The 137272-nt window shown below is 44.0% G+C and overlaps 1 protein-coding gene across 2 annotated transcripts; it reads left to right on the top strand.

Annotated features, from left to right (window-relative positions):
- Positions 1 to 32207: 32207 nt before the first annotated feature.
- On the top strand, positions 32208 to 112914 carry RCAN1 (regulator of calcineurin 1). Of its 2 annotated transcripts, none has more exons than XM_045002408.1 (4): positions 32208 to 32617; positions 104087 to 104260; positions 107044 to 107203; positions 109952 to 112914. In XM_045002408.1, exons 1-4 carry the CDS (start codon positions 32387 to 32389, stop codon positions 110122 to 110124), a joined length of 738 nt encoding a protein of 245 aa, XP_044858343.1. In that variant the 5' UTR covers positions 32208 to 32386; the 3' UTR covers positions 110125 to 112914. The 2 variants fall into 2 exon arrangements, with proteins under 2 accessions (XP_044858343.1, XP_044858344.1); XM_045002409.1 differs by lacking the exon at positions 32208 to 32617 and adding an exon at positions 101494 to 101631.
- The last annotated feature ends 24358 nt before the right edge of the window (positions 112915 to 137272 follow it).

Raw genomic sequence — 137272 nt, 5'->3', positions numbered from 1 at the left:
TAAGAGTTCTGACTTTACAGACTGAATTGAAATGGATATAAAAATGTAATAAGGAGGGATTACCAGTAACTTTAAATTATGATAGGGATCTGGGGCAGCTCTATGTATTTTGCCGCCCCAAGCATGGAAGGCAGGTGGCTTTCGGGGGCGCTCCTGTGAGAGGTCCACCGGTCCCGCGCCTTTGGCGTATCCGCCGCCAAATTGCCGCCGAAACCACGGGACCGCAGACCTCCTGCAGGTGCACCGCCGAAAGCCGCCTGCCTGCTGCCCTCACAGTGACCAGCAGGCTGCCCCCCGTGGCTTGCCGCCCCAGGCATGCGCTTGCTGTGCTGGTTCCTGGAGCCACCCCTGCTAGGGATACCAAAAATTCAAGGTGCCTAAATTCGGTTATATAGCACTGAATTAGGGTAGCCCAGCGGTTTTCTGGTTTTTGTTGGGGAACTGTTTGTTTTTTGTACTTCTCTTGCTCTTGGCATAATTTAAACTTTTTACAAAATTTTTAGCTGATTTTTGTTATAAAGATAACCTTCCAATTAATGTGAATTGATGTGAACATTTGTTTGTAGATGGTCTGAAATTATGGATCTCAGAGAGTTGCGACCAGAGAGAGAGGTGTGACCAGAAGTCTAGTGATGACAGTTTAAATGCCAACGTTAACTATTTCATGGCTGATCAGTTTAGCAGAAACATCCTTTCATCTTCTTATATACACGGCTGGATTCATTAGGAAGAAAGTTCTCCAGGAATGAGATGCCAGATTTTAAAGATGAGAGTAACTGAGTTTAAAAATAAGAGTAACAGTGTTTTGGGGGTGGAGGAGGAGATAGATTCTCAACATAAGACTCTGGGAGAGATGGGAAGAGAGAACATCTGGAGACATAGTAAGATCTGGGAAAGAGTGGAAGATCTGGAGGAATAAATCATAGGATGAAATGAAAGCTCAGCTCTATTTAAAACTATTGAGTAATGATTCAAATAAATTACCATATAATTTATTAGTGGTTTCCATATGTGTTTATAGTAAGTTTGATGATGAACAAAAAAGAAAAATATAATGGTGCGATGAAGAATAGCTTTGCTCTCTTAGTTTCTCATGTCACTAGCATCCTTTGAATGTACAGCCTCTTAATTCATAGTCATTTGTGAGTATTTCCATAGCTCCCTTTGTCTTACCTCTGGTTAACTGAAGATTGGTCAGTTCCCCCAATCACATGCACACCATACATTGCTCCCCTAATTATTTTGCAAATGTTTCAGGTGTTACATGGAGTGCAGCTGAAGCCAATAGTGAAGGTAGGCCACTAGCCTTAGCCATCATGTTGTCTGATCTGCTTTGATTAGGGTTAGATGGCATAGTGGCTAAAAGGATGATGATTAGTCTACAGTGGTGCTCCCACCAGAGCTACAAATGGTGAAGCGGAAATCAATGGTACAGGAATAGTGGGAAATATATAGACAAATGCTAGTGTACACACAGCCATTGAAGTAAACAGATTGACTTCACTGAGAGCACTAATGAGGCCCCACTTATTTAAATATATAAATTAAACATAGAAGAAATTATCGTGCCAAAATAGGGTCCCCTTCCCATATTAGCACCACTATTACACACAAGGAGAAACAAGATGTTGAGATAGCTGCCCACTGATTGTATCCTTGTTCCCTTTTTGCTCATAGGTACATATACATATACTACTGTCATAGAACAGAAAATCATTCTTTAGAAGAATACAGTTATCTTATGTTAAAACAATGACTTATTTTTGTATACCACATCAAAACCCAGTTGTTTGTATTACCATTCATATCTTCCCTTGCACCTTTTATCAGTTTATTATTCTAGAAACCTGCTTACTTTTCCTTTTAAAGTTTAAACTTGAACAATATATCAAACAATTTGAACTCTGAATTTTCCTAAATGTTTATTTTCTTTTCTAGTCTATTTCTCTGAATCCTGGATCTTCCCCTGTCTCTGGTACTTCTTTATAGGTTCGCTATCTGCGGGGAAGAGGGAGAGGCAGAATTTGCTTAGGCACCTCTGGAGATTTTCTTCTGGATCTTGGACCTTGCTTTTCACTTTCATGGACCACTCCAATGTTCTTTTGGACGTCTTGTTTGCCTTTCAGCCTGACTCTGTGTGTTCCTTCACCTTCAGCACAGCACTTCTCAGCTTCTGTCTGACTCCAAAACTCCATTATGTTCAGCAGTGTTCTCTTGGTAGCTCCTGAATGGTCCCTTTGCTTCTGAAAGCTGGTATTGCATGCTCTGTGCTCTTCTTAAGTGGTGATTCCTTACCAGTGTCCATGAAAATCCAGTTTCAATCAGCATAGTTATCTAGTTTTGTGTGGCAATAGGCAGCATAGCATCCTGTTAGCTCCTACTCCTTTGTTCTTAGTAGTTATAGGCAGCTTCTTCTTTCAAACTGTCCTTTGGATAGCAAATCTTCACTTGTCCTGTTGTCTATTTTAGTTTTAATTTCAGTTTGTCTTCAGATTGCCATTCCAATAGGGGAGCGTGGAAGCTCAAATATGAACCCAATCAAGCCCTTTGTTTATAATGGAGTTAGAACGGAGATGAATTTTGACTAATGGGCCCAAATTGAATAATGATATAAATTATGTGCCAAGTGTAAATCAGCCAAAGAGTTGGAAGTAGGTTAGTAGTGGAATTTACATCATTTAGTAATGAGTGGGCGACTGAAAAGGGATAATTTACACCAGTTTGGTATTCTGGGATGGTGACTGTGTGGCAAATTTTCTCTCTGCTTAAGTGGGTGTAACTCCCATTGTTTTCAGTGGAAGTTGAACCCGCCTTCTTCAAGCTGATTTTGCCCTTCTACATGAAAAATAATTGGCTCTGGCCAATGCTCATTCATTGTAGATCAGTTTAAATTTCTCTATTACCCATACTTCGGTTTCTTTCTGAAGGCTGGTCTGTGGGTCTCAAGCCATCACTGGCTTTCAAGGTCAGCGCAAAAACTTCCAAAGATTAACACTGTTTGCTTACAAATGTTAGGCAATTTTACGTGCAACAATAGATTAGCTATTTAAATACTTGTGAGAGTGAGACAAAGGCAAAGTGGAAAAAGACTACAAGCTGACATTGGAAAGCTGTTAATTATTATCTTTGTACCATGGGGAAGAACGTAGGTACCGTATAACATTTAATAAAATTGGCAATTTATATGGAGAAATGAATAAATAACTTGTGACAGATCCCATTGTGTTCTCCTTAATTATAATGCAACAAATGTCTCTAACCATGACATAGTTAAGATCTGGCAATGATATTTTCAAATATCTAGGGAACAGTTTTCTTCGAGTGCAAAGAAAATAACTTTTTGGATGGGTTGTTGGACAGAGTAAGTGTTGAGTCAAGATCTTTTTGTGGATCTAGGGTAGATACATTAACAATGTGGTTTGTGCGGGTTTTTTAAAATTGATTTTAAGTGCTTTTCCTCCATTCTTTCTATACTGAAATCAAGGAATCTTAAAATGCACATAATTTGTCATTGAAAAAATATTTTGATAGTTTCTATATTATCTCTTCCTAGTATCTACAAGTGAAAGGACTCTAAATGGAGGGTTGATGTGATATATGTGTACCTACCATATACATGGTGGCAGTCATGTGATAAATTGCAGACCCATATGTTAAATATTATTTGACTGCCAAGTCAGAGGAGCAGGATGGGCAACATTTTAATCCTGGACCAGTGAGAGATGTGAAGACTAGTATCTGTCAACACATCGCAGCTGGAACTGGAGCTGTATAACATTAGAAAGCCAGAAATCCTCCTTTTGGAAAAGGATAAGGTTTTGCGGTTAATCCTATTAGACCTTGAAATATCAGTCTTTAAATTTGCCCCATGCTTATATATGGAGAAGGTACCTTTGTACAGGAATATGGAATATGTTAGTGAGAATTCCCCCCCGCCCCCAGAGGTCTTCCAGGAGTAAGGAAGGCTGACATAATGGGCCAGATCTTCAGCTGGTATAAGTTGGTTTTGGTCAATTGAACTACAAGGAACTGTAAGGATTTATATCATCCGAGGATCGAATACCCAGATTCCACATGAGGAGAGATGAATAAAAATGGGACTTTTGAGCTTGGAAAAAAGATGACTAAGGGGGATAAGATAAAGGTCTATAAAATCATGATTGATGTGGAGAAAGTAAATAAGGAAGTGTTATTTACTCAGAACACAAGGACTAGGGGTCACCAAATGAAATTAATAGGCAGTAGGTTTAAAACAAACAAAAGGAAATATTTCTTCACACAAACACACAGTCAACCTGTGGAACTCTTTGCCAGAGGATGTTGTGAAGGCTAAGACTATAACAGGGTTAAAAAAAAACACTAGGTAAGTTCATGGAGGATAGGTCCATCTATGGCTATTAGCCAAGATGGGCTGGGATGATGTCCCTAGCCCCTATTTGACAGAAGCTGGGAATGGGCGACAGGGGATGGATCACTTGATGATTGCCTATTTGTTCATTGGTCTGACCCAGTATGGCTGTTCTTATGTTCTTACCAGTAAAAATTTTGTAAGATAGCACTGAACTCCATGTTGATTCTTCAGAATCAATTACATCATTTTTTGGAAGGCACTTGGGGCAGATGCGAGACCATATGGAACACGTTTAAAACAGAATAGTCCCTTGTGTAATAAATGCTGTGAGGTCTCTGCTATCTTCATGTAACATAACCTGGTCATATGCACTCTGCAGATCAAGAGTAGAAAAAAATCTTTGCTCCACAGAGTTCTGCAAATACTTCTTCCATGTGAGGAAGAGGATGGCTGTCAATCACAATAGCTTTATTTGGCTCCCTAAGTCCACACAAAGGCAAATGCCTCCACCTTTCTTCTGCGTCACTACTATAGGTGAAACCCATTCCAAGGAGTCAATCTCTTCAATAATGTCCTTTTGAACAAGTTTTCTAAGTTCCTCTGAAACAGCTTCCCTGACTGAAAATGGTAAGTGCCGTAACATCTGTCGTACAGGCATCACATTATTCCGCATTTTAACTTTATGCAGAAACCCATAAGCACAGCCGAGTTACAACATAACCTGGTGTTGGGTCCCAGCTGAAATTGGTGTGTGCTGAGGAAGATCAATTCGTCCATTAACTACCCTGAGATTTAAAGCAGCCAATAAATCTCTGCCAGAGATAGGAGTGCCTTTGTGGACAATGTAGAACTCTGCAGTTACACAGCAATCACCAAAAGTACTATTGCTGGCAGGCAGCCATGTACTGGAATATGGTTTTTCAAATAGCTCACCAACCAAGTTTGGGTTCAGTAAGAGGGACGTCTTTAAAGTAATGCAAATAGATGGAATCAGGTAGTATAGATACTGCTGTGCCAGTGTCCAACATTAGCTGAATAGAGTGTGATTTGCCTGAGGATATGGCGGAAATGTTTACAGTGCACTTCATTTGTTCTGGAATATGTGCCGTAGTCATTTTGTCCATGCTCAGCAAAGTAACATCTGGTATTGTAACTGCATGCACCTGTTGATTGAACTGACTACTGTGACATACTTTAGCAAAATGGCCAATCTTTTTGCAATGATTGCACTGAGCTACTTTTGCTGGACATCCTGAGTAGCTTGCAAGGTGTTCTGGGGATCCACAGTGAAAGCATGCTTTTACTGTATTTTGAATTTGCTGATTCAGTGGCTTTTCATTAGTTTTCCTCTTGCAATTGTTTGTCTGCAATGATAGTGAACTTTTCTGCAAAGGAGTCACAGCCTGGACTGTGCCTCCTGTATTCCTGCTCATTATTTTGGCTTCAGCTGTAGCTGACTCAATCTGAGTAGCAATGGGTATTGCTTTTTCTAGTGTAAATTGTGGTTCTAGAAATAAACGTTCTCTTACACGAAGCATGGTTGTTTTCTCAATGAGCTGGTCTCTAATCTCATCTGCCATATTCCCAAAGTCACAAGTTACAATCAGACTCCTCAGGGAAGCAATATACTGCATTATAGTCTCCCCTGATTTCTGCTCACGCTGGCAAAATCTGTAGTGATTAGCTACTACATTCACTTTTGGCACAAAAAAGTTCTATAATGCAGTGAGTGCATATTTATCATCTGCAAAGGGAAAAGTGTAAAATATATGCTGCCCTTCTGCTCCAAGGCAGTGGATTAGTGGAGCATGCTTTCTTACTTCAGAAATCACTGTAGCACTGATTGCAAGCAGATAAGTCTCAAACATATGGATCCAGGCAGTAAAAGCAATTGGAGGTTCACCTGGGCTTTGCAGAAAGGGTGCAGATAGGTTCAGAGGCAGAAGATCCATCCTCGTCGCCAAAATGATGTAGCTGATTGCCTTTCTTGCCTGCTTTTGCCTTCACCAGATGGTCCACCGGAGGATGAGGATGTAGTAGTTGTGCTTATTACAAGCACTCTCACTGCAGTTACAAGAGAACAATTTCAAGCTGCTTGTTCAGTGTGTCCAATTCAACAAAAACTATGGGAATTTCTGACAGAGATGGCCCAGTAACCCTAAAAACCTTGACCCAGTTTTGCTGCCTTATTTCAGAGTTCGGGATGAACTTTCTTTGCTCGGTGGCTATGAGGTACACACTGGCTACTTGTGCCACATGAATTACAGTCAAAACTCATACACCTGGCACACGATACTCATCAAGGAATTGTCCGAACCAAACAATGACTACGGGATCTGTATTGGTAGCCAGAGATGGACTCTCAAACTGAAGCACTCATAAAATCTTGTGTCACTTGTCAAATGCATGATAAGACAGAAGTGACATGTACCCCTCCATTACAGCCTGTTCCTCTTCCTGAATCTGCATGGGAAAAAGTGGCGATTGACATTGTAGGGCCTTTTGATACTGCTCCAATTGACTGCCGTTATGCCATCACTTTAATAGACTATTTCAGTAAATGGCCTGAGGTAGTGTTTACATCGCAAATTTCTTCTGCTACAGTAGTTAAGTTCCTCTCTTCCGTTTTTAGCAGGGAAGGTAACCCCAAAGAACTGGTTTCAGATAATGGTAGTCAATTTACTTCCCTGGAGTCTGAAACTTTTCTAGCACAGAGGAACATTTTACACAAAAGGTAATCCCTGTATTACCCTCAGGGGTGGCTCTAGGCACCAGCAAAGCAAGCAGCTGCTTGGGGCAGCCCATTTGCAGGGGCGGCAGCTAGCAGGGATCGAGCCTGGGAGCTTAGAACCAACAGAGGGCCCTGGGAGCTGTAGTTCCTTGGTTAGCTCCCTGCCTATAGAACTAGCCTTGGAGCAAAGAAAGAACATTTCCCAGCATTCCCTTGGCCACTACCAACAGGAAAGGGAGGGAGGGAGTATGGTAGCTGAAACCTCATGCTGCAACTTGAGCTCACTGCTAGAGCGGAATGGCATTGTGAATGGGGAACAAGTGTGCCCAAGGAGTAGAAGGCTTTGGCCCAAATATCCCCTTCAAAAGACATCCTCAGACTGGCTTAGGGATACTGGTGTGACCTCACCTTGCAGCCCCCAAAGTAGGAATTGGGTGGACTAAATGGACAGTGCCTCTCTCTATCTGAAGCCTAGCAAGGGAGGTACGTGGATCCCACTAGAATTTAAAATGAAAAGTAAGGGAGAGGAGGCTTTCCTGGACATGGGCGGATTTAGATACAGTACCAGGCACTTAGGAGGATTTCCACTTCTGAGCAATGGAAGCAGAAATTGACTTTTCCTTTCCAGATTTAGCTAATATTCAGAAAGGGAATCTACACCTGCCTTCCAGATTTGAACACCTCAAAATTCAGGAGTGCTCAAGCTCAATTTGGGCAGCTGTTACTTCATTTCTCCCAAATCAAATATATTGATCCACTGTAATTTGCTGTAGAAAAAGTAGATAAAATTGAGCAAGAAATGCTTTGCAGTGGTTTTTAGGACTGGAATTGCTATTTTCAACAGCCATTGCCTTTTTGTTGTTGTTGTTATTTGTTGTTTGTTTAAAAGGAAGACAGTGATGTTGCATTGGCAAATTCCCCATAGAAACAAAGAGTGGAACAAAAGAATAATAAAGGCACCTTGACTTTTCCTCATTTATGGAGGACAGTCTTATAATATGCATCCAGATATCCTCCAATCACACAAGCTGAAAATTGTTGCACTTTACTGCAATTCTGTAACCATATGGGAACCAATCCTGTCTGTGTTCTGTGCACATCCAAAATTCCTGCTGAATGACCCGCCCGGGGAGCAAGTCACCAGTGACCCAGGGCTGGGGCAGAAGGAGGGTGCAGGTGGAGGAGTGGGAGGGAAGAGCTCAGGGCTGGGGCGGCAGAGGTGCGGGTGGAGGGGGGAGAGCCCAGGGCTGGGGTGGCAGGGGGTGGGGAAGCACTGGTGGGGGGGAGGGGGGTGCCCAGAGCTGGTACAGCATGGGGTGTGTGTGAGCCCAGGCCTGGGGTGCCAGGGGGTGTGGGTGGGGGGGGAGAGCCCAGGGCTGGGGCAGCAGGGGGGGTGCGGGAAGTGGGAGGCCCAGAGCTGGGGCAGCAGGGGATGCAGGTCGCGGGGGAGAGCCCAGGGCTGGAGTTGCAGCGGGGGAGCCCAGGGCTGGGGTGGGGGCAGCCAAATTTTATTTTGCTTGGGGTGGCAAAAAACCTAGAGCCGGCCCTCATTACCCTCAAGCCAATGGGGAAATCGAATGGTTTAACAGAAGTTTGAAAGAGTTTGCAAATGGCTAAACTGAAAGGGCAATTGTGAATACCCTTTACTACGGATTTCTTGCAAGAATACCGGGCTACACGACATGCCACAATGCAAAGATCACCCATGAAGTTACTGCATGGGAAACTGATGAATACTAAACTGAACATTGCTGGATTGTTAAAGGCATGACCTAATGACCCAAACGAGGATGATGTGAGAAAAACAGTTGAACAGAACCAAGCAAAGTCTAAGGCTTTCACAGACAAGCGGCGGGGTGCTAAGGAACCAAAGTTTGAGTGTGGTTTCTTTGTTAGAATATGAAAACCTGGAATTTTATGCAAAGAGGACCATAAATTCACAGCTCCTCTTAAAATCGTAGAGAAGGAACCTTACACCTATCGACTTTCTGATGGGCGGGTATGAAATGCTTCTTATCTTGCACCTGCCTATGCACCATGAGGAGATTATGCCAACACCTAGTCTGCATTGGATGACTTCACCATAGAACCAACACAACAAGACATTGCATTGGAACCAGGGCTTGAGAGATGGCCTGTCAGACCTAGACGACCACCTGTCTGGACTAGAGACTATGTTATGTAGTATCTATAGTGTTTTCAGTGTAATATTTTTGCCAACAGTATAGTGTCTTGTTTCATATTTGTTCCTGTGGTTAGAACAACAATGTTTATTTTAATTGGGAAAGTTTCTTAAGAGAGGAGGGAATGTGGTGTTTAGATGCTGCTTGTAATTATTAGAACTGGGAGCACTGGCTGTTGGGAGTCCGAAAGGACAGGAAACAGGATTTTCTGTAAAAGATGTGGTTTAGAAGGGGCAAAAACACAATGGTGGTATGGTACACTATAAAGCAATGTGGTACAGATGGTGTGTTAAACTGCTCACTCACGATGTAACCATTCACAAGTAATGCAGGCTTCCCTAACTTATGCCAATATAGCCTGTATATCATACTCCACTATAATGTATTCTTTCTTACATTCATCCATGATAAGTGATATAATATGTATAAGGAGGGAAGGGGCATGGCTTCCTTGTTAAGGTTGAAATCAGGGGTTCACTACACGTTTTAATTTAGCACTCACATCCCTCTAATATTTTTCCCTTTCTCTTCCTCTACTACCCACAAACTCATACATACATAGATCTTAAAACACACTGGTACACAGTACAGAATATTTGAAAAATTATTTTTCAAGGAAAGTGTTTTTTTTGTGCAATGTTTGTTATAGTTATTGACTGGCTCACTGTAAGTGGCATGCTGTGTGCCACAGGCTGACTGGTGCCTGAGGGGATCAGGCACCAGCCTTTCTGTGGCTGGCTCAGTTAAGAAGAATGAGCCAACCCAGATCCACCTGCGAGAAGTTAATTACCGAGGTGGCTGGGTGCCAGTTAATTAGTTAAGGAACACCTAGGCCTAATAAAGGCATACAAGGCTTCAGGCAGGAAGCCAGAACAGAGGAGGCTCCTCAGGGGAGCTAGTTAGGAAGCTACTCCCAGCAGTGCCTCCCTGGAAAGTAGAGGCTCACAGACAGAGGAACAAGCCTGGGGAGAAAATGTTCCCCAGGAGAATGAAGTGAGTTTAGGACCTCCTGGGGAGCTGGTAGAGACTTGCTTGCCAAAGAACAGTGAACTGTCAGGAGAAGAATGGCATTTGGCTGAATGCCCAGCAGAGGTACAAGCTCCAGGCAGGGAATTCAACCTTGGAGCGCCCCCATGGCTAGAGGAGCAAGACTTAAGACTGATTAACCCAGAGGAGAGAGTTTTTGGCAGAGTAGTTGACTGAAGCTTTTATTTATCTTTTTATTAAAGAAATGAAACCCTCTGAAGAGGGCGCACCGTAATACTAGCAAGGCCTGCTTGGACTTGTTTATATTCTGAATGAGGAGAAACTGAGGCAAGGCCTCACCTGTGGTATCATGCCTGACCACAGGGGGGATGCTGGGGTAATTTCCATGCCTACACTGTGTAAAGATTTCAGATCAGTCCTCTATTCTTTCCTACCCCATAGATCCTAGATGTTTCCATACTTTCCCTGATCCCCCATTTATCTTTCCCATGCTCCCTATCACTTCTACTTTCCTTTTCTCTATTTCACTTTCCCTCCGGCTTCCCATCTTTCTTCCTTCTTCCCCTTTGCCAGCTTTTTTCTGTCTTCTACTTAGCCCTAGCATCTTTTTGTCTGATCCCCCACAAACTTGTTCCTTATGTCTCATGCTTTTCCTACCCCATGGGCCCTCTAATCCAGGGATTTCTCTATCCCACCCCGTGCCCTGGGGTAGGCGGGGTGTACAACCCCCCCGAATTTCCCCAACACTCCCCCCACACACAGTTTTGTGAACTAGTTACATACAGTGTTGCCAATTTAGTGATTGTTTGGAAATTTGAATTGAAATTGAAACATTAATACACACTTAAAGTATATAAAGTGTATGATAAAATATGTATATCTGAAAAAAGTATAATAGATTTGAAAAGTATGAACATAGACTAGCTTCCTTATACAGCTGTTGTTTTTTATGACATCAGTGCATTCATTTCAGTGATGTTGGCCAACCTAATAACTGCAAATGATGATTTGTAAGCAAAGTCTAAATGAGCTCTCCCTGACAGCTAGTGATGAGCTGGGGGCTGGGGGGAAAGGCTTCAGGACCAGATTGTATTTACATTCACACCTAATCTACCTAGGTATCCAGCAAACAGAGCTGTGTTGCCAAAGTGATAGATTTTGGCTGGGGTTGGGTTACAAATCACTTGAATGCAGGGCATCCTGAGCTTCTAATTTCTGGCCCCACCCCAGAGCCCATATCCCCAGCCAGAGCCCTCCCTCCCGTACCCATACCCCAACCCCCAATTTTGTGAGCATTCATGGCCCACTATGCAATTTCCATACCCATATGTGGCCCTCAGACCAAAAAGTTTGCCCACCCCTGCCACAGATAGTCTTTTGTTTTGTTAAATGATCACTACAGCTGAAATCACTGATAATCAACTCTGAGAGTGACGAGGTGTGGAGCATGCTTTCAGAAGTCTTAAAAGAGCAACACTCTGATGTGGAATCTACAGAACCCGAACCACCAAAAAAGAAAATCAACCTTCTGCTGGTGACATCTGATGCAGAAAATGAAAATGAACATGTGTTGGTCTGCACTGCTTTCGATTGTTATCTATCAGAATCCGTCATCAGCATGGATGCATGTCCCCTTGACAGGTGGTTGAAGTATGAAGGGACATATGAATTTTTAGCACATCTGGCATGTAAATATTTTGTAATGCTGGCTACAACTGTGCCATGAGAATGCCTGTTATTACTTTTAGGTGACATTGTAAACAAGAAGCGGGCAGTATTAACTCCTGCAACTGTAAATAAACTTGTTTGTCTGAGCAATTTGCTGAACAAGGAGTAGGACTGAGTGGACTTGCAGGCTCTAAAATTTTACATTGTTTTATTTTTGAACATAGTTTTTTTATACATAATTCTACATTCATGATAAAGAGATTGCATTACAGTACTTGTATTAGGCAAATTGAAAAATACGACTTGTTTTTTACAGTGCAAATACTTGTAATAAAAAATAAATATAAAGTGAGCACTGTACACTTTGTATTCTGTGTTGTAATTGAAATCAATATATTTGAAAATGTAGACAACATCCAAAAATATTTAAATAAATGGTATTCAATTATTGTTTAACAGTGTGATTAATCACGGTTAATTTTTTTAATCGATTGACAGCTCTATTTTTTACATATGATTTTGTAAGCAAATAGTTTTTAAGTGAGGTGAAACTTGGGGGTATGCAAGACAAATCAGACTCCTGAAAGGGGTACAGTAATCTGGAAAGGTTGAGAGCCACTGCTCTACACCACAGGTATATCACAAACTTTTGGGATGAAAAGTGCTATATACACAAAGTATTATTACACTTATATTTAATCCATGTCTGCCCTTCTTCCATCCATGTTACAGTGTTACTGGTAGGGAAAAGAGCCCCTTTTAATAGCTTTAGATTACTCTAATTTTTACTTTACCACTGAGTATGTAAATTTAGATTTGCCACTCTTTTGTGGATTCTTTCAATTTTAGTCAAGTATTTAATGTGGTATTCTATCATCTTGTATTTCATAATATTCAGTTCAGCCAAACAAAATTAAAACGGACACCTCATTTTTCATAGAGGAGGTAACAAGGAAAAAGGATGCCATCTGTGTTTTAGTGTTCTCAGCTCCCCAGCATTAAGCTGATTAGGGGCAATCAGCTCCCTTCACAGCTGCTTAGAGGCAGTCTGCTGGGGAAGAGCTAGCTATGTGCAACAACAGAAGAAACATTTGTGTAAATAGGGGTTGGAGGCAGACTGATGCTAACAGGAAGAAAAAGCAGCAAGGTGGGTAACTTATTTGAGGCAAACATGTTTTGTATCCTTTATTTTTATTTTGGTTTTAATTTTCCTCGCTTACTGGTACAATTTTAGTAAAGCAGTATAGTGTCCTCAGTGCACACAGATAGACCCTGTATGTGGAAATCCTTTCTGCATTACTTCAAAAAATAAAACAAACATACATCAACAAAAAATAGTATAAAGCACCTCTAACAAGCTGGTGATTGTCAAGGATGACATGGAAATCTAGAACTCAAGTTCCCTCCATCACAACTGACAAGGTAGAAAGAAATAGATGCATTTCTTTTCCAGATGCCACAAGTCCCACCTGCCTCTCACAAGCTCTCGATACCTCCACAAAACATACAACAGAGTTTTATTTTCAATACAAAATTCTGCAGCACATTGAAAAATTGGAAATAGAATACATTGAAAAACAGTCTAAAATCTCTACTGCTTAATGTAAAAGTAAACTAACAAAATCTCCACTAGAACTGTACTGTTTCTCTTGTCCCACACCATACTTACAAAACCATTATTTTATTTTATTATGTGCTGCAAGAATGTCAATATTCTGCAAAGCCTGACTATTTTAGTAGTAGCCATTGCTTCCTCATCTCACCTCCTCCCCTATGCAAATAATGCCAGCCTCAATATTCCCTTCCGCCACCACATCCACATCCCTTCTGAAAACTCAATTGTCCTGTCTTGCTTAGAAGAAGTGAGGGGAAGGATGGGTACCAAACAAATACTTCTCCTCCCTGGTTCTATAGACCATGGAGGTCCATGGCTTCACAACTTGCCCCCACTCATCCCTTTCAGTGAAGGGTGTATTGTTCCCATTGATGGTAATTCACATTAAAAGTCCTCCACATATAATAGCAACATTATTTAAACAAGCATCATGATTTGTACATGAGCTCAATAGGACTATTCACATGCTTAAGGTTAAGCAAGTACTTTGTTCTGAGGTCCAGAAGGATGTGAAAAGCAGGCCAGTGGGAAGTTTCTAAGTGGAGACAAAAGGGGGGAAATAGAGATAATGTTATGGTAGGGCTCTACAGAAGACCCACCAGATCAGGAGGAGGAAGTAAATGAGGTATTTCTGGAACAAATAACAGAAATATCCAACACACAAGACCTGGTAGTAATGGGGGAGTTTACATATCCAGATGTCTGTTGGAAAAGTAGTATGGCAAAACACACTGTCCACTAAGTTCTTGCAATGTATGGGGGGGACAACTTCTTGTTTCAGAAGGTGGCAGAAGGGGGACAGCCATTTTAGACTTTGTTCTGACTACCAGGAATTGGTTGTGAATCTGAAGATTGAAGGCAATTTGGGTGAAAGTGGTCATGAAATGATTAGAGTTCATGATGATTCTAATGGAAGGAAGGAGTTGGAGCAGTAGAATAAGGACAATGGACTTCAAAAAACAAATTTTAAAAAACTCAGAACTGTTAGGTAAGGTCTAAGGGAAAAGAGTTCAAGAGAGCTGGCAGGTTCTCAGAGGCAATATTAAAGGTACAAAAGCAAACTATCCCAATGCAAAAGAAAGATAGGAAAAATAGCAAGAGGCCAATATGGCTCCATTAGGAGCTCTTGAATGATCTGAAAATCAAAAAGGAATCCTATAAAAAATGGAAATGGGGACAAATTGCAAAAGATGAGTACAAAAGAATAGCACAAGCATGTGGGAACAATCAGCAAGGCTAAGGCTCAAAATGAGTTACACCTAGCAAGAGGCATAAAAAAGCAATAAAAAGACAAAGTTGAATAAAAGTGTAGGTCCTCTCCTTGGCAGAGGAGGACAGGTAGTAACAGAAAACATCAAGAAAGCTGAGGTGTTTCATGCCTTGCTTGCTTCAGTCTTCATGAAAAAGGTAAATTGCAGTCAGATACTTGTATTGATTGTGTCAACAACAAAGGTGAAGGAACACAGCCCAAAACAGGGAAAGAAAATGTTAATGAATATTTAGATATGTTTGATGTATGCAAATCAGCAGGGCCTGATGAAATGCATGCTAGGGTATATAAGGAATTAGATGATGTAATCTCAGAACTGTTAGTGATTATCTCTGAGAACTCATGGAGGACAAATGAGGTCCATGAGGACTGGAGAAGGGCAAACATAGTACAATGAAACCCCGCTATAACATGATGATTGGGGTCCAAAAAATTCGATTGCGATAAATGCGGGGTAGCGGTATAGTGAGGGTTACCATTTCAAGCCAGTCAGTTTCAAGCTGGTCAATTTCTCTTGGGCAGAAAATGACTTGCGTTTGTGAACTGCCCATAACAGTAACTGAAAGGGTGCAGCTCCAGCAGCGGGGGCTCTCAGCCATGCAGTGAGAGAGGGAAACACTTGGGGAGAGCAGGGGAGACATGCAAGGGGCAGAGGAAGAGCAAGGAGCAGCTGGGGAGGAGAATGACTCTTCTCACCAAAAGAAGAAGCGGGGGTAGGGAGGAAGAGGCAGTGGGGAAGGCACATTCCATTTTTTCTTCGGCGGCGCTCCAGCCTCTCTCTTCTTTTTTGCGCTTCTGCAGCACTCCGGCTGCTTTTTTTTTTTTTTGCTTGAGGTGGCCAGAGCCACCTTATGATCGTGTTATATCCGAATTCACGTTATTGCGGGGCGCATTATAGCGGGGTTTCCCTATACCTTGTATTTTAAAGGCCATTTTACAAAAAGATCCAGGGATTTCTAGACCAATATACCATTTTTTGATACCTGGAAAGAGAACAAATTATTAAATGGTAAATTTGTAAGCACCTAAAGAATAAGGGGGTGATAAGGAATATCCAGCATGGATCTGGCAAGAACAAATTATGCCAAACCAGCCTAATTTCCTTCTTTGACAGGGTTACTGGCCTAGTGGATGGGGGAAGCTGTAGATAAAAATATATCACTTGATTTTTTTGATTATTTCTTTTTAAGTAAGGCTTTTAAAACACTACCACTGAGCTTTTCATAAGCAAACTAGGGAAAGGTCGTCTAGATTAAATGAATATAAGGTGAGTGCAAAACTTGTTGAAAGGCTATACTCAATGAGTAGTTATCAATAGTTTGTCAAACTGTAGGGTTGTATCTAGTGGGGTTCCACAGGAGTCTGTTACTAGTCAATATTTTCATTAATGACTTGGATAATGGAGTGAAGAGTATGCTTATAAAACTTGCACATGATACCAAGGTGGGAGGGATTGCAAACACTTATAGGATTAGAATTCAAAATGATGACAAATTAGATAATTGGTCTGAAACTAATGCAAACAAATGAAAGTATTACTTTACAGAAAGAATCTGGGGGTTGTAGTGGATTACAATTTGAATGAGACTCAACAATGTCATGCAGTTGCAAAAAAGACTAATATAATTCTGGGGTATATTAACAGGAGTGCCACATGTAAGACATGGGACGTAATTGTCCCATTCTACTTAGCATTGTGACTGGTGAGGTCTCAGCTGGAGTGCTGTGTCTGGGTGCCACACTTTAGGAAAGATGTGGAAAAATTAGAGAGACTCCAGAGGAGAGCAACAAAAATGATAAAGTTTAGAAAACCTGATCTATCTTTTGGGTTTTTTTTTAAAGGACATTTTGGTTTTAAGAAAAGAAGACTGGGGGTGGGAGAGGGAACATTTTATAACAGACTTCAAATATGTTAAGGGATAAATTTAAAAGGATGCTATGTTCTCCATGTCCACTAAGGGCAGGGCAAGAAGTAAAGGGTTTAATTTTCAGCAAGGGAGATATTAGGTTAGATATAAGATTTTTTTTTCTAACTATAAGGCAGTTACACTTGGGAATAGGTTTGAAAGGGAGGCTGTTGAATCCCTGTCACTGGAGGTTTGCAAGAACATGTTGGACAAACACCTGTCAGGGATGGTCTAGGTTTACTTGGTCCTACCTCAGTGCAAGTGGCTTAACTAGATGACCTCTCAAAGTCCCTTCCAGCCCTATATTTCTATGATTCTATACATCTTTGCAGGATTAGGGTCTTACTAAGGCCTTGTCCACACTACAAGACTATTTCGAATCAACTTAGTTCGAATTTGTGGATTCGACCTTATGAAGTCGAATTTGTGTATCCATACTAAATACACTAATTCGAATTTCTGAGTCCACATTCACGGGGCCAGCGTCGACTTTGGAAGCGGTGCACTGTGGGAAGCTATCCCACAGTTCCCGCACTCCCCGCTGCCCATTGGAATGCTGGGTAGAGCCCCCAATGCCTGCTGGGGGGAGAAATGTGTCGAGGGTGGTTTTGGGTAAGTGTCGTCATTGAACCGTCAATCACAACCTCCCTCCCTCCCTCCGGGAAAGCGCCTGCGGGCAATCTGTTCGTGCACTTTTCTGGTCAGTGACAGCGCGGACGCCACAACACTGCAAGCACGGAGCCCGCTGCGATCATCGCCGTTTTCTCCTCCTCGCACTTTATCGTCCACGTCTTCCACAGTCAGCTGATGAGAAATTGGGCTACTTTTCAATGGTGCTGCAAGCACTGGGGGACCATAGGGGACGTTTTACAAACATCAACGTCGGGTGGCCGGGCAAGGTTCATGATGCGTGTGTTTTCAGGAACTGTGGGCTGCTCAGACGCCTGCAGGAAGGTAGTTTCTTCCCGGACCACGAAATAACTGTTGTGGATGTGCAGATGCCTATAGTCATCCTCGGGGACCCAGCCTGCCCGCTAATGCACTTGCTCATGAAGCCCTATACAGGCGCCTGGGACAGCGACAAGGAACTCTTCAAATACCAGCGAGCAGCGTGACCTGTGACTGTTCAGTTTCTTTACAGAGAAGCTGAACCTGCCCCTGTTTCTTTACCCACTGACTGTTGACTCTCCTCTTCGGTTACATACCCCGTTCACCCCGTTACCCCCACTTCCAGCACATGTGTAAAAATAAAATACATGTCCCATTATTACTTAACAAAGGTTTCTTTATTCATGACTTTTCGTGAAAGGGTTGAAACTGGGACGCAGGCTGTGCTGGGTAGGGTGTGCGGTGATGTAAAGACCGCCTCTAAACTCAAGGAATGACAGGCTCCTGCTCCTAGAGCGGTCCGCAGTGCCGGAAGGCTTCTTTCAACGGAGCCTGCCATCCCTCTTTATGGAATTCTGTGTGCGGGCGGATATGTGACCTTGTGGTGGAGGAGGACGGATACAGATTCCTCAGCTGCGTGACTCAGCGGTCCAGGACAAGGACCACTGTATAAGATCTGTAACCGCCCTCCCCTGCTGCAAAGTCACATCTCCCCCGCCCACACAGATCCTGGAAACCACCTCCTAAAACCGACCAGGTTGCCTACTGACTGCACCGTGTGTGTGACCCGCTGCTGATCCTGCCCCCGTGTCTGTACCCTGGGAAAGGTGACTGTCCTATGCAATTAACCACCACCTTCCCCACGCCCCCCATTCGAACACAGTCTTCTTTGAAAAAACATAACGGAAACAGTAATTAACAGCAAAGCATTTTTATTAATTAAGTAGACAGTTAGGGGATGGGACTGGGATTGGGACTACTGTGAGTCTGGAAGTGAAGGACTTCGGCAAAAGTAGGGTCTGAGAGCTTTTGGGTACTTGAGCACTGTGCTGTGGTGCAGTGACAGTATTCACGTCCCCGGCCGCCCCTCCTCCTGATTATTTTCGGTGAGGGGGGTATGGGACTTTGTGGCGGGGGAGGGCGGTTGCAGATACACTGCAGGGGGGCTCTGTCCTCCTGCGGTCCTGCAGAACATCCACAAGGCGCCTGAGCGTGTCCGTTTGCTCCCTCACTAGTCCAAGCATTGTTTCAGTCGCCTGCTTGTCTTCCTCACGCCACCTCTCCTCCCGTTCGCTGTGTGAGCGCTGGCACAGAGAGACGGTCTCCCTCCACTGGCTCTGCTGGTCCGCCTCTGCTAGGTAGCAGCCCATACGTTCCTCGAACATCTTGTCCCTTGTTTTTTTCTTTCGCCGCCTAATCTTCGTCAGCCTCTGCGAGGGGGATGCTGTGGCAGGTCTGGAGACAGTGGAAGCTGTGAGATGGGAAACAGGGAGTGAATTCCTTGCAAGGATACATTTTTGCGAACAATTAACTGAGTCTAGGCTGTCTCTGTGAATTCTGGGTTGAGACCCCTGTGCCTGCTGGGGCAGAAATCATTTTCGCGGTGGATTCTGGGTAAATGTCACCAGTCATTCCTTCCTCCGGGAAAGCAACGGCAGACAATCATTTCAAGCCCGTTTTCCCAGAATTGCCCTGGCATACGCCATAGCGTGGCAACCATGGACACTGTTTTGCCTTTTGTGTATGTCACCGTATGTGTACTAGATGCCGCTGACAGAGGCGGGCCAGCAGCGCTACACAGCAGCATGCTTTTGCTTTTGCATGACAGCAGAGATGGTTACCAGCCATATTGTACCATCTACCATACCATAAATTGGTAATAAGATGGGCATGGTTACCTGTCCTTTTACACTGCCCCATTTGGTGCTGTCATAAGTGCCCCTGGCCGAGCAGCCAGGGGCGCAAAAGCAAAAATTGGGAATGACTCCCTGAGTCAATCCCTCCTTTTTGGTATCTAAAAATAGAATCAGTCCTGCCTAGATTATGGGAAAGTGTACTACAGAACCACTGTATCATAGAACCAGAGAGCACAGCTGCTCTGTGTCCGATCCTGCATAAATTATGAGATGTATGCTATTCACAGGGGGTGCTCCTGCAACAACACCACCTGTTCATTCCGTTCTTACCCCAGCCTTCCTGGGCTACCATACCATGGTCCCCCCACTTGTGTGATGAAGTAATAAAGAATGCAGGAATAAGACACAGCAACTTGTTTGTGAGCAATGAGTGGAAGGAAGCCTCCAGCTGCAATGATAGTCCAGGCAGGATATTAAGGAGTGTGGATGAAGGAGCCCATCATCCCTGTGCTAGTCCAGGGGCAATCGAATCTTTTATTTACAATGAAGGGTGGGGGCTGATGGAGCTCAGCCCCCTGTTGCAATGATGAGGACGGTTACCAGCCATATTGCACCATCTGCCATGAAAAATTAGGGACAGGCGCCCTTGATCGACCTTACTGATACTAGTCGGCATGGTTACCAGCCCTTTTGCACTGCCCCATGTGCCAATAGGCTGATGGTACAAAAAGATGGAAATGCATCCTCATCATCAGCCATCCATAGCGTGGGGGGAGCAAGGATGTTGGTGTTGAGTGCTGCACCATCGCGTCTATCTGCAGCATTCAGTAAAGATAGGGTGACTTGTAAAAGAGTCAACAGAGGATTGTTTTCACTTCTGGTGGTGGGTGGGGTGTGTGCGCAAATTGCCGAACTATGCCCTGACCCACCACAGACACTGTGTTTGGCCCTAGAAGCATTTGGAGCTCATCCAAGAATGCAAATACTTTTCGGAGACAGCAGGAACTGTGGGATACCTTGCGTCCTCATTCCCCCCTCCTCCATGAGCGTCCATTATATTCTTTGGCTTTCCGTTACGCTCGTCACGCAGCTGCGTGCTGAGTCTGTGCTATGCCGTCTGTCCGTAGATTTCTTAAAAATACTTTGGACCAGGCGTAAAATTACAGTAATTACCCTAATTAGATGCAGGAGTCTCCGAGCGAGATCACCCTGAGGAGGGTCACTGAAGGAGATAGAGAGCGCATGCTGCGTGAAAGCTAGCACGAACCAGGGCCCGATGCAGCCGTGCTCGGGGCAGTGCTCCCTGAGTTCCTCATGAAAGCCTCGCGCGGAAAACTGTGCTACCACGGAGCACCCAATAAGGCAGCTCTCCCCAGGAACCTCCTGCTGATGCTTTTCGATTAACGCAAGGAGAGCTTCGTGGAGATCTCCAAGGATGATTTCTGTTCTATCCCCATATCTAGAGAGCCCTCCTTTTCACAGAGTTAAGATTCCTGTTATATTAAGAATAAAAGTTAACATAGTTACAGCACTTACCGACTGCTCCTTCCCCTGATTCAGGGTCCGGGTTAATGGCCGGGGAGGGTTGTTGGGGGATCTCCGTGACGGTGATGAATAGATCCTGGCTGTCGGGGAAACCAGCGTTGTAAGCGCTCTCGCCTGCCTCGTCCTCCACAAACCCTTCCTCATCTTCCCCGTCCGCGAACATCACCGAGGAACTGGCCGTCGACACTGTCCCATCGTCAGAGTCCACGGTCACTGGTGGGGCAGTGGTGGCAGGCTCCATAGCGTCCGTTTGCCACTTGGATTTTTTGGTAGCCTTGTCTGGGGTCCTTGATTTTCACGCGGCGCTGCGTTGCATCCCGCCTGTATCCTCTGTCTCTCATGGCTTTGGAGACCTTCTCGTAGGTCTTTGCATTCCGTGTTTTGGAGCGCAGCTCCGAAAGCAGAGACTCCTCGCCCCTCACTCCGATCAGATCCAAGAGTTCCCGGTCAGTCTATGCTGGGTCCCTCTTTCTATTCACAGATAACATGAACTCCTCTGCTGGAGAGCTCTGCATCGTTGCAGGTGCTGCTGAGCTCGCCCCGATGTCCAGCCAGGACGTCAGATTCAAAGTGCCCAGACAGGAAAATGAATTCAAATTTTCCCGGGTCATTTCCTGTGTGGCTGGTCAGAGAATCCAAGCTCGGACTGCTGTCCAGAGCGTCAACAGAGTGGTGCACTGTGGGATAGCTCCCGGAGCTACTAAGTTCGATTAGCATCCACACCTAGCCTAATTCGAGCTAGCCATGTCGAATTTAGCGCTACTCCACCTGTCGACGTGGAGTACCAAATTCGAACTAAAGAGCCCTCTAGTTCGAATTAAATGGCTTCCTGGTGTGGACGGTTGAGCGGTTAGTTCGAATTAACGCTGCTAAATTCGAATTAAAGTCCTAGTGTAGACCAGGCCTCTGTAACTGTATGATCTTAATATTGCCACCTTTCTCTGTCCTCTCTCCTCCTGTCTTCTTTTTCTGTTTGAGTCTCGCCTCTTGTGTCACTCATGTTAAATTTAGAGCTTGATTATTTTTTTTCAGAAGCACTGAGCAATCACAACTCCACTTGAAGTCAATTTTGTCTGTGGGTGCCTAGCATCTCTGAAAATCAAATCTGTAGAATGTAAGCTATTTGGGGGCAGGGAACATACCTTTACCTCTTTTGCAAAGTGTCTAGCATAGTTCTGGGTTCTCAAAAAAATTAATCAATGTTCAGTAGGATTTTGTACCTATTTTTAACTATGTAAAGGTTTCCCTTTGTAAATTAGCTGACACTTACAACCATACATGTTTGCCCTAACACCCTAACTAGATGTATTAGAATATTCTAATACTCTAATACTAAACTTGGAAACAACTGGAGGTTGATTTTTAAATAGACAAGATACTTCCCCACCCAATAATGCTGGTGCTTTTTCTGACTCTCCCTTGTCACATTATCCCTATTGACTTATATTAATAAAATTCTAGCTTACTCTAATTCCAGTTTCTCATCTTACTGCTGCCTCAGTTTCTTGCAACAATTGCTTAAAACTTCTACTGCTCAGCATCCCCATCACTGTTCATTTATACCATTGTTTGTTATGGTTACCTCCAAAGCTAAGATTTATGTTCTAAATTTTAACTTAGCACTTACAAGCTTTTATCCCTTGCAGAATTAGGTTCCTCTCTGTCCCTTTCAATTTAATTTGGCTTCTGGTGGAATGCTCACACCTCACTCTCACCATCAGTATCAAAAAATCATGCTTTTTAATTTAAAGTTGTGCTATAACATCAAGTATAAAATATTACAAAAAAAATTACATGATCAGATTGGAGAGATAGTATGTTTCTAAATACTTGAATTACATGGATTATATAGAAATAAGGTGCACATGCAATGAGATGTATATTAAATATTGGTCTTATGAATTTATGGTAACCAAGAAATGAATTACTGAATATCATACATAAAAATAATTAAAAAGTTGAATAGATCACTTGTAATTCTCAATATAAATGTGTTAAAGTTGTTGAAAGTTAACATGGATTGTGAAAGTTCTACTTAGGTGAATGCTATTTGATACGCTTATTGCTAAAATGATAGAAATAACTTTTAAAATCTTAATTTTAAAACATCCATGATTCTGCTCGTCTGACATTGATGTAGAATTCCCATGAAATCCATACAGCTGACTCTTGTTAGGTTTCATTTTTTTTTTAAATTCAATTCAATGAGACTTAATTGGATAACAAGTTACACAAATGAAGCTGAAGTGTAAGAAAAAGGCAGACCTTTTAGTTGTCTGTCAGAGACACTATGACACTCTCTGACTAGGGTAATACACATTGTGTTTGAGATTCAATCCTCTATTTATCATTAATGGCCAAACCAGTGGCAGGTTACTATGTAGCATGATGCCACCTATTTTTCCCCAGAGGATCAGGCAGATGAGAACCCAACTTTAGCCTTTCTTTTAACAGCTTTTAACCTGGTCTTTGCTATTATTGTCTTATTTTATTATGCCTTTTCAAAGGTGTTTACCAATTCAATTTATTTGCTCAATAACATTTTGTAAAGGTGTGCTATTAAGTAAATCAATAACCAGAGATCATATTATTGATTACCCCAGAAATCAGTGGCTTGTTTACTTCCACATCAGCTTTGCCTTTCTTTTCCTAATTTAGAAAGTAACTTGCCAATAGCATATTTGAAAGTCAGTAAGGCATACATGCTAACCTGGTATGTTCCTGTAATGAAGAGGTATTGACATGTCACTACTAAATTTGGTATGAGATACAAAGTGGCCAGTGACATTGGTGGCTTCATGGTGCTATTCACAATATAGACTAATACAGGAAGACACATTCCATACCCAGATCAGCTTCCAATCTAATTAAAGACAAGTTGCAACAAGTGTGCATAACAAACAATAGGAGGGAATTGAGGATGAGGGTAACAGTAACATTATCAGTTACATAGGCTAGCAATACAACTTGATGGTTCTGAATCAGTTATTTAAACTTTGTAATTTAATTTCTCTTTTTGAAGACTCCTTAACCACTTGTGCTCCCTTAATTCGTTCTCCTTCTTCCCAGCCTTGATAAAGGGACTCTGGGCTTGCTACCTATTACTCCATTGAATTTGTATATTTCTGCCTTGTCCCCCATACAGATGACTTCCACTATACCTAATATTACTAGTCCCTTTGAAAAAAAAATTCAGCAATTCCCACATTTCCCTCAGATGATATAGCCCCTTCCAAAAGAAAAGCCACCCACTCCATGTGGAGCTGGGAGCCTACCAGGTACCCAAAGTTGTTCCTGACTTGGGGGCAGGAATAGGTCCTTGTAAATGCTAAGTGTAAGAGGGAAGAAAGTCTATTGATTATGGATTGTGTGCTGTATTGTCATGTGTCAGGGTTCTTTCTCCACTCTGAACTTTAGGGTACAGATGTGGAGACCTGCATGAAAGACCCCCTAAGCTTATTTAGCAGCTTAGGTTAACAATAAGCTGCCACCACCAAGCATGTTTTAAATCTTAGGGGAGAGCCACTTGGAACTCTGCCTTCCCCCAACTATTTCCCAAGTCCCTAACCCCACGTTTCCTGGGCAGATTTGAGACTAATTCCTCCCCCTCGCCAAGTCATTACACCCCTTTTCTTGGGTAGGCTTGAGAGTATATCCTCACCAGTTAGTACTGGTGAACACAGATCCAAAACCCTTGGATCTTAAAACAATGAAAAATCATTCAGGTCCTTAAAAGAATAATTTTATTAAAAGAAAAGGTAAAGTTCATCTCTGTAAAATTGGGATGGAAATAACTTTACAAGGTAATCAGATTTAAAGAGCCTAGAGGAACCTCCTCTAGCCTTAGGTTTAAAGTTACAGCAAACAGACGTAAACCCTCTAGCAAAAGGAACATTTACAAGTTGAGAAAACAAAGATAAAACTAACACGCCTTGCCTGGCTGTTATTTACAAGTTTTAAATATGAGAGACTTGTGCAGAAAGATTTGGAGAACACAGACTGATGTCCGGTCCCTCTTAGAGTGAGCACCACCAAAACAAAGAGCACAAACAAAAGCCTCCCCCGCCCCCCAAGATTTGAAAGTATCTTGTCCCCTTATTGGTCCTTTGGGTCAGGTGTCAGCCAGGTTATCTGAGCTTCTTAACCCTTTACAGGTAAAAGGATTTTGGTGCCTCTGGCCAGGAGGGATTTTATAGAATTGTATACAGGAGGGTTGTTACCCTTCCCTTTATAGTTATGACATCATGGCTGTCCAGTTATGAAGGTGCTGGGCCCTGCCCATTCCCTAACTTCCTCATACCAGGTACCCCTCTTTTTCCATGCTTTGCCCACCTAATGGTAACTCTTCCAACCCCACAGAGATCTCACAAAAGCCTGGAAATGCTCTCATCACCGAAGCACCTACACCTATATAGGCACTGCTAGGAGGGGATAGAGTTGTAGAAAATTCTTGTTCTGTGGGGGCACAGTGGTGTCCATTTGAGCTGTCTGTGCCTTAATCTGGCTCTGAACCCCAATGAGGCAGAATCAACCATGAGAAGCCAGATGGGGGTCTAAATCACTGTCACACCAGGGAGACAAATGGGAATTGGCATTAGACCTTTTGATATAACAAAACACTGCAAACCCTCGACTCTTCTGCATTCTACATGTAGCATATCTTTAGCTGAACAATAATCTGATGACTGAAGTATGAATTTGGTGACTGGATGACATTTGAATCCCAAAGTAAATGAACTGATTAGTTGCAGAAAAGGGGTAGTGTACTGGTTTACTCTAAGTTTAAAATCTGGATGACATTAAAGGAGGGATAATGACAGACTCAATACACATAGATAACATGTTACACAGTACCATTTACCTGCGTACATTCACGAGGTCCCATGATCTGATTTCACAAAAAATTCACTGAATACACTTAATGAGAAGTAAGAAGCATAGGTATATTGGGTTTGTTTGTTTTTGCACATGGTAACATAGCCAGTCAGTCTGCATTTGAGAAGCAAGAACTTTTTGTGATGTCATTTGGAATAAAAACAAATCTTACAAAAGATTTCCATTGCTTTTTTTCATCAGCCACTAGGTGGCAGTGTTTGCTATCCATACTGTACTTAAAACAGAAAAAAATTGGTAAGTCACTTGTTACTGGATGTGACATATTTTATGATAGAAAGTTTGCTTCTCACCCTAAAGGAACCTGTACCATTGATCATCTTATTTTCTCTTAGATATATCTTCTTCTAGAGATGCACAAAACCCCAGATCTGAACTTTGTTGCTCGGGGTCTATCTCTATTTTCCCCTCTGGGTTTTACTAGATTCTCTCAGCCCAACCATATGTTGGTGTTCGTTGCATAGTTAACAATAATGAGGAAGAATGGTCTTGTGGTTAAAGGCATGGGACTGGGATTCAGGTGATTTGGGTTCAATTTTGCTGCAGACATTCAATATGATGTAGGGGCAAGTCATTTAATCTCTGCCTCAGAGCCCTATTTGTAAAACAGAGATAATGCTTCCTTTTTGTCTTTTATTATTATTATTATTATTTAGACTGTAAGTTTCTGCCCCACACACCTCTCTCCTACCATGTATTTGTATAGTGCCTAGCACCATAAGGCCCTGATCTCAGCTAGACCTGTAGGTACATGGGCGCCAACTTATATGGGCTCGTGGAGCTAAAGCCCCAGGAATATTCAAAATCAGGGGCTCTGCTCCACCAATATTTGGAGCTAGGTTTTGCCCCTTTAAATCCCAGCCGCGGCCGGGAATCAGAGGGCTCTGGGCTGCCCGCTGCTGCGGGGAGCCCAGAATCTTTTAAATCCCAGCCGCGGCAGGGAATCAGAGGGCTCTGGGCTGCCCGCTGCTGCGGGGAGCCCAGAGCCCTTTAAATCCCAGCCGCGGCTGGGAATCAGAGGGCTCTGGGCTGCCTGCAACCGCGGGGAGCCCAGAGCCCTTTAAATCCCAGCCCCTGGCCGCTGATTTCCCCCTCCCCAGACCCCTGCCCCAACTGCCCCCCAGGACTCCCACCCCCTATCTAAGCACCACTGGTCCTTGTCCCCCGTTACCCACTCCCGAGACAACTGCCCCTAACTGCCCCTTGGGACCCCAGCCCCTATCTAAGCCTCCCTTCTCCTTGTCCCCAACTGCCCCCTCCTGAGACCCCACCCAACTTCCCCCCAGGACCCCACCCCCTACCTGTCCCCTGATCAACCCCCTGGACTCCCATGCCTATCCAATTGCTGCCTGTCCCCTGACTGCCCCTCCGAACCTCTGCCCCATCCAACCCCCCCTGCTCCTTTTCCCTTGACTGGCCCCTGGAACCCCCTACCCCTTCTCCAACCTTGTAATCTTGTGGCACTGACGCGCTGTAGCTTCATTTTATATCGGCTTACAGGGCGGGAGTGGGGGGGGGCCCACCATTTTGGGCCCCACCAAAAATTATACAAACCTGCCGCCTATGGGTACTACTGTAATACAAAATAATCTGGCTGCTTTGTAGGAATCTGGAATTTGTTACAATTACCAAATGGGGGGCACTCAGAATAACGAGGAGTGCAGTAGAAGACTAAGTATCTTGTAATATAATACATAATAAGCATGATGACAGGATTCATGCCCCAGTATGATAAATGTACAAATGTTAAGATAATACATGATTTCAGTCTAAGCATTATGAAACTGAACTGCTCAATCACTCTTTACTAGTGAAAGGAAAAAAATTCTTATTGAGGAAAATGCCTTGTTCACTTGTATAAAAAGAAATTATTTGAATTAAATTCTAATATTATAGTTACAGAAGAGGCATTTTTACATTTAAGAAATATGCTTGCATTGCTAAATCTCAAATCAGATTCCATTGTGCTTTGCAGGTGAAATTGCCCCTGTGCAAAAGCCTAGGTCCTAAGTGGTGCATAGATTTTTGTACAAGTTGTCTGCACAGAGATGAATTTCACAATTTGTGTCAAGAACTAACTCTGACTTGACTGCTTGAGCAGCTATGCAGGTTTACTGGAGAACCAAGAGGAAAAGTGAGAGAGAGAGAAAAATGGAGTTAGCTGTCTAGAGGTTGGAGCAATTTTGCATTTGAAAGCAAATCATACCAACTTTGGCTTTTTAAAAATTCTGATAATAGATACTGCTTGCTGGAGTCTGTGAAAACTGGTGGAAACGTATGTCCAGACTGGATGAAAGTACAGTACATGACGACATGGATACTAGTGAAAATATGATGTATCTAGGATTGAGTTATCTCCAAGAGGAAGATGATTTAAAAACTGGCTTTTTTCCTGGATAGAAGACTGAGTATGACTAAATTTACCTTTTTAAATGACAAGAAATTACTGTACTCTTTCACTACAATCTTCTTTACCTTCTTGCTGAATATACTGCAATAGGATGAAGTTGGAATTAATTTAAAACCAGTCAGTTATCAGTTTCACACACAGTACTATGTTCCACTGTAAAGTCTATTGACATGTAGATCATTTTGAAAAAAGACCAACACTACTGCCTCAGGATGCAGTAGCTGAGATAAGTCAAGCAGTGGGGCTGTTGCCTTTGCCATAAACCTTACACAATGCTGATCATTAGTGGCATGTGAATGCTATAGTAGTTCTTCCAAAGTTCATTACTTTGGCATAAACATTGGCTCCATGCTGCATTTTGGAAGACTAAATTTGCCTACCATAGCAACAACATATTTTAAATTATGGTTTCACTGTTCGCCATACCATGATTAATAAATTGATTTTTTTTTAAAGAATTGTGCCATAATAGTCTACATTAACTTAGGCTTTTAGCCTGGTTATGACACCCGGTGGTGTATTTTACATATGTAGTTAGAGACTTTAATGTACATTAACAAAAAAGTATGTTTCTGTAGTCAGGAGAAAAGGAGAATGATCAGAGAACTGAACTCCAGAAGTCTGAACTGAAATAAAATATGAGCTTAGTTTGGGAACAGGTGATGTATTTACTTGTGTGTATGTATCAATACCCTCTACATAATGGAATGTCTGATGCACTATGGCGCCTTGATCCATAGGACCAAATTGTCTCCTTATTCATGTCTCTGGGAATTTTGCCTACTTTAAGCCTACAAAGAGCCACTATTCCCTACTGGAACTAGTTATGAAGGAAGTTGAGGTACTTTGCCAAAATAAGAGCCCCATCTCATCTAATTCATTATAAGAAAGTAGGTACGTTCAGTTAATGGCCAGGTATTCAGTATTAGAAGGGTCCCTGAAGTGAGAGACCAGTCTAATGTCCTTGGACTATTAAACTGTTCTGCCACTTTTTTTTTTAAACCTTCTCTCCTCTTACCTGTCATATGCAGATGTAGAAAATTAGATGGATTTATTAACATACTTCTTCTATCTTGTACCCAACATTAAACTTGTGCTGGGATAAGTTGCTCAGACTATGGAGTTGGACACCCATACAAATTTTGTGAAGAGGTGTGCTTCTAAAACTCCTTGTCTTTGGCAGTTCCTCTGGAAATTGATCCCACTTAAATATCTGTAAAATCTATTTGTTTACTTAGGTTAAACACATTTCTCAACTAGCCAGCTAATCTATGGGAGATGCTAATCACTCAGGTCCATTCCTACAGGCCAGAGGAGCAGTAAAGCACCTGAATTCTCCAACCTATAAGGAGCTGTTTATCTCTTCAACAGGAATGTCTTAAACTAGCAGCTGTATGTTTACACACGGAAAAAACTGTGTATTTGGAGAGAGATATGTAACACATAGCTGAGATTTTTTTAAAGTTATTTTGATAAAAAGATTGAATTCCAAGCAGAGTCCAGATGATGAGGGGGAGAGGAGAGCATAAATAGTGCTCTAGTTTGCCTCCATTTTAGGGACAGTGATATTTACATGCTTGGGACTTTGTAAGAAAGAGAAAGGAAAGAAGTGAAGGAGATGTAAAGATACTGATGCAGATCCTCTGCTATTACATTGCTTCACTTGGTATAGCTGAGGTTGGAAGGAAAGAACATAAGGCTGACTTTAAATCATATTTACACTCCCCCCTATAAGAGCTATTTAAATCCAAAATAACATTAAACAAATGTCAAGCAAAGAGTTCATCTTAGAAATAAGGTATCACAAATATAAGTTCACGAATAAGATTAGCTGTATAATTCCTCCAGCACAAGAAGTTGCAACTGCCCACGTAATGTTGTTACATGCCTTGATTTTCTGACTCATTTTTTACTTTGTTTTCACAGAAAAAGAAAAGCTAAACTTAATGTGGGTCAGACGTCTTGTGTAGCTGATCATAAATCACCTGCCCCTTTGTTTGTACAACACTTGTCCTTTATTTGGTGTCTAATATCCTCCCTCCAACCCCCATTCAGTCTGTCTATAAGTAGGAGAAATGTACTTCCATGACAGGAAAAGGTTGAGATGCTGCAGTACACATAATAAGAACAAAAGAGTTGCCATACTACTTCAGACCATGGTCTAGCTAACCCACTCTCCTGTCTTTAACAGTTGTGCACAGCAGAGCTCCTGTGGGAGTGTACAGAAAAGAGCCATTATGGAGTAATCCTCCCCTGTCTTCCAGCGCCAGCTTCTTGTAGGGAGAGGTTTCAGGTAGTCCAGCCCATGTTTGGGGCAATCTTGGCTAACAGCCACGGCTGGACCTATTTTCCATGAACTTATTGAGTTCTTTTTTTAAACTGGCTGTACTTTTGGCATTAACCAGCACATGCATGGTAATGAGTTCCACAGGTTCCTTGTGCAGTGTGTGGAAAGTGTACTTCCTCTTCTTTGTACTAAACTTGCTGCCTAATTAATTATAGGGGCGGAGCCCTGGCTTGTGTATTGTGGGAGAAGGTATATGTATGACTGCACCACCACAATGGCGTGCTTTACAAATCAGCCCATTTCACAGCTGTTAAGCCTCAGGAGGGGCAGGGCCGGCTCCAGACCCCAGCGCGGCAAGCACGCGCGTGGGGCGGCCCTTTCCCGGTGGGGCGGCAGGCTGGGCCGGCGGACCTGCCGCAGTCATGCCTGCGGGAGGTCCACCGGAGCCCCGGGAGGACCAGACCTGCCGCAGGCATGACTGCGGACGGTTCGCAGGTCCCGCGGCTCGGCTGGACCTCCCGCAGGCATGACTGCGGCAGCTCAAGCGGAGCCGCCGGACCTGCAAACCGTCCGCAGCTGCGGGAGGTCCAGCCGAGCCGCGCGACCAGCGGACCCTCCGCAGTCATGCCCGCGGGAGGTCGGCTGCTCCCGCGGCTCTGGGGCGCCTCCCGCGCATGACTGCTTGGGGCGGCCAAAAAGGTAGAGCCGCCCCTGAGAAGGGGTTACCTTCTGGGGGTGAGCATGCCCCCACACGCGGGGTAATGTCTATGCCCTGTTTCCCACTAATAAACCGAGCTAGCGGACCAGTCCAGGGGGCTGATATTTTCTCCCCCTCTACCCTGACTGGGTGGGGACGGGGGACAGGAGGTGAGATCTCACTCCCTGGCTGGGGGGAATCCATGATCATCCCCCTGAGGCAGGGGTGGACAAACTGTGGCCCGCAGGCTGGCTCCAGATCCTGGGGGAAGGGGTCTCTGTGCGCTGCTCTCACTTCCAGGCACTGCCCCCTGCAACTCCCATTGGCCGGGAATGGGGAACCATGGCCAATGGGAGCTTCGGGGGAGGTACCCACAGGTGAGGGCAGCACGTGGAGCCCTTTGCCCCCTCTCCCCCCACCCCCAGGGGCTGTAGGAACATGGTGCCGGCGGCTTCTGGGAGCGGTGTGGGGCCAGGGCAGGCAGGAAGCCTGCCCTGGCGCGTGCCACTGCCACCCTGGAACAGCTCCAGGTAAGTCGGGCCGGAACCTACACCCCAAACCCCTTCTGCACCCCGAACCCCTGCTCTGAGCTCCCTTCTGCACCCCAACCCTCTGGCCTGAGCCCCCTGTTGCACCCCACATCCCTCTTCTGCCGCAACCCCTTGCCCTGAGCCCCTTCCTGCACACCACACCCCAGCCCCCTGCTCCAGCCCTACAGTCATGGCCCTGCGCGCGATTTCCCCACCCAGATGTGGCCCTCGGGCCACAAAGTTTGCCCGCGCCTGAGCCGGGGGCTCCCGCTGCCCCGGGGCGCTTCCGTGTGCAGGAGACGCCGGGTGCCCGTTGCTGGGCTGGGCGGGAAGCGGGGCCGCTGCCCTCACCCAAGATGGCGGCCGGGGCTGACGCCGGCGGGTCGGTCACCTGTTGAGGTGGAGGCAGCGCGGCGCCTCATTGGCTCCGGCTGCCCCGGGCCGCGGTGCCTGCGCGGCGGGGAAGGGGTTAACGCCGGGGCCGCGGGCGGAGGCGGGGCCGCCCGAGGAGGAGCCAGCAGCGCCGCCCGGCTGGGCCGGGACAGGACCGGGGCTCCGCGACCGCCCCATGGAGAGCGGGGGCGCTGGCCGCAGCCGCTTGCCCGGCGCGGCGGGGGGGAGCGGCCCGTCCGGCAGCGAGCGGGAGCCGCAGCCCGGGGAGGAGCAGGCGCCGCCGGAGGCCGAGTCCGACTGGAGCTTTATCGACTGCGAGATGGAGGCGGTGGCGCTGCGGGACCTGCCCACCGCCACCATCGCCTGCAACCTGGACCCGCGCCTCTTCCAGGACAGCCTGTGCCGGGTGAGCGCGGGCTGGGGCCGGGCCCCGGGGAGCTGCAGCGAGTCCGGCCGCCGCTCGTGCCATGGCGCCCCCCGCCGCCCGGTCACTTTGTGGCCTTTCCCTTCCCTGCCGTCGGGGCTCGCAGCCGGGCGCTAGGCGCCGCACGGGGTCCCCGCTAGCCGGGCTGTCAGAGGGAGCGCTCGCCGCGGCTGCCGCGCCCCGTCCCGGGGAGCCCCGGGGGTGCCCCTCGCCCCCTGCCTGCCAGACCGCTTGTGCTTGGGCACCGGGGCGCCTGCAGCTCAGCGTGGGGCGGCCCGAGCCTGCCGCTCTCGCGGCGCCTCGCTGGCGGGCCGTGGCGCGGTCGGGCATGGGACGGTTGGGCGGCCGTTGGGAAGACAGTTGGTGAGGAACCGGTCAGCCGGTGGGGGCCCGTGACGGCCGCAGGCCGCTGGTCGGTCGGGAGCCCTTGGTGCCCAGTAGATGAAGCATTTGCAGCACTTGCCTGACTCCTGGCCCCCAGGTCCCTCGCCAAGCGCTGTTTGAGAGCAAAGGCAGGTGGCCCCCTGGGGGTGACCCTTCCACAGGCTTCCCGAAGGAGATGCGATGTTCCTTTCTTGCAACGCACTTGTATTTAAACAAATGGCAGTTGTTGGTTGTGACCAATGATAGGTTAAAATATAACCTATGTGACCTTAAGAGGAATAATACTGAAATTTACGACGATAATGATTTTGATTTTTTTTGATAGCTACTCCTATGAGTGAAGATAGCATGTGCTTAGATGTCTTCAGGTTTGAGATGAGGGTCCCTAACCTGAGGATTTAGTTCTAAAGAAATAATCATTTTTTTAAAGAAATAATTACAAGTAGACATTGACATCTTAACAGGGGCGGCTCCAGACTCCAGCACGCCAAGCGCGTGCTTGGGGCGGCATGCCGCGGGGGGCGCTCTGCCGGTCGCCGGGAGGGCGGCATGCTGGCCACCTCCTTCGGCGTGCCTGCAGAGCGTCCGCTGGTCCCGCAGCTTCGGTGGAGCCGCGGGACCAGCGGACCCTCCGCAGGCACGCCTGCCGGAGGTCCACCGGAGCCGCGGGACCGGCGACCGGCAGAGCGCCTCCCGCGGCATGCCGCCGTGCTTGGGGCGGCAAAATGTCTAGAGCCGCCCCTGCATCTTAATATACTAAGCTCAGACCCTGCAGATTGTTTAGTTTTTAAATCAACTGTTTTTGCTGGATTTAAAACTTGAGGAAATATTTGTACTGGTTTTTAGCTTTTGCAAAAGCATGTTTTTATAATATTCAGATTTAGGGGCTAAATATGACAGTGTCTTTTTAATTACAGCTACTGGTTATCATGGCAGTAGACCAGTAGTAAGTCTCTGAGCTCCCAGATAATCACAGTTCATTAAAGATAAGAGACTGCATTTTTAAAAACTGGTAACAGTATTAACTGCTGATTTCAGTGTTTATGTTTAAGGTTGTATTCACTTTAAAAGACTATGTAGTTAGATAAAGTTTTAACTTTTCATGTATCTCTTAGGGCCTAGTATCCTGTTAATGTGTGTCATTGCCACTGATAAGTTATGCATGTATCAGAGGAAAAATAGACTTCTTAGTGTACATATTTTTCCTAAGTCTTGAAAATAGTAAGTGCTGTAGGCATGTTTCCAGCCTGTATTACAGGCGATTCTCATCTTATGCGCATTTAACATGCACAAATTCAGCTTTGCACGGTTGGCAAAAAAAAATAAAAGAGAAAAATAACAATTTAAATAGTGTACCTGTAGTGCAGGCGATTCCGCCCACCATTACACTCAATGTAATTTTGACTCTACGCGATTTTCGCTTTACTCACTGACAGTGGAACCTAACCCCAGCGTAAAATGAGACTCGCCTGTATAAGTGTTATGTAGATTAATATGAGAATTAAATATGAGAATGAAGACTAGGTTTCACTTTTGCCTATACAGGGACCAATAGCCATTAAAAACGTCTGGAATTTACTATCTTAGTTAATGCAATAATTGAGATGATGAAGATAAAACTTTTTTTCTATTGAAGTAGTACAATTTGTATAGTGCAAAATGTCAGATTGTGGGGGAGCATTGAATTTAAGAAACACATTTTAGTGTAGCATGTCAACCAAACGATGCCTTATAAAATGGTATCAATGTTACACAATACCCCTGAAGAAAGGAATGAAGAACTTCACTCACTCTTAGGCCATGTCTACACTACAAACTTATGTTGATTCAAGGTACATCAGCATATAGGTGCTACCGCTAAGACATGGCTTGTGTGTGTGCATACCTGACTCCTTGTGGCAGCGGTGTGTGTACTCACAGTAATGCTTGTATCAGTGCAGTGTGTGATGCACCACAGGTAGGTATCCCACTGTGCAACTCACCACCATCCAGCACACTCTCTTTTGAGAAGTTCTGGCACTGTGTGAGGGGGCCAAAACAAGTCAGGCAGGGGTGTCTGGGAACATGGGGTCAACTTCTTATTTGCAACTGTCTCCATCCCATGGTGTTCTCTGTATCCCATAATTTTCATGCTTTTTTTTTCAAAATCCCACAAACTGCGTCACCTCCTCGCTGTCTGACGACATAGAGCCTGCAAAGCTCTGCACTATTATGAGCATTACAAGCACAGAGTGCATAATCTTGTAATATTTGGAGACCTTCAGAAAGAACCAAATGAGCGGGGAACTTGATTGTTCCTTGGAGGATGAATTGCTGTGGGACATAGCAAGAATCAATTCAAGGTTGGTGGTGGTGTTCATGGAACTGCATATGGTGGCGTGCCACTTCTGAGCCTGAGAAACAAGCACTGACTGGTGGGATCGCATTGTAATGCAGGTTTGGGGTGAGAAGTAGTGGCTGCAGAACTTTCAGATATGCAAAGCCACATTCCTGGATCTGTGTAGTAAGCTCACCTGCAGTGCAGGGACATTCAAATGTCCTCTGGTGTGTGGACGCCAAAAAGAGAGCTGTGCTGACAGTGGAGAAGTGAATGGTAATTGCATTGTGGAAACTTGCAATGCCAGATTGCTACCAGTCAGTTGGGACTCAATTTGTAGTCCAGAAATTCACCAGGGGGGCCCTTGTGATGCAAGTGTGCAGGGTCATTAATCGCCTCCTGTTACGCAGGACTGAGCCTCTCAGCAATGTACTAGACATAGTGGATGGATTTGCAGCAGTGGGGTTCCTGAGCTGCGATGGAGTGCTAGATGGCACGCATATCCCTATTTTGGCACTGGACCACCTTGCCATTGAGTACGTCAACAGAAAGGGCTGTTTTTCTATGGTTATGCAAGCATTGATAGATCACCAGGGATGTTTCACTGACCTTTGGGCTGGTCAGGATGGGTGTGCATGATGCTTGCATCTTTAAGAATACAGGACTCTTCAGAAAGCTGCAAACAGGGACTTTCTTTCTCAGTTGGTGGATTAATAGTAATTTTGGGTGATCCAGTCTGCTCCTTGCTCATGAAGCCGTACACCAGCTACCTTGACAGCACCAAGGAATGATTCAGTTGTGACGAAGTGTGGCATTTTCTTAGTATTCATTCAAAACCTTGTGTGCCTCAGTTTCCCCATGTGTTGCACGATTAACTACGTGGTGACACGGTGTTTGATCTTTGCAGAGACTCCGAGAGGAACAGGTGTGATTGTCTAGCTGCCTGTGCCCTGGCAATGGCTAGACATTTTTTAACTTAGAAACTGATGGCTGGGGGTGGGGCCCATTCTCTGCAAGAAGCCAGACAGCTGCAATAAGTTGAAGAACAAAGGGGTAGAGGCCAGGTGACCAGTTTTTCCTGGGAAACACAACAAAGGACAGAGGAGGGGCAAATGGGTGTGACTGAGTATGGGCTGCTGGAAACAGGACAGTCTCCCGTTTGTGGCTTTTGGGGAGGCAACCCAGGCTTGGGGCCCAACCAAGATGGACTTTGCTGGGACTCCCTGCTTTCTTGCTAACAAAGAACTTTCTTACGCTGTGTTCCAGACAACTAATAAACCCTTCTCTTTAACAATTCTGTCTGAGAGTCACTGCTGATTGCATAAGTTGGGGGTGCATGGCCCCTTTGGGTGTATAAGGCTTCCCCAGGTGTCCCATTCAGGTGAACCTACTGTGGGGAGGTCATGGCATGGAACGGGGATGCTGAAAGCTCTGAGGTCAGTCCCTGGTGGTGCTAAAGCTGAGGAGGTTTTCCCTAGTGAGGGTGCGCCTTAAGGGAGTGCCACACTGAATTGGTTGGACTAATTCAGAGCTGTTCTGGAGCACTGAGTCTGTGTACCCATGACATCAACTACTGGCTCAGCAGGTGCAGAATGACAGTTGAATGTGCTTTTGGTCATTTGAAGGGATGTTGGCATAGTTTACTCACAAAATTGGACCTTAGTGAGAAAAAAAACCCAATGGTTACAGCTCCCTGCTGTGTCCTGCATAATACCTGTGAAGCAAAGGGGGAAAAGTCTCTGTTAGGATAGAGGGCAGAGGTGGAGTGGCTGTCTGTTGAATTTGAGTAGTCCGATACAAGGGCTATTAAAAGAGCTCATTGTGGCCTGTATGGCTTGGAGGCTTTGAAAGATCATTTTAACTGTGAGCCTGACTAGAGTGCTCTACCTGGCCCTGCTCTTTTGTGGCCTGGTGGGAATTGTGTGGTGATTACTGTATATGCAGGAATATAACATTTTCAGTACAGCTATTAATTTTGTTTGTGAATGATCCTATGGGTGTGACACTGTGTAGTAACAGGTAATTGGTTGCTTTCAGAACTGCTGAGCACTCGGCTGCATATGTTGTGAACTAATAAAAATGAATTATGTTCCAAATAATGGAAATTTATGCTGTAAAAAAAAATGCAAAAAAGTGCAATTTTAAAACAAATACTTTTAAAACTTAACAAATTAATAGAAAAGAGCTTATGAAGGGAGAAAGAACATTCAGGTCCATTTCAGCTACATTTACACCAGCTGTGCCTTTCACAGGTCAATGTTTGTGAAGTTTTGATTGTTTTTAATGTCCTCCAGGGTGGAGTGGTAGGACTAGTGCAGTGACCCCTGATACCATATGGAGTGGTGGTGGTGGTGGAGGGTGTGTGTGTAGGGAGGTCCTGATACGGAGTTCTCAGGGGGCTGCAGAGGGAGGTGAGCCTGGGATTATTGAATTTGCAGGTCTGCCATAGTCTGCAGTATGTGTGTTTTGCTGCCTGAGGCCTGGTCTACACTAGGACTTTAAATCGAATTTAGCAGCGTTAATTCGAATTAACCGCTCAACCGTCCACACCAGGAAGCCGTTTAATTCGACCTAGAGGGCTGTTTAGTTCGAATTCGGTACTCCATCCCGACGAGGGGAGTAGCGCTAAATTCGACATGGCTATCTCGAATTAGGCTATGTGTGGATGCAAATCGAACTTAGTAGCTCCGGGAGCTATCCCACAGTGCACCACTCTGTTGACGCTCTGGACAGCAGTCCAAGCTTGGATTCTCTGACCAGCCACACAGGAAACGACCCGGGAAAATTTGAATTCCTTTTCCTGTCTGGGCACTTTGAATCTGATGTCCTGGTTGGACATCGGGGCGAGCTCAGCAGCACCTGCAACGATGCAGAGCTCTCCAGCAGAGGAGTCCATGCAATCCCAGAATAGAAAGAGGTCCCCAGCATGGACAGACCGGGAAGTCCTGGATCTGATCGCTGTGTGGGGCGATGAGTCTGTGCTTTCGGAGCTGCGCTCCAACAAACGGAATGCAAAGACCTACGAGAAGGTCTCCAAAGCCATGGCACTCAGAGGATACAGCCGGGATACAACGCAGTGCCGCGTGAAAATCAAGGACCTGAGACAAGGCTACCAAAAAGTCAGAGCGGCAAACGGACGCTCCGGAGCCCAGCCCCAGACAAGCCGCTTCTACGAGGCACTGCATGCCATTCTAGGTGGGTCTGCCACCACTGCCCCACCAGTGACCGTGGACTCTGAGTATGGGATAGTGTCGAGGGGCAGTTCCTCGGCGATGTTCGTCGATGGGGAAGATGAGGAAGGGTTTGTGGAGGACGACGCAGGCGACAGCGCTTACAATACCGCTTTCCCCGACAGCCAGGATCTCTTCATCACCCTCACAGAGATCCCCTACCAACCCTCCCCGGCCGTTAACCCGGACTCAGAATCAGGGGAAGGATCAGTCGGTAAGTGCTATAAACATGGAAACCTTTATTTTTAAAAAAACAGGAATAAAAACTATATAAAAACTTTTCCATATAAAACTATATAAAAAGAAGGTCCACACATATAGGGATGGAACAGAAATCCTCCTGGGACACTTCCACGAAGCTCTCGTACAGGAGCTCGAAAAGCCTCCGCAGGAGGTTCCTGGGGAGAGGTGCCTTATTTGGTGCTCCGTGGAAGCATACTCTTCCGCGCCAGGCCATCCTAATGTACAGCGGAATCATTGCCTCCACCAGCATGGCAGCATACGGTCCTGGTCTGTGCAGGGATTCTAGCAGCATCCTCTCTCTCTCTCTCCGAGTGACCCGCCTCAGGGTAATCTCGTTCGGCGACTGCTGCATCTAATTAGGGCAATTAGTGTACTGTTACTATTGTGAATGCTTGACTTTTACTTTGCATAGCAATGACCTTCGTTTAACAGCCACGTGTTGGAGGCCGCAGAGGAAAATCATACAGTGATCTTTCCCGGGCACAGCCGCGAGGGGCTGGAACAGGGTCAGACTTTATGCTTTCCAGATTGCCTTCAGCGGGAGGGCACAGCTATTCATTAACTGTTAAGCAGCCTATAGTGTAGTGCTTACCAGGCCTGGCTGCTACACGGATTCAGCTGTACCGCCCCGCTTGTCCGATCTCCTGTGCAAGACCGCAGCCAATGAAAGCGTATTCCGAAATCTCGAACTTGTCCTGAGAGCTCGTGAGACTAGGTGCCCTGTATGGTCTTGTTCACTGAAACTGAGTAGACTGTGTTCAGTGTTCGCAAACATGTATCTTTTCAAGGAAATCACTTCCTTTTTCCCATCACACAGCTGCGGCTCTTTCCCGAACTGCCCCGGCATCCCCCTCACAGAGGCTGGCGCAGATTAGGCGGCGAAAGAAAAAGACTAGGGACGACATGTTCTCGGAACTGATGGCTTGCTCCAGAGCCGAGGCGGCCGAGCAGAGACAGTGGAGGGAGACTCTATGTCAGCACCAGCGCTCACACAGCGAACGGGAGGACAGGTGGCGGCAGGAAGACCAGCAGGCGACTCAAACGCTACTTGGGCTAATGAGGGAGCAAACGGACACGCTCCGGCGCCTTGTAGATGTTCTGCAGGACCACAGGAAGGAGCAGAGAGCCCCCCTGAACTGTATCTGCAACCGCCTTCCCCCGCCACAAAGTCCTGTCCCCCCCTCACCAAAAATCACAAGAAGGAGGGGCGCTAGGGGCCGTGAAAACTGTCACTCCACCCCAGCAGAGCGCTCATGTACCAAACAGCTCTCATTCCCTAAAGTATGAGAAGTGCTTCCCTTCCTGGATCACCCAGTCCCAAATCCAAGTTTCATCCCCCCACTGTGTAGTTGAGTATTAAAAGTAGTTTGTTGTTGTTCACTGTTTCCGTCACGTTTTCCTTGTCAGAAGACTTTCTGTGAAAGGGGGGAGGGGTTTTTTAATTGCATAGGACAGCCTCCATTACCAGGGTACAGACTTGGGGGCAGGATCAACAGCAGGACACACACAGACTGCAGTCACTAGGCACCAGGGTCATTCTGGGAGGTGAATGCTGCCCCGGGTAAGTCTGTGAGGTGTATGCTGCCCCAGGGTCCTAGCGCCTGACATCCACAAATGGCAAGGCAGGCTGCCCTTACCATGCCCTTCCACCCTAGCCACGAGCCTCTCCGATGCCCTGAGCCCCAGCAAGAGCCCTCATCCACGGACACATACTCACCCTTCCCACACACCCCTCACCCCTTCCTACGCCCCAACCCCCAGCCCAGAGCCTGCATCCAAACTCCGTCCCAAAGACGGCACCCCTCACCCCTTCCTGCAAACCCACCCCTTCCTGCACACCCACCTGCAACCGTCCTCCCCCCAGAGACCGCTGTAGGAGCAGGAGCCTGTCATTCCTCTAGTGTAGAAGCGGTCTGTACATCAGTGCACACCGTACCCACCACAGTCTGCGCCCATGTTTCAACCCTTGAACAGGAATTCATAATTAAAGAAAACTTTGTTAATAATCAGTGTTCCATTACATTTATTTTAAAATGTGTGTTGGAAGGGGGGAAACCTGGAGAACGGGGTATGTAACCGCAGATCGAAGTCAACAGTCACTGAAACAGGCTCAGGTTCAGCTTCTCTGTAAATCAACTGGAGAGTCATAGGTTACCCTGCTCTCCGAGGAACCTAGCTTTCAAAGCCTCCCGGATGCACAGCGCTTCCTGCTGGGATCTTCTATCGGCACGGCTGTCTGGTTGAGCGTAATCAGCAGCCAGGCGATTTGCCTCAACCTCCCATCCCGCCATAAAGGTCTCCCCCTTGCTCTCACAGAGATTGTGGAGCACACAGCAAGCGGCAATAACAACGGGGATATTTTTTTCGCTGAGGTCCGAGCGAGTCAGTAAGCTCCGCCATCTCCCCTTGAGACGTCCGAAAGCACACTCCACCACCATTCTGCACTTGCTCAGCCGGTAGTTGAAGAGTTCCTTCTCACTGTCCAAGGCGCCTGTATAGGGCTTCATGAGTCAGGGCATTAGCGGGTAGGCTGGGTCCCCGAGGATCACTGTAGGCATCTGCACATCCCCAACCGTTATTTTGTGGTCCGGGAAGAAAGTACCTGCCTGGAGGCGTTTAAACAGACCAGAGTTCCTGAACACACGCGCGTCATGAACCTTGCCCGGCCACCCGACGTAGATGTTGGTAAAACGTCCCCTATGGTCCACCAGTGCTTGCAGCACCATAGAAAAGTAGCCCTTTCGGTTAATGTACTCGCTGGCCTGGTGGGCCGGTCCCAGGATAGGGATGTGAGTCCCATCTATAGCCCCACCGCAGTTTGGGAATCCCATCGCGGCGAAGCCATCTCTGACGACCTGGACGTTTCCTAGGGTCACTACCTTTGAGAGCAGTTGCTCAACGATTGCGTGGGCTACTTGAATCACAGCAAGCCCTACGGTAGATTTGCCCACGCCAAAGTGTTCGCTACTGACCGGTAGCTGTCTGGCGTTGCAAGTTTCCAGAGGGCTATGGCCACTCGCTTCTGCACACTCAGGGCTGCTCGCATCCGGGTGTCCTGGCGCTTCAGGGCAGGGGACAGCAAGTCACAGAGTTCAAGGAAAGTGCCCTTACGCATCCTGAAGTTTCGCAGCCACTGTGATTCATCCCAGACCTGCAGCACTATGTGGTCCCACCAGTCCGTGCTTGTTTCCCGGGCCCAGAATCGCCGTTCCACACCATGAACTTGACCCATTGCCACCATGATCTCCACTGCGCGGCGTACCCTGCTTTGTGAGAGGTCTGCGCCACTCTGTGACTTCCTGTCCTCACCGCGCTGCCGGAGCCTCCTCGCCCGATTTCTCAGCAGCTGAGTGTGGAAGAGGTGGACGATAAGGTGCGAGGAGTTGACAACGGCCATAAGTGCAGCGATGATCGCAGCGGGCTCCATGCTCGCAGTGCTGTGGCGTCCGCACTGTAACCGACCAGAGAAGGGCGCGAACAGATTTCCCGCCGGCGCTTCAGGGAGGGAGGGCGTGATTGACGGTTCAATGATGACAGTTACCCAAAACCACCCTCGACACATTTTTTCCCCCAGCAGGCATTGGGGGCTCTACCCAGCATTCCAATGGGCAGCGGGGAGTGCGGGAACTGTGGGATAGCTTCCCACAGTGCACCGCTTCCAAAGTCGACGCTGGCCCCGTTACTGTGGACTCAGACAGTCGAATTAGTGTATTTAGTGTGGATACACAAATTCGACTTCATAAGGTCGATTCCACAAATTCGAATTAAGTAGATTCGAAATAGTCTTGTAGTGTAGACGTACCCTGAGTAACATCATTATGTCCTGGTGCATTTCCCTCTTCTTTTCCTGCTGGGAGTCTTGGACCTTTATATTCTTCACTCTCTCCTCCAGTCTGTCTGCAATGTCCATCCTCCAGGCCCCATGCTCATGGTCCCATGTAGCACTAGCTTGCAGGATCTCATTGAACATATCCTCCCAAGTCCTCTTCTTTCTCCTCCTTATCTGGCTCAGGCATTCTGTGGGTGTGGAGAGGGAAACCCTGAAGGCTGCAATGGCAATGCCTCCAGAGAAAACATAGAGGTACCATTGTCAGCATAATTACTACAGAAAGCATAGTGCTGAGCTCACTCCGCTTGCTACTACAAAATTTTAAACACTACCCTCTCATTCATCTCACATCTGCTTGGCTGGTGCTATGCACAGGCAATCCCATGGTGAATATGGCCCTCTGGGGCTTGGGGAAAGGAAGAGGGAATTTCTTGGTTACAATTGATTCTAGTAGGAGAGGACACTGGCACTGAATACTGGCATTATTTTCCACAGGCAGTGGTGATTTTAGCTGATATCTCACTCCTCAGGTTAACAATGGCAGAGAGAGCACATCTGCTGCTGGCGTCCTGATGTTACCCGGGCCCATGTGCTGCAGAGACTGTGTATTGCAATTGTGCTTGCTGAAGTTATCGTTGAGTGATGTGAGAAAGTGTCCTACCATGGAGGAAGAAATAAGGCAGCCCTCCATAGAAATCTTTGGCAGAGGATGGCAGAGTACTTCCATGACAGTTTCATCAAGGTCTCTTAGGAGCATTCAAGGAACATCTCTGTATACATAAACTACCACTCATGCTGTTCTTCCCACCCTGCACCCTTCTTGACCCCTAACTCTAGAGGGGAATGAAAAGCAGATAACTCTACCTCTCTTGGTTGTACCACTACCTTTTCTAGCATGGGTAAATTAAGGAAAAGTCAAAGGATGTGTTCTGTGGCGTTGGGGATGCCATTCCTGTAATTGAAAGTTTATCTGTACGCTTACCCGAGGTTTCTTCCCCTGCATCGGGCTCACCCATGCTCGACTGGCTGGACTGCGTTGGAGTCAAAAATAGGTCCTGGTTCACTGTGTAGCTGGATTTCCCCCCAGTCGCCTGTCCCACATCCTCCTCCTCCTTCATCCACCACCTCCTCACTGTTGAGAGCAGGGGCCAATGACTCAGTCTCCTCTGAGGTATCCACTGTGCTGTGCAGGTGGTGTCTCCGCCACATATGGCATGCAGCTCTTTGTAAAAGTGACAGATCTGTGTCTTAGCACCGTGTCGATTGTTGGCCTTCCTGGCCTTCTGGCATGCCTGCCTGAGCTCCTTGGCTTTCATGTGGCACTGCAGCTAGTCTATGTTGTACTCCTCCTCCTGCATTACCTGGGCAATCTTCTTCTAGATGTCTACGTTTCTTTGGATGGTTTGGACCTGTGCCTGCACAGCCTCTTTTCCCCAAGGCCCATGAGATCCAATATCGTTTGTCTACTTTAGGCAGGCACACATCTGAAGTGCATAACCAGCATGGTCACCTGAGGAGTTGCATTCAACAATGGAGAGATGCTAGGTGTCCTCACTAAGCCAGGCAATCAGGAAAAGGAATTTCAAAAATGTGCAGGGCTTCAGTGGACTTCCAGTCCCCATCAGCGCAGGTGCAATCCCATTGGAGGCCTGAAGCAGGAATATTTTGGGGGCAGTGTGGGGCAATTGTGCCTGGGCACTTACATCGGCGTAGTTCTCAGTGGAGCCCGGCTCCCCCTCCTCCCACTCCCTACCTGGAGTCCAGACGACTGTACTCAGGCTCCCGTCCCGTCCCAGGGTGATTGCCTGGCTTTCTTTTCAATTTCACAGCTTCAGCATGGAGCATCTACATGGACACTGCATTGCCCTACTACACCAACATAAGCCCGAAGCCTCTTGTGGAGGTGGAGTTATGTTGGTATAGTAGGGTACTTACATCAGCGGGAGCAAGGCTGTAGTGTGTACACTGACATCATTAGGTTGACGTACACTGCCTGTTATCTCTGATAACTTGCTGTGATCCCAGTAAATGTACAGAGGCCAACTTGGCAAATGCTATTCATGGCCTTAACCTTATTCTGTCTCTTTGGATTAGGCCCCAAGTGAATTCCCATGTGTCACTGGAGTCAATGGGAAGACTTGAGTGACTTCACTAGGCTTTGAATCAGGTCCTAAGTGAGAAACAGTTCTTTCAAGTCACTGATGAACCCAGGAGCGGGGAAAAAAATACTTTGCCCAGAGGAAGTTTTCTTACTATTAGAATAGGTAATCAGACAGACCCCTATGCAGGCCTTTACGAAAGTAATGGCCATAAACTGCGTATATCTGATGGAGACCATGGTGTCATATGCAGTTTAATGTCTTAGGTCAGAAGTGGGCAAGCTATGGCCCACGGGACCCTCCTGCCTGGCTCCTGAGCTCCTGGCCCCTTCCCTGCTGTTCCCCCTCCCCCGCAGCCTCAGCACGCCGCACCACCGGCACAATGCTTTGGGCGGCTGGACAGCGCAGCTGCAGAGCTGCAGCCTGACCCGGTGCTCTGTGCTGTGTGGTGGCATGACAGGCTCCAGCCGGGTGGCGTGGCTGTAGTGCTGCCAGCCACCACTGCTCCAAGCAGCGCAGTAAGGGGGCAGGGAGCAGTTGGGGTTGAATAGAGGGCAGAGGAGTTCGGGGTGGTGGTTAGAGGGTGGGGTGGTCAGAGGGCGGGGAACGGGGGAGTTCAATGGGTGCAGGAGTCCCAGGGGGCAGTCAGGAAGGAGGGGGGTTTGGATGGGGCAGCGGGGAGCAGTCAGGGGCCAGGGTTCCAGGGGTGGTCAGGGGACAGAGGGCAGGGGGGGTTGGTTGGGTCAGGGGTCCTGGGGGGAGGAGCGGGGAGGGCATCAGGGTGTGTGAGAAGCGGGGTGGGGATAGCGGGCGGGGTCTGGGCCATGCCTGCCTGTTAAGGGAGGCTGTGCCTCCCCAAACTGGCCTTCCATACAATTTCCGAAACCCGATGCGGCCCTCAGGCCAAAAAGTTTGCATGCCCCATCTTAGGTTATGCCAAACTCATACAGAACTCCAGTGACTTTTATGATCAACCCTCAGAATTGCAGGAGGGAATCTAGATGTCAGGCCATCTGTCCTAGCAAAACTAATGTTGTCCTTGCTCTAGTACAGAGATGGGTAAACTTTTTGGCCCGAGAGCCACATCTGGGTGGGGAAATTGTGCCTAAATTGATCAGCTTTCGACCAGACAGCCTTTGAGTAGGGAAGACCAATGAACAACATATTTGTCAGCAGAGAAAAATAGAAAGGAATTTTTTTTTCCCCCAGCAGATACGCTGAAATGAGTGCTCTGTCTCCAAAATGGCTTTTTCATAAAGCAAAATTTCTAGTTAAATCATGCCTCTCTTCCCATCCCCCAATTTCCCCCCAATTCCCCTAGTCTGGAAAGTGCCGAAATAAATAAGACATCAGATTGCTTTCATATTGATAGCACTAAAATAATGAATACATTATTTAGAAACCAGCTGAGACATGGCGTTGGCACACATGCTCCTCTCTCTGTCTTGTAGAAATGCTACATCTGGGGTCAATACAGCATTTAAACCCAGGAGTAGTAATTCTCTTAGCCTGTTTTGTGATACAAGGCTCTTAAAAGACTGGACTCTCAATTTGAGTAAAAGTATCCTCATTAGTCTGTTTTTTCCTTACCAAGCATCCTAATAACTGATCAAGGAACAAAAACAATCTCTGACTTATTAAAGTTTCTTCAACTTGGATTCTAGAATGGTCTACAGCTAATCTTCCTAAGGGTATGTCTACACTACCCGCCGGATTGGCGGGTAGTGATCGATCTATCAGGGATTGATGTATCGCGTCTCGTCTAGACGTGATAAATCGATCCCTGAACGCGCTCCCCGACGACTCTGGAACTCCACCAGGGCGGAGGCAGAAGCGGAGTCGACGGGGGAGCCACGGTCGTCGATCCCGCGCCACGAGGATGCCAAGTAAGTGATTCTAAGTCGATCTAAGATACATCGACTTCAGCTACGCTATTCTCGTAGCTGAAGTTGCGTATCTTAGATCTATTTTCCCCTCCCCCCATGCCCTCCCCAGTGTAGACCAGGCCTAAGAAGACCTGAATGTTCATCTCCAAGGGTTTTCATATGCCTGATTAGTAGAATAACTGTAGATTCTGCCTCCCCTCTCCTTAATTTCCAGGTTTCTAAAAAGTGGTTCTGTTTCTGCATTTCAGGTTCATGTATTCTTCCCAAGGGCCTTTCCCTGGGCTTCAAAGATTTAGTCTTCTTTGAAACACTTTTCTGTTCTGACCCTCTGAAATTGCCTCCTCTAAAGTAACTTCTCTAGCAGCTGTAATGTCAGACGTATAGATGGGTGAGTAATGGTGTGTTTATAGAGAAGTAGAATTTCTTAGGAAAGCATCACAACTCATGATAAGGTTGTAATCATATAAGTCCTGTGTACCAATGCAATATATGTGGCAGTACTCAATTAACAAAAAAAATTAAATGTTTTGCTTTAGCACAATGGCTCCAAGTATCAGAGGGGTAGCCGTGTTAGTCTGTATCCACAAAAACAACAAGGAGTCCGGTGGCACCTTAAAGACTAACAGATTTATTCGGGCATAAGCTTTTGTGGGTAAAAAAACCACTTCTTAAAGTGGGTTTTTTACCCACGAAAGCTTATGCCCACATAAATCTGTTAGTCTTTAAGGCGCCACTGGACTCCATGTTGTCACAATGGCTCCATCTCCTTGCCTCCCCAACTTGTTCTCCATTTGGAGTGTTTAATGGTATTTTTAATGTAGGAGAGATCTTTGATTTTATAGAATTTACTGTTGCATAAGTACAGTAGATTGATGCTCTGTATGCTCCTTATATATCCTAGAGGATTGCACCAACAAACTTTAATGACTTTTTAAAAAATAATACTGGGTAGAGCCACAAGGGGGCTAAGTAACTTCATTTATACTTGTTAGGCTCCTTCAAAGTAGACTACATTGTTCAGATTTAAGATCGCAAAGAATTTCTGAGTGTGAAGTTTCTGTTTCAAGCTAGTTATGGACAGGTTTGTCATTTATAAATGTTTTCCTCATGGTTTGGGTTTTAAAATGAGTATGGGTCTAATACATGTGTTGTGCACTCGGAAGGAATTCTGTGTTAGAGCAGTAAATGTAATTCTGAAGCTAGCAGATCAGGTACAGTGAAAGATTGTATGATCCAGCTGGCTTCTGTCATTTGAGTACAGGTACCTTAAATTAGCTTAACAGGTTTGTTTGCTGTAGACTTGTAAATCTTGTTGCATATTAAAACAAATTAATGAATGTAGTGCTAGATCTGTCTTAAATAATCAAAATCATTACCATTACAATCAGAGCTATCCCTCTTGGTTAAGAGAGGATTTTAACTAGAAGGTAAGACAATTTTCTCAGCAAACTCTGGAGAATAACTCAGTTTTTACCAAAATCATCTTCAAAAAGGTGCATAGAACCCTTGCCTCAGTTGCTGGAGTGGTAAGGGGTGGAGAGTGGAAACAGTCTTTCACAAAGCCTATCCCCTCAAATGACCTTCCAGGGCAGACACAAACAGAACTCTATCTATCTAATCTATCTATCTATCGTCCCTGCTAAAATCATGAAGGATCACAATTTGTGTTCAGAAGTTAGATCTGACCTGTTGCAAATTTGAAGTAATATAGGCAAGGGTTCTTAATGGCAAATATACAGTATATTGTTAATGACTGTCATATAATGTTAAAATTGTAAAACTGTCTGCAGTGTAAAAGGTTAATGTTGAAAAAGACATTTATGAATTGATCTTTAAATGCTAAGTCATTATTGAAGTGATTCAAGCTTTTTAAAACTTGTGATCTACAGCTTACTAAATATCATAACACATTTTTAACAGAAGCTTTCATTATTTTGTCTCTTTCATTAAATATTCACAGAATTTCTCCATAAAGCTAGCCTTACATTTACAGGATATCTTTTTTATTTATTTTTCATTCGTGTTTACAAAACTTTCTTTAGAAAATTGTACTTGGGTTTTCATGCATCTCTCACATGTTCATTTAATCCCTCACAATAATTTTTGTCATAAATTGCATTTAAATCTTTAGTGTTTAAAAATAAGTATTTAAAGAGGGCACTTTAAAAAAAACAATGGTTGTAACACTTATAATTTGGCCAAAATACTAATTTTTAAATGAAAGATTCTGTTGCAATTTGAATGTACAGTTCAAGTGTTTTATTTAATAACTGTATTTACACATGTATTCTATTTCTCTGTCGGATAAATGTATTTTGAGAAGTGTGTTTTTGTTTTTTAAGTCTCCAATATATACATTTTGTTACCACACCCATGCACATAATTCTCCCTATGCTACTCATTCATGAGGTGGCACTGTGTTCTGGCAATTGAGATCATGTTAGGAGTTTTCATAAATAAACTCTATGACTTCCTTTCTTGTGATAATTTGAACAGTGAGATTACGGCAAAAATCTTTTAATCTAACTGGAAGATTGAGGCCTCGAGTAAAATTTTCAAAAATTATTTAGGCACTCAGGATTCAAAGTCTTATTGAAAGTCATTGGGACTTAGATTCTTAAGTCATTAATGCTTTGGGAAACGTTACCCTTAATGTTTTTCTATAATTCTTCATAATTCTAAAAAAAATCATAATACAGAACCATGTGTATTATGAGCCTAATGCTATGTAAAGCCCCTCTATACTATGCATGTATACTTACTGAAAAATTTTAATCAGTAAAAGAAAGAGATGAAACATTGAAAATCTTAGTTTTTTAGGAGTTTTGAACACAAGATCCTCATTCCATGTATATATGTGTGTATACAGAAATTGTTCAGGGGGTACTGCTCTGCTGTTTTTCTCTCATAGGGGTGCAAATGAGTTTCTCTGACAATCTCAGTCAGGAAATTGAGCTAGGTTTTTAAAAATGCAATTTCCCCCCCTTAATTTAAATTTTTGAATAGAGATACTCCAGTACTGAAGTATTGGGTTAGGTTTTGGGGGTCTCTATTTATCAGAGGATGGTGTCCCTAAAATACAGAATATTCACATTTTAAATGCTTTGGTTCATGTTTCTTTTTCTGGCTCCCCAGTTCAGGAGAGGCTTCCCAGTAACTCTCTTAATTTATGTCCAGAAAAAAAAGCTATTATCTTCCTAGTAAAAGAAGTCTGGAATAGAAAGGTTTAAATAGATTATATAATATAAAAGTGTTTGACCAGGGCATCATGAATACCTTATGCGTGGAGCTTTAAAGATTGGAAAGAATCTGTTTTGAGAGGACATGTTTTTCAGCAGCAGTGTTAATTTTATATCTACGCCCTTAACATCTCATGATAGAGGATTCCACTTCCATTTTTAGTCTATTTCTGGCAAGTGATTTCTAGCACTGTTCAAAATATTAGGGCTCTTACGTACTCATTTCAGAAATGCTCAGATCATCCTCTTTACCTAGACAGTATAGAAAGATGAACAAAATACCTTGATTTAATGTCTTGGTCAAATAGCTTTGATATGTGAATATAATGTACTGTGTAAAATAAATAGTGCGTACACTTTAAAAAGGCATTTACTAAAAGGGCCTTAAAATAGGAGCAATGGGAAAGAGAATTACTTTAATAAAGGTGATCTGTTATCATACATAAACTTATAAAAGCGACTGGCATTTTAATGGGCAGGCAACTATCAAGGATGGAAAAACATTTCTGGAGTTCATAGCCATAGGAAAAAATGCATAATTTTGTTAATACGTTATGTTAAATAGGGAATTGGGTTCTTGTGAGGAAGAAGTAGAGAGGCGGCTTTGGTACTCCTAGCGTTTGAATATTTAGAATTTTCAACAATTTTGTTCAAATGGATATTAAATCAAATGGTTTGTTGTCCTGAAAGCATTGGAATAATTGTAATCGAAGTATGTGGCATGAGAAATGCTAAAAAATAAACTATGTACACATGCATATGTGTGCACACTGTCCAGCCCATAGATTGGGATCAGATGAATTAGTTTAAGTTTATTAATACTTAAGTTTGCTGCTTTAATTGCATGCATCCTCTCCCTCTTCTTGGATAAATGTGGCAATTCCAGAACAATATGCATACATATCATGCATCTAATAAAGGGGAAAGAATCTCCACAGGTATCACATTTTATAGCTATATATAATCTGTTAACTCAATACTATTTTCTTTGTTAATATTTATGGAAAAATGTGATTGCACACGGGGGGCCAGATCATCAGCTAGTATTACAGCACTGACGTAAAAGGAATTGTACTCACTTACACCGGCCAAGGTTCTGATCCCACATGTGAATATGTACTTTCTGATCCAGATCCTGTGCTGTATGTTAAATTAACAATTAGATTTCATAAGAAGGTTTCGATTTTAGCTGTGCTGTGCAGGAACACAGAAGAGCTAATGTAGCTGTCACCTTTGAATGACCGTTATGCTTTACGTTGAAGCCAGCTTTGCCATTTCTAAAGTTTTCCCCTTAGAAACTACAATATTGAAAATGGTGTCTGTATGGTTTTGTTACCTGAATCTGTTTTTCTGAAATGATACGCAAGTGATGTGTGTCCTGGAATGTGGGCAGCTCTCAAAAGACAAAACAGTGACTTTTAGGCTATGGTTACACTAGTGAGCGCTCTAATGTAGATGCTTTAACCGAATGGGAGAAAGCTCTTCTGTTGGCTTAATTATTCCAGCCCCTGCAAGCTGCAGTAGCTGTGTTGGCAGGAGAGCTTCTTCAGCCGATATAGTGCTGTCAATACCAGTGCTTGGGTCTGTGTAACTTATGTCGCTCAGGGAGGTGGCTTTTTCACACCCCTGAGTGACATCAGTAGTACCGACATAAATGGTAATGTATAGATAACCTTAGGCCTTGTCTACACTACAGAACACTGGTCTCCTATGCTCTGATAACTGTCATTAAGACATCGCGGATGGCAGTGCAGTTAATCACAAAGTTCCTAACTGAAGTACACTGCCAGTTGCCTGACATGCTGTGTGATATGGATAGGAGCAACTTTAGATGGCTTTTGGCATTCACGGAGCAGCTGCAGATGGTGGACTGTCGCTTTTTGGCTCGGGAAACAAGCACTGAATGGTGGGATTGTATCGTCATGCAGGGCTGGGATGACTAGCAGTGGCTACAGAAGTTTCAGATGCAGAAAGCCACCTTCCTGGAACCGTGTGCAGAGCTTGCCCCAACACTGCAGCACAAGGCCACCAGACCAGAATGAGAGCTGCCCTGTTGGTAGAGAAGCGTGTGGCAATCACCATGGAAGCTGGCGACTCCAGACTGCTATCGGTCGGTCGCAAATAAGTTTGGAGTCAATAAGTTGACTGTTGGGCCTGCATTAATGCAAGTGTGCAGGGCAGTTAATCGCGTCTTCCTTACAAAGGATCATGACTGGGAACTGTGCACGAAATAGTGGATGGCTTTGCAGAAATGGGTTTCCCTAACTGTGGAGGGGCAATAGATGGTGTACACATTCCAATTTTGGCACCAGACCACCCTGCGATGGAGTACATCAATAGGAGTACTCCAAGAGGTACTGAACTTCTCCAATGCGGAGTGAAGGGAAGCTGAAAGGTTACTTCTCCATGGTGTTGCAGGTGCTTGTGGCTCACCATGGGTGTTTCACTGACATTAACGCAGGATGGTCCGCGAAGGTGCATGACGCACGCATTTTCAGGAACACCGGCCTGTATAGAAAGCTACAGACAGGGACTTTCTTTCCAGACCAGAAGATTACATTGCGGGATGTTGAAATGCCTATAGTGATCCTGGGAGACCCGGTGTACCCCTTACAGCCATGGCTCATGAAACCTTACACAGGAAAACTGGACAGCAGTAAGGAATGGTTTAACAGGCTAAGTGGGTGCCGGATGACAATGAAATGTGCTTTTGGCAGATTAAAGGCGCACTGGTGATTCCTTTATGGCAGGTTAGACCTCAATGAGGATAATATTCCCATGGTTATAGCTGCATGTTGTACGGTGCGTAATCCTTGTGAAGCTAAGCATGAAAGGTTTGCTCAGGGGTGGAGTGTTGAGCCAGACTGCTTGGCTGCTGATTTTGAGCAGAAAGATACCAGGCTATCAGGGGCCCAGAGAGGGGCAAGTCAAATCAGAGAGGCTTTGAGGCAACACTTTGAAAATGAGAACCAGTAATGTATATCTCTGTGATTGGTGCTACATTGTTACGTTACATGTAGTTTTCCTAGGAAGCAGTTGGTCACCAGTAATCAAATTATTAAACTGCCTCTGTATGTACTGGTAGTGCCTGCTATTTCAATTTGTAAAAAACAAATAAAAACGTTACTGTTCAAAAACTTTACTTTTATTGCACAAGAAACAACATACATATACAAAGATGTTTGGTGGGAAAGGAGGTACCAGGGAAGGGCAGACTTTCAGAGCTGTGTCTAGGTCCAGCTATCATTCTGAAAGTTGTCTGAGGGGTGAAGTGAAGGGAAAACCGAGAAGTTCTGGAAAGTGGAAAGGATTGTGCAGGCGGAGTTTGGGAAGGACACAGAAAAGAGTTCTGAATGTGCTGCAGGGAAGAATGGGCGCGCATCTGCTCAATCTGCAGCATTATTAAGGACTTCAGCATCTGTGTTTGCTCCTCCATGACTTTAGTCATCTGCACAGTAGCATCCTTAACAAACTCCTGATTTTCTTTTCTGTCTTGCCTTTCGGCTTCCCTCCTCTCCTTGCGCTCCCTGTTCTCTGCATTGGAGAATTGCAATATCTCCTGGAACATGTCATCTTTGCTCTGTCTTGGGCGCTTTCTTATTTGGTGGAGAAGGTCGGCCGGAATGTGTGAGGTGTTCCTCCAGGCCACATCTGCAGAAGCACAAGGAACAATGCACTGCAGCATAAATTCATGAACATCATTGAAACATTTCAGTAAAATATACCTCTGATTACGTAACAATCACTTTCTCACTGACCCATGGCCAGCGCACATCTCAGCGAACACCTAAAGCCTGGTGAGTATTGGCTGGGGACGGGGGAGTGCCAGCCAGGACAGTTTACGCATTTTAGAATTCATTACTTAAAGAATTAAATTTAAGAGTGTAAGAGAGAAAAAAATTATGAAATGCATAGACCAGTCAAAAAAAATAAAATAACACACTTTGAAAGAATACAATTACAGGGAATATATATGCATTCCAGGAAGTACCAAGAAGTAACAACAACAATAATACAAGTATGTGTTGGGAGGTGAGTGTGAAAGATTGTGTGTGTGTGTGTGTGTGTGTGTGCGCGCGCGCCGGCTGCTGGGGAAGTTTTTGAGAGATGCTGTGTACTGTCTCTTTAAGGCACTCACTGAAACCTCTCCTGCTCCTGAGCCTTGCCTCCCCTCCCTTGCTCTGCAGAGATGGGGAGGGGGAGAGACTGTGTGTGTGTGAGAAAAGTATGGTACTCACTCACCCAGAAGGTTGGTTCAGACCATAACAGCTCTCCCTCTTCTGTGGAGAAGGGTACAGGGGAGGGAGACACCCTGACATTAGCACCCCCCTTCGCCTCCCACTCTGCACAGCAGGCAGGAGGATCCTGAGAGTAGCTGCAGGAGCAATGTGGCTGCAAAACAGCAGGGGGAGGGACACCTGAACACACGCTGCTGGATGTGCGCGGCACTTGAATCACTCCTCGGCAGCCATCCGACTGTGCAGCTTAGAGGGAACACAGCCCTGAACCCACCACCTCTGCACTACAGAAATCACAGCCACTTACCAGGTGCCGCCTCTTTTGCTTCTTGCTCACTGGAGAGAAACTGCTGAGACTAGCCAGACACCTCTGGAGTAGTGAACAGTTCCTGGCTGCCTGCCTCGCCGGGAGCCCCACATTGTTGTCTAACTCCCTTTTCATCAATGACTTCATCCTCCAGGTTAGGTCGTCTTTCCACTGCCTCCAGGCCTGCCGAAGTATCCAGGGGCTCTTTGTGGTTGAGGTGGAGTTGCCACCAGGGATAGCATCCAGCTCCTTATAGAACAGGCAGGTCTTAGGTGCAGCACGGGACTGACGGTTTGCTTCCCTCACCTTATGGTACACCTGCCTCAGCTCCTTTTCTTCGCTCTGCACTGCAGCATGTCCTGGTCATAGCCCTTTTAGCACAAGCCTTGAGAAATCTGCCTGTATGTATCAGAATTCCTATAGCTCAAGTTACTTCACCAGTAACTGCACACCGCACCATAGTAACTCTAGCTCAGGAACCAATCCATGCAACAAACCTCGATGCCAACTCTGCCCACGTGTCTACACCAGCAACACCATCACAGGACCTAACCAGATCAGCCACACCATCACCGGTTCATTCACCTGCACATCCACCAATGTAATATATGCCATCATATGCCAGTAATGCCCTTCTGCTATGTACATCGGCCAAACTGGACAGTCTCTAAGGAAAAGGATAAATGGACACAAATCAGATATTAGGAATGGCAATATACAAAAACCTGTAGGAGAACACTTCAACCTCCCTAGCCACAAAATAGCAGATCTTAAGGTGGCCATCCTCCAGCAAAAAAACTTTAGGACCAGACTTCTAAGAGAAACTGCTGAGCTTCAGTTCATTTGCAAATTTGACATCATCAGTTTAGGATTAAACAAAGACTGTGAATGGCTTGCCAACTACAGAACCAGTTTCTCCTCCCTTGGTTTTCACACCTCAACTGCTAGAACAGGGCCTCATCCTCCCTGATTGATCTAACCTCGTTATCTCTAGCTTGCTTCTTGCTTGCTTATATTTACCTGCCCCTGGAAATTTCCACTCTTGCATCCGACGAAGTGGGCATTCACCCACGAAAGCTCATGCTGCAAAACGTCTTAGTCTATAAGGTGCCACAGGATTCTTTGCTGCTTTTACAGAACCAGACTAACACGGCTACCCCTCTGATATATAGCTCAAGTGCAGCTGGGATTGCGCCACCACCTCTCCCCATATACTGAGCAGATTGAGCAGGAGAGCATTTGCTGCGATAAGCCACCATGGGCACCTGGGAAGATGCAATGAGACCTCCCTATGCTGAGCCAACAGGAAATGGAATTTCAAACATTTTAAGTGAGAGGGGCAGATAGTAATTTATCTGGCTGCAGGGCAGTGGAGTTCAAACTGCTGACAAGAGCAGTCAAGATGGGTATTGTGGGACACCTCCTGGAGGCCAATTAAAGTGATAAAGTCAAGCATGGTGTCTACACTGGCCCTTTGTCATCAAAAAAATTTGCGCAAAAAGCATTTTTGCTGCCAAAAGTCGCATGACAGAGTGTATGCATTCACTGTTTTGTCGACAAAAGCTCCCTTTTTTTTTTTTTTTGACAAAACTCTTTAGTGTAGACAACGCCTTAGATATGAAGACTTGGGTAGATCTTGGGGGAAAGATTCCACCCCCCCCCCATTCCCAAAGAAGGAATGTTGTGCTTTTGTTTTTGCTTTCTTTCCCTGGGAGATTGATTGATTGATTTATTTAGTCTTTCAGTATTTGCACCTAGTAGTAGACTGGATTAGACTCTAGTGTTTTGATTGTATTACTAATCATTTTGAAGTAGGTAATTTGGGGAGACTAACCTGAATGTGGAAACAGAACAGTTTACTTATGCTGACCATTGCTGATTTAACTGGACTTTCTATACTTTAGTCAAAAAAGTTGTATTTAATAGTAATAGTATGCAAGTTATGTCCCTTCTCTATATGAGATGTATCATATCCAGAACTTTTGCAAGTATAGAAACTACTCTGTTTGAAATGCAAAGTCAGTCAAAATCAAACATGCCTTTTTCTTTAAAAAAAAAAAAAAAAAAAAAAATCTTGAGTATATTAATATGCAAATTAATTATTCTTTTCCTAAGTGACAATGACACCTCACCCCAATACATTGCCAATACCTTGTTATATATGCTCCTAAAAGAAGAGCTGTGAAATACAGTACTGGGTGTATGCATCTTCCCAAGTAGTGATGCACTATTAAGAAACTTGCATTAGATAAAAGCTAACTAAAGATTAGCTTGTGGCACCTCTTTGAACGCATATCTTTAAAATAAAATGAAATTTTGTGTTGGGGGAAAAAGAGAGCATGCCTTAAAATAGGTTTGAATGCAAGGACAGCAATCAATTGTTCTCCATGACCACTGGGGGTCGGACAATAATTAATTAGCTTGGTTTGCAGCAAGAAAGATTTAGGTTAGAGTTTAGGGAAGAACTTTATAAGGAAGGTTACCTAAGGAGGCTGTGGAATATCTCTTTGGAGGCTTTTAAAAACTGGTTAGACAAATACCTGTCAGGAATGGCATATGCATACTTAATCCGGCTTCAGATGGCAGATGGACTGGATGACTTCTGGTCCCCAGCCCTACATTTCTAAGGGTATGTCTACACTACGGGATTATTCCAATTTTACAGAAATCGGTATTTGGAAACAGATTGTATAGAGACGAGTGCATGCAGCCTCACTAAGCACATTAATTCGGTGGTGTGCGTCCATGTACCGAGGCTAGCGTCAATTTCTGGAGCATTGCACTGTGGGTAGCTATCCCATAGTTCCTACAGTCTCCCCCGCCCATTGGAATTCTGGGTTGAGATCCCAATGCATGATGGGGCAAAAACAGTGTCGCGAGTGATTCTGGGTAAATGTCGTCAGTCAATCCTCCCTCCGTGAAAGCAACGGCAGACAATCATTTCGCGCCCTTTTCCCTGGATTGCCCTGGCAGACGCCATAGCATGGCAACCATGGAGCCCGTTTAGCCTTTTTTCACTCTCACCGTCTGTATACTGGATGCTGTTGACAGACGCGGTACTGCAGTGCTACACAGTAGCATTCACTTGCCTTTGCAAGGTAGCAGAGATGGTTACCGCCCTATTGCACCGTCTGCTGCTTTGGAAATTGGCAATGACGGTTACCAGTCTTATTGTACTGTCTGCTGCTGTCATGGGTGCTCCTGGCTGGCCTCGGTGAGGTCGGCTGGGGGCGCACGGACAAAAATGGGAATGACTCCCCTGGTCATTCCCTTCTTTACATTTTGTCTAAAGGTAGAGTCAGTCCTGCCTAGAATATGGGGTAAGCCTACTAAAGAACCAGAGAGGACAGCCACTCCGGGTCAGAGCCCCAGACATCCCGCAGAAATGATGAGCTGCATGCCATTCTAGGGGGTGCCCTTGCAACAACCCCACCCGTTGCTTCCCTCCTCCCCCACCCCGCCTGGGCTACTGTGGCAGTTATCCCCCCATTTGTGTGATGAAGTAATAAAGAATGCATGAATAAGAAACACTGACTTTATTGAGATAAAATGAGGGGGAGGCAGCCTCCAGCTGCTATGATATTCCAGGCAGGACTAAATCTCCATTAGACATTAAAGGGGAGGGGGGAGAGGAGCGCAGCCTCCAGCTGCTATGATATTCCAGGCAGGACTGAATCTCCAGGAGACAAAGCTTAAAGAAGGGAATGACCGGGAGTCATTCCCATTTTTGCCCAGGCGCCCCCAGCCGACCTCACCGAGGCCAGCCAGGAGCACTCACGGGATGATGATGACGGCTATCAGTCCTATTGCACTGTCTGCCATCGAGAAGGGAAGGGGAGGGGATGCTGCTGTTTAGCGCTGCAGCACCGCATCTACCAGCAGCATCCAGTAGACATACGGTGACATTGAAAAAAGGCGAGAAACTATTTTTTTCCCCTTTTCTTTCACGTGTGGGGGGGAAGGGGGAGAAATTGACGACATATACCCTGAACCACCCGCAACAATGTTTTTGACCTTTCAGGCATTGGGAGCTCAGCCAAGAATGCAAATGGTTTTCGGGACCGCGGGAACTGTGGGATAGCTCTAGTCCTCAGTCTCCCCACCCCCCCCCCATGAGCGTCCATTTGATTCTTTGGCTTTCCATTACGCTTGTCACGCAGCACTGTGCTGAGTCCCTGCTGTGGCCTCTGTCTATCATAGCCTTGGAGATTTTTTCAAATGCTTTGACATTTCGTCTTTTGGAACGGAGTTCTGATAGAACAGATTTGTCTCCCCATACAGCAATCAGATCCAGTATCTCTCGTACGGTCCATGCTGGAGCTCTTTTTGGATTCTGGGACTGCATGCTCACCCATGCTGATCGGCGCTCCACGCTGGGAAAACAGGAAATGAAATTCAAAAGTTTGCGGGGCTTTTCCTGTCTACCTGGCCAGTGCATCCGAGTTCAGATTGCTTTCCAGAGCGGTCACAATTGTGCACTGTGGGATAGCGCCCAGAGGCCAATACCGTCAAATTGCGGCCACACTAACTCTAATCCGAAATGGCAATACCAATTTCAGGGCTACTTCCCTCGTCGGGGAGGATTACAGATACCGGTATTAAGAGCCCTTTATATTGATATAAAGGGCTTCGTTGTGTGGACTGGTGCAGGGTTAATTCGGTTGAACGCTGCTAAATTCGATATAAACTCGTAGTGTAGACCAGGCCTAAGAGTCTATGATTTTTCAACCTATACTGATAAAGCTGCATGTCCTATGTCTTAACCTACTTTTAGCAGAAAGTCCAAACTGAAATACTAGCATCATGGTAGCTCCCATTGAAAGGGAGGGACTAGCAGTTTACTGATGTGGGACCAGTGAAACAATGACAGGTATTTTTAACTACTTTGAAAATCAATTTTAAATACTTATAGCTAAATAGATATAACTTGAATATGAAATCATAACTAAATCACTTCAGTGTTCTTTTAGGCCACCTCTTGAAGGTCTCATTGTAGCTTTTTCTGACATCAATCAGTATGTTTTCTCCACCTGTGAAGATGGTTATATAATTATGTTAAATGCCTGAAGCATTGCTATTTATTATTAGATGTATTGATGGAAGACATTGCTGCATGGGAAGCAAAATAGCTCATATTTCCTCTTGTAACAAAATTACTGTTCCTCTAAATTTTTTTGTACTAATTTTCTATAAATGTAAAAGCAGCAAAGAGTCCTATGGCACCTTATAGACTAACAGACGTATTGGAGCATGAGCTTTCATGGGTGAATACCCACTTCGTCGTATTCACCCACGAAAGTTCATGCTCCAATACGTCTGTTAGTCTATAAGGTGCCACAGGACTCATTGCTGCTTTTACAGATCCAGACTAACACGGCAACCCCTCTGATACTATAAATGTTAGTTCCTTTGAGAACAAAAAAACTCAGGAGTGAGACAGGCAAACGCTCCAAGCTAATAAGGTTTTTGGCCTCTGTGGATAACAGCAACTGGAAAGATGAGTCCACCCATGTCTGTCTGTCCGTCTCTCTCAGTGATAGGTCCACACTAACACTGAGCTTAAAAACTACTCTTACTGCACGCAGGAGTCAAGCTCTTCTAACTTCTGTTCCAGCTCTACTCATCCCATATAGCCTCAACTGCATCAGTTCCCTGCGTTCTAGTCACGTCCACTTTTTCCTTTACTGTTGAATTGTTTTTTTTTCCCCCTCTTGCTCCCAGTCCAGCTGCAATGAGTACCAATGATGCATTGGCCTCCAGAGACTGCAGAGGAGACAATGGAGGAACTTATGTAAGAGTTTCAGCATTTTAGGGCTTGACTACATGAAACAGCAATGTGCGGTAGAGGGTGTGATTTCTAAAGCACACCAAAGTGTTGTGCACTATCTTGCCCATGCAAACCCAGCTGGCATGAACTAAAATTTCTGTAGTCTGGAAACGGTACTATGTTAATGTGAACGAGGGAATTTTAGTTCATACCAGCAGGATCTACATGGCTAGTTAGTGTGCAATACATTGATGTACTGTAAAAATCCACCCCTTTACTGTGCGTTGCTGTGCCGTGTAGACAAGCCCTACATTTTGGCTTCCTTTGCACTTCCGAGGAGTCTTTCTATTCAGCTTCAGGAAGACTCAGTGGAGGCATGTTTTTCAGGGACCCTGGACACACAGATCCTCAGCAGTGTTCAGTGGGAATGTATGGTATCATTCTTAGGAGGATCTATCGGCTCCTATGTTAGAAAATGCAATATGAAATAAATTTCTCTGTGAAATGAGCCACCAATCCCATGCCACCAGATGAAGGAGGGAAGGGGTTTATTTGAGATACTTCCTGATAGTCAAAAGGGGAGGTGGACTCTAGACCATTTTGGATGTTGGGGACCTGAGTCAGTATTTGGTCAAAGAAATATTAAAGATGGCCACTGTGGAAGCTATAATGTCCCTAATAGAGAAAGTTGACTGGGTAGGGACTCAGTATGTTATGTGTATAGAGAGGTACTTGGATTTGTTGTAAGGAAATATAGCACTACCTACTTGCCTCCTGGTGTCAATACTGCATATTTTTATGAAAAACTTGAGTTATCTTGGACTCCTTAAACAAGCAATGAGTGGACCACTTCTTGGACAAGAGCGTGATCCAGTTTGGATGGTATCAGTTAGCCAGTGGCACCACCAGGATATAGGAATTACTAAGCTTCATGACAACCATGCAAACTCTGTTTGTTTGTTTTTTTTCCCCAGTAGATAATTGGAATACACGGGAGCTCTACTAGACTTACCTAGTCTTGGATCCTGGAAGATTTTTTAGCTACTAGTCTAGAACAAAAGTTATGCAAGAGACTGTAGAGGGGAAACTTTAAACATGCTATGAATCCTTGATCTCTTGGCTGCAACTTTTTTGTTATTACAGTAGCATGTAGAGGCCTGAGATTGGGGTCACATTTTACTAGACTCTGTAAATACAGATATATCGGAGATATACCTGTGCCACCTGTCCACATAGGACCACCACAGTGCACCTTTACATCCCAGTGAAAGCAAGCATCACAGGGACTTAATACTGTCTGCATGACAGATGATCTCTGGCCTGGTGGAAATTCAGGGACAATATGCAGTTAGGAATGGACTTCCAAATGGCACTCATTCAAATTGTAACGATCATGGATGCATCCAGCTTACGATGGGAATTGCATATGGATATACCCCACAACCAGGAAACTCAACCTCTTCAGACATGACAGCTGAACATCAATGCTGTGCAAAGGATAGTCCAGTATGCACTAAGGATTTTGAGACCTGCTATCTGAAGAGGTTCCAGTGGGCTGATTGTTCATCATGTTTTACATAAATAAGCAGGAAGGCATTGGGTTGTGATTCATGTTTCTGGAAGTCCTTGCAGATATGGGAGTGGCCTCTATCCCACAGTATGTTCCTACTCCCTGTATACCTAATAGGAAAGGAGAACACAATTGCTGAAAAACCTGACTTAAGCCATATTGCTACCCCCAGTGACGGTGAACTAGAGAAATTACTGCTACACAGTACTGATAGTTCAGTTCCAGCAGTGGTAGCAATATGGCTACCACCATAAAAATGCCTAGTCTTTACACCACCTTACTGATCCAGAAAAATTTAAATCTGAACTCTGTTTCAGTAGACCTGTCGGAGTGTCTGTCTGCAGATGATCATTCAGAGCTAAATGTTAATATATCTTGCACTTGGATGCTTATTTTTTGTCTTTTGAGCTATTAATTTTGCCGTCACTTTTGTTGTTGGCTGTATTTCTGAGAGGAGCCTTTGCTGCTGGCTCAAATCTGGAACTTTGCTGAAAGGTTCCAAGGGCAGTTTTTAAGTAGACAGGAGGGAGCAGATTGTGTTCCTATTCACTACTTCTGACCTTTGCTTCCTGAAGTTCTGTTTGGGGCCCAGAGACTTTGAAATGAAAAGGTCATAGAATTCCAAAGTAAGTAAACTTCACTTCCAATAGCATGACTAAATCTACTATTCTCTAGTAAAGTCACTTCTTCAGTAGTCTATATTTATTCCTGTGCTGTGGGCATTCTGCCTGGAAGATAGTGTTTTTATTTTAGAATTATAATTCTTTGATCACATCATATTTAATGGTGCATCCTCTTTAGGAATATGGATTCTTAGAAGATACGTTCATTAGCTGTTCTGACCCATTAGTTGGGTAAAAACTGAGTATTTGAAACACTCCCTGAGAATGTAGTGAAGCAAAGTGTCTCATTGAAAGACAAATGAGATAAACTATTCTGAGAGTGTTAGCCCTGGTTCCTTAGATTCTAGATGTGTCATATGGGAACATATTGAATAGACAAGTCAACTGGGAAAGAAATCTGTGCCAAAAAGTTTTAATTTGCAAGGTGTACCTTCAGTGATCCTTGGTTAGTTCATTCATTTGTCCCCTTTGTAACAATTTGTCTTAAGTTCTCAAATAGTGCCAATAGATGTTTACAGGAAAAAAAAACAGTTGTCGTAATCTACACTTTTTAAAAAAAGATTTTTAAATAGGAAGTAGCTTGACAACGTGTTCAGACAGCATGTGACTATTGTAATCTTTTTGGGTCTGGATCTACAAAGACAATGCATACAATTAAGAAATTGCATAAGTCTTTGTATGATTGGGACATTGAATTGCAGATTGCATGGCTTTAAGGTTGTATGATAGCACAGGTAGTTTTCATGCTGGCTAGTAAGTGAGTAAATTTTTCAAACCTTGCACATAAGATAAATCAACTCTTTTTTTGGAATGGATGGCTTACAGGATTATTATAGGAGATGTGTTTTATTGTGAGGTCACAGGTTCAAATCAAGACTAGCAGGGCCTGGAAGCTATTATCTTAGTGGTCCCTACAAAAGAAGTAGGTGACTTCAGTCTAGTCTATAGTGGACATGCTTTCACATCTCAAAATTGCTGTCACATTTGGCAGCATTGCTGGCATTCTTAGCAGAGGGACCAGGGACTGAATGGGCATGCAGATAGAATGCCCATATGTGGAGGTATGCAGTGTTTTGGTAGCTGTGTCAGTCTCAGGATTTCAGAGAGACAAGGTGGGTGAGGTGGTAATCTTTTATTGGAGCAAATTCTGTTGGTGAGGGACAAAGGCTATGTCTACACTTGCACTTTTGTTGGTCAGGGGTGTGAAAAAACACCCCCCTGACAGACATAAGTTTCACCAACAAAAGCACCCGTATGGACAGCACTATGTTGGCAGGAGAGCATCTCCCGCCCACATAGCTACCGCCTCTCATTGGAGATGGTTTAATTATGCTGGTGGGAGAGCTCTCTCCTGCCGGCATAGAGCAGCTACACAGGAAACATTACAGCGATGCAGCTGCAGTGGTACAGCTGTGCCACTGTAAGGTCTGTAGTGTAGACATAGCCAAACTTTTGAGCTTATACAGAGCTCTTCCTAAGGTCTGGAAAATGTACTTTAGTGTGTCACCGCTAAATACAAGGTAGAATAGATTGTTTAGCATAAGTAGTTAACTCATTTCAGGGGACTATTCAAGGTGAAGTGGCCCATTAACAGCCCTCCAATTATGGGGCAGGGGGGATAAAAGGAAGAGGAGGAAGACAACTAGGGGGTTTCTAATTGGGTTATGGTGTGTTGTAATAAGCCATATACAGTAAAAGCTGTTTTATCCGGCATGTTTGAGGAATGGGGGGTTTTGGTAAGTGAAAAATGCCAGTTAACTAAGAGGGAGGGAGTTTGGGTGTGGGAGGGGGCTCGGGGCAGCGGGTTGGGGCATGAGTGTGGGGTGCTGGATCCAGGGGATGCTCACCTCAGGCAGCTCCCCACAAGCGGTGACCTTTCCTAGCTGCTCCTAGGCAGAGGCATGGCAGGCGGCTCTGCGTGCCGCCCCCACCCATAGGTGCCGCCCGCACAGCTCCCATTGGCCGCAGTTCCCAGGCAATGGGAGCTGCAGAGTTAGCGCTCGGGGCAGGGTGGGAGCAGTGAGCAGAGTCACCTGCCACGCCTTCGCCTAGGAGCAGCCGAGACAGGTCACCACTTGTGAGGAGATGCCCGAGATGAGCAGGCCCCAGATCCTTCACCCCAACCCACTGCCTTCACCCTCTCCCACATCCAAACTCCCTCCCAGATACCGTGCCCCAACCCCCTGCCAGCTCCGTGCCAATCAAACGTTAAACCGAAATTTCAATGAAGATCAGAAATGCCGGTTTATAGAATTTTCTGGTTGCTGAAGTGCTGGATAAAACAGCTTTTACTGTATCCAGTGTGTCTCTTCAGTCCATGATTTTTATGAATTTAAGCTCCCAGGTTTGTCTTTTGGAAATGTTGTGCGGGTTTCCTTTTTGAGGACGAGGTCTGAGAGGTCAGATGTAGAGCAATCACTTTGTGAAAAGTATTCACCTACAGGTGATATGGGGTTTTTGTCTTTTATAGTTTTCCTGTGAGTTCATTCAAGTGTAGTGGTTGTGTGGTTTTACCCACATATGTTTGAAGGCCAGAAGGGGGGTTCAGGAAATATTTCTTTCATGGAGGGATCCCCATCTAGTATGGGTTGTAGTTGTTTGATACTCATATAGGTTCCAGTGTAGGGTGGTGGATGACAAGTACAGGTGGGCAGTCAGAAGGTGTTTTCTGTATTGAAGCAGGTTCTCTCAGGGTATTTGGTTGGTCCATTCCATGATGCGATTTACTTTTCTGGAGAATTGTCTTTGGTGAAGGCAGTTTTGAGTGTGTTAAGATGTATATCCTGGATTTTCTCCTTGGAGCATATTCTGTGGTAGGTGTTATCTACATCCAGGAACTCGTATCTTCATAGGTAAAATAACCACCCCAAAACACCAAGAAATTAGTTTTCTGTATGACTTATCTAAGTCACCTGAATGATTAAACAAACTTTCCAAAGCATACTCCTGCAGTTAACTGATTTATTCTATTTATTCTAAAGTATTGTATAATTGGTGCCTGATTCTCTGTACTACATAAAGACAAGGTTTTTGGTTTTTAAATCAGACTACTGCTTGGATTGAGGTTTGATTTAAATTGTTGTCTTTCAGATTCAGATTTTTTACAAAGGCAGGTACTGTATTGGCTTGTATGACTGGATGATTAAAGATAGACATGGGATCACAGCTAAATACAAGTTACGGACGTTTTAATATCTATTTTCTATTGACCAGTCTTCCTCTGCATTCTCTGTAATTAAGGATAGTCAAGGAAAAAATTACTGTCTGCTCTAGGAATCTTCAGAAAACCACAATAGATGTTAAAAATGGCAGGATTATATTTCTGTAGCCTCCATCAAATGAAATTTTCCACTGAAGTCAATGAAGGAAGAACAATGAATTGGTTTAAAAATATATTTTGAAGTGGAACATATTTGGATAGTTAGCAAAACAGACAAAACAAAATTTCAATAAGTAATTTTATTTTTCCAGGTGCGATTACTGTATATTGAGAATTTTTTAACACTAATGATGGCACAAGCCCAAAAAAAGGTAAATTTCATAATGGACACTAAGATTCTGTGGTCTTGATTTTTTTGTAATTCTAACTGCAAGCAGCTCTTCTTGTTTAGGGAATATGTGACACGTATCTCTAACTTACTAATATTACTATTTAACCCTTCTGTTTCACCAGTGATCTGACAATACAGTACTTGGTTAACATTTGATGGCATTTCTGGACATCTAAAAATAGAATGAGACAAGGTCATATGACTCTATGATCTAAATAGAAAAGCCTGAGTGTAGGGTAATTCCGGTTGCAATGTCCTAGCAGAAAAAGTCTGTCTATCTGGTGACAGTGCAGCATTTATAAGCATTTAACTTTTAGGACATGTTTATTAAGTGATTTTTTTTTAAGTGTATAGGGAAAAGTGGTGGTCTTTAAGTTGAAAAAATGATCACTAATAGGAAATAATGCCTCCACTATCATAGCTTTTTCAACTGGCAGAGCAACAGTTTTCAATTTTAAACGTAAGCTTTAGTCAATATTACGTAAGACCAGAGATGATTATTCATTTCATTCTCTCCACCTTTTTGCTGCTTTTTAATCTTGTCTTTTGTTTGGCAATCTTTTACATTGGAGCTTCAAAACTTTACTATTGCATCATCATATTGATAAGATCAATAGTTTCTTTTGTTACTCCCTTGGTTAGTTACCGAAGAGACATAGCTGCATCTTTTGTGAATGGGAGCAATTGGGAACAGTCAAGAGGAAAGTTTCTGATTCCTGAACTCTGATGGCTTTCTCCAGTTATTCATAGTGTCTATTGACACTTTTAAATCGTATGTTGTTTTGAGGCATGAAAACACATTGGCTAATAGTGGGTTTAATCGTTAAGAGTAATGATAACTTAGCATAAACTCTGATCTGATTATTCTTTGTTATGCAACCCCAGGCAGGAGTTATTCATATTTTCCATTGCTTGCAACAGCAGCTGTTTCACGTATCTCCCTGGAGCAATCACTATTTCCATTAGGACAGATCTGTTTGCTATCAGACTGCAGTGACATGGCTGAAGTGCCAAGAAGCCTAACAACAGGAAATAATGCAAGAGACTTCCCTTTTCAGCATACTTCAGAAAATGGGAGAATGATGTTGCTAGTTGTTTTAGATTTGAACTCATTCTCACTTAAAAAAAAAATAATTCCAAACCAATATTCCACAAGCAATTTTTTTTGTACTGCCAGATGTTTTTTCCCCCTGAAAAAAGCTGATATAAGCAACTAGGCAACTTGGTTTGTAGGCTTGCAGCATTCTGCACTGTCACCTGTGATCCAGGGTCCTAAAGCAACCTCAGAATTACCACTCCAGGAAAGGAGGAGAGCAAGCCTAGTGTGGAAGCTGGTCTTCTAAAGAAGCTGGGTACTGCTTGTATTGAGTGCTTAATGATAATGGAAATGGAGCACCTCATAATAGCTGACATTATACATTATACCAGGCATTGTCAGTTTCCTCCTTCCTCTTCAGATTTAAAAAAAAAAATCAGGTTAGTAAACTTTAATTAGAAAATCTCATAATGACAGGATTTTATTTATGGCAAAGGTGAGTTCCTGTTCTTCACATCTAGGCTTATTTTGACAACTCATTTTCCCCTCTGTGAATAAGATTGGTCTGGTCCCATTTTCAGTCAGTCATCAGGATAGGACTTGGTTCTGCCCTCTCTGGCAGCTCAGCTCAGTTTTAGACTTCTACTGCGCAGGAAGTGCGGTGTTGGCACAGGTGTATTGGGAAGATTTCCCCCTCAATTTTCAGCCTATTTTATTTGTGGGGTTTTGTTTTGTTTGGAAGTTGAAACCAAGTTTGCGTTTTTGAAGGGATTTTTGCCTTTAGGAAGGAGTTTCCCTTCCTTATAGACAGCAGTAGTCCCTCATAGAGGCGCCTAGATTGGTGGACAAACGAATGAAGGAAAATAATAGAAACTGTGCCTTTTTTTTTCCACCCTTCATCTCTGCACAGAAAAAGACAAATCTTGTGTCAAACTCTGCAATATGGAAAATTCTATGGTGTCCCAAATCCCAAACTTGACCTAGTGCAGCATCTGTTAATGAGAAAATCTTTAGTTTGGGAGTTCATAGAACCCACTGAAGTTCACCAGTAAGGTTCAGATGCATATGGTAGCCATATGACATTTGTAGCTAAAATCATGGAAAGCAGATATGCAGGTTAATAGTTAATGGCAGATTCCAGATATACTAAATACTCCTGGGGGAATTCTGCACCACTGTGCAATGCAGAATTTTGCAGAAATTAATGTGTGTGTGCAGAATTTCCTTTCCTCCACAGAAATAGGCTGCAGTACTGCTGGCTGCCAGTAGGGGCTGCTGGACCTGGCAGAGCCCAGCTCACACATAGAAGACACTACTAGGGAAGGAGAAGGAGCTATAGAGGGTTTCTGGCAGCTACAGTTCCCTGCACGCCCTGAGGGAAGGAGATGGCAGTGCGCAGGAAACTCCACACAAGCTCGAGATCCAGCATCAGGCTGTTTCTCCCTCTGGAGCCCTGGGCTCTGAGTAGTGAGGGGTCCATGGCTGGGCTCTGGGGGTGAAAGAGGGTTGGGTATCTTGGCAAGGGGGAGCCCGTGGCTGGGCTCTGGGGGGAAGGGGTTGGGTGTCTGGGCTTGGGGGGGTGGGCAGGCCTATGGCTGGGCTCTGGGGAGGAAGGGGGCAGAGAAATAGGAACTGGGTTATCATAGGGGTTTCTTTAACTCTCTACTCCTAGGGGAGTGTGTGTGTGTGTGTGTGTGTATTGTTACAGACATACTTACTGATGGGTATTTTGAAATAAATTACCAAAATAATCAAAACTGGTGTGATTATGTAGTGTTGTTTTGACAAATTTGCAGAATTTTAATATATTGTGCACAGAATTTTTAATTTTTGGTGTAGAATGTCCCTAGGAGTAACTCAAAGCTCTTTGGTAGCTTTTTGAGAAAAGAATTGAAGGTGTAAGCTCAAAGAAGAAACAGAACCTCCTGCTTTTTGTCCTTAATGCTTCTTATCCGTTAGGGCCAAAAGGTGTCTCTGCACTTCCTCCAAGTCTACTAGTATGCAGGACAAACAGGAAGAAGCAATCATAATAGCTGTGGCTCGCTTGTAGCCCCCATGACCCTAATATTAGAATCTGGTCATGCTGACTTCACATATTTAAATACCTTTGTTCATCAAGTGGATATATTACCTCAGGGTGTACATACATCTGCAATTTTGTGATTCATATGTGTGCTTTGGACACAGTGTAAATACTTAAAATCTAATTCTCGTCAGGTTTATAACTAGAGCTGCACAAATAATTGTGTTTTCCATTTTGGCTAACAAATCAAAAAATCTGAAAAGTTCAGTTTGGTTCCAAAAATGCTTAGAGTTTGTCAGCATATCAGAAAAGTCTGTTTCAGTTCCTACAGCCTATTTCATTCTGGTTGTTTTTAAAGGACCAACTTCTGAAAACTATATGTTACTCCTGAGGGCATTTTGCGCCTAAAATTCTGTGCACAATATTTTAAAATTCTGCAAGTTTTATTTTTCAATAAATGCAGAGGCTCCATATGGCAGTGGAGAGCACAAGTCACTGGCTGCACGAAGGTGGGAGATGATCCTGCAGCCCCCACCCTGGGACACAGGCTCAGTGGTGAGGTTGCACCCGACCCTGACAGAGTACAAGGCCTGAGCCTGCCCCAGAAACACTCTGGGGCCCTGCCCCTCTGTGGCAGGCGCACCAAGTGTGGGTCAGGCAGGCTCAATCAGGCAGGATCCATGTGTGGAGGGGCTCAGTGTGGGAGAATCCAAGTGTGGGGTGAGAGGATTCTGTGTGGGACAATCTGAGTGCAGACAGCTCAGTGGGGGGGTCTAGGTGTGGGGGGAACTGGATGCACAGGCTCGTTGGGGGGCGGTTCCAGGTGCAGGGGCAATGGGACTCTGCAGGGGTTTCCAGGTGAACATAGTTGGGGTTCAACAGAGGGGTGTGGGGGTCTGGGTGCTGGGGGAGTAGGGCTTGGTGGGGTGGGGGTCTGGGTGCAGCTAATTGGGGGTCTGGATGTGGGGGCTCAGGGTGGTGCAGTGAAGTGGGGTATGTCAGGGTTTGAGTGAAGGGAGCTCAGTGGGGGTTGGTCTGGAGGCGGGGTCTGGGTGCAGGGTGCTCCAGATGCAGGGCTTGAAGTTCAGTGGGTTCTGGGCATACAGGGTGAGGCGTGGCAGGGGTGTCTGGGTATGGGAGTTGCAGATAAACAGGGGTTGGGTGGATGGGGGAGCAGCTCCCTGTACAGTGACTCCTCCCCACACAGCTGAGGAGCAATAGGGATAGAAAACAGGGGAGGCTGCTGAGCTTACTGCAGCTTGGGAAGGTTTCTGGGGGTGCGTCTGACACAGCCCCAGCCACTCCTTGCAGGGGAAGAGGAAGTCCTATCCTCTTCTGCCTGCAGCCCGGCTGGGACTAGCATCTGATCCCACCTCAGAGTAGGAGCCACTGGCGGGTGTCACCAGCCCTGGGGTGATTTGCCTCTCCGCCAGCAGCTCTGGGTGCCTGAAACCATGTACCTGCGTGGCTAGGGAGTGATGCATGACTGCTCTTGCAGCTTCCCTGTCAGAAAGTCATTTTTCTGCGGGGAAGCAAAGAAATATATGGGGGACGTGAATTCTGTACACATGCAGTGGTGCAGAATTCCCCTGGGAGTAGTATGTGCTAAACAGGACTTGGATAAAACTTTAAATTTCATGGAGACTCTACTAACTCTGTCTTTTAAGGTTTTCCTTAGTAGAGGAGACTTAAAGACCAGAACAAGCAAAGATTTCAGCTTGATAAGACCTGTTGCCTAATGTCTTACTACAACTCTAGGTTTCCATTATGAAAGCACAGAAAACCAAGAATAAGGGGAAGGGTTGTCTAGCGGACACAACATAGTGCAAAGAATTATGCTTTATTCACATCCCTGCAACTGATTGTTAACTTGCGCAAGACCAAGTAGGTGAGGTAGACTACCTTGAGCAAGTCACTATTGTCTGTGAATTCTGATTTTGGTGACCTTCAGTAACAAAAAATTTAGGTGCTAAATTAAACACTTCTTTCCCACTCACATTCACATATACTCTTCCTTCTGTGTGCAACAATGAAGAAAGAGAATTTTAGTATCAAAGAAATATAGTTGATGGATTTATGGAAAACACTAATATGAATTCCTGTAATTAGCACAAAGCAAACTAAACAGAGCTCAGTGAACTGGTCACACATTGGCTTGGGGTGAAGAAATAAAAAAGTAAACCCTCGGGAACTAGACTTCATTGTATATTAAAATGGTATGTAAGCGAGAGTGGGATCTGACCAGATTAATGTCCAGCACAATCCTGCACCAGTTGCAGCTTAACACCTGATACAAGAAACTATCAAAGGTGTTTTATTGTTACCCCCCCCCAAAAGTAATAAAAAATAGACACTTGCCCAGATTTACAGCTTTCCTGATACAGGCATAACTGTATCTCTTGTATAACGGTAACCAAGTTGATTTATTTTTAGCATAATTGTCAGTTACTGAGTCTCAAAATAGACAGTTGGCTCTCTTTCTTATAGTTAACTAAGCAGCTTTTCTTGTGAGATCTCCAGACCGCTGTCTGTTTGGGGAGGGAGGAAATACTACTAGTAGTCTTCCTTTTCTTTTTCTTCTCCCTTCTCTATTCTTCTACAGAGTCTGTTAACACTCATCATTCTTTTAACATGTTTCTATATGAATGTTGATTCAGATTTTTATACTGTTGCCTTTCTGACATAATTTTCAGTCTAGAGGCACAAGAAGCTGGTCACTTTTTCTGGTTAAATTTGCTCTCAAGATGGGTAAGGGGAGAAGGCCCTCTGTATTCAACTCTTCGGTTATTTTAATCACTGTACATATACTGTAGAAGCAGCAAAGAATCCTGTGGCACCTTATAGACTAACAGACGTTTTGCAGCATGAGCTTTCGTGGGTGAATACCCACTTCTTCGGATGCAAGAATACCCACTTCTTGCATCCGAAGAAGTGGGTATTCACCCACGAAAGCTCATGCTGCAAAACGTCTGTTAGTCTATAAGGTGCCACAGGATTCTTTGCTGCTTCTACAGAACCAGACTAACACGGCTACCCCTCTGATACTGTACATATACTGTATATACAGTGGTAGTCTTTCCTTTGAACAAGATGTTTTCATTGCAGTAATTTAATAAAGCTCCTCCGAGAAATACACTAGAGAGTGGCATTAATAGTAGACAAACTACAGATAACTTTGAGCAGTACTCTGAAGGAAGCTTTATATTTTACCTTCTTAATCATGAAACATTTTCTCAGGTTATAGCTGCCATTAAAAGGATTTTATGGCTATAAATTTGAGGAAAAATTGTATATCAATCATAAGTTTAAACTGAAATAGCCTGAAACTTGGGAAATTAAATCAATGTTAATGTATGTTTGATCTGTCATAGTTGCACTATTTTCTTTTAGTTTTTAAGGCACATTTAGAAAACTTTACAGAATTGACAAAAATAGCCGGTCTTACTTTTGTAGCATCATTTGTATTCATACATCACTTAAAAATCAAACTCAAGTTCTGTTTTCATTACTTCTGTATGCAAGTAGAGAGATAACTGGACCTTTGTGTAACTTGACTCGTCTGAATACAGTCAGTGGAAGTGGTCATTTGAGAGACATAGGGTTAGATGAGATACTGTTTAGCATTTAATTGACTTCAAATTACTCTAAAGACTTATGCCAGGTAAGGTTTTCCAACATAATGTGGAAACTATTCTTGGGAATAGCCAAAATACATGTAATTAGTCAGTTCTCCGTTCATTATGTACACAAACTCTGGTTAGAGTTGCAATGTGTATCAAGAGAAAAATAAATTTCTAAAATTATTAGAACAAAAGACTTAGTAGAATAAAAAACAGTTTACTGAATTTCTGTAGACATTTTGTTAGTATTCCTAGATAACAAAATTTGACCAGGACAAATAAAGTTAGAATATTTAATAAATATTGTAAAACATACTGTGTATGTGTATATAAATAAATATTAAAAAAATAAAATCAACATATACACACTTTTTTGAAAAACCAAGTTTAGGCCCATCTTCAAATAATTTGGTGTTTTGAAATGTGAAAAACCTCTGCTTCCCTTTTTTCCTCTGACTCCCAAGACTCCTGAGTAAGGTGGCCACATAAGTGTTTAGCCCACTGGGCCATCTTCAGTCCATGCATTAGGCCTTTCCGGACAATGGGTAAACATCCTCCCCATAAAAAGACAAAAAGCAGGAGACTGTAGTAGGAAGAGAGCCTGAAACATAAGCCATTGTATCAGAGGCCTGGTATGAGCAGAATCTGCTCACAAAATCTGTCAAGAACAGGGCTGATCTTGCAAAAATACACATTCCTAAAAAGTGCTAGTCACAAAGTACTCATGCAAACCTATCCCGATACCAAGTGGTACCAGAATATCCCAATATCAAGGATGGTACAAAAACATTCCCCAAGAATAACAGGAACACACTGACCCCTCCTAAAAGATAAGGTCACGATAACAGTACATAATACAAATGTTTTAATCGAACCAATATGTAAAAGGTGATGGATAATAACTAGCCATGTCAGGGGGCAGTAACTAACTCTGTCAGAGGGGCAATACTAAACTTGTTTATATCGGTGTATAAAGTTGTATCTCAAAGGGAGTATCTTTGTCTGGCCTAGGGAGGAATGGAAAGTCCTGCCATTCACTGAGCTGGTCCATTGTTATGGGCATACATGTATTAGTGGTCTGGTAAAGTCTGTGGGAAACTAGTACTGTGCTTCAACAACAATAAACCTGGCTGGGTGCCTTCATCCCTTAACACATCTTGTGGTCATTGGGCGGTTCACTCGAGGTCTGCCATGCCAGTTGTCTGCGCAGGGTTGGGGCAGCACACTAAGAAAAAACACACACACACAGCCAAACATCCATCAACATCTAACCACAACCTGCTTGTCCATCACGTTCCAAAAAAAATTCTCCGCTGTAACTGACCACACATGATATTCCACATTGAAAGAAGTATTTGAGGTTTTAAGAGTTTTATGTGTGTGATTAAGGCCTGTAACTGAAACTCTCCATTGAAGAGCACACAGCTAATTATTAAGTCTTGATCCTTAGAGGAGTGCAGTGGGATTACATGCACAAGTCTTTGCAGGATTTGGGTCTAAGTAGGTAGGCTAGATTGATCCCTACTGGTACACCTTCTATGCCAGCAAAGGCTCCTTGGCTTAGAGGGGAAAAGGCCATTCAGTGCCAGGGGAAGGAAGGCATTGTTTCTGCTGCCAGTGCTGCCCTCCCTTGAGGGTTCCACCAGTTAGGGCAGCATCTGCCATTGGAGATTGCCATGGATGTGAATCAGTTCTTCCTCTTGTGTGGCAAAACCTCACTAGCGACCACTCCCACCTAAGGGTACCCCAACAGAGAAGAGCTTGCAGGAGCCTAATGCCTCCATGTCCCTGTGTGGAATTCTACCTTTGAGGACTGTGTAAGGGTCTGCACTGTCAGAAGCGTTCAAGAAAATTCGACCATACATGCTCAGATGTGTCAATTCTGACATGAAACACTTCTTTTTGATACCTAATTTTACCATACCTATTTGGACACTGAAAAATGTCATGTCTTTTAACTAAGTAATAAAGACATTTGAAGTAAGTGCATTTCATGGCCTGGTCCAAGGTAAACAAGTAAAATTAAATGTCTCTCTAACTGTTACTGTTAATGGAGTATCTGAATGAATTTAGAAGTGCACTAGGAATTTATGCACAGATATACTCATGATAAATAGGTGTGACATTTTTAACATTTAATATTCTGGAACTATCTCAGACTTCTTGCAATAATGTGATTAAATCATACTTACTTTTAGCCACACTTACTTCTGAAACAGTTCAGTTCTCTGTCAAAAAAAAAAAAAAAAAAAAAAAGCATGTCAAAGCATTTTTTTGCTACTAGTATACATTATTACAGTGGTCCCCAACCTTTTTGTCTGGCGACTGTAGCGGCGGATGCTCGACCGCCAGCCAGGACGCGGGCGCATTTAGATGCCCGCAGGCACCGCGTTGGGGACCCCTGCATTATTAGGTCCATATTGAGAATCCTGCATTTAAGTGACTTTAACTATACAGGGTATAATCTTAGAATTTTTTTGGTTGAAATTCCCTGGTCAATCCCTGATTGGTGTCCAAGCAACACTTCGTCTAGACAGATTATATGCCAGTTTAGAGGTGTATTAAATGTTTTTAAAATATTTTTGTTGTGATGAGAATTTAAGTTTCTGAGCAGTTTTTTAGGCCCTTAACTGCTCTTCCACCTGTCAAGTTGTAATAGTCCTAAACAACAATAGATGAAATCCTGCCTTAGCCATAAGAGCCCCCTACTTCTGTGAGATTGGATGTAAGCAGAAGCAGAGAGTCACAACCCTCTCTGGATGGACACCAGTCTGTTGAGTAGTCCCAACCTACTCCTAAACCAACCATATCTTGGCAGAGTCAAGGTCACCGTTCCTTCTGTTGGGTCTCTAAGGCACATTCCAGGTGCAGGTCTCATGTTTGTACCTCTTCTTGGGGATGTGGCGTTTTGCAGCCTGGTGTCACAGCCCCTCTGAATTTATACAAGCTCCCTCAGAGTTCCACCTTGCTGTAGGTGCTTTGAATTTCTCTGTTAACTGCTTCATCGACAACATGGAAGATAGGCAAGGAATACAGGCTTAGGAAAGGATTCCTGCTGTGAAACTGAGGTTGGGTCATAGGCTAGACTGACTCTCCTGTTTTCTCTCTTCTTAATCTGATCTTCCACTGTGTGTTGATGGACAGGGGCCAAGACCAGAGAAGCAGTCATTTAAAATTCTGTCCTTGTTGTGTATGGGTATGTCTATGCTGCAGCTGGGAGTAAAGCTCCCAGCCCAAGTAGCAGACTTGCTCTAGTGTGGCTCAAACAAATATACTAAAAATAGCAATGTGGATGTTCCAGCTCAGGCTTTGATGCTAAGGAGATCAGGTATGTTTGAGATCCTTATTTGGGACGTCCACATTGTTATTTGTAGCGCACTAGTGTTAGCCCTGCTACCATGAGTCCATGTAGGTAGGAAGATTTGCTCCCAGCTTGAGTATAAATGTACCATGTGCTTCAGATGGAAGAATACCAGGCTCCAGCATTTGTCACTGCTCTCTTCCAGCTCCCTTAGAGTTATTAAAAGTCAGTTTTCCTAGGATAGAAAATGCATTGTTCCAGTAGGGAAGAGTCATTAAATATTGATGTTTCTGTTAGCCTTCTCTGAAGAGTCCTGCCCCTCATAATGAGCAATACCATGTCTAGAATAGACTAGCCTTGTCAAGACCAGGTACATTTTAGCACAGACTTGATGTCTTAATCAACATGGTTACAATACATAATGAAGGTCAAAATAAAGTTTACAATCAAAAGTGGCACTCCTAAAACAAAAATGGAGTTCACAGTGCGACACCCTACCCCCTCAAACTGTGACACAGATCTAATCACCCAGCTTGTTTTTGAACAGCAGTGTAATGGAAAATTTAAATGGAAAAAAATTGTGAGAAAGATAATAATGTGTGAGGAAATCACAGTGAACTACTGGAAAACCAAATTAACTTTTGTAACTTAATTTAGGTGCGAGAAAGCTACAAAATCTCTGAATTACACTGTTTGAGTTCCATGTTTTGAGATGAATTATTGTTTAGAGTTTCAAGAATAATTTTATCCTTAAACATAATGTATTGCGTACTTCACAACGTGTCATGTGCTTATCTAGGTAGTGTCTTTTTAAAAAGAAGACAACTTGTAAATCCATGCTTATCTGCAAGAAGTTAATATAATCAGTTTCAAGTTTTTCTGTTTATACAGCAGCATAGCTTTACTGACTTCTCTGGACAAGGACCTGTCATTGTTTAGGAGTTTGATTAAGAGTTTGAGCTTGCTTCCACTTTAGTGGCAAATTTATAGTGCTGGTTTTAAACAGGAGTAAGACTAGGCCATAAATAAAAAGTAATGACCTCACACCAGGAGATGATATGTAAGAGTAGAATAAATATTTAAAAGGTTTGACATAAATTATATATATAACTGAGTAGAACTGTGTGAGAAATGTAACTATAATTTTACAAGAACATAGTGAAATTTTCATTTACAAAAAATGTGGTGGTTGTGGGGGGTTCCATAGCGGAATTTATTCCAGGCAGATACTTTACTTCATGAAACCGTAAGAATATTTACCAGAATAAATTGTTTAAAAAACAGTTCTGTTTGCTTTTAGAAAGAGAACAATGTCTTCAGCAGTTGCAGTCAGAAACTAAACAAAGAATGTGTTCTGCTTTACATAATGTACAGACTTTGTGAAAAGTTTTCCAGGTAGTCAGGAAAGTAGAATACAACTGTGAATCATTTATGGAAAACACGATGGAATGAATTAGTCAGAAGAAGTATTTGAGTGACCCACCTCAGCTTCTGCTATCAGGAAATACTGTGACTTTCCATGATTTTAATAAAATCAGATGGCATAATAAGGAAAGCTTGCTAGTAAGGTTGCAAGCAGTTACACTCAGACTATTCTTAACTTGCTCTTAACTTTCCAAAAATACTCATTTGGAATAAATTTCCATATTTAATCTCAGCTGACATGTGAGAGGTTTTGTTTTTTATTGCTCTTGTTGTTGTTTGGGGTGTGTTTTTGTTTTTTTGTTTAAGGACAAAAATGGGCCTTTTGGATTATGCAAGTGGCCAGATTTAATGGCTGCTCTTTGAAAGGAGTGAAAAAATCTTCTGAACTTTACTCCTTGGGGAAAATCTGTGCCACTGCACACGCACACACAGAATTCATGTGCCACACAGAATTCCTCCCCCCACCCCAGAAAATACATTCTGCTGGAAAGGTGCTATAGTTACTCCTTTTGCCCATCATGGGCTGCTGTGGCATCAGGACAGAAAGCAGCTGCTCCCAAGCAGGAACAGCTCCAGCTGCGGACAGGGAAGAGACAGAAGCTGCCTTCCTCTCAGTGCCCTGGCTGTTGGGCCAGGTCAGGAGGCGTGGGATATGGGGGCACAGACAGCATGGTATATGGGGCTGCTGGGGGTTCACAGATGAGGGTTCAGAAGGGCTAGTGGGGGGTCTGGATGGGGAGGGGTTGCAGGGACACATGGGGATAGGGATGAGGGATGGTTGAGTGAGGGTGCAAGGACACATGGGGTTGGGGGACATGCAGGGGAACATGGAGACGGGTAGATGTGCCTGACAATGAGAGAGGCTAGGGATCAGCCTGGTCTGCATGGTGGAGGCTCCCTAACAATCCCTCCTCACCTCCAAAAACCTGTTCCATTCCTCTCCCACCCACACCCAGCAACCCTCCAAGTTCACACCCTGGGTGTTGTGGGGGGGGCAGGACTGACAGGCTCCCTACCCGGCTCTGCCGGGCATGTCTCTGCAGCTCCTAAGGGGAAGGGGTGGCCAGGGGGACTCCACGCGCTGTTCCTACCACAAGCACCAACTCCGCAGCTCGCATTGGCTGGGAACCACAGCCAATGGGAGCTGCAGGGGCAGCAACTGCAGGCACGGGCGGTACGTGGAGCCCCCTGACCTCTCCACCTAGAAGCTGCAGACTTCAGAAGATCCATTCAAGGAGGAAAGATTTATTTACTTGCTGAGTGTTTGCAGCTCCGCTCTGCAGAGTATGCCAGTTGACCTCAAGATAACCAAAAAAAAAAAAAAAATTAAGATATCCAAGTACATACCTTTACACTGTTTTTTATAAATCAACCAAATATGGCTTTTACTTTATTATTTTTTAAAAGCAGACATTAGGACAAACTCACCCCTCAGGTAATTTCATGAGCCATATCAGGATGGATTTGGCTTATCACTTGTGTATGCATGCCAATTCTGTAGATACATACGTATGTTTCAAGTGTCAGCTATGTGATATGATAGTTTACATTACTTGGACAATTATGTTTAAGTCCTGATAGTAAAGCTAGAATACATTCTTACTGACCTTTCATCCTTTGAGTTCTAAGCACACCTCATTCTTGGTTTATTATAATGTTTTGTTTCTGATTTTATATTTTTATAAATATATAATTTCTGTTTTTATAAATCATGTGGATCCTTGTCATTAGGGTGTTCAGTTTAAACTAGGGCTATCAAGAGATTAAAAAAATTAATTGTGATTAATCACATGTTAAACAATAATAGAATACTGCTTAAATAGTTTTTGATGTTTTCCACATTTTCAACTATATTGATTTCAATTACAACACAGAATACAAAGTGTACAGTGCTCACTTTCTTTTGTTTTTACAGTGCAAATATTTCTAATAAAAATAGTGTTTTTCAATTCACTTAATACAAGTACTGTAACGCAATCTCTTTATCGTGAAAGTTGAACTTACAAATGTAGAATTATGTACTAAAAATAACTGCATTTAAAAATAAAACAGTGTAAAACTTTAGAGCCTACAGGTGCACTCAGTCCTATTTCTTGTTCAGCGAATCACACAGACAAACAAGTTTTTACATTTGCGGGAGATAGTGCTGCAGGCTTCTTGTTTACAATGTCACTTGCGAATGCCTGTTCTCACTTTCATGGCACTGTTGTAGCCAGTGTTGGAAGATATTTACATGTCAGATGAGCTAAAGATTCATGTGTCCCTTCATGCTTCAACCACCATTCCAGAAGACATGCGTCCATGCTGATGATGGGTTCTGCTTGATAACTATCCAAAGCAGTGCAGCTCAACGCATGTTCATTTTACTCATCTGAGTCAGATGCCACTAGCAGAAGGTTGTGTTGTTTTTTTTTTGGTGTTCGGGTTCTGTAGTTTCCGCATTGGAGTGTTGCTCTTTTAAGATTTCTGAAAGCATGCTCCATACCTCGTCCTGATCAGATTTTGGAGGGCACTTCGGATTGTTAAATCTTGGGTTGAGTTCTGTAGCTATCTTTAGAAATCTTACATTGGTACCTTCTTTGCATTTTATCAAATCTGCAGTGAAAGTGTTGTTAAAATGAACAACATGCTGGGTCACCATCCGAGACTGCTATAAAATGAAATATATGGCAGAATAGGGGTGTAAAACAGAGCAGGAGACATACAGTTCTTCCCCAAGGAGTTCAGTTTTTTAACAGGTGTAATCAGCATGGAAGCATGTTCTCTGTAATAGTGGCCAAAGCACAAAGGGGCATATGAATGTTTAGGTTATCTGGCAAGTAAATACCTTGCAATGCCAGCTACAGAAGTGCCATGCAAACATCTGTTCTCACTTTCAGGTGACGTAAATAAGAGGTGGGCAGCATTATTTTCTGTAAATATAAATAAACTTTTGTTTCGTTTAGTGATTGGCTGAACAAGAAGTAAAACTGGGTGGACTTGCAGGCTCTAAAGTTTTACATTGTTTTATTTTTGAGTACAGTTATGTAACAAAAATCTACATTTGTAAATTGTACTTTGACAATAGAGATTGCACTATGGTACTTGTATGAGGTGAATTGAAAAATAATGTTTATCATTTTTACAGTGCAAATATTTGCATCATGTTCATAAAGGAGAAGTATGTTGACTCATTGGCTTGAGTAGGCATGATCATATCATGTCTTTTTTTTATATTGGCTAACTGAAGGGTTATTTTTTTTTCTTTTAACAAGTACAGTTATTTTTAGAGCCCTTCACATTGTGGGGCCTGACTGTTTTTAGATTTTGCCCATCCATCCTGCTGGACATCTTGAACTCACATAAAACACCTTTTCAAGATCCCACTGTTATGCTTTAGACCAGCAAGTGATCAAGCCTTTGCTATGGTTGAATATTGGTGGCAGAACTCACTTCTCCCCCCTTCTAAAAGACACAAAACCAAGCAACCTTCTAGCAGATAACTTCCCAATCTCAGGAGAGAGCTATTAGAGGGAAGACAGATACTGTGGATCTGATGGAAATGTGGGTACTGAGCAAACTAAAGAGTATTGATGACAACTTTGTTGTTCTGAGGAAGTATAGGAGAAAGTGTAAGTCAGGGCTTCTAACTCCTAGTCAAGGCAAGTAGAGACAATTGCCATTAGGAAAAAAAGAAGTTAAGAACTTCAAAGGAATACCCTATATAGGTTTGAAGGGAGAACTATTAAGAGCTTGTAATACTAAATTCACCTTCCATTTGGGCTTAAATGTAAAAAGGACTCTAAAAATGCGCTGGAAAAAAAGGTGTCTTCTAGTGTACTTTTGAACAGTACCCCCATGTTCAAACACCTCCCCAAAAGCAAAGACCGCTAAGGATCTAATTGCAACAGCTTTGTCAATTCCATTGGGATTTTTTTCAATACTACTGATGACATTTTGTAGGCAAAAGTTTTTTTGAAAATTTAGTCACTGGCAGCTACTATAGGAAAAGAAAGCATACAAATTTTGGATTTAAAGAGTGTCCAGTGTTTGTCAGATTCTCTCCCACAGCCACCCCACATCAACTCCAAACAAGGGAGAAAGAGAAACAACTCTTACATGTCAGGCTGTTAGAGTTAGGATCTTGAGATCTTGAGTCCAAATCAAGGACTAGTGCCAGAAAAATGCAAAACCAGATACACAGAAGCCTTCTTTCTAGGGACAAATGGACTAGGCCCTTGACACAAAGCCTTGACCAAGGAAGAGCCACGAGAGTGGTGCCAGCTTTGAGTCTTGCCACTCAGAAAAGGGGATTATAAAAACTATGCAAAAAAGATCCTTGGAGCCAAAGATGAAGAAGGCATCCACTTGGTGGAACAGAGGTTGCTTGTATGTGGAGGAATCCCAAGAAGTAGATCATTTACCAGTAACACACTAAAACGATGATAATACAATAGTAAAGATTCAGGCATTTGATAATAATTGGTGCCTCCATAACTCAGATATCAGAGTTCAGAATTTTTACACAGATAGAAGGGAATTTTGGTGCTGATGAGTTTGTTCATGTATCAGAGTGGATCAGAGATGCTTGAGTGTTTTAGAATCAGCCTTATGTAGTGGTGACCTACGTTACCGAAAGCACTGCCACTTCTGGAGCTGGGAAGTAAGGCTTCCTAAGGACAGATCTGCTAAGGCACAATGTGTAGTTTTCTAAATGCACTTACTAGGAGATGTGGAGTTAGTCGCTAGTACTGGTACAGATGTATATAGCATTTGTATAGCTTCTGTTCCTGGAATAATCTTGCTTTAATGTATGGACAGTGATACTTACTTACACCCTATCTGTAGTTACACTGACTTTGTTCACTTGGAATATAGACTTTTAAAAAAACACTTACAGTAATTCTACAGTGGATATAATTAGTTTTGATACCCCAACTGTAGTTGTTTCTCTGCTGACATGTAAGTAAGCATTAGAACATAGAAAAATATAAAAGTTATGTGTGTCTGTTGAGGAAGTCACTGCTAATACGCAAGTTCTGGATATTTTTTCCACTAGAAAATGCACTTCTATTTGACAATATGAACAGGAATGTAATGTTGAATGCTTGGAAATGTAGGTAATCATGGATTTTCCAGTAAATATAGCATATGAAAAATACTTATTAAAATACTTTTACACACTTACATTAAAATATATGCTCCATGTATCTCCATGTGTGTATTTTAAGGAAATACTTTCCATAAAAGGGGAACTACATAATTGAAGAAACTTCTTAGTTTATATGCCACATTAAAAAAACAGAATTTAGTAAATGTGTCTAGCTGGTTACTCAAAAATTTTCTGCAGTGGAATTTCCAAATTACCACTTTAATATTACCAGTCAGTGAACGGGAATTTAATGTTTACTGCTTGGAAATATAAGTAAGTCATGGATTTTCCAAGGAAGGAATTAAGCACTGTAGGTATTATTTTCTGCTGGTTGAATGTGTTACAGTTTTCCAAGTAATGGTCAGCCAATCTGTAAATAGCCTTTCTATGAAAAAGCACAGCTTTTTATACTGTTTGGACACATGAAAACTACATAATCAAGTATGAAAATCTATTGTTATGTTTTATTGTAATATTTCCTTTAATGAGAGCCTATTCAGTATAAACAGTTTAAAAAAGACCCTGCAGCAATGTTTCCAGGAAGGAACTAACTTATTTTAGTGCATTCAAAAAAGGAAATTAAAGCATTGTCAGAGCACTTATTATGATTCTTTTACCCCTCACTGTATTGACTACAGGATAAATAGTTATACAGTAGCTCTATGCAGAACAAGGACCAAATTCTGCCCTTGGATACATGCGAGTCCCATTGATATCTATAGCTAAGGCACACTTTGATCTGCAGTCAAAATTTGGACTCCTTATATCATACGCTCCCCAATACATTATTAAAGTAAATGTGATTTATTAAATACTGTGCTTTTGGAGGATTGTTCCTGATCTCTTTGAAAATATTAGCAGTAGAGGTAGGCGGCATTTTATGGGAATTTTGTTGTCAATCTTGTGACAAACTTTTGAATCTGGGTTTAAAAAAAAAAAGCATTTAGCAATTGAGTAAGCATTTACTAGAGCCAAGTGGCTTTGTAGTTCATGTGCTTTTAATAGAATCATTTAATCTTTCAGTAAAGGGAGAAAAGACAGATATGGGACTTCAGGGGTTATTGATGACACCATAGGCAAAACTGCTTCACAATCTACATCATCTCACACACATTAAAGAGTGGTAATGAAATAGTATCGCATACTCCTGCAAAAGAGATCATTTGGGGCACAATGAGCAACTGCCCCAAACCACCCTCTACTTCCTTTCAGAAAAGAGAAAACAGAACCCTTCCAAAGCAATCCTATCCAAACCAACCAGAGACCACCTTAACACAACCCACAAAGATTGATAACAAATCTTAAGGAATCACGGACACATGACCGTATTCCATCACGTGGCGATCATCCAGACAACGACACTTGCGAAATGTCGGTGGACTTCAGGTGACACCAAAGACTTCTCATAATCCCAAAGGGAAACATTTAGAGTGCCATTGTCAAGAGATGGAGTCTTGGGTGAGGGCCTCAAGAGTACTGTTTTGAGTTAAGTCAGCATTTTACCCTTATGTTTAAAAAATAAATAACATCTTGCCTTTCTCCTTCAGCAGTGGCAAATACCTCTCTGCTTTTTTTCTCTACCCTGGAGTGGCATGCATTTAGAACAAGGTTTCTCCAACAATGGCTTCAGAGCATTCTTCTTTTATAGAAATCTGATAACAGCTAGGTCTTCCCAAGGAGACTGAGGGACACACTAAAAAGGTCCTTCATCCAGTAAAAGCAAAGGTGAATGCTGAACTGAAACCATAAAAGGCAATTCATCTTGTCAATATTAAGTCAAACCCAAGATTCAAAATATATACAAACTATGTTAATAGAGGGGGGGAAATCATTCTTTTGGTTAATGTGTATCTGAGGATCTGCAATATAATGATCAGTACTTTTATGGTAGCCCCTGTTTAGATTTTGAGTTGCAAGTCTAGGTAAACACAGTAACACAGCTGATTCATTCTTTCCATTCATTCTCCCTCATATTGAACTTGCATGCTCTCTCTTCCATTTATTATGATTTTTAAGATAAGAATTTCTTGGCTTTTTGCATGTGATATTTCCAGAAGGTATTAACTGATGTTGGAATATTTGGGAGACAAGGTGGGTGAGGTAAAGCAGAGCTTATCGTCAGGTCTTTGTATAAGCTTGACAGCTTGTCTCACCAACAGAAGTTGTCCAATAAAAGATATTACCATCCACTTTGTCTCTCTAATATCCTGGGACTAACACTGCATACGACATTGGAATATTTGACTGACATAAGCATTTTAGTATTTTAAAGTCCTAGTATAATGAAGACTAGGTAGGTACATGTTTAACAAATCCACAAACCCCAACAATTTTCCTCATTTCTCAGCAAATATTTAATAGGACAGAATGCTCTCTAAAGGTTGACATTGAGACTTAGATTATTCAATCTACTACAGTACACTTTTAATTACATAACACTATCCATATAAAGTTAAAATTTGAGAGCCTGGGCTATTACTCTCTCCCGTCCCTTCCCCCTCTCCCCTTTCAGTCTAGATTTCATATACCCTTCCTGTTTTCTTTAACAACTTTCTGGGAAATATTTTTATAAAGTGTAATTTAGAAACTCCACATCAGAATAAGTGAACAAACTACATTTTACGTCATGTTGAGCCCAAATTGCCATGGAAGACATAAGACTCAAAACACTGCACGACTCTTTTGGGGCTGCTATGTAAGGGGATGCCAGACAATAAAAGGTCTAGTTTGAAAATTCCTGTGTGCTATAGAGCTTCGCTCGACCTGGGCTTGGTCTGTAATAGCATCAAGAGTGTTTTGAGGAGTAAGGCAGGTTAGGTGATGGGGCTTAGGTTTGACTATTATACACAGCAATATGGATCCACTGCCAATACTTCCCCTTTCACCGCCTGGGGTTTCCACATAGCTGCTTTTCCTCCCTCTGTCATTCTGCACCCTTACTTTGAGAATTTTCATCAGCTCATGTGGTTCTATCATCTTTATGCCAGGACTCTCAAACCTGCCTTTCCACTTCTTACCTCTTCTCTCCCTCCTCCATCCAGGTGCATGTCTGTACCTGTCTAAGGGTACGTCTACACTACAGGATTATTCCGATTTTACATAAACCGGTTTAGCAAAACAGATTGTATAAAATCGAGTGCGCGTGGCCACACTAAACACATTAATTCGGTGGTGTGCGTCCACGGTCCGAGGCTAGCATCGATTACTGGAGCATTGCACTGTGGGTAGCTATTCCGTAGCTATCCCATAGTTCCCGCAGCCTCCCCCGCCCCTTGGAATTTCCGGGTTGAGATCCCAGTGCCTGATGGGGCAAAAATCATTGTCTTGGGTGGTTCTGGGTACAGCCTCACCGCTTCCTTCCTGAATGCAGCAGACAACCGTTTCGCGCCTTTTTTGCTTGGTGAACTGTGCAGACGCCATAGCACAGCAAGCATGGACCCTGCTCAGCTCAATACCGCAATCGTGGATGTTTTAAACACCTCGTGCACTCTCGTGCAGTATATGGTGAACCAGGACCTTCAAACCGAGGCGAGTAAGAGGCGGATACGGCAGCGCGGCGATGACGGTGATGAGGACGTGGACACAGAATTATCTCAAACTGCGGGCCCCTGCGCTTTGGAGATCCTGATGGTAATGGGGCAGATTCTATCCATTGAACGCCGATTTTGGGCCCGGGAAACAAGCACTGACTGGTGGGACCGCATTGTGTTGCAGGTGTGGGACGATTCCCAGTGGCTGCGAAACTTTCGCATGCGTAAGGGCACTTTCATGGAACTTTGTGACTTGCTTGCCCCTGCCCTGAAACGCCATAATACCAAGATGAGAGCAGCCCTCACAGTAGAGAAGCGAGTGGCAATAGCCCTGTGGAAGCTTGCAGCGCCAGACAGCTACCGGTCAGTCGGGAATCAATTTGGAGTTGGAAAATCTACTGTGGGGGCTGCTGTGATGCAAGTAGCCAAAGCAATCACTAAGCTGCTGCTACGAAAGGTTGTGACTCTGGGAAACGTGCAGGCCATAGTGGATGGCTTTGCTGCACTGGGATTCCCTAACTGTGGGGGGGCGATAGATGGAACCCATATCCCTATCTTGGCACCAGAGCGCCAGGGCACCCAGTACGTAAACCGGAAGGGGTACTTTTCAATGGTGCTGCAAGCACTGGTGGATCACAAGGGACGTTTCACAAACATCCACGTGGGATGGCCAGGGAGGGTTCATGACGCTCGCGTTTTGAGAAGCACTACTCTGTTTAAACGGCTGCAGCAAGGGAATTACTTCCCAGACCAGAAATTAACAGTTGGGGATGTTGAAATGCTTGTCGTTATCCTGGGGGACCCAGCCTACCCCTTGATGCCATGGCTCATGAAGCCATACACAGGCAGCCTGGACAGTGGTCAGGATCTGTTCAATTACAGGCTGAGCAAGTGCAGAATGGTGGTGGAATGTGCATTTGGCCGTTTAAAGGCGCGCTGGCGGACATTACTGACTCGCTCAGACCTCAGCCAAACCAATGTCCCCTATGTTATTGCTGCTTGCTGTATTCTCCACAATCTCTGTGAGAGTAAGGGGGAGACCTTTATGGCGGGGTGGGAGGCTGAGGCAAATCATCTGGCCGCTGATTATGCGCAGCCAGACACCAGGGAGATTAGAAGAGCACACCAGGAAGCGGTGCGCATCAGAGAAGCTTTGAAAACGAGCTTCATCAATGGCCAGGGTACAGTGTGACTGCTGTGTTTGTTGATGAACACCCAACCCCCTTGATTGACTCATTCCCTGTAATCAACTCACCCTCCCCCTTCGAGTACAGCTTACTTATTCAAATAAAGTCACTCTCGTTTAAAAATCATGAATTCTTTATTAATTCATTATAAAAACAGGGAGAGAAGTAAGGGTGTGGTTTGGGAGGAGGATAGGAAGGATGGAGAAGGCCATTAAAAAAATTTCACAGTAACGACAGCCTTCTGGTTGGGCTGTCCATGGGGGTGGAGTTGGCGGGTGCACGGAGCCTCCCCCCACGCGTTCTTACACATCTGGGTGAGGGGGATATGGAACATGGTGAGGGTAGAGGGTGGCTATACAGGGGCTGCAGCGGCACTCTGTGATCCTGCTGCCGTTCCTGAAGCTCCACCAGACGCCGGAGCATGTCAGTTTGATCACGCAGCAGCCCCAGAGTTGCATCCCGCCACCGCTGATCTTCCTGCCGCCACCTCTGATTTTCCTGCCGGTCTTCCTGCCGCCACCTCTCATCTCGGGTGTCTCTCCTGTCCTCACGTTCACTGGCATCTTTCCTGTAATTTGATACCACGTCCTTCCACTCATTCAGATGAGCTCTTTCATTGCGTGTAACTTCCATAATATCCGAGAACATTTCATATCTCGTCTTCTTTTTCCTCCGCCTTATCTGTGCTAGCTTTTGGGATGGAGGAGGCACGCTTGAAAAATTTGCAGCTGCATGAGGGAGAGAAATATTTAAAAAGATACATTTTACAGAACAATGGTTATACTCTTTCACAGTGAACAGCACTATTCACCTTACATAGCACATGTGATTTCCCTATAAGGTCGCATTTTTCATCTTAATACTGAGTGCCTGCAGCTCTGGAGTTACAGATCTCACAGACACAGGTCCAGGCATCAGAATTCAGCTTGCATGCGGCCATGGTAAGCCACTGTCTTTCGGCTTCTGCAGTGATTTACCCCTCCCCCCAATGCATGGCTAATACCACGCTAGCTCCCTGCTAATCAACACCCTTCCCACCCCCCCCACCCACTGCGTGGCTGGTAGCCTGGGGAAGATTGCCGGTGACCAAACACAAAAAAGATCATTGGCATTTCACTCCTCCCCTCCCCCCCGCTTGGCTACGTGCAGGAAAGGTTTTTTTTTTTAAGCTGCTGCAGTCCACGAACCCAGTAGGAAAATGGCCATCCCCCTTACTTAAATTCCTGATTTTTAATCAGGTTATCCTGAACGATATCACTTTGCTGAGAATCACACAGCGAGATAAAGAACGGATGCTTCTTGAATGCCAGCAATCACCGGGACCATACGCTGCTATGCTTTGCCATGCAGTGATACCTGATTACTTGCTACATGCATGGCGTGGTAAAGTGTCCTACCATGGTGGGCGGAACAAGGCTGCCTTGCCCAGAAACCTTCTGCAAAGGCTTCTGGAGTACCTACAGGAGCGCTTCATCGAGATGTCCCTGGAGGATTTCCTCTCAATCCCCGGACATGTTAACAAACTTTTCTAAGTAACTATACTGTCTGCGAATGCATCCCAAGTCCTCAGGGCAAATCAATCATTAAAAAACGCTTGCTTAAAAAACAATGTTTGCTATTTGCAAAGGTACACTCACCAGAGGTCCCTTCCATGGCGTCATTGTCTGGGATAGTTGTTTGGGAGGGCTGGGAGGAGGGTAATTCCGTCAGGGTGAGAAAAAGCTCCTGGCTGCTGGGGCTCACGGAGTGCTGTGTGCTCTCTGCTAGGTCGTCCTCCTCTTCTTCATCTTCATCTTCCCCGTCCACATAATCCTCAGACATGGCAGAGATTACAACCCCCACCTCGGAATCCACGGTCAGGTGTGGGGTAGTTGTGGCGCAGCCCCCTAAAATTGCATGCAGCTCAGCATAGAAGCGGCATGTTTTTGGACCTGCCCCGGACCTTCCGTTTGCTTCTTTGGTTTTCTGGTAGGCTTGTCTGAGCTCCTTAACTTTCACTCTGCACTGCACTGAGTCCCTGCTGTGGCCTTTATCCATCATAGCCCTAGAAATTATTTCAAATACTTTTTCATTTCGTCTTTTGGAACGCAGTTCTGTTAGCACTGAATCCTCTCCCCATATAGCGATCAGATCCAGTACCTCCCGTGCAGTCCGTGCTGGGGCTCTTTTTCGATTCTCAGGAGACTGCATTGTTACCTGTGCAGATGAGCTGTGCGTGGTCACCTGTGCTGATGAGCTCTCCACGCTGGGGAAGCAGGAAATGAATTTCAAAAGTTCGCGGGGCTTTTCCTGTCTACCTGGCCAGTGCATCCGAGTTCAGAATGCTGTCCAGAGCGGTCAGTGGTGCTCTGTGGGATACCGCCCGGAGGCCAATACCGTCGATTTGCGGCCACACTAACCCTATTCCGGTATGTTAATCCCGATATTAGCGCTACTCCTCTCGTCGGGGAGGAGTACAGAAACCGATTTAAAGAGCCATTAAAATCGATATAAGGTGCCTCCTAGTGTGGACGGGTGTGGCGTTAAATCGGTTTTACGCTCCTAAAACCGGTTTAAATGCCTAATGTAGACCAGGCCTAAGCTATCTCCTAGATACCTCGCCACTAATTTAAACATTAACTTGGCCAACAGTGAACTACTGGGGGCCAGTTCTTTGTGATAATATCCCCTTTATGCTGCTCCAGTAGCATGATGATAGCATATTTCCCTTGCCAGGATACAAACCTAGCATAGGGGTTTCCTCAGGTGATCTAGATGTGACCCTACCCTTCTCACAAGCCCCTGGCATAGGAGTTGGACTGGGGAAGGGCTGGAGTGTTGCTGCACTCCAGCTGTGGGAAGTGTCAATATGAAGAAGTGTAAAGGTGCATGAAGCCACTTTCCTCCCCTTCCACACCTACTCCTATTCCTCAGCCAAACAGAGCTCTGGTGAGATGGAGAATTATTTCTATCTGGTCCAAATTTGAATTGTAAGTCCTTGGGGCAAGGAATATTGCTCCATTCTGAGTTCATGCAGCACTGCGCACAATAGGGCTCTAGATGCTACTGCGATACAGTACAGAATAATTAAACTATACAGAATGTATCTCTTTCTAAATAACTTTATAGCTGTTTACCCCTTATAAAACAAAGTATTCTTCATCTGCTGTGTGCACCACCTCACTCAAATTTCGGATAGACCACTTTTTGGCTTTAGTTCCTGTTTTATACTGCATGCCCCCTTTTTTCTTTCTAATATTTAATTTGCCTTAAATACCCATTATTTGTTAATAATTTTGTCTGTAACTTTTCCCCAGACCTGATGTTCAAACTAATACCCTCTAAAACTCTTTTCAAGCGGCTTTCATTTTTTCCTAGGTATAGTAGTGGGAAGAATATCTGATGCTTCCTGTATTCCACAGCACAGTAATAAATTCACCCCTGAGACTTTAAATGTATTTTTATGTATGGTGTATATCTCTAGGAAAAAAACATTACTTATTTCTGTTCTTCTTATATGTAGTCTTGCAGATACTTTTATCTCCACTGAAACTTTTTCAGATCTTTTTCTTATTTAACAAGAATTTCTTTATTAATGCTATTTTATGTTAAAAATTCTTACACTCTTTAAATGTGCTACTAAAACTAAATAGATGGGTTTGTTGCCTTTTTAAATTGCTCTTGGGATATTTTTCCCTCTACCACAGAGGAGAGTTGATTCTAAAGAGGCCTACAAATCCAGCAATTAATGTAAAAAAAAAAATCACTTTTCCCGTTACCAGCCTCTTTAATTTCCTCCTATTGGTGGCACTCGTTGTTTCAAGACAAGTGTTACGCTCTCATTTTTTAAAGAAAAAAACACAGAATCATCCTTTAGTGTCACTGGATTTTCCTTCCCAAGTATATCTATCCATTTTGTTCTGGCTACATGCTTCCCTGTAGGCTGTTTCCTTTATTTAAAAAGGTGTTGTATCTCTGGGAAAATGCTTCTATAATTCCCTTATGACTCACTTATGACCCCAGAAGAACAAAACCCAGTGTATAATTTACTACAGAGGACTTGTGGCTTCACAATTTCCTCCATTTAAACACACACGCTGCTTTTTTGCCGTCATTAATACTGTGGTAAATATTAATTGATATTTAAATACTTTTTTTAAGGTCAGTTTCCAGGCTGAAATAAATGTATAAAATATGGGAAATGTAATAAATCCTCTAAGGAAAAAGCATGTTTGATTGGCTCGCCTGTGTTTAAAATAGCAAAGAGCTCATGCTCCAATATGTCTGTTAGTCTATAAGGTACCACAGGACTCTTTGCTGCTTTTACAGATCCAGACTAACACGGTTACCCCTCTGATACTTGTGTTAAAATAGTTTCTGTATATCCCTATTCTGTCCCTAACTCCTCCATGAATTATCTAATTAGTTTTTGAACCCAGTTAGTTATCCTTTTGGCCTCCACAGTATCCCTTGGAAATGATGTTGACCGTGCATTGTGTGAAGAAGTACTTCCTTATGTTTGTTTTTAAACATTCTGCCTCTTAATGTCATTGGGTGACCTCTAGTTTTTGGTATGTTAAGGTGCAAATGACCCCTTCCTATTAATTTTCTCTACACCGTTCATGATTTTATAGATCGCTATCATTTCACCCCCTTAGTCGTTTCTTTTCTAAGCTGTACAGTCCCAGTCTCTTTAATATCTCCTTGTCTGGAAGGTGTTCTATACTCCTGATCATTTTTGTTGCCCTTTTGTGCACATTCTCCACTAATATATCTTTTTTGAGCTGGAGCAACCAGAACTGCATGCAGTATTCAAGACATGGGCACAACATGGGTTTATATAGTAGCATTATTATATTTTCTGTTTTATTATCTATCCCTTTCCTAATAGTTCCTTACATTGTTAGCTTTTTTGACTGCTGCTGCATATTGAATGGATGTTTTCAGAGGATTCTCCATGGTGACTCCAAGATCTTTCTTGAGTGGTAACAGCTAATTTAGAACCCATCATATTGTATGTATAGTTGAGTTTGTTTTCCAATGTGCATTACTTTGCACTTACCAACATTGAATTTTATCTGCCATTTTGTTGCCTAGTTGTGAGAGATACCTTTTGTAGCTCTTCACAGTCATCTTTGGACTTCACTATCTTGAGTAATTTTGTATTTTCAGCAAATTTTGTCATTTCACTGTTCACTCCTCTGTCCAGATAATTTATGAATACCTTGTACAGCATGGGTCCCAGTATAGATCCTTGGGGGACTCTGCTCTTTACCTCTTTTCGTCATGGAAAATTGATCATTTAGGCCTACCCTTTGTTTCCTTTCTTTTAACTAGTTACTGATCCATGAGAGGGCCTTCCCTCATATCCATGACTGCATAATTTGCTTAAAAACATTTGGTGAATGACCGTGTCAACAGCTTTTTGAAAGTCTCTAAGTAATCTATATCAACTGGATCACTGTTGTCCACATGTTTATTGACTCAAAGAATTCTAGTAAATCGGTGAAGCATGATTTCCCTTTACAAAAGCTGTGTTGACTCTTCCACAATATATCGTGTTTATCTATGTATCTCTGATAATTTTGTTTACTATAGTTTGAGCAAATTTGCCTGGTACTGAGGTTAGGCTTACCAGCCTATAATTGCCAGAATTGCCACTGGAGCCTTTTGTAAAAATAGGCACTATATTAGTTATTCTCCAGTCATCTGGTGCAGAGGTTGAGTTAAGCTATAGGTTACATACCAATTTCATATTTGAACAATACCATGTGGTCCTAGTGTAATTTAATAATTTAATTTATTGATTTGCTTCAAAGCCTCCTCTATTGACACCTCAATATGGGACTGTTCCTCAGATCTGTCACCTCAGGTGTGGAAATCTCCCTCATATCCTCTTCAGTGCAATGCAAAGAATTCATTTAGCTTCTTTACAATTGCTGATACAGACTCTAACAGGGCTACCACTCTGAAACTTGTCTTCCTTGAGTGCTATTTTAGCACCTTGATTGCCCAGTGAGTATACTGACTGTTTGGCAGATTTCCTGCTTCTGATGCACTTGAAAAAAAAATGCTGTTAATGTTTCTGTCCTTAGCTAATTGCTCTTCAAATTCTTTTTTTTTTTGGTCTGCCTAATGTACATTTACACTTGACTTGCTAGAGTTTATGCTCCTTTCTATTTTTCTCACTAGGATTTAAAGGGTGCCATTTTGCCTCTAACCACCTTTTACTCTGCTGTTTAGCCATGATGGTGTTTGGTGTCTTATTAATTACTTTTTATTTGGGATATACTTTGTTTTATCCTCTATTATGGTGTTAATTGAGAACAACTGCAAAACCACTGCCTAACTTCTTTCATGTATGGTTTTGCATGGCACTGCAGGGACTTACAGCTTTATTTAAAATAGCTGCAAGAGTGCTGTATATTTGCATGGCTGCATAAGAAGATGCATCCACTTTGCACTGTTTTCCTTGCTGGATGAGAAAGATCAAGACTGTCAGGTGCCCACAGACAGTCTGTCAGGCATAGTTTATCTGCCAATTGTTTTTGTGACATGGGAAGTCCCACTAGACTTGCCAAAAGAGGCATTAAAAAACCAAAAACATCCAGATTAAAAAACTAAAAAAACCCACTCCAAAACATTTGACTGTTAAAATTATTGCAGAATCATCCTCTTTATATGCACATCTCCTGTTTCTCTATCATGCTACTTTTTTAAAGCCCCATTTACTGCTAACTTCCAGCATAGACTCTTTTTCACTATATGGGAGGCAAGGAAGTTCTCTAGATCTCTGTCCCTGCTACTCTTTTGTGGATCAGCCATCTGACAAAGATGTAAAGACAGTAGCCTCTTGTTAAATTAGTTTCTCTCCTTACAGGAAAGTTTCTTGCTCCCACTGACTGGAAAATTAGAGATGCTCAAAGAGGTTTCTTGTATGTCCCTTGTATGACTAAAATGTTGATAATTTGGTTCGAGTATTCAGGGCACCCATTTACACAGGTACAGAGTAGAGTGTTTTGGCTGACACTTTGTATGTTTGTCTAACTTGAGTTTGCCTCTTTTTTTTTTTATTCTTGAGTAATTTCTTCAGTTCTTTTTTCAGAGTGTGCCTTAAAAATAACCTCTTATCCAGAGTGCAAAACAGGAATGCAGGCTGTCTTTCACATTCTTTTCTTTAGAATGCCTTTCACACACTTATGCATTCCTGTTCCTTTATTGGGATCTGGGGAAGAGGTTAACTTCAACTTTCACACATGCGCAAAAAATATACTTTCCTGATACCAGACATGTATAGATAATCTTGTTTTCCTGACTCTGAAAAACAAAACCTATCAATGCTATTAGGAAATTTCATTCCAGAATACTACAGGGTAGTGTTTAACCTTTATTATCTTAAACTTTATGTGGTACATAAAAACACAAATGGAAACAGTACATAGATACAGAAAATCAACAACTGTATAGGAAGGTGGGAGTGTTTGAGTTATGAACCTTTTGAGGTTTGGTGTAAACGTTCACCAAGTGTAAGAAGGCATCAGCTGGATTATGAAATTCTGGTTTTGTTGCTTGTAGGACAAACATTTCTTTAACAGCATTGTCAATTCTGTAATTTCTGATATTACATAGGTTTTTTTCCTTGGTTTCCCAGTCAGTGGTAGCATAAGTGTCAACTTAAAAAAAGGGATGTTTGTGGCTTTCCTCTTTTTTTTTTTGTGCTCCCTTCTCCATATTTGTCTTGCATGTGTCTCCTGGAATTCCTGATATCCTTTTATACACCATCTGTGGCTTTGTGTCTCCTTATTTCCCTTCATGTTCCCACTGTTCCACTTGTCCATTCATATTTCCACTATCCACTTGTCACCTATCTGTGACCCATCCTCTCTCTCCCCCAACCCTCCAAAAAAACCCTGCTGCTTGGTCTGCTTTTCTGTCCTGAAACTGCTACCAACTAAGCATCATGGAGAAGAAGCTGCTAGAGGGTACAAGAATAGGGGACTGCAGTCTTCAGCCAGCCTCTTCTGTACTCACACAGCAACTTAGTGGCAGAAATCAGCTTCTAGAAACTTGGGCTTCATCAGTCACAATCCCTGAGGCTTTGCTGGAAATGAAAACATTAAGAAAGCAGAGCTGCCATGATTATCTTATCCCGTATGCTACTTCTGTGTTTGATAGCCCTGTCACATGTTCACCAGTTCCTCTTGCATCCATCTGGTTGCCAACTGTCTAATCACACAAACCCAAACACCCCTGCCATGCCACTTCCCTGAGGCCCTGCCCCAGCCACGCCCTTCTCCGAGGCCCTGTCCTGCTCACTCCACCCCCACTTCCTCCATTGCTCACTCTCCGTCACTCACTTTCACATGGCTGGGGCAAGGGGTTGGGATGTGGGTGGGGGTGCTGGCTCTGGACTGGGGCCAAGGGGTTCAGAGTGTGGGAGGGGGCTCCAGTCTGTGCCTGGGACAGGGTATTGCGGTGCAGGATGGTGTAGGCGGGGTGCAAGCTCTGGGAGAGAGTTTGGGTGCTGGAGGGGACTCAGGGCTGGGGCAGAAGGTTGGGGTGAAGGAGGGAGTGTAGGCTCTGGAAAGGCGTTTGGGTGAAGGAGGGGGCTCAGGGTTTGGGTGCGGGTGACGGGTGCAGGCTCCGGCCAGGCAGCACTTACCTCGCACAGCTCCCGGAAGCAGCCAGCATGTCCCTGTGGCCCCTGAGGGGATAGAGGGGTCCACACGCTGCCTCTGCCTCCAGGCACCACTCCTACATCTCCCATTGGCCACAGTTCCCGGCCAATGGGAGCTGCAGAGTCAGCACTTGGGGCTGCTTCCGGGAGTGGTGCGAGGCCAGGGCAGCAGGGAGCCTGCCTTAGCCCTGCTGCGCCGCCAGACTTTTAGTGACCTAAAATCTCCCTGTGTGGCTTCAGTAGTCTCCAGGAGATAGAGCTCAATTCTGGGAGACTCCCGGCGAAACTGGGAGCGTTGGCAACCCTACTGGATTGTCTTTACATGAGTGCTGCCATTTCCCCTTCAGCCACAAAAGTCTGAATATCTCAGAGCATGTAGACTATAGTATGTAGACTGTTTCTTTTAATCAAAATACAGCACCAATGGGTTAGACTCTGTTTTAAACTAATCTCTTACCAAACTTCACTTTTCAGATTGAAGCAAAAGTTCTCTGACTGATATGTTATATGTAAAGTTTTGGAGCAGGACTGTTTGGGTTTTTTTTGTTTTTGTTTTTGTTTTTGGCGGGTGGGAGGGGCAGAGTTAACTCCTTGGGGCTTAAGTGGTGGTGTAACCTTAACTGAAGTGCAAGGATAATATAGAGCACAACATGAACTGGTTTCTCCCCATACCTATGTGCCTTTGCTGTTTTTTAAAAAATACATGCATTCAGGAAGCAGGATGCTCTGTTTGTTTTAAGTGCAAGGAGTACAGTATAAGGAATCAATCCTGTGGAATTCTAATGATGATTTTATTGACTTGTATTACAGTAACCCAGAAGCCTCAGTCAGGTGTTGAGCCTCAAAAATAATCTCCAGAATGTGGGTGACTGTGCCATCAGGAAGGAACATGAAGTCATCCTGTTTGGGCCATAGTGACAGGAAGAGGAGCATTAGCACAGGAAGACTGATAGGGTTTTTTAATGCCTCATTTCCCATAGAACTAAGTTCTCCTTAGTTCCATTACCTCTTATGGAAACTGCTTTTGTGAGAAAATGCCGTGTGTGTTTTCCATAGCAAATTAAGGTCCAGTCCTGTTTCCATTAAAGTTCCAAGAGGAATGCTACCCATTGACATGAGTGGGAGCAGGATTAGGCCCTAAAACTATGTACAGTAACTCCTCACTTAAAGTCATCCTGGTTAACGTTGTTTCATTGTTACATTGCCGATCAATTAGGGAACATGCTCGTTTAAAGTTGTGCAGTGCTCCCTTGTAACATTGTTTGGCAGCCGCCTGTTTTGTCCCCTGCTTGCAGAAACAGCAGCCCGGTGGAGGTAGCTGGTGGGGGCTTGGAACCAGGGTGGACCAGCAGCCCCTTATTAGCTCCCCACTCCTCTAAATTCCCTGTGCAGCAGCTGCCTAGCAGGCTATCAATTGCCGGCAGTTCAGCTGTCCCTTCCCCCACTGCCATGTGCTGCTCCTGCCCTCTGCCATGGAGCTGCTCCCGGGAGCCTCTTGCTTGCTGTGCAGGAGGGTATGAGGGGTGCTAATGTCAGGGTGTCTCCCTTCCCCCTGCTTCTGTACCCCATCCCCTGTACCTTATCTCCAGGGGGGGTGGGAGGGGACGCTACAGGGCTCAGGACTGAGGGAGCTTGCTGGCAGCAGTTGCTGTCTCAATTTGCTAATTACTTAAAAAGGCAATGTACTTAGAGTGGGGTCAGCATACTTAAAGGGGCAATGCAAGTCTCTCTCACACAGTGTGTGTGTCTCTGTCTCTCTCTGCCATGCTGTCTCCCCTCCCTCTATTCGTGCTGCCTTGTAGACTGTGAGGCTAGTTCATCATTTAGCAGTAAGGCATTCCCTGGGAAATATCCCACCCTCTGACTTCACCACCTCAACCAAGCTTCATCATCATCATTGCTGTGTACAGTATTAAATTGTTTAAAACGTATACCGTGTGTGTAATATAAAATATAGTCTTTTGTGTAGTGAATTTTTTTTCCCCTGGAACCTAATTCTCTTTCTCCCCCCCCTTACATTAATTCTTATGGGGAAATTGGATTCACTTAACATTGTTTCGCTTAAAGTCACATTTTTCAGGGACATAACAATGTTGAGCGAGGAGTTGCTGTATCTAGAATGGTTGTTACACAGTCAAAAAGTCTTGTCTCTTAGTTGACCCACCACATTCAAATACAACATCATGCTTTGGGCAGACTACTACTAATACGCTTACTATACCATGAAGGTGATATTCAGGAAAAACTAGCTTCTGAGTAGAAATAAACTGAATATATAACTCTGCAACAAGAACTAGAATAAATTGACTAAGTATGTGGTCAGTTAATGCTGTGATATCACAGTTGTGATTTAAGTTGACTTATTCAGTTCATTGCTGAAAGCTGGATTTCTGGGTGTATCAGTATAGAGACATTTTTAAATGAGTCTTCCACTTTTGAAGTAAGTGGGGTTTGGGATATATATGTATATTCAAAGAGAGATTCTTGCTTTTAGAGTTCTTAAAATACTTTTGTTCACTCCCATATGATGAAAATGGCAGGCATTACTGGCAAAGAAAATGCTGACATTAATATTTTTATATAACTTGCAATTAGACAACAAATCAGAGCATTTAATGTTTTCCTGTCTTGGAAGGTTTTTACAGTAAAAGCTGTGTTATCCGGCACTTTACCAGCCAGAAAGCACGGTAAACCAGCTTTTCTGATCTTCATTTGAAAGTCCGGTTTATAGTTCGGTTGGTGGCAGGCTCCCTACCTGGCTCCGCGTGCGAGGGTGACTTAGAGAAATTGGAGATTGGGCTAAAAGAAATCTGATGAGGTTCAACAAGGACAAGTGCAGAGTCCTGCACTTCGGATGAAAGAATCCCATGCACTGCTACAGGCTGGGGGACCGACTCGCTAAGCAGCAGTTCTGCAGAAAAGGACCTGGGGATTACAGAGGATGAGAAGCTGGATATGAGTCAACAGCATGCCCTTGTTGTCAAGAAGGCTAATGGCATATAAGGCTGCATTAGTAGGAGCATTGCCAGCAGATCGAGGGAAGTGATTATTCCCCTCTGTTCGGCAATGGTGAGGCCACATCTGGAGTATTGCGTCGAGTTTTGGGCCCCCCACTATAGAAAGGATGTGGACGAATTGGAGAGTCCAGCGGACAGCAACAAAAACTATTAGGGGGCTGGGGCACATGATTTATGAGGAAAGGCTGAGGGAACTGGGCTTATTAGTCTGCAGAAGAGTGAGGGGGGATTTGATAGCAGCCCTCAACTACCTGAAGAGGGGTTCCAAAGAGGATGGAGCAAGGCTTTTCTCAGATGAACTCAGTGTAACTTGTGCTTTTGAAAATGTCACCATTAAGTGCCTATATATGGGCTTGGGAGCCTAATTTTAGGCTCATAGTTTTGAAAACTTTGGCCTGTGTACAAAATATTTTACAGTAATTTAATGTATTGAAAGTGTAAACAAGTATAAAAAAGGTAAAGTAATTTTGTTTTGAAGTGACAAAGATTTTGTACACATATTAAGAACTTTTAGCCTCTGGTGCTGCAAATACTTATGCACATACTTAACTAAGCTGATGAGTAGTCCCACTGAAGTCAAAGGAACTCTTCATTTGAGTAAAGTTACGTGCTGCTTTTAGTCCTTGTCCTTCAAACTCTTAATCGTCCTTGTTTTGTTTTTTGCCTGTAGGTGCTTTGTAAAATTCAAATAAGATACAGTGAAACCACGCTATAACACGATGTTTGGGGTCCAAAAACTTCCATCGCGCTAAATGCGGGGACGCGGTATAGCAGGGTTTCAAACCAGTCAGTTTGTCAATGGTCCCCAAAGCAGTGCATTGATGTGCGCCGCCTAGTGCCCCTAGTGCCTGGCAGGGGAGAGGAGCCGCGGCCCCCCGCCTGCTGGGGACAGAGAACTCCGGGGCTGCGGGCGCCGGTGCTCTCTGTCCCCGGCAGGCACGAGGCTGCAGCTTCTCTTGAAGCCAGAGAGACGCCGCGGCCCCGTGCCTGCCGGCAGGGTTGGCTTTAGGCCAATTCCACCAATTCCCCTGAATCGGGCCCCGCGCCTAAGAGGGCCCCACGCCCAGTGAGAATCCCTTCCCTGGCTAGAGGCGCCTTTTTAATTTTTACTCACCTGGCAGAGCTCCGGGTCTTCGGCAGCACTTCGGCAGTGGGTTCTTCAGTGCCGCTGAAGACCTGGAGTGAGTGAAGGACCTGCCCCCAAAGTGCTGCTGAAGACTTGGAGCACCGCCTGGTGAGTACAAGCCCCATGTGTTTTTTTACATGCGGGGGGTTGTTGTTGTTGTTTTTTGTTTTTTTTTTTTGTCATCCCTGCCAGGGCCGCGTCGAAACTGTTCGAATTGGGCCCCGCACTTCCTAAAGCCGGCCCTGCCTGCCGGGGACAGAGAGCACCGGTGCCCGCAGCCCTGGAGAAGCCGGAGAGAAGCTGTGGCCCCGCACCTGCTGGGGACAGAGAGCACTGGCGCCCACAGTCTCGGAGTTCTCTGTCCCCAGCAGGCGCAGGGCTGCAGCTTCTCCCCCCTGCCATGGTGTTGGGGACCACTAGTACAGTACTGTATTATGCCTTAAAGGGGAGCCAACCTATGATCGCGTTATATGTGATTTCGCGTTATAGCGGGGTGCGTTATTGCGAGGTTTGACTGTACCTTAACTGTAATATATTTTATACTAAAATAAACTAACTTAAAAAAGCATTTGTAATTTTATTCATTAGATTAAAATTTATAGTTGCAATAGCACAGATTTTCAAATTAGCTTTACAAAGGCTCCATCTGATCTGATATAAATATTTTAAGTCAGTGACTTAAATAGCCTTGATTTAAATCTCTCCATCTTGCTCTATTCCCTGGAAACTTTCTCCAAACAACACTCTGAATTCATTGAACAGAGGATATAAGTGTAGGCTTTACGATTTTACAGCAATGAGGATTAGGGTTTTGTATTAAAATCCTAGTAGTAAACTACTAATTGAGCTCTTGTATGATTTCATATTACAGGGCCTTGAGACCATAAGAGAATCAAATAAAGTGGAAGCAGGAAGTACTCCATAAAGTTTAATTGGAAAAAGTATTTCAAAATGAATTTGCACTATAAAATATTTCATTGGAAAAAATATTTTTCAAAATAGATTTCCTCTAATCCCCAACTTAAAACTTCTTGTACGTTTTCGGAAAGTACAAGGACTAAATTTACTGAGGGATTTGTTTTCTGGTTTGCAAAGTCTTGAAATTTCCCTGCTGGCTAATTACTGCTTATTACTGTAGACATTGGTCCTGTAGCAGTAACATTTTCCATCTTAAGATGGGTTGGCCCATTCAAGTGAAGAGCATGTTGTCTGAGTGCTGAATGGAATTACTACCAGTGGAAACTATTCTGCAAGAGGAGTTGATAAAGCAGCTGCTGTGCAAACCTCAGCTGTTTTTTCCATCTTCCAAAGCAAAGTTAATTAGCATAGGAAAGCTGACTAATATGCTGATGTCACCTCTTTCCAGCAGACACTTACATTTTGTCCCTGCCTGCCTTAAAGCATGCAGGACTTTGTTCAGGAATTTGCTGTCACTTACGGGATGGACTGAAGGCTTTTTTGAGGGGGTTGGACTTTTTCCTTTATAAACACAGTCTACAGAACCAACAGCTTCCTTAAAAGTAATTGCCTTGGATTTGTGTTGAACTGCTAACGTTGCTTTAGTGAAGCACAAAATGCATTTTAGGAACCTTAACTACAGTTTTGGTTCCCTAATTGCCTATGTGGCAGACAGCGATGTCTTCAATCAAATTGAAATGAGGGTAAGGCTTTTTAAAGTTGAGTTTTAGTTCTGTTAACTGCTTAAATACTGGAGGATAGGTGCTGTTCTAAAATAGTTGAAAAATACTGTGCTGTTTAAAACATTAAACAGATAATGCTTAAGAAGTAGGGAAGAACTATTTCAGAGGTTAACAGGTTGTAGTCTGCAAATGTGTATTTCATGTGTTATGTTTCAGTCTTAAATTCCATGTGATATATTAAGATCTTTATCTTCTGCTTTTTCAAATACTTGTAGTCCGTCCGTAAAAATACTGTGTATATATGTGTGTGAGTATGAGTTGAAAAAATGTCATTTGAAGGCATTTTCAATAATGTTCAGATTTAAAATGTTGCTAATAGGATCATTTATATTAGAATATATGAAGATGTTTAAATTACATGGTGTAGCACTGTAATTATTACAATTGGTGATACTGCTGTAGTGTTGGAATGCTACATAATACAATCACTCCAGTTATCTAACTGATGAGAATGAAGGAGTAACAAACACACAAATGTTGTACTTACAGCAGTGAATTATTGATTAGCTGTCTTAAGATACCTGTCAGGCACAAACCAATTGGATTTTATTAGTAGACACTGATGCTAACATCTGATTTCATCTGGAAGTTGGATCTGTGAGGTATTTTATGATACTACAGACTTTTCTTTTTGGCTAACATAAAATTGAAGGTACCATACATTTCATTAATCATGCAGAAGGTCTCCAAAGGTTTAGTGGTGCATATGAATTCTGAATTATAGACCAAACTTTTTCTGAATAGATATGAATGAGATATTTGTGCACCAAGTAGTGTAATATAGAAAAAAGATAAATACAGGCTTAGATTTCAGAAATACAAAGCAGCTTTCTTGCCAGTGTAGAAAGCTAACAATAACAAGTAATTCCTGTGCTAAGGGTTCTATTCTTGCGAGTTGTATTAAAACTACTTGGCATTTACATACAACTTGCTTTTATTAGAACACTAAGTGTAGCCCAACAAGAGACAGGGCAGTTTTGAGTTAACATGCATTCATGAAATATTTGGCTTTTGTCTAATAAATATTTGTTACTTAGAGTCTTGGGATAGCAGTAGCAAGTTGTTGTGAGTTAGAACCACACTTAGCTTAAATAAAAACTATAACCAAAGGTTTATATAAGAGAATAATGAAATTAAGTGTTCAAGAAAACAATTTATTATGCTATTTTGTTATACCCTTCTATGTAGCCTTATCCAAAACTCAGTGATTAAACTGAATGCAGTTGAAAGAGGAACATGAAGTCAGAACATTCTGATCAGTAAGATTCTGTGAAATAGTAACATACAAAATGTCAATACATAAAACATAACTTACTACTAAGGGCTGTACATAGCGAGTCATTGTGCTTAAAAAAAGTCTGAAACAGCAAGCATGCCAGCCATAGACGCATTTTTCTCTTCCCCTCCCCTCAGCACCCTGAAGTAAAAATGGAAACATTCTTCATAAATAATGTAAAAATAGCTGAGTTTGGTTTGGATAGCTGCCCCATGTGCTCTAAAAGCTCAAACATTAGTTACACAAATAGTCAGTAAGACTGCCAACTTTTGATGGACTTACTCTCGTACTGTCATCCAGATAGGATGGCTAAGTCATTGGGTCACAGTGATAAAAGTACGAGGTTTCGGAGTCAGAAGGGTTGGGTTCTGTTCCCACTCTGCAACAAATGTACTGTTTTAACCTTGAGCAAGGCCCTCACCTCTGTTTCCATGTCTGCATAATAGAACAATACTTTCTTTACTAAAGGAGTTCAGTCTTCATTTGTAAAGGTCTTTGAGATCCATAGATGGAGAGTGTTATAGAATTACTGTGTGTCATAATAACTGAAGTTTCCTTAAGCACACTTCATTTCCCTAAATTAAAAGCAAGTACAAAAAATAGTTTTCATATGTCATAACATTACTGAGGTGTCTGGTTACCTTAAAAACAAGCACATTTTAGTCCAGCACAATATTCAGTTTTCATGTCTACCGAACAGGAGTTTTACTTGAGTAAGGACTTCTGACCCTCAATTTACTTTTTATAGATATTTCTAAATAAACTAAACTAAGCAATTAAAACTCCATGATCTTCATCACTTGTAAATAGATTTTTTTTTTGCATGCCACAAAATGGAGTCAGAAGTCAGTAGACATGCAACATATTTAACTTTTTTGTAATCTTTTCTTCTACCTTGAAGGCAGTATTATTTCAGCAAGAAAAAAGCAGCTGCTGTGTTCTAAATAAACGATTGGTTTACTTTGAATGGCTTACTGTATTCTCTACTAAAATATTTTAGCATGCTGCTGTTAACCATCATAATCACCAATTGTCCTTGAAGGAGTGAGAATAAATTACAAGAAAAAAGGGATGTGGCATGTACATGGCTTGTTTTGTAAAAAAAAATAATATATTTTTTATTTATTTATTTATTTACAGGCCAAATTTGAATCTCTCTTTAGAACATATGACAAAGATATCACCTTTCAGTATTTTAAGAGCTTCAAAAGAGTACGAATAAACTTCAGTAACCCTTTATCAGCAGCAGATGCTAGAATCCAGCTACATAAGACAGAATTTCTTGGAAAGGAAATAAAACTGTATTTTGCTCAGGTATGTTTTACCAAGCATTTCTGTATAAATGTGTAATCATTTTGCCATTGAGTCTTATGCTGTTGTAGTACAACTTTTCATAGGTCTTTTAAAAAAATTGTGACATTCATTAGTGACCAAATTGATTGTCTGGGTACACTGCAAGAAGGACAGGAGACACTTGTTATGGATTTTAATTAGGCCGCAACTTTATTATATTGATGTCTGGGACTACCTAGCAGATAAAGTGTACCGTGCAGGCAAATACCTGCTTATTCTAATCAGTTCTCCGGGGCTTCCACCAGCCCTCCTTTGTTTCCATCCAGGTCCCCCAACCAACCCATGGCTTGGACCTTACCGTCCACCACCCTTGTAATAGGGTTAAGGAGGGCTATGAGAATGGGGTGAGGGGAGGTTGGCTCCCTGCCATACCAATCAGAGGAGTCCCCCAACCCCCTCCCCCGTTCTGTTCCTTTATCCAGTACCTCCTTTTAAGTCTTTTACCATGCCATTTATCTGGTCACTGGCTGTCTTCCCTATGGAGTACCTGCACTGACCATCCACCCAACCTTACAAAATAAGTTGCGACATATGGCTTGCCACCTTTTCTTCTCCTCACTAGAAGAGGTCCTCCCTCACATCCGCTGTGGGGAAGGCGAAAAAAACACTCCAACGAAGCCAATTCTGGTGGTACAGGAAAAATTCCTTCCCAGCCCCCCTTTAAAAGGAGCAACTAGCGTACTGCCCACAGCAGGTCCTAACCCAGCCTGCTATTCACCTCCACTAGGGGAGGGAGGGTGGATGCTGGCTTCCTCCCTGCGTGGAACAAAGAGACATGCCCCATCCAGGTTTCATACCTTTATGCCCTTCAGATCTCACTTTCCTGGGGGGGGGGAGGGGAGGGGAGGGAGTCATTGCTGCAAAGCTGAGCACCGAGCCCTTTTTTTTTTTTAACAGCAGTTTCTGACCTCCTTCCTCCCCCCACACCATAAAGCAGAGTTGTCCTTCCTGGGTAAGCCCCAGACAAACTCTGCCCCATCTTAGTTGTGGTGCAGTCATTGAAGAAAACATCAGGTAGGTCCCTCCAAACTTAGGAGTATTTGGAGGCTAATGGATATGTTAGGTTTCTGCCTGCTTGTGTATTGTCTCCCCTTTATCCCAAGACAGGCAAACATCTAGTACTCAACACTGTGTCATACCAAGAGCTGGTTGCGTAAACAAGGGGAGGAGTATATTTTGTAAAATTTCAAACAACTTTTCGGAATATTTTATTGAATATAAAAACTATTTTCTCTCACTACTTTAATTTTTTTCTACTGAAAGAGGGGAGTGTTCATCTCTTCCTAGCTTCTTCTTTTTCATAATGTTCTGAATTTTTTCATCAATCTCAATCAAAATGAAATACTGTTGCAAAAACTTCCATTTTATTGGAAATACTTTTTCTGTTGAAGAAATTGACACTTTTCAGCCAGCTTTAATTGAAAATCTAGTAACCCCATAACTCCTAATGAGGCACTTAAAGATATCCAGGGTCATTTTTATAGTTTCTTCTGTGTCCAAGCAAAGATTATATTGGTGTCAGTAATGTTAAAAAAAGGAAAAGTTTTAATTTCAGATTATTAACAAAGATGTTTTTTAAAAAACAAAATAACTAAGATTTCACAGGGGAGGGGGGGAGGATATGTCACTGAAAGCATGTCTACTCATTGCCAAATTGTTAGCAACACTTCCTAGATATTCTGCATCACTACAGTGCAGCTATAGAAGATTCTGTGGCTGCTTCAAATATATTTATTCAATGGACTGGAAGGCTTTATTGAATTAAATCCCAATAACTAGTAAAGTAAAAACTGTATTATCTGGCCCTGTACCAGCTGTAAAGCTCTATAAACGGGCATTTCTGATCTCGATAGAAAGTCCGGTTTATAGTCTGGTTGGTGCGGGGCTGGCAGGCTTCCTACCTGGCTCCACGTGGCTCCCCAGTAGTGGCGACATGTCTCGGCCATTCCTAGGTAGAGAACGGCCACAAGGCGTTTGGGGTGCGAGAGTAGGGGATGGGATGCAGGAGGGAGTGTGGGCATGGGCTCTGGGAGGGAGTTTGGGTGCAGGATCCAGGGGGAAAGAGGGGCGCTTACCTCAGGAGGCTCTTCCAAGCAGCGACCTGTCCCAGCTACTCCTAGGCGGAGGTCCAGGAGACGGCTCTGCGCACTGCCCCTACCCTGGCCACTGGCTCCACAGCTCCCACTGGCTTGGAACCAATGGGAACCCGCACCCAAGCTCCCTTTCTTAACCAGCATTTTTCACTTACTGGCACCCCCCATTATCCCAACATGCCAGATTTTTAAAGTTTTTACTGTACTAATATTGTGTCCCTTGTATTAATTAGTTTAGTTTGAGGTGTTTAATATATACGTTTATATTTTTAAAGATGCTACAGGGATTTGTACTGACAACATAGTTGGCAGCTTGAGTAGTGATAGTTATAGCTTTGGCACCTGGGGACCTTACAGCCTCTGTTTAATTTCCCTCTGTTTTGGACTTTTAGGAGCAAGATTTTTCTCTGATGAAATAACTATATATTAAAACAAAAACAAAACAAAAAGCAGATGTGCACATTTCTATGCATGTTTTGTCAGCATGGTGGTTTTAAATTTGTATGTTTGATATGTTATCACACATTGTTACATACTGCCACCTTGAGTGCTTGTTGTAGTGCGATATCTGTTCAAACGTAAAATTCCATGCAAATGACTGATTAATGGAAAATTAAAAGTAATAGTTAATCGTTTGTTTTATTCTTCCAGACTTTGCACATTGGAAGCTCGCGTTTGGCTCCACCAAAACCAGACAAACAGTTTTTGATTTCACCCCCAGCCTCTCCTCCTGTTGGTTGGAAACAAGTAGAAGATGCTACGCCAGTCATTAACTATGACCTTCTCTATGCTATCTCCAAGCTAGGGCCAGGTAAGAAGGATTCTGAGCTTGAAGTTTTAATACTTGTGCTTGAGTAAAAAATGCCTTGGAATACTAGTAATAATTCAAAAATCTCCCCCACCCCCCAAGATATCTGTTCATTATCAATTAAATTACTAACTACAGAAAACACTCACGTTTTTTATGTCAAGGATTGTTTTCTGAAATCACTTTTTTATATCAAAAAGATAAAAATTTCCATAGAAATATCCTGGCCAGAACAAAACATTCTTGCTGAGCCATACAGCATTAATTGCATTACAATTTGCTAATCTCATGAAGGTCATGACCTTACATACTGCATACTACTCATTTTTCTAAATGTTTTAATTAGGTCTGACCAGCCAGTAGTTTTAGCAAAGCTACTTACTTTTTTTTATGCCAAGATTTAAAATAAAATTGTAACTGTAACATAAGTTTCCCCAGAAATAAATGAAACTTGTAAAATATTTGTCAATTATATAACTACTTCGTTTTCTTAAGCACTGTTGCTGTTGTTCAACCATGTGATAAAAAAATTAATAATTTACATATCTCTAGCTACATTCATCAGAGGATTTGCAGATGTTGCACATATTAAGTGTCACACCACTGTGACGTTGTGTTGTATCCATTTGATAGAGGTTTTTTGAAATCAGAGAGGGTAAGTGACTTATCATACAGTGAGTCAGTGGCAGAGGGGAATAGAGGAAGCTCTAAGAGCCTGGCTCCCATTTATCTGCAGAGCTTGCTTCTTTGTTCTGTGGGAGCTCTCATCAGTTCTCTGTAGAACTATTTAGGAAAAACTGTGCAAGGGACACCTTACAGACTATCCAGCTTGGCTTGCTTTTTGGTTCCCTAAAATAGCTGATGTCTCAAGCACCACAATTTGCAACAGCTAAGACACTGAGGTATTAAAAGCATGAGGATAAAACATACCAAATTGAGTGGAACAGAAGAAAGTGACCGGAAGAACACATTTAGAAATATGAGTGCTGGTTTCTTTCCCCTAGCTCCCTCTCCTACAGAAAAGGTATTTGAAAATAATAAATTGTAGAGTTGTTTCTGATGGACACCGTCAAATGACTAATCAATGGACATAACAAAATTATAACACAACATATCTAAATGTTGTAAAATCCCTTCTAGCCAGTCCTGTTATTACACAGGAATCCCAGGGCAGAATTCAGCCCTTTAGGTTTTGCTGATCAAAACCATATCTAACTTCATTAACTTCTGCCAGTGGAAGCCTTGGAAAAAAAATCTTCTTCTGTGGTTTTAAATCTTCATGGTATGGAGATGGACAGTTCTCCTGAATGGTCAGATTTGATCATACTGTTCAAATTTTGCAGATGAGACAAAGCTGGTAGAGTTGCAAACACTTTGGAGGCTAGAGCTAAAATTCAAAGGGATCTTGATAAATTGGAGAACTGGGCTATGGACAACAAATGTAAGGTGCTATACTTTGGGAAGAAAAACCATATGCACAAATACAGAATGAGGGATAACTGGCTTGGAAGCAGTACTGCTGAGAAGATCTGGTAGTTGTGGTGGATCACAACCTTCACATGAGTGAACAATGCGATGTTGCAAAAAAAAGCAAATGCAATTTTGGGTTGCAATAACAGAGGCGTAGCATGCAAGTCACAGGAGGTGATAATACCGCTCTACTTGGTGCTGGTTAGTCTTTAACTGGAGTTGTGTGTCCAGTGTTGGTCACTGCTGTATAGAAAGGATATAGAGAAACTGGAAAGGATCCAGAGGCAAGTGACAAAGATAATCAAAGGGATAGAATGCAAGCCATATGAGCAAAGGCTGAAGGAACTGGGTATGTTTAGTTTGGAACAGCGTAGATCATGTGAGGACAAGACTGCAGTCTTCAGATACTTGAAAGGCTGCCATAAAAAAGATGGAGAAAAGATGTCTCTTTTGCCACAGAGGGCAGGACAAGAAGCAGTGGGTTCAAACTGTAGCATAGAAGATTTAGATTAAATCTCAGGAAATACTTCTGACTGTAAGAATAGTAGGACAGTGGAACAAACTACTTAATGAAAGCTCCTTCACTGGAGGGTTTCAAAAGGAGACTGGATAGCCATCTGTCTTGGATGGTTTAGACACAACAAATCCTGCATATTGGCAGGGGGTTAGAGTAGATGACCTTTGTGGTCCCTTCTAAACCTCTGGTTCTGATTCGATGATGCACTAAAAAAGGCTTGATTATCAAAGATGGATGTATAAAATGTGCATGCTGAGAAACCACAACTGCATGCGCAAATGGATATCATTTGTGCACACAAGTGGCTAGCTACAACACATGACTGACGGTGAATACCCAGTATCAGAGGGGTAGCCGTGTTAGTCTGGTTCTGTAGAAGCAGCAAAGAATCCTGTGGCACCTTATAGACTAACAGACGTTTTGCAGCATGAGCTTTCGTGGGTGAATACCCACTTCAGATGCAAGTCTGAAGTTCATACCTTCATATGAACACATGTAGTCGTATGTGCAGTTGTATGTGCAAAGTAGCTGAGCATCAGTCTTTGAAAATGGAGCCTAAAATGTTTGGTGTTGGTTTTGCTACAATCTGTGAAAGTTTTGCTGCCAAAGTTGACCTGCTGGACTGTAGCTTCAGACTGCCTTGTCAGTAGTATACTATTTGCAAGCTCTTATTTGTTTTTCTTTAAATTTAGACTATTTGTTCTGTGCTTACTGTGTAGAATGGAGCCTTTTTGACCAGTTTTGCTAATGTTCTAACTTTTCAGGAGAAAAATATGAACTCCATGCTGCAACTGACACTACTCCCAGTGTTGTTGTCCACGTATGTGAGAGTGACCAGGAAAATGAAGTGGAGGAAGAAGAGGAAGGCATGAAGAAACCCAAACCAAAAATTATTCAGACAAGAAGGCCGGAGTATACTCCTACTCATTTAAGCTGAAGTGGTTCTAACTTTCAAGGGTTTCAAGTAGACATATACAAGAAAAATGCTTACTATGGAAGTGTCAGGTCACAATTTTGGTGGCAGTGGCTGCAGCAGTAGTAGGATTAATTCCAGTGTAATGTTACTCAGAAAAACACCGGAAGTTTCCTCATTGTTTTTAATGCTGCACATTGGTTAATATATATGGAACGTAAAATCAACTTCCAGATCAGAGTTAGAGTGATCAGAAAAAGGCATTTTGAGAAAGAATTGATCACTGAAGATACCTTCTTTTTAAGGAATCCTAGGCTGCTTCATTATAAAACAGATGGGGAAAGCTTTCTTTGTTCTATCTCACATGATATGCCTCTAATTCATAGGTTAAACATATATGAAGTACATGTGATACTGAGATGGTTTAAAGATTTGGGAATTGTAAACATTTTTCTTATGTTAGGTTGTTTTGTGCATGTGTATTACTGATGTTCAAAAATAACTTTGCATTATTTTCTATATAGTTTCTCACTTCATGCTTTTTGAAATCTGGGAAGTTGTCTTTAATGCTTATCTCTCAGCATCCTGGGTCTCTTACTGTATGTATGTTTTATTGGTACCCAGTTTCCAGTGGACATACAATTCATGTAGCACCTTATTTTGGTGCAATATAATTTGTGTTTTTTAAATTTTAATCTGTTATTAAATGCTTATGTGGGGTTTTGTCTAGCAAAGTTATGGAAAAAATTGTGCAATAGGAAAATTGTTCAAGTAAGTGGATTTTAAATTATTTAAAGTTTAAGTTATATGTTTTTAAGTAATACTGGTTCAATTATTTTGATTTTCTCCTTTTAAAAAACAAAATTCTTAAACATGTAAATAAAACTAGTACTGTATATTCACAGCAATGTACAGTTTTCAGTGAGAAGTATGGCAATGGAACAAAAACCTGAGCTGTATTACTCTTTACATTAACTTGTACGTTTTAGCTGGTGCAGTTACACATTTTTAACAGTGATTCAACACACACGATGTGAAATAGATGACAGATGTGTGGTATATTTGAGAGGGATGGAGTGCCTTTTCCCCATTAATTTGTGATGGGATTGTTATACTAGCTGAACTCTGGTATTTTTTCTAATAGCTGTGTCTGTCCAATAAGTATGTATTCTCTTTTGGCTTTGTTTCCAAAACAGGCTGGCATTTAGAAATGCTTAGTACGATGTAATAATGCATGCTTTACCAGTTCAGTTGATGGCTTGCTGTGGGAACAGACAAGCTTTCATTCTGTTTGGTTTGGGTACTGTTTTAAGGACAGTTGTGAATGATGTACAGGCTTTCTGTCATGTTTACATAACAAACAAATACATGCTATACGAGTTCAAGTGTTTCCAAGAATCTGCTTTTAAAATGGAGATTCTAACTTTGAAATATTTTAATACTTTTTAAAAATACACTAATATATTGACAAAATATACTGTTGGGGGAGGACCTGTTTCTCTTTTAGAAGGAGGGGTATTTTGGGGGTTCAGACATCTTTTTAGAAATAAAGACCTTGATCCTCTTTTTGAAGTCAGTGAGAACTTTGCCATTAGCCTCATTAGTAGTAGGACTAGGCTCGGGATGAGCATTTTAGTGTTGTTGCATTAAAATGATATGCATTATTATGTGCCATTTGTAGTTAATGTTGACTTGGTGGCCCAACATAATACACTTTTGGGTAGAAATAGAACAAATATTATAAAGAATACAATACTGTATGTACTGATGAATTTGTACAATCATTCGAACTGATAATACAGTATAGACTCCACACTACTAAAAGCCTACCATTGTGCTGACCAAGCCACACAATGTTATTGTGACCAAAGAGAACAGAAACCTGTTAAACCTCAGTAATAGTCTGAACTTGTAGGGCCTTATTCTGATGGATTAGACTTACAGTACATATGCATGCACACAGACTGATGCTGACTTTTGGTTCCTATCTGTGATAGAGAGAGAGATACGCTCTCTCCGTATATGTTATGCTATTTGATACAAAGTTTGCAGGTGTAGAATGTCACCCAGCATAGCTTTAGGTGAGGCTGTGTTTTACTGCTGATTTCATATAGTGTATAAATACAGGAGCACATGAGCTACTTGTGTTACTGAAGTGTAAACATCAGACTGCAACGCACAACATTCTTTGTTCTTTTTAAGTGCAGGGTACAATGACCAAGCTAGAGAAACATCAAAGTACACAAATGTCTCTAGTATAGCTTTCTAACACTGCTGCTAGATTTGATGCAGATATTTTAAATTTGCCATTCATTCAGCACAAAAATCTTTTGGCCCAATTTCTGTAGCATTCTCCTCCACCTCCTCTTCTGCTACCAGCATAGACCCTGGACACTGGGTGCTGTTACTGTTGCCTCTATGGGACTGCCAAGAAGCATCACTTATCTTCAATAGAAAAAAGAATGTAAAACAGACAGTGACATGATTTTGAATGTTGGTACACATTGAGACATTTCTGCATCATGGAGGTTGAAGGTAGTCATTCAGAATCAGAACTATGAATGATTTGGGCTGGCTGCAGTGTCTGCCACTCCCAACTGTATTTGTGAACATGGATTGCTGGACGGTAACTGTCCATCTTGCTGTCTGGCCCCAGGTTGTGTATCCTGGCCTATGTCTGTTCTCTTAGTACCAATGTGGTGTATGGATCACTCTGTTTCTGTATGAAAATAACAGCTGTTATGTTAAGACAAACTGGTATTTTATAAGATTGTATAGTATGGGACATTTAAATTAAAATATTTGGATTGTCTACTTATAAATGTCATGGTGTTTATGCATGAAGCAATAGTTAAAGATTTTGGTGTAAAAAATGCTTAAACTTCAAGCATCCAAAAATATACTTATGTCAGGATAAGGACTTTATCCCGGCTTACTTGGTACGCTCACATCCTTGCCAGCCAAATTTAATTTTATTAATTAACGGGGCGGGGGAATCCAGTTTGATAGTCTTTTACAACATTGTTTAATCTCTTTAAAAATTGATTTATTACATTTTTCATAATGTCGACATTTGAATAGTTTCATTTACTTAGCCAGCAAGCCTAGTCGTTACAAAATGTTACGAGGCATTAAAGGTCCACTTCTTAACCCAGGGCAAGAATTTTTATTGTAAAATAAAGATGTGGAGAAAGGAGTTGTTGATGTTAATGTTAGTCAGTTTTTTACATTACCTTCTGCATAGAAACTCTGATGTATCAGTATCTTACAATTGGCATTATTTATATTTGTGTGTAGCAATGTTCTGCCTCTAATACAGACAAGCATCTCTAGTTGAATTCAATGGAAGCCACTTATACTCATCTGAGGGAATAATTTGGATCTTGATCAGAAAATACAACTCAAATTACAGGATTAATTGGACCAGTCTGCTTTAACTAGCACACCTCCTTAAACTGGTTCACTTTTTAGAAAAAAAAATACATGGAAGCTGCTGTGTTTGGCTAATTCCACACTGTTTTGCTTATTGTCTCTTTTATAAGAGTCTCTCCCACTGTCATGAAACTCCAGAAAAATGAAAATGATATTCTGCCATTCAAAAAATCACATGCATATAAGAATGGTTACCAATGTGTGTTCATTCTAATGAAATTGGTACAGATGGGCTGTGTACGGTGCCTTAAGTGTTAACAAAATACAGCCCTTACTCATAGTCAAGACGAGTCCAAAAATTCATAGGGCAAAAGTTATTTTTAAGCAGGCTGTTATTTCTAGCCATCAAGTACTACTTAATATTTCGGGTTCTAATTCCTTAGGCAGGCATAATCAAAGAAGCCTGAAGAAGTAAGGTGCCTAACCACCAATGAATTTCTCATGTCCTTTAAAAATCCCAGCTACAGTACTTGCCTGCATAGTTAAACTATATTCTGCATTGTGCTAGAAGCAATGTCTTAGCAAAACAAGTTCTGTTAAACAAATACAAATTTGTTTGTATTCTAGTTGCACCTAGGATCCCCAAATAATCAGAATAATAAAGTAATGAGTAGAATGTGACTTTATCCATGCAGAACTGAATTTCAAAATACTAGGTTTTTTGACTTAGGACTTATGTTCCATCTCCCATTTTCACTACAATCTTGGATTAGCTCCAGTGCTCCAAACTTGGAGATAATCATTTTAAAAGTATCACAAACAAATTATGTTTAGTCTAATTCATGTATTGTTTGTAAAAATGCAAGTCACTGACCCATATTAACACTGAAAATAAATTACAGAATGTTGTATATCATGCTAATGGGTAGCAGAGCTAGAAAGAGGTTGTGCATCATCCAGTCTAATCACCTGTATATTGCAGGATATTTTACTTAAAAAACGAGTCCTGCAATCTCTTTACTCACAGAACTCCCATTGCTTGAACAATGGCTACAGCATTGGGGCCTACTTCATTAACTTGTCCCCTCTAATCGGTATCTAAGTATCTAAAATAATGGAGCCCTACCACCTGTCGGTCTAACTGCCTGGCTGTTATGGTCCCCAGTGCTCATCTCCACTGGCTGGGAGAGAAGCAAAGCAATGAAAGGGGCTCAAGTGCCATGAATGGCCAGGAAGAGTGTGGAGCTGAAGCAGCACACCCTCGCTTGTCACAAAGCAGTGGACACTTTGCCCATCTACTCTTTCAGGCTCAGCAGGCTCTTGGAGTGAGGGGACCCAGGAAGCAGCTATTCTCCATGGAATGCTTTCCCTACAGCTCTTTGGACTTCAGCAGATTGAGGCTCCATGAAGCTTAGGGGAGACTCCCCTGGTCACTTTTTAAGGCCTGAAGCTCCTCTCTTTTCCCACAAAAGACATGGCTTCAAAACCATGATATTTTGCTGTCCTAGCACTTCCTTTTTGGAGTTTGTATATAGGCAGGGTAGCATGGAGGAGCAAAACATTTTGATATCCAGTGTGACAAAGCTCTGTCCTTGTCTCCATCGGCCCTGCATTTCCTGACAGATTTCACTAGCCTCAGAGGCTCATTGTGACCCTTCACTTAACCCTTCTCTCTCTAGAGACAAGGGTCACAGTCTAATGAGCCATTTTCATCATAAGCCAGCGAGAGAGGTGAGGAGAAGCTACCCTCCCTTGCAGTCTGTTGTCTCCCAGTCTCAGTGATTAATCAGGGGGGCAAAGGGGGAGAGCCCAGGCCCGCTCTCTACTCCGGGCTCCAGCCCAGGGACCCTAATAGTATCAGCTATGGTAGCTGACCTTTTAGGAACAGGACACTTACAATTCCCTGGGCTATTTCCCCACAGCAGCCCCCACTTCACCTTTACCTCAGGCCTTCCTTCCTTCCTTCCTTGTGCCTGATATGGTGTGTACAGCTCAGTCTCTCCAACAGCGCAACTTCTCACAGCTCCTGACATGCGCACCCACCTGACTAACTGGGAGGCTTTTAACGAGTTTCAGCCAGCCCCTGATTGGCTTCAGGTTCCCAATCAACCTAGCATCCTCCCTTCCCTTGGGAAAGCTCTTAATTGGCCCCAGGTGTCTTAATTGACCTGGAGCAGCTGCCATTTACTTATCCTGGTACCAGGGATTTGTTTAGCCTGGGGCTAATATCTCTATCTCCCACTACTTTTCTATAGCCATCTGGCCTTGCCTCATCACACTAGTCAAAACTCTTCAGTCCTTGTCTTCATCCCATTGGTTTTTTGTGCTAGCAAATTCTGACCCTGTGAATAATTTTATTCTTTAACTTTTCCTGTTACTTTGAAGTTATTTATCGCTTGCCCTTCTGTTGACCTTCTGTCTACTTTTGTAGCCTATAAAAAATATAGCTCCGTTATTTTTTTCTTATGTTTTATCCTTCAGTCTTTCTGCCATATAGTTGGCTGTTCCTTGTATTTTCTTTTTCTCCCAAAATGGTGGCACCCTCTGCATGCAGTCTACTAGGTCTGGTTGCAACAGGGCTATTACTACTTTTGGTATTACATTGAATTCTCCCTGCAAACACACACAAATGCCACCTTCTTTTTTCATTTTGCACCAGCTGTCCACGAGCTGTCGATTTGCTACCTATCTGGATTTCTGTCAAACAGGTGACTTTTCCAGATGTGCAGCCTTTTGATTCTTTTGATCATTTCTTCTCACTAGCTGCATAACTTTACACTTGTTAGTAATAAACATGATCTTGCTGAAGACAATCCACACTCTTCTTGTTTACTATCCCTTGAATTTTGGACAATCTACAACTTTGGACCTTGAGAATCATACACCTTCCTATACCATATATTAACATATTAAATGGTATGGGGCGCACGCCTGGAGGTTTAACTGTCAATGAGCACTCTTTATAACGGCTAATTTTCAGACACGTGCTATATTTGTCATCTGATATAGTGGTATCAAACTTATTCAGTGGTTCTATACTGAATGTCTTGTAGAAAATTTAACATGCTCCATCCAGACTTCCCTTTAACTTTATTTTTTAGATGCAAGGATGGTTCAGAGGTTAGGGCACTAGCACTGGACTTCATATCTGGGTTCAATTTCCTACTCTGCCAGACACTTTTGCATGATTTTGGTAAAGTCATAGACTCTTGGTGGTAGTTCTTTGCCTCCATAGGGGTATTTTGAGGATAAATACATGAAAGAGTGAGGCACTCAGATACAATGGAAATGGGGAAACACACGTACCTTACAAATTAGCAGTCAGGTTGTAGAAGGCCACTAGATTTGTCACATGCTGTTTCTAATAAACCTCTTTTTATATAAATATAGTCTTAAACATCTCTTCCAATTTCCACCCCTGTAATAATACACATGAATATTTTGCTTGGAACAGATGTTATGTTCATTGGCAGAAATTTCCTGCCAAAGTCTACCTAAGTCTGAGCTGCTCTAACTTCTCATGTAACTTGGGTAGACCAAACATTTTCAATCCTGCCCTTCTCAGGAGGAGTCTGTCCTACTCTAACCAATTGGTTTTCTACCTTTGCCCATTTCGGACTTACAAGTGGGTCTGCTGCTTTCAAAGCCTGGTGGGTGTAAAATAGAGGCTGTGTTCAACCTGCATGGCTGGGATGTTTCCCATGGTGACAGGTCTCACTTACCCTTTCTGCCACCAGGGCAGTTGCTTTTCACCCCTCTGCAAGCAGAGGCTGGTGACAGCAGGTATGTTGGTTAATATGAGCCACAATATAGACCTACGTAGCTGCAGCAGAAGCCATCATTCCAATTTTATCACAGTCTATGTGCAGTTCCTCAGTTGGGTCTTTAAAGGTCAACTTGGGGAGTAACCCATAATATCTTACCCATCCTAGTGCTTCCTCTCATGTTTGCCTCATTCACTTGTTCAGCAGCAGGTGTTTTAAGTTGTGCAACCTATGCTCTTCCCTCTTATTGAATCCCTGCTACTAGGAAGAAGAGAGAAGCTGCTGCAGCACATGAGGGAAAGCTGTGAGTTACCATAGCATTTGGTCTACAGTTACTGGGTGATGTACCATGGACTTTCTTCCTGAGACAGGGCTCTCTCTTTCCCTGCTATCTCCCATTATTCCATTCCCCTCTCCCTCCCCCCTTTTTAGGCCTTTTGGCTCCCAAGAGCTCCGAAAGATGCTAAATAGTTTGGGAAAACCAGGACATCTTCCTAGTTGCTGATTTTTATTTATTTATTTAGTTTTGGTCCTGTGATACATCCCTGGACATGTTCACCCTGTCATCCCTGCTTCCCATCAGACAATTGACAACAAGACATTTCCTTTAGACTACAGGCCTGGAAGCTAACTTGCAGCCCAAGAAAAAGCCTTTCCTAAGGTAAATGAATGTACAGGGAGCCCAAAGCACAGGCGTTAGTTTTATTTGTAATTCCTTGGTAGTCCCCTACTCTGTTCCCTTTTCTTTTTTAAATTCGAGTTCTTAGAAATACCACAGTAGGCAGGGAATCTCTAAATATGAGTGCTTTAGACGAGGCACCCTGGTTGTGGTATTCAGGACCCCTCCACTGGTAATTAAAGCTCTATTCAGAATCTTCATTATTTCTAGGTCTCCTATTGCGGGGCTCTGTTTCATAGCATATTAGACAAACTTCAGTTTAAGGCACAGTCAGTGAATGAGGTTCACTGAAACATTATGGAACTTCTGAATATATATTCTGGAACATTTTCCAGTCTAGGTATAGATCTGTCTCACCATAGTATCTGAGATGCCTTCTTTCACTTCTTTCTGACTGATGAAAATCAAACTTCCACCCTTTTAGCCTAGTGCCTGGAGTTTTTTCCATGGTTGGTTCAACATCTTGACCATGCTGCAAAGGAAGGACCTCTACTCTAGGAGTGATTCAGGGAGAGCCCAAGGAGTACCTGATTTGGAGTCACTCAATTTAATGTTTTGTTTTTTTTATTGGCTTTAGGAAAATATAGCTACTACACTCTGGAACCTCCGTTTAGTTTTATGTATGCTGTATGCTATGTACTCTGCACTTTTGAACCTCCTCACTCTGTGCCCTTGTTTTGATGGACAAATGGTTGCCTTTTAATGGCCACCACTAAAGCCTGGGGGGAAGGGGGTTGTTCCCATCATCAAATTACCTCTTCTGACTCTAGTGATATTTTGATACTAAGATTATTTTGACAAGTCCCAAGATTTCCTCTGCTAATTCTCTTTAAACTCTTGAGTTCATCTTTCAAGCCCTGACTGAAGTTGAAAACTATCTGGCAAAAATTAAAATCCATTTAACTATCCATCTGTTGCGTTTAATCGTTTTCCTCACAAGACTCTCAGATCTCCTTAATGTTATTGATTTTAAATTTTAAAAAACAAGCAGAACAGCTATTTTTGGAGATCTTGCCTTTCCAATTTTTTCTGGTGATTGTGACTTCTGCATTCACAAGAATAGCTAGATGAAACCTTGAGCTTTCACTGAAGTAAGATTTGGTGTTGGTGAATCTAATGAAAATCAGGGACCCAGCTTGATAGAAATCCTCACCATTTCTAGATGTCTTTTTATCCATGCTTTTTCATTGAAAAAGATTTAAAAAAAACCTGTTCCCATGAAAATAAGTATAGCTTGGGGTTTTTATGCTCTGTTTTGTGCAGTAGTGTATAAACTGCAATTTACAGAATTATTTCAGATTTTCACTTTAATCCATATCAGGTTAGATTTTTGAACTGTCTAAATCTTTGAAAAGTTAGAGGTATCCAAACTTGGAACATAGATTTCAAGCCAACTTTTCTATAAAAAGATAGATACCATCACTGTAATAATCTAGTTCATGTGGGCCAAAATAAAATGAGGAAAACCAAGAGGTTTTACAAACAGTTCTTACTGGCTGTCCAGCTCAAGGTCTCTATCTGATATGTCAAACAAAAGCTCCCAACCCATTTTTGAAAGCAAAATGTAAATGGTTCTGCAACCAACCCAAAGCAATCTAAGGAGACACTGAAAATATTTTCTTTTTCATGCTTCATTTTAAGGATCTACAGAATCTAATGGCTTTTATTATTGAATGCTTTCTAGCTTTTTCCTAGTTTGACAATGAAAACTGTCTCAAAACATGCTTTTGGGGCCAAAAATGTTTTTAAAGTGCACCCTGATTTTGTATGTTGCTCTGAGCAGACCTCTACATCTGCCTGTGTAGAAAATTTGCAGGATCGAGCCTTAAGTATAACTAAAATAATTTAGTCCCGCTGCCTATAGTTAGAAAGTAATAGTATATGTAGGTGCCCAGTAGGTGGAGCTAAATATCCAGCAATATCAAACTGCTTACCGTTTAGCCAAAATAAAGGCCCAGTCCTGCAAGCTGCTGAGCACCTTTCAACTCACAATAGCAAGACCACTGTAGAGGAGAGAGATGTGGCCATCATAGAGCCTCTGTCCCTTTTGAATATGGCTGGTTAAAATATAAACTGTTTAATGGGATTTTTAGTGAACATTGTGTAATGATAGTCCCTTTTTAGTGATGAAAATTCTAAACTTATAATGTACAAATTGTAATTGCCATCTTAGGCCCCAACCCTGGGAACACTTAAGCCCTCTGTGACTTCATATGTGAAACCATTCTCCCCTGAGTAGTCCCATTGAACAGGATTAGAGCCTAAAGTAATGGACTTCCACTCATAAGTAGAACCAAGGTGCAGAAAACTCAGTGGGAGTTAGGTCAGGGAACAGAATTCACATCTTCAATCTGTGGAGGAGCCAGAGGGCTGCAACACAGTCCCTTGGCTACATCTACTCATAGACTAGAGTTTTTGCACAACTGTGCTATTTCTGCAGAGTCTCTTACCATACGGTGCTCAAGTGGTGCAGGACAGACCATCTTGTATAGGCCCTCAACACTTGAACCTCTGTAGTATAAGGTTCTTCTTGTGGGGGTTAATGGGTGACATAAGCAGTACATGAAGGCTACATGGTACATGTGAAAAGCAAGGTATACAAAGATTTGCATGCATTCTATGCTGATACATAGTAGTAACTAATGCATCTACTTTTAAAAAACTCTTTGTATTGCAAAATTTCAGATTACTGTTATTCTAAACCCCAGATTTGAGGGCTATTTCAGAGCACATATAACCCAAAAACTAAGCTGCATATTAAGAAAGGGGGGAATTATATGTTAAAAAAGAAAAACTTAAAGCTAGTTTTATGTTTGTGGTGCAGTAACGTTAGCAATCTAGCCCTGAGCATGATTCAGTATGGTTTCTAATAGTTATGTTGCCTCTGACAAGTAGTATTGTGCATATATATATATATATATATATATATATATATATATACATACACACACACACAGACACAAAAGTCATGAAAATCTATGTGCCATATAGAGACTTTTTGTGCAAAAATATAGGTTAGATATTCCAGTTCTGGAATTATCACAACTGTTTATAAAAACATGAGTCTGGATGTTAGATTTTTAATCTGCCTTTTAGAACATTTCAGCTGTCTAAAATGATCTTTCTAGCATGGTTAATTCACTTGTAAATGAATGTATAGAAAATTGATAACGAGAAAAAATACTTATATTTTGCAAATTAAGATACCCTGTCCTACATGAACAATTTTTAGATTATTAGAAATGTCTGATATTAATTCATGCCTTTTTAAATAATGACTTGATGTTGCAAGATTAGAAGCATTATGGAATGTAAATATATTAAAAAGTTAGGCTCTGCTTCAGCCAAAAGTATTTCATAATGAGAGTGAACAATGGAAGCAACTTCAAAAAAATGCAGCATTTAATCTCTAGATACCATTGTGAATTTTGCATCAGTATCCAACGTTGAAGTAAATGGAAGTTTTTCAGTGGGTGCTGGCTTGGGCCTGTGATGTATTTAAGCAATTTATTTATTTTATTTAAGGTATTAACACCAATGAGGCTATTCACAGAGGAAAAGTACTACTCAGCATGAGTAAGAGTGCAGCAATCTACCCCTGAGACTGAACTTTTTCTCGATTTGTTAGGAGGCACATTTGATAAAACAACTATATTATTCTTATGTAGGGCTTGATCCCGCAGGGTGCGGAGCACTTTGGCCTGATCCAGCAAAGCACTTAAGCACTTGCTTAACTTTAACGTTTCCCCACTGACTTCAATGTGGTTAAGTGTTTAGCTTTACAGGCCAGAGTGTTCAATACCTTGTAGGATTGAGCCCATACTAAGCTATGATGTCATAATATTCCTGAAAAACCAAATGAATAAATTGTATCAGGAATTATTTGGCAGTTAGGGTACAAATAGTGTATAACAAGTCCATTATGGACAATGGCTTTGTGTGCCTATCTATTTATGTTCTCTAAGAATTTACATATCCTTCAGGGTATTAGATCTTCTCTGTTACCTACATGTAATTTATTTCTCATGCAAGGATGCATTTGAAAAAAGTTGTTCCTAACCCCTGTATGATAGTGCAGAAATGAACAGCCAATGAATGGTTGCCTTTAAACTAAATGGTTTATGAAAATATTCTTCAGCCAAGTACCTTTAAAAAAACAAAACAAAACTGAGAACCCAAGTCAATTTGCACCTATTGTATGTGTAGTTTCAGGACAAGACCATATATAAAAGGAATAAAATGTTTTGTTGCAAAATGGATTTGTAATATTGAATTGTCATTTTGATATTGAAAAGGTGAGGGCTATTTTAAAAATGTTACAATGTAAAATATTCTGGTTGAAAATATAGGCTTTTTTGTGCTGGAGAATGATTAGGGGGGAAAACTATTTTCGTAAGTAGAAATTTTGCTGTGGGAAAACTGGTGCCTCTCTTGCCTGTAATTGTTTTATCCATTCAGCATAAAGTGGATGGTTTTGAAACATGGTGATTGCCCTGGTTATTTTAACGTCCCTTTCTCAAGTGGTTATGTTGTTTTCAGATGCATTACAGAAAGAAGAATTGTTTGAAACATACCCTGCTTCCTTTGCCATTCATGGCACTTTATTTATTGAGCCACAGGCAAGTTTATACAAACCGAGCAGCATCACTGTGTACAATACTTCTCATAAAATTACCAAACCAATGTTGAGTTTTTGAAGATGGTGCAGGCAGAGCATGGGGAGCAGTAGGCAAACTGCCAGGAGTGTGTGGTGTGGCAGAAAGACACTGTGATAGATAAGAGACAAGAGAAATAGGGAGGCAAGGGTGGGGCAGGAGGCAAAGGAATAGAGGTGACAAATGGGAAACAGGAGACTGTGGGGAAATGTAGAGGGAGATGTTGAGTGTATAGCAGCCCTAGTTGTACCCAGCAGGAAACCAGCAAGAGGTATCAAAGTAGGTACAGGGTCTGGGTGGACCAGGCTAGATCCAGGCCACAGCAAGGACTTCCAAACCTGCAGCAGCGCAGCTAGTTGGAGGAGTGGGGAGTAGAATGGAAGAGAGGAACCACCACTGTAATAATTAATTTAGTTACAAGGAATATACACAGTTAAGACTGATATGCACATACAGGCACATTCTAAATTCTAGTGATTAACTGTCCAAAAGACCCAATCAAATTGAACAAAGACAGAACCTCAAAGACATGTCTGGAAGATGGAATGTATATATAAGTGAAACACATTTATTATATAACAAACACCTCTGTATGCCACAGGAGAAGGTAATTATGTTCTTCGAGTGATTGCAAATGTCCATTCCACTGTAGGTGAATGCGCACCTAATCCACAGTTTGAAATTTATCAGAGGGATAGCCGTGTTAGTCTGGATCTGTAAAAGCAGCAAAGAGTCTTGTGGCACTTTATAGACTAACAGACGTTTGGGAGCATGAGCTTTCGTGGGTGAATACCCACCTTGTCGGACGCATGTAGTGGAAATTTCCAGGGGCAGGTATATATAAGCAAGCAAGAAGCAGGCTAGAGATCATCTGCAAATTTGACACCATCAGCTCAGGATTAAACAAAGACTGTGAATGACTTGCCAACTACAAAAACAGTTTCTCCTCTCTTGGTTTTCACACCTCAGCTGCTAAAAGAGGGCCTCATCCTCCCTGATTGAACTAACCTTCTTATCTCGAGCCTGCTTCTTGCTTGCTTATATATACCTGCCCCTGGAAATTTCCACTACTTGCATCCGACGAAGTGGGTATTCACCCACGAAAGCTCATGCTCCCAAATGTCTGTTAGTCTATAAGGTGCCACAAGACTCTTTGCTGCTTTTAGTTTGAGATTTTTTTCCCTTCAGCAGTACCTGTCGGGGTGGCTTGAGAGCTCTCTGCTGCCGTGTGCCACTGTGTTTACATATAAGACGTGGAGCCAACCCTGACCCCCCGCCCCCAATTCCTTCTTACCATCAGTGACAGTTGGAGTTGGAGTGATTTCAGTTGTACTACTGCAAACTCTTCCCTCATATCTTTGTAAAGAGCCTGTTCTTCTTCGAGTGATTGCTCCTATGCATTCCAGTTAGGTGCGCGCGCTGCGCGTGCACGGCATCTCGGAACTTTTTTACCCTAGCAACTCCGGCGGGCCGGCTGGGCGCCCCCTGGAGTGGCGCCGCTATGGCGCTGAATATATACCCCAGCCGGCCCGTCCGCTCCTCAGTTCCTTCTTACCGCCCGTGATGGCCAGTTGGAACTGTGGAGTGCTCTCTGTCCTCCACTACCCTAGCTCTTGCTAAAGGTTTTTTGTATATAGTTAGTTCATAGTTCGTGTAGATAGTTGTTATAGTTAGTTAGTTAGGTTTTAGTGATAAGGTTAGGGGGGTTTCCCCTCCCTTTCCTCCCCCGGTGCGGGCTCATGCCCAAGGCACCGGGCTTTAAGCCCTGCGCAATCTGCCAGAGGCCTATGCCCATCGGGGACCCGCACGACGCCTGTCTTCGTTGCCTTGGCGAGGGTCATCGGACAGACAAGTGTCAGATCTGTTCTGCCTTCAAGCCGAGAACACGTAAGGAGCGGGACTATAGACTTAAGCAGCTCCTCATGGAGGCATCGCTACAGCCCCCGGCACCGGCCGCGCACCGGCTGCTCTGAGCTGTTCCGGCACCGCGGCGCCGCAGCCTCAGCCAGCAACCGCGAAGACCCGGCACCGCTCCCTTTCCCCTGCTAGGAAGCGCAGGCTGGCGAAGGCGATCGCTAAGTACCGCGCTGAGGACTCAGCCAAGACTTTTGCGCCACCTGCGACTCCCGCGGTGGCCATGCACCAGGCGGGCACCGGGCCGTTGACTCCGGCGCCGCAAGGGCCGTCGAGTCCGGCACCGCCACGCTCCCCGGCACCGTCTGCGGTTGAGCCACGATTGCCGTCGACACCGGAGACATTCTCCGCGGCGCGTGAGCTGATACAGCTCGTAGAGGCACCGAGCCTCCGGCCCCCGACACCGCCGGTGCGGGCTGTCGCGTCTGTTGGAAAGCCGGCGATGATGATCCGGCCGCCCTCCGCGGACCGCTGGCACAGACGACGCTCCCGGTCCTGGTCACGCTCCCGGTCCCGAAGAAGGTCGCCATCCCGCTGATCCCGATCTCGGCACCGCTCGCCGTCCCGGTACTGGTCGCCATCCCGACGCCGGTCGGAGTCCCGGTACTGTTCGTCATCCCGGTACCGGTCGCACTCCCGGCACCGATCCAGGTCCCGATCGCCATCGCGTCAGCACCGTCGGCACCCGTTCCCGTTCCCGGCACCGCGACTCCCGCAGCCACTCCCGGCACCGCAGATCCCGCTCCCGGTCGAGCTCCCGGCACCGTGGTGGCTGACGGTCTCGGTCACCGTCCCGGTACCGAATGGACAGGCACCGTTTCTCGGCACCGTCTGCGGACAGACTGCCGCCTTCGGCGGTACAATCCGTCAGCGCCTCAGCACCTCCTTGGCCATCCCGCCCAGCATCGGTGGCCTCCGGCGCTGACAGCAACGCGCACTTGCCACCGACCCCACACGGCGATCCTCAAGGGGCTCAAAAGTGGGGCTTCTGGGTTCCCTGGGCCCAGTATGAAGCGCAGGGAGTACCGTTTCCCCCGAGAGACTCGGCCTCCGAGCGCAGGGTCCCCGAGGCAACGGTTAGCCAGCCGGCCCCTTCACCTCGACGCGAGCCCTCCGTTCCGCCGGACCACCGGTCCTCCATGCAGCACGACCCAGCCGAGGCGCAGTCAGCAGCCCCTGCGGAGGAGGCCGTCGTGCAGGGCTTGTCCTCATCGTCCTCCCCGGACGAGGCGGTGGCCGGTGCTTCAACCAAGGAGCCGCCGCCCATTGACCTGAAGGCCCACCAGGACCTGCTTCGCCGGGTGGCGACGGCCATGGATCTCCCAGTAGCGGAGGTCCAGGAGGACGAGGACCCCATTACCAACGTGGTTGGCACGGACGCTCCCGTGCGCGTGGCGTTGCCCTTTGTGAAAACAATCCAAAAGAACGCCACCACGCTTTGGCAAACACCCGCTTCCATCCCTCCCACGGCCCGCGGGGTTGAGCGTAAATACTCAGTTCCCCCTATGGGCTATGAGTATCTTTATACCCACCCGACCCCGGACTCCTTGGTCGTGCAATCGGTTAACGACCGCGAGAGGCACGGTCAACCTGCACCTGCGCCTAAGTCCAAAGACGCCCGGCGCATGGACCTGCTAGGCCGCAAGGTCTACTCGGCGGGTGGCCTACAGATGCGTATCGCCAACCAGATGGTCCTCCTCGCCAGGTACGTCTATGATATCCTGACGTCCCTGGCGAAGTTCACGGAGCTCCTGCCATCAGCCTCCCGCCAGGAGTTCACGGCAGTGTTGGACGAGGGAAGGAGATCATCTAGGTCCTCCATCATGGCCGCCCTCGACGCTGCGGACTCTGGAGCTCGGACCTTAGCCTCCGGCGTGTCGATGCGGCGCATCGCCTGGCTGCAGTCCTCCACCCTGCCACCGGAGGTGCAATATACACTGCAGGACCTGCCCTTTGACACGCAGGGTCTCTTCTCAGAGAAGACGGATTCCCGGATCCAGACCCTAAAGGACGGTCGCATTGCCATTCGCACCCTAGGGATGCACACGCCGGCAACGCAGCACAGGTCCTTCCGGCAGCAACCCTCCCGGCCCTTCTACCAGCAACGCTATCGGCCATACAATAGCCGGCGACCGGCTCAAAATCGCCATCGTCCTTCCGGCAATCGGCGTAGCCAGGGCCAGGCCTCTTCCAAGGCCCCTCAGGGGGCCAAACAGGCCTTTTGATGGGACGCTCGAGGACGGCCCATCACTCTCCCTACCGGATCCTTCCCCTTTATTTTACAACCGCCTTTCCCATTTCTTTTCGGCGTGGTCCCAATTAACAACAGACGACTGGGTGCTTCAAACAGTCCAGTTGGGATACCGCCTTCAATTTGTTTCACCCCCGCCTTCCCACCCACCCTCCCTGTCCCTCTTCAGGGACCCCTCTCACGAGCAAGTCCTCTTACAAGAGGTTCAGACTCTGAGCGTGGGTGCCATAGAAGCAGTGCCTCAAGACAGGCGGGGCAGGGGATTCTACTCCCGTTATTTTCTCATCCTCAAAGCGAAAGGGGGGCTACGTCCTATCCTGGACCTTCGCGAGCTGAACAAGTTCCTGCTCAAGCCCAAGTTTCGCATGGTTACTTTGGGGACCATCATTCCCTCTCTGGATCCGGGAGACTGGTTTGCCGCCCTCGACATGAAGGACGCCTACTTCCATGTCGCGATTTATCCTCCTCACCGACGTTACCTCCGGTTTGTGGTCAACAACGCCCACTACCAGTTCGCCGTGTTGCCGTTCGGGCTCTCCACCGCACCGAGGGTATTTACCAAATGCATGGCGGTGGTTGCCGCAGCCCTCCGCCGTCGTCGGGTACATGTCTACCCGTATCTCGACGACTGGCTGGTTCGCGGTCAGTCTCGACAGCTGGTGATGGGCCAGTTGACAGACATACTGTCCCTCTTCCGGCGGCTTGGGCTTCTCATCAACGCCGAGAAGTCCACTTTGGTTCCGTCACAGCGGGTGGAGTTCATTGGAGCGGTCCTCGACTCCGTGATAGCCCGAGCCTGCCTACCGCAATCTCGACATCAGACCATGGTCTCCATCATCCGGGACCTCGTCTCCTTCCCGACCACGACGGTGCGCTCCTGCCTCTGCCTCCTAGGCCACATGGCATCATGCACGTATGTCACCGCGTACGCGCGGCTCCGCCTCCGCCCGTTCCAGTCTTGGCTCGCGTCGGTGGACCGACCGCATCGAGATCCCATCGATATGGTGGTCACAGTCTCCAGGCCGACCCTCGACTCCCTCGACTGGTGGCTAGACCCGCAGGTCGTCTGTGTGGGAGTCCCGTTCCATCCGCCTCGCCCCTCCGCCACGCTGACCACGGATGCCTCAGCGCTCGGTTGGGGGGCTCACCTGGGCGGCCTTCACACCCAGGGTCTGTGGTCACCGCAGGAGCTCGCTCTCCACATCAATGTACGTGAGCTGCGAGCGATCCGTCTGGCCTGTCGCACCTTCTGCACCCACCTGCAAGGCCGCTGTGTGACAGTGTTCACGGACAATACAACAGCAATGTTCTACGTGAACAAGCAGGGCGGAGCCCACTCCTCCCTCCTCTGCAAGGAAGCGATGCTCCTGTGGGACTTCTGCGTGACCCACTCCATTCACCTGGAAGCGTCCTTTCTTCCGGGAGTGCAGAACACGCTGGCTGACCATCTCAGCAGGTCGTTCCTCTCCCACGAGTGGTCTCTCCGCCCCGACGTAGTACACACGATCTTCCAGAGGTGGGGGTTTCCCCAAGTAGACCTATTCGCGTCCAAGGAAAACAGGAAGTGCCACCTGTTTTGCTCGTTCCGGGGTCACTCGCCGGGCTCCCTGTCGGACGCCTTCCTGTATTCATGGAAGGATCGCCTGCTCTACGCCTTCCCTCCGTTCCCTCTCGTTCACCGAGTGCTTCAGAAGCTGCGGAGGGACAGAGCCGCCGTCATTCTCGTAGCTCTGGCCTGGCCGAGGCAGCATTGGTACTCCCTGCTGCTCGAGCTCTCCGTTCGGGACCCCATCCCCCTTCCGTTGTGGCCGGACCTCATCACCCAGGACATCGGCAGGCTCCGCCATCCGAGCCTGCAGTCCCTTCATCTTACAGCTTGGTACCTGAGTGGTTGACCCACGCAGAGAGGGACTGTTCGGCGGCAGTACAACAAGTCCTGCTAGAGAGCAGAAAGCCTTCCACTCGCTCCACCTATCTGGCGAAATGGAAGCGGTTCGCGCTCTGGTGTGACCAACGAGGCCTCAATCCCTTCGTAGTCCCGGTCCCTACTATCCTGGACTACCTCTGGTACCTTAAGGAGCAAGGTCTTGCGGTCTCCTCCTTGAGGGTTCACCTGGCAGCAGTGTCCGCCTTTCGTCCATCTGTGGAAGGTTGGTCCATCTTCTCCAACCAGATGGTTTCCCGCTTCCTTAAAGGCCTGGACCGCTTGTACCCGCCGGTGCGGCGTCCTGCTCCGACCTGGGATTTGTACCTCGTGCTGGCCAAGCTGATGGGTCCCCCCTTCGAGCCCTTGGCCACATGCTCCCTGCTCTACCTCTCCTGGAAGACGGCCTTCCTCGTCGCCATTACATCAGCGAGACGAGTTTCTGAGCTCCGCGCTCTGACAGTTGGTCCGCCATACACCGTCTTCCACGGGGACAAGGTGCAGCTTCGACCACATCCGGCCTTCCTCCCAAAGGTGGTGTCGGCCTTCCACCTCAACCAGGAGATCTTCCTCCCGGTGTTCTTCCCGAAGCCGCATGCCTCGCCTCGGGAGCAACAGCTGCACATCCTCGACGTCCGCAGGGCGCTCGCTTTCTACATCGAGCGGACCAAACCCTTCCGGCGTTCGCCCCAGCTGTTCGTAGCAGTTGCTGACCGCATGAAAGGCGAGCCGATATCCTCCCAGCGGATTTCCTCTTGGGTCACTGCGTGTATCCGGACCTGCTACGAGCTTGCTCGCGTGCCGCCGTGCCGCCTCACCGCTCACTCCACGAGAGCGCACGCCTCGTCGGCCGCCTTCCTGGCCCATGTCCCCATCCAGGACATCTGTCGAGCGGCCACCTGGTCTTCGGTCCATACCTTCACCTCCCACTACGCGTTGGTGCAACAGTCTCGAGACGACGCAGCCTTCGGCTCCGCGGTATTACACTCCGCCACGTCTCACTCCGACCCCACCACCTAGGTAAGGCTTGGGAATCACCTAACTGGAATGCATAGGAGCAATCACTCGAAGAAGAAAAGACGGTTACTCACCGTAGTAACTGTTGTTCTTCGAGATGTGTTGCTCCTATCCATTCCAGACCCGCCCTCCTTCCCCACTGTCGGAGTAGCCGGCAAGAAGGAACTAAGGAGCGGACGGGCCAGCTGGGGTATATATTCAGCGCCATAGCGGCGCCACTCCAGGGGGCGCCCAGCCAGCCCGCCGGAGTTGCTAGGGTAAAAAAGTTCCGAGACGCCGTGCACGCGCGGCGCGCACACCTAACTGGAATGGATAGGAGCAACACATCTCGAAGAACAACAGTTACTATGGTGAGTAACCGTCTTTTTTTCTTAGATTTTAGTAGTTGGTTAGCTAGTTATACTATAGAAACTTAACGGTAAGTTTCTGTTTAAATTAGGTCCTTATTCTCACCGAATTTGAATTTCAGTATTGGGACCAGTAGTGAAGCTCACTCTCCAGGGTTTAAGACCTGTTGGTCCTGTAGTAGATCACTGCTGGTAAGCAGCTCACACCTGCTTGAAATGCTAGGGAAAATTCCATGTAAGTGACAAGTGTCACATTTGCAATGGGTTTAAACCTCACTCCCAGAAGGACAGAGCAACCAGACTTAAATATTTTCTGATAGAGATGGCCATGTTCGGAGCAGGCTCCAGATACCATGGCTTCTGTCTAGAATGCACTGCCTGAGTTGGCAGCATGTTCCCTGTCACCAGTGCCAAAAAGGTGGCACAGGGCTTCAAAAGACTCAGTGTCCTGCTCAGCAAGTTAATCAGTACCAAAGTCACCTAGAGGCAAATACTCTGGGTGGGGCTCTGTGAGGAGGCATGGGCTCCTTGTCTAAGAAGAAGGAACCTCTGCCAGGTCCATCAAGGCTGACACCTGAAATGCCTGTGGAAAAGTCTCAAAAACATGAGTGACTACTGGTACCAACAACTCTGGAGATATTTGCATTCTCTAAGGAGCTACTTAACCTCTTGGTACTGATGTCCCCTGTGGTGCAGGAAGGTTTCCAGCCAGTACTCATACCTAAGGCTCCTACTTCTGTTCTTCTGGAGAATGCAGTACCAATGCCATCTACACTTTCCCTACCTCAGAAGATGGCACGGTTGAGAGAGACGCTGCCGATGGTCTGGCTGGTTCCACCATCTCTGGGCTGTGGCTGTCTTTCTATGGTACTGACAGGATCTGTTGCCCTGTTATCAGAGCAGTTGGAATCATCATTTTTCTCAGTGTCAGAGACTGGGTTATATGTGTCTCAAACTAGATAGGACATATATCCTTCGTGGGCCATAGATCTCACAGCAGACTCAGCAATGGTCGCCTGTTAAGGGCCAATGGTCCACACAAGGATGGGTTCCAAGACAGTCAATGGCCATGGACCCTGTAGGGTTTCCCTCCTCCTGCCCCAGGGCATTCCCTCACCCACCTCAGTTGGTCTCCTTGAGATCTCACCATGAGCATCAGCACTACAAACATCCTCTGATAGTCGGAACTGGACCAGTACCAAACAAGCAGAAGCCACTCTAGCAGTTCTGCCATCACAGGAGATAGATAGAGCTCGGACTCAGCATCCTGTTGCATCCTCTTCCTCATCATCAGATCAGGTGTAGGGGCAGTGAGTGACTCTCTCCCATGGTACCATCTGTTCCTACCCCAATGTTTGCCAATCATCTATCCTACTTCCTATGTGCTTGGACTCTCATCACATCAGATCAGTGGGTCTTAAGCACTGTGGAAGTGGGATACTCCCTTCAGTTTGTTGCTATCCCCACTTTCCTGCCCCAGCAGGCTCTCCTTCAGGTGGAGGCCATAGAGGAAGTTCCTCTGTTCTGCAGGGGGGAGGGATTATTCCCTGTTCTCCTCATGCCCAAAGCAAGAGGCAGTCTCAAGCCTATTTTAGATTCAGGAGAGTTAAACAAATACCAGAAGGAAATAAAATTTGGCAGGGTTCCACTGGTTTCTATTATTCCTTCCCAAGAACAAGGGGACTGATATGCTGCCCTTTATTTGAAAGACGCTTACTTTCACAGGACAATTCACCACAATCACTGAAAGTTCCTCGGGTTCATAGTAAAAGGACCAATTCACAGTACTTCCATTAGGGTTGCCACCAGTCCAGTTTTCACCTGGACAGGCCAGGTTTTGGCTTGTGTGTCTGGGTGCCATTTGACAAGCCTAATGTCTGTTTCTTTTATCTGGAGGGGGGAGTCTTGGGGAAACAGGTGGAGCAGGGGGTGGGGCCTCAGGGCACAGGTGCCAGCTTCACCGGGCCCCTGGGGAGTTCAACCCCCTGCTCCACCCCAGGTCCCACCCCCACCTGACACCTCCCAAGCCCCTGTCCCATCTTTTCCCACCCAGTTCCGCCCCCTCCCCGAGTGCACTTCATCCCCGCTCCTCCCCCTCCTCCCAGCGCCTCCTACACGCTGTGGAACAGCTGATTACAGTGGGCGGGAGGCACTGGGAGGGAGGAGGAGGAGTTGATCGGAGGGGCCACTGACAGATGGGAGGCACTGAAGCTGCTGGTGGTTACTAAGCTAGGGAGTCGGCACCTATACCTCGGGGGTCAAGTGACCAGTCATTAGAAAGGTGACAACCGTAACTTCCATTCAGTCTGTCAGCTGCCCCTCCTGTTTTCACAAAATGCATGGCTGCAGTAGCTGTGTATCTTTGGAAATTAGGGGTCCATACATTCCCTTGCCTAGATGACTGGCTGGTAAAAGGCTGGTCTGAGTTGCAAGTGCTGTCCAGCATGATCATTAGCCAGTCCACCTTCTATGCCCTGGGGCTCTTGCTCAATCTGGACAAATCTATCTGAAATGAGTGCAAAGAATAGAATTTATCAGAGTGGTCCTGGACTTTGTGAAAGCCAGAGTGTGTCTATTGCAGTCAAGGCTCCAAAAGCTGCAGGGCTTAATCATGAAACTAAACGCACATCCTGTCACCACAGTGCACATTTGTCATAGATTCCTGGGGCATGTGGCAGCATGTACCTATGTGGTGCAACACACCAGACTATGCCTCAGAAAACCTAAAGGATGGCTAGTGTTAGTGTATACCTGGCGTCATCTGTCAGGACAGGACGGTTCACATACGAACATTAGTTTTGTCCTCTCTGGACTAGTAGATAGACCTTCTGAGAGCTTGTATGGGGGTTCCCTTCATTCTCCTGCAACTAATGTTCACGTTAATCACAGATGTGTCATCCCTGGATTGTGGGGGAATAAATGGAGACTTTGCAGACTCAAGATCTGTGGTCTTCTCAAGATCTGAAGACTTTCTTAAACATCAGGGAATTGCGAGCTGTCAGTCTAGCTTGTTCAGTCTTCCGGCCACATTTTGTGGGAGAGAATCTGCTGTTGCTGACAGACAATGCACAACTACGTTTTGTGTAAACAGGCAGTGAGGAGTCTGATTCATTTAATCTCAGAGCTGCTTACCTTCCATGGGTGATGAATACTTGGGCATATCAGATGAGCAGGTCCTTCTCTGGTCACCACAAGCAGTCACTCTGTCTGGACATTGCCAGAACCATTTTCCAGCTGTGGGGGACTCCCCAAGTGGACCTATTTGCAACAAGGACCTTCAGAAAGTGCCATCAATTCTGGGTCATTGATAGATGGGTTCCTGCCACCCTGGAAGAGCTCTCTACTCTGTGTCTTGCTTCCAATTCCATTACTTTCCAAAGTCTTGTCCAAGACCAAGCAAGACCATACTTGTATCATATTTATAGCACCGGGGTGGCCTTGGCCACACTGGGACTAGACCCTCCTAATTTTGTCAGTCAGACCTCCACTGTCTCTCCTGTTGGATCCAGGAATGATTTCCCAGGGCCAAGGTGCCTGCTTCATCCCAGCCTGCAAACCTTCCACTTGACAACATGGATGCTCATGGTTACCACCACGGGAAAGGGATTGTTCTAAAGACATACAATAGCAGGAAACCTTCCACCAGAGGGACTTACCTGCCTAAATGGAAGTGTGTTTCCCATCTGGTCCCACAAGAAAGTATTCCTCCAGAGCAAGCTCCCATCCATCTTATGTACCTAACACATCAAGGCCTGGCATTTAGCTCTATCAAGGTCCATTTGGCAGATATCTCAGTTTTCCATCCATCAGTGGATAGTAGATCTTTCCCCCACCCCATAGCTGTCAGGTTTCTGAAGGGACAATCGCAAGAGCCTGTTTCCCAGTGGGTTCTGAACTTGGCACGAGCAAAGTTAATGGGGCCACTACTCACAACTTGTTATTTCTATTAAAGTGGTGTTTTTAATTGCAGTTACCTCAGCAAGGAGAGTGGGTGAATTGAGAGCACTGGTATCAGAGCCTCCCTGTACAGTTTTCTGTAAGGACAAGGTTTACCTTCTCCTTCACCATATGTTCCTGACAAAAGTGGCCTCCAAATTTCATGTTAAGTAGGCAAACCATTTTCCAACTTTTTTTCCCACAGTCTCATACTCATGGAAAAGAAGTCAGATTTCATTCATTAGATGTTAGAAGAGCTTTAGCCTTTTACCTGACTAAGCCATTTAGGTCTCATCACAGCTGTTTGTCACAGTGGCCAACAGAGTGAAGGGCCACACAGTATCCTCTCAGAATTTCTCCCTGGACTTCATCCTGAATTTGTTTTTGCTACTAGTTGACTAATGTAACTCCTCCAACTAGAGTATTGGCCCATTCAACTAGATGTCATGCAGCCTCAGCTGCTTTCCTGGCACAAGTACCTATTCTTGACATTTGCTATTTGGCAACTTGGTCATTGGTGCACTCACTTACTTGTCATGAGTCTATAGCCCACCAAGCCAAGAACAATGCCAGATTCAGACATAGTGTTCTACAATCACTGTCCAAATAGATTCTGATCCCACCTCCAGACTGATCTACTTGTGTCTCACCTACAGTGGAATGGACACGTGCAATCACCTGAAGGAGAAGAAACACTTACCTCTCTTTCCATACCTGTTGTTCTTCAAGAGGTGTTGCACATGCCCATTCCTCGACCCACCCTCCTCCTTATTTCTTTCGGAGGCTATCCAGTACCAAGGAACCAAGGGAAGTTCGCGGGGTGGTTCCACTCATTATATCTGCACACAGTGGTGTGCAAGCAGCAGAGGGCGCTCAAGATGTCCTGACAGGTACCACTGCGGGGGGCGGAGGGAATCTCCGACAACCGTGTGCTTGGGGTGCACTCACATACAGTGGAATGGACGTGTGCAAAACATCTTGAAGAAGGACCGTTACAGAAAGGTGACCATTGCTTATGGATAGGTTAAAGCCTCCCTGCTCTCAGAAGACAACTCAAGGTAAAGTGATAGTGGGGAAGTTTGGGGCTGTTGTAGGCAGTGCCTCACTTTGATGGGGCTTTCAGGGATGGAGGGTCACTCTATGTGGTGTTGGGCTCCTAGGAAGATTGGGATAAGCTTTCTGATAAGCATTCACATTTTGGAGGCTTAGCTGAACTAAACCAAAACCCAAACATGAGAGCACTGTGGGTCCCTTCTAACTCCAAAAAAATCTATGATTCTACGGCTGGTTTGTACAATGGAAACTTTGACACAGCCTTAATGATAGACTAGTGCTGTTATAATATAGCTACGGTATGTAGGTCACTAAGAAAGCTTCCCGATCCTAGCCCTGTAATCTTGTGGTGCAGTATATAATAAGTGCTCACAGTAGAGTGGCTTACATGTCCAGTTGCTAATTAAGGAGAGTATTTTTAAGTCAGTCTAAATTTGTGCATAACAGATTTAAAGGGCCATATGGGCATGATGCTACTGATCCCTTAGCCAAATTGCATTATGTAGGAAAGGAGTTGAGCAAAAAGCTTGTCTTCCTTTAACACTGCCTGGAGCCCAGAGAGGGGGCAGCACTAATTTCAGGGGCATGGTTCATGCATGTTGGGCTGGATGGTAATAACTGAACTTTTTATTCAATATAATATAACTGCTCAGTAATTTAAGTCACTTCCATCCTCCTAATCCAGCTGCCCTTTGACCTCATTTTCTGATAAACACCACCATCAAGGTATTACTGTACTTATCCCGGAGCTCCAGCCAGATTGCACCAGACCTTTGGGGTTTCATTGCACATGTCAGTATGTGGCTCCAGGTTGTATCTCAGAGAATGCTAAGGAGGAAGCAAGGTGTGCCTCACTCACTTGTTTTGGATATGTTACTCTCAAAGGTGCTGATGTTATCTGATGAGTGTGTGGACTGCCTGTGGGAATGGAGAAGGGAAGAATCACTCAGGTTAAAAGCTATTATTTGCTATTCACATACAATCAGTGTCATAGCACATGTGCTGTACAAAACTGAGGTCTCAGCCTCAAGCAGCTTAAGCTACAATACAGGAAATTAGGGATCAGATCCAGCCATGTGAGCAAACTGCACTGGAGAGACCAGAGAGGAAGGCTAAATGAATAAATCAGCTTTTAAGTAGAGATGGACCCAATCAGGAACTCAGGATCCAAACTCTCTCAAACTTTGGGAAAATTCTTAGAACCTGATTCACATCCTATTGAGGAAATTATACATTTAAATGCTCATGTCCCATTGAAATCAAAGAGATTTAGGAGTGTGTTAAGTGCTGTCCTGAATGGGGATGGACTTAAGATGTGCTCAAGTGCTTTCCTGACTTGGAGCCTAAGATTGTAAGTTGTTTGGTGCAGGGATCCTATCTTTGTATGTGTTTGCGCAGTACCTACCACAATGAACCCTGAACCTGAAAGGGCACTACTGTATGACTCGCTTCAGTCACAAGGGTTCACTTCTGTGACCATCAGAAAAATCATTCATTGCTAGGATGACTGGAGCTGGGGTTGTCATTTTGCTATCCAGGGCCAATCTGAACAGCAGTGCTAGCCCCCCAAAAGCAGTACTTCCCAAGTTAACATTGCAGAATCAGCAAGGCTGTGTGGCTGGTGCTGGAGCTCCTGTAAATACTTCCTAAAGTACTGGCAGATTACTGCTGCTTGCATGACCTGGATGCCTCTTCCTACAATATCATAGAATCTCAGGGTTAGAAGGGACCTGAGGCAGTCATCTAGTCCAACCCCCTGCTCAAAGCAGGGCAAATCCTCAGACAGTTTTTTGTTTTGTTTTACCCCAGTTTCCTAAGTGGCCCCCTCAAGGATTGAACTCACAACCCTGGGTTTAGTAGGCTAGTGCTCAAACCACTGAGTTATCCCTCCCCCATAACTGCAGAGGTTAAGTATTTTGGTTCAAACTTAATTTCCCTGGACTACATCTTATGATATTGCACCAGATGGGCTGTACCAACTTTAAAATAAAAACAAAAACAGATTCTAGAAACTGTCTTCAGACAGGAGATCTGTGAGGAGTCTGTAGTACAGCTAGGCTTGGGATCTGCTTATGTGCCACCCTGTTCCCACCCATACACTAAAATATAAGTACACATAAACACCACTGACCAAATGTTTTGCTGATCTGCGTTCTCTCACCCCCTGTGGATTTTCTGAGCTATCATCCACCGTGCTCTGGAAAATCATGATTTTTCTCAGGAGGAGACACTTACGAAGGGAGGACCTGTTAAAATATAT

This window comes from Mauremys mutica, chromosome 1, assembly GCF_020497125.1.
Source record: "Mauremys mutica isolate MM-2020 ecotype Southern chromosome 1, ASM2049712v1, whole genome shotgun sequence".
Lineage (NCBI taxonomy): Eukaryota > Metazoa > Chordata > Testudines > Geoemydidae > Mauremys > Mauremys mutica.
The sequence above is the reverse complement of the archived record's forward strand: the minus strand, read 5'-3'. Positions and strand labels throughout refer to the sequence as shown.

Coding starts and splice junctions, on each gene's coding strand:
- RCAN1 (XM_045002408.1), top strand. CDS start 32,387: ATGGAGAGCGGGGGCGCTGGCCGCAGCCGCTTGCCCGGCGCGGCGGGG. Junction 32,618..104,086: donor TCCAGGACAGCCTGTGCCGG/GTGAGCGCGGGC, acceptor ATTTATTTACAG/GCCAAATTTGAATCTCTCTT. Junction 107,204..109,951: donor TATCTCCAAGCTAGGGCCAG/GTAAGAAGGATT, acceptor CTAACTTTTCAG/GAGAAAAATATGAACTCCAT.